This window comes from Lemur catta, chromosome 7, assembly GCF_020740605.2.
Source record: "Lemur catta isolate mLemCat1 chromosome 7, mLemCat1.pri, whole genome shotgun sequence".
NCBI classification, from domain to species: Eukaryota; Metazoa; Chordata; class Mammalia; order Primates; family Lemuridae; genus Lemur; species Lemur catta.
The window spans coordinates 28,677,110-28,805,613 of NC_059134.1; the positions used below are offsets into that span (position 1 = coordinate 28,677,110).

The 128,504-nt window shown below is 40.0% G+C and overlaps 1 protein-coding gene across 1 annotated transcript; it reads right to left on the minus strand.

Moving 5' to 3' along the window:
* Nucleotides 1-51,618: 51,618 nt before the first annotated feature.
* On the minus strand, nucleotides 51,619-88,550 carry FDX1 (ferredoxin 1). The gene is made up of 4 exons (XM_045556644.1): nucleotides 88,280-88,550; nucleotides 83,352-83,476; nucleotides 56,588-56,717; nucleotides 51,619-51,822 (listed from the first exon to the last, which is right to left on the minus strand). Exons 1-4 carry the CDS (start codon nucleotides 88,465-88,467, stop codon nucleotides 51,708-51,710), a joined length of 558 nt encoding a protein of 185 aa, XP_045412600.1. The 5' UTR covers nucleotides 88,468-88,550; the 3' UTR covers nucleotides 51,619-51,707.
* Nucleotides 88,551-128,504: the final 39,954 nt, after the last annotated feature.

The following is a 128,504-nucleotide window of genomic DNA, read 5'->3' on the forward strand; positions in this document are numbered from 1 at the left end:
AGAAACACACAGAAAACCAGGTTAATTAAAATGTGAGCAGAGGCTTGCAGGAATCTAACCCTGCACTAACCTCTTAGGAGCAATGGTTCCATATCCTCTAATTCTGTGTTCACTGTGACTTTCTAGAATATAACTACTGTGAATAAAGGGAAGCAATCGTGGGTCTATGTACACATATACACGTATACATATATATGCATGTGTGTTATATTCACACACAGAGTATGCACAGATGTGGAAAATGTTAACAGTTGCTGAATCTAGATGAATGATGTATGGATATGTTCATTGTTCTTTTATTTTTCTGTGAATTTAATTTTTTCAAAAGAAAATGTTGGAAAACACTTGTGACCTGTTAATGGGTTATGAGATCAGTTTACAGGGTCTGACCAGCATTTTTTCAATGAAAGAGAATAGACTAGAACAGATCACAGCCTCGCATGCAGTAAGATTAAGTACTGTTTTGTGAAACTTGTTTTCAGACAGCATGTGGATGTGTATTTGCTGGGTTGTGAAGTTAAATGTTTTCCTTATTATGATTTATGGTTCAAACAAATGTGAAAGTCACAGGCCTATAGGACCAAAGATATCCACCCACCAGGCACCCCTCCTTCACCTTCTCTTCTCTGCAGTCTCTGTTCCTGATCCTCCCTGGGCTCCCATCTCCAGCAGGGTCCTCCCCCAGGCTGCCCCCATGGTGGGCTGAGGTTCCTCCTCTCTGCTCTCACCCCCTCCAGTATCCTGGGCTTCCCCATCCTCCTCCCCTTCTCACAGTTCCTTCCGGGGCATCTGCAATCATGCTGTAGTCTCCCACTCCTGTTCCTGTGGCCCCGAGACCATTTGCTCAAGGCCTCTGCTAACCCATCACCCAACCATCATCGAGCCCTTGCTCTTGTCTCTGATCAGGGCACCGTGGAGGTGAACGTAGAGTCTATAGGAGCCAAGAGGAGGAGAAAATCAAGGAAGGCTTCTGGGGGAGGTGCTACCTCTGGTGTCAAAGTCTCTTTCACCGACTGGCTAGCCGAGTTCTGCATGGGAAATAAAAATGTGCAGTCACGTTGAGGCTGAAAATAGACAGGAGTCAGCGTGGTAACAGCATACAAGGACAAGAGGATTCAAGGTAGAGGGAACAGCTAGAATGATGAAGGGGTGCAGCAGCGAGAAGGGAATTTGGGACAGATGTCGGAAAAGTGAGATATCCAAGATTCAGAAATGTAAGCTGGGTGCCCTTCCTGATGTCTCCGAGAAAGACCCAAAAGGATACCGTAGCTTCCTCATTTCCTGGAAGCTACCAGTGAATGGGACACAAACGACACACTGTTCTGACCAGTAACAGGTGCTCATGACTCTGAGGAAACAGAAAGTGTCTTGCTAATGGGGGAAATATTTTCTTCCTCATTTCAGCTTTAGACAGTACTAGTCATCTCCCCTGAAAAGTGTGTGTTCTTAAGATAGGTGTTTACATTTACTATTAGGCTCAAAAAAATGTCAGCTGGGAAAAAAAAAATGGATGTGAAGGACACATCCTGGAACACCAGACCCCTCTTCACCAGCTCGGGTCTGTCCACAGAGCCTCCTGGGCCTTGGCAGATGCCAGGATGTGCTTTCGGCCTGACTGACGGGGACGGGGGCTTGGGGGGACTCCCTGTGGGAAAGAGGGGCGATTCCAGAAGGAGGTTGAAGGAAGCACAGGAGCAGGGGGCAGGGGAGGCCCCTGAGAAGGGCCTAAGTCCTCCCACGCTTTCCCCCAGGACCTAAGGGAAGTCTAGAGTATGAAAGGGGGACCCTTACTTTTATGTTTCAGTTCCTTTTGTTTTGTCCCAGCTCCTGGAGAAATAAACTTAAATACACCCCCAGAGTTAGTCCTGGGGCACTGCACGGATGGGCTGTACATGGGAAAGGGGCAGGATCCAGGCCCTAAGGGAGATACTGTCTCGGGCAGCGCAGGGGAGAGGGCACTCGCAGCTGGCAGCAGGAGATTGAGTCCCCCCTTAAGGACACCCCTGGGGACACCATCCTGCTTAACCCTATAGTTTAGAGAAAGTCTCTCTCAAAAAAAGGAAAAGTTTGGCAGAAAAATCTGGGTTTCAAGAGCATAAATGCTGAAGCAGGGCTTGGGTAGAGGTAAGGGGAATGAGGCAGGCAGGGATCAAGGGACCCTGCAAGGAGCTAGGACTGCATTCTGCAGGACAGCACTCTGCACCTCAGCTGGTCTTCTGAATTGGGAAGGGAGGCCTTTTAAAATAAACCATCCAGTCCCTTTCTAGACCTGCCAACTTGGAACCTACAGGTATTCACTGATGCCTTTCAACTCCACTGTTAAGTCATGAGCTTGTTGAGGGAAGGTGCTATGTCTTACAGGTCAGTGGGTATAAGAAAGAGCTGGTTCCAGTAGAGAGGTGCTCAGCCAGGCCCATGGCTGCAGTATTGGCATTGGGGTGCCCCAAGGGGACAGCTGTGCTCTTCTGGCCACTCTGGGCCATGTGATCCTGAAAGAAGCCCCAGCTTCTTTCTGCTGGTTTGCTCCCCACTCCTCATTTTCAACATGGACCTCTCTAAATTGCAGTGCTTCTGTATGCATGTGGCAAAAAAGAAAGGCTATTACTCTACACAACCTTTTAATCCAACCACTCATTGCCATGCAGCCATGGTTTCTGAGTCTCTTGGCAAACAGTTTTGAGAGAGAATCACTGGTTGCTGTCCAGCTGATAGACAGCTCTCCTGGGTCAAAGGAGTGATAAAGTGGGAGTGGGTGAGAACCAGGGTCTCGTGGAACAAACATGGCCCCAGCAGCTGCCCCCTCAGCAGTGGCAATCAGAGCCAAGAAGACAGCATTAAATATTTTCATGACAGTCCTACACAGATAGCATGGTATAAAAAGGAGCAAAAGATGGTGGGTTAGAAAATGCAGCCTTCTTAGAAAATTACATTATCTTCCCATATTATTGAAATCATAAATAAGACTATATATATTTTTAAATTTTTATTTCCGGGAGACAGGGTCTTACTGTATCATCGAGGCTGGAGTGCAATGGCACAATCATAGCTCGCTGCAACCTCTAACTCTTGGGCTCAAGTGATCCTCCCACCTCAGCCTCCCAAGTAGCTGGGACGACAGGTGCACGCCACCATATCTGGATAACTTTTTAAATATTTTGCAGAGACAGGGCCCCACTATGTTGCTCAGGCTGGTCTTGAACTCCTGGGCTCAAGCAATCCTCCTACATTGACCTCCCAAAGTGCTGGGATTACAGGCACGAGCCACCATGCCCAGCCAATGAAGAAGATTATAAACTATGCTCTTAAGATGGTTGGATGAGGTCAAACAGAAAGCTAATGAAAGCAAAGAAAAATAATTCGGGTTGCATAATGAAAGTGAGGCAAGCTGAGTTCCAGTTCTAATTGTTCACTGGCTGACTGACTTTGGACAGGTCCTTCTCCTTCTCTTGGCCTTCCTTTCCCAGTCTATAAAATAAGAATACTGAATGATAAGCTCTCTTCTTGCTCCAATATGTAATGTGTTTATAAATGGCCCACACTCTTTGCTAACTATAACTGATGGGCAATGAATTTCACAATCCTAGAGGTGACTAGAAACAAGCTAACCACATGATGAACAGGGTTTGCCTAGGCAGCTTGTTACTTATGCCCTCTGGGTCCACACAGCCTTATTCGCATGGATTCTGTTTGCCACAACACAGTCGCCTTATGCCATGCACCTCTGTCTGACTGCTATAGTGTGTTCCCAGAACTCAACCCAGGAAAACCCAGTATGTAGCTGTTCCCAGGCAAGGATGAAACAAACGGGGTGCTCCAGACTGAGGGCCCCTGCAAGGAGAAACTATTTGGTACTTGTGAGTTAAAAATAGCTATCAGTGGTTTTCTTGAGTGGATTCCAAAAGGTCTAAGTATATGGTGCAGAAGAAGCCAATGTTTTCCAGATTGGTTAAGGTTCTCTGACCTCTCAGTGAGAGCCTTCATTCATTTAACGTTCTCTTTTTGAAAACCTGCTCTAGTTCTGAGTACCTCACTAAATATTGTGCCTGAAATCTCTATGAAAAGAAATCTCTGCCTTCCCTGCTGGTTCTCTTTTGTCCCACATATCATTGACCACCTATCATTTAAAACTCCTTTAAGTTGAAGTCTCAAACTGGTGTTCTATGGGACAAATTTAGCAATCGTGTTTGGCCTGCACAGTTTTGGCCATCATAGTGGTATTGCTGTTGTTGTTGTTGATAAATCTTGAATTAGGTGTTGCATTTAAAACGTAGGAGACTCCCCATTTTTCTGGTAATTATTGCTGCATAACAGACCACCCAAACTTAGTGGCATAAAGCATAAGCATTTATGATGCTCATACAGATCAGGAATTTGGACAGGGTACAACATGGGTAGCCTGTCTCTGCTTCCTGAAGCCTGGGACCTCAGCAGGGAATACTCAAATGGCCAGGGTATCTTGCAGAGCTGAGAGTGATGCTCAGAGCAATGCCATCACCTGTGCTGTCGGGATTAGTCTAGATGAGGCCCAGTTTATTTCAAAAGTAGCTGTTAAAAGATAAACCAGATGGGACTTCTTCACTTTAAGAAAAGATCTAAAATTTTATTTCTTAAATGATGAGGGGGTACCATAATGGCAAACTTAGAGGCTTGTAAATGACTCTATTCACCACCACCCTCAAAAGGAGGCATTGGTGAAAACCCAACTTTTCAGAACCGCCATAGTGGCATATTGTATGTTGCGTGTTTGCCTAGGAAATAGCACCACATTGTCCCTGAGCTCCCTGCCCACACATACGGAAAAGGAAGACTTCCGGACCTTCCAAAGGTCTTTCCCACCCCTCCTGGGCCTGGTTACCCTGCTGATCTCCACCCGGCTGTTAATTATATTTTTATGTAGATTTTCTGGGTCCTTTAACCTTTTGTGATTGATGTCAATGAATATTTCAAAAAAGCAGAAATAAAGACTGGTGTTTGCTCAAAATTCTTACTCTCATCCTCAAGTATCAGGCTCCAAGCTGCCTGTTTCATTGTTGCCTGTTGCTTTAATAAATAGTTCACATTCCTCTTTTCATGTGTCATAATCTAACAAATTTGATGTTATGCTTCACATTTCGTCCAGTGAGACCTGGGAACCATAAATTTAGGGTTGCATAATTATCAGTGGACTCTTGAGACTTTTATTTGCTTAAATGCAAAATGCTTTTCATACTTGCAGTGAGTTGAAATGGCTTTCTTAATACGATACCAGATTAAACAAGTCCTTTGTAAATGTTATGCTTCCTCTTGATGTTAAATTTCTTTCTCTAAATGGACAGAAGTGGTCAGTCAGTGTTATCAAAACTGATTAAAAGTCCTCAGTCATGCAGGGACCACAAAATTCCACTTGTGCATGCCTTGTCCTGAGGGAAGCCCAGCCCACTCTCCCTGGGCTGGGTGGAGAGGAGGAGCATATTGCTCTCATACAGGCTTTGGTGTGAGACAGCCCCAGGTTCAAATCCCTGCTGGGGATCTTTGGGAAAGTCTGGGTCATGGTTCTCACAATAGTGAAACAAAGATAGTGATGCCTACATCCTACAAGGCTGTTGAGGGAATTGAATATCTCTTGGATGTCTCATATGGTTTAGTTGTTTAGTGCTTAAGCTGTGAAGCCAGAAAGACCTAGATTCAAATCCTGACACCAGGATTTACTAGTTGAGTGACCTTGGCCAAGTCACTTGAGCTCTCAGTCTTAACTTTTTCATCTCTAAAATGGGACCAGTAATAGTGCTTATTTCGTAGGGCTGCTGTAGAATACAAATGTGATAAGAATATGTGTAAAATGCCAAGTGCAATGCCAGGCCCAGGGAAGGCCTTGATATCTATGCTAGCTCCTTTTCCTTTCTTTCAGTTCATGTTCCTCTGGACCTTGCTATCCCTGTATCTCAACTTTTATCTTATTCCTGGCTTTCCAGGGCCTGGATTTTCAAGCATTCTGTCCATGTGTCAGAACAACAGTCCCAATATCCAACTTAGGAGCCAGGATTCCTGTAGCCCCAAGGGCCTGCCCCAAGTGGTAAGAGCCTATTCACAGCACATGGTGGGCTCCCGGGGCCACAGAGGGCCCTGCTATTATCTGGGAAGTGACTGCCACAGCCTCAATCTGGCAGCAGCCTTGGTCTCAGCGAAGGAAAGTCAGCCCAGAGAGGCCCCTCTCCTGCAGGCCACATGGTTACTGTGGCCAAAGAAGCAGGGACAGGAGCCCAGAGTCAGGGGACAGCAGCCCCCACCCCATTCTTTTCCACAGCTCATTCTTGACACACGTGGGCCCTGTGAGGACCCTTGCTTCTCAAGCCCTGTGTCCACAGCTCGGCACTCTCTGTCTCTCTGCTCTAGCCCAGACCTTGCAGAAGTGCCCAGAGAACCAACCACAGGAGGAGGCTTCTCTCCAGGGTCACTCAGCTAGTTAGAGGCAGTGCCAGCATTGGAAGCCAGGTCCCAACTAAGTCACCTGGCTCTTGAGCAGGTGCTGGTCTTCTGTGACCCAAAGGATCACAGAATGATGAGTGTTGGGGAAGGTTATTTATATTTATGTATATAGTATATGTACACACCAATATATACCTATTGGCATATCCTTTTTTATAGCTACCATTTATTGAACATTTCCTAAGTGCTACATCCTAATTAAATCTTCATAATATCATCATGAGCTTGTTGTTGTTATTCCTACTTTACAGTTGAAGAAACTGAAGTTCAGAGAAGTTAAGTGTCATGCCCAAAGTCACACAGCTGGAGGTGAGTAACTGAGCCAGAATTAGAATTCAGGCCTGGAAGTCCCTAAGCCGGGCTCTTCACCACCAAGAAACTGTCTCTCAAATCCAGGAATGAAGTGCTGAAAAAGGCAGGCTGCTACTGGAGAACTTTCTATTTCTATAGAAATTGTGTCATTGTAAGAATTCCAGGAAATTTCTTGCAAATCTGGGGGAAGGGAAGAGTCAGAGAAGGGGGTGAACCAAGACACCCAAGCCTTTGGGAACAGAGAGCAGTCTGGTTAGCGTCAGGAGAGAGGCACAGAGGGCAGAGATCCGCATCTCGGGGAGACCCAGCCAGAGGTCTGAGTGTGAGCCCAGGAGCCGGGAAGAGCAGAGCGCAGGCAAGCAGGGTCATCGTGGGGTCCTCACGGTAGCATTCCCCGAAGCCCACAGAGACTTGTGACCAGCTGAGGGCCACGCAGGCCCCTGACAAATGGCCCAGGGACCCTAAACGCTGGGTCTGGTGGCACCTCCTTTCCCTTCATTAGCTGGTGGACAAGATCTTTTTTTTTTTTTTTTTGAGACAGAGTCTCACTCTATTGCCCGGGCTAGAGTGAGTGCCGTGGCATCAGCCTAGCTCACAGCAACCTCAAACTCCTGGGCTTAAGCGATCCTACTGCCTCAGCCTCCCGAGTAGCTGGGACTACAGGCATGCGCCACCATGCCCGGCTAATTTTTTCTATATATATATATTTTAGTTGGCCAGCTAATTTCTTTCTATTTTTAGTAGAGATGAGGTCTCGCTCTTGCTCAGGCTGGTCTCGAACTCCTAACCTCGAGCGATCCACCCACCTCAGCCTCCCAGAGTGCTAGGATTACAGGTGTGAGCCACCGCGCCCAGCCTGGTGGACAAGATCTTATGAAGAGCAGGAGGAAGGTAAGTCATCAAAAGTTACTTTCCCGGTTATCGTTCATTGGAGTGCCAGTAATTGTACTAGGCAATTTTATAGGGATTTTTTTTTCATCTGCAATGACAGCTCTATGAGTAGGCATCCCCAGTTTATCTATGAGGAAACAAGCTTTGAGAAGCTAAGAAATGGCTTAAGTGGCAGAACGAACCTACCTTCTGTCCCCTACATCACACAGTGTGTGCAAAACATTTATCATCTGCATACCCGAGCACAACGATATCAAGCTCTCTGTTAGTTGTTGACGTGTCACCAGTCTGAGTTACATTTCAGAAAAAAAAGTTTTTCTGAAATAAAGTTTGCTATCACTTTAGAGAAAATGATTCCATGTTCTTAGTGCTGCCTGCTTCTTTCATTTATGAAGCTCTCTCTAGCTGCCTTTCTGTGCAGACCTGCACCACTGCTCCGGCGGCTACCTGGCTACCTACCTACCCACCCACCTGGGCACCGGGCTTCCTCTCCTGTCTGAATTCACAGGCTCCAGCGTCCCAGCCTCTGTCAGTCCCACAACAGTTGATAAATTGGCCCGTTTGCTGGAGTTGGACCAAGAATTCCTCCATCTATCTGTGCCAGGATGCATGTTTCCAATTATGTGAAACTCTTCAGAGAAGTTAACTCCTTTCTGAATCGGTTAAAGCAAAATGCAGCGTTGTGGAAGCACCACCAGCGCTGCAGGGGCCGCGGGATTCCCGCCGAGCCGGCCCCAGGAGCACGTGCTGCCTGCAGATTTCCTTCTCTATGTTCTATTTTCTCTCATTTGTGGGCAGGATCAGGGTGTCCGTAGCAGGGGAACGGGCCTCTGTGGTCACCGTGTCTTGGGTAAGTGGCTGCAGGCAGGAAGGGTGGGGTGTCCCACCCCCGCGCTCACTCCCACACCTTTGCTGTCCGGATCCCGTGCAATGGCAACAGATCTGGGACTCGATCTTAGGGACGAAAGGAGTCACTGAGGAATTTTAATCAGGAGAATATTGCAATCTGGAAGGAGGATTCTGGATTAAGGAGGTGCAAACCCTAATATCAGCCCTAAAAGGGGTGACGCACCGCTCCTCCTTCCCAGCCAGAGTCCTCCCTTCCCTCCCCCTCCCAGGGCCCCAGCCTGGCTGCTCCAGAATCCGCCTCTTCCCTTCTCACTTCTCTCTGCCGCCTCCCCCCACCACACATATTCACACTGAGATTTCCCCAAACACCACAGCGAGAAGCATGGAAGATTCCAGGGGCCGGAGACCATGTCTGCCACCCCTTTGCTGTCCCTCAGACAGATTTCTCGCAGCCGACGGCCTCATCTCCTTCAACCCCACTCGGGTTTCTTGTAGGCCAAGGGCCAAAACTTTGGTGCCAAATTCAAAGTAGAGTTAATCCTGGATCACGCTCCCTTCTGCTGATGATTTCCTCTGAGCAAATTGTTCATACCATTGCGTAACTGGCCGGAACTCCACCCCCCACACCCCTGCCTCAGTCCGCAGTTGCTGCTGCAGTGGGGAACACCCACCCTGTAAAGGCTCCGCCACGCGGGAGAGGACAGCGTGGTGGCTGGGAAAGGCTTCAGCAAGCTGAGTTTGAACTGAGTCTTAGAAGGTCTTTCAAGACCTCCTTTTAAGACTGGAAGGTGCTTTGAGGGGGTGTTTAGGGGTGGCTGGAGCACTAGTAAGAAAGAACTTTCCAGGCAGAGAGGGTGGTATGAGAAAGGCATTGGGAGCAATGGGGTAAAATCTCACAGCCTGACACGGGGACAGTACAGTAGCCTGAGCTTATCACAGCCAGGCTGTGGGATGAGGAGGGGTGCAGGTCACAGGGAAGGCTGCAGAGGAAGGCAGGAGCCTGCTAGCGAGGTTCCTGTGTGCAGGGGCAACAGGTCTGGGACTCGATCTTATGAACTGAAGGAGTCACTGAGGAATTTTAATCAGAAGAGTTTTGCATTTTCTAAAGATCATTATGGGAGTGCATGGAGAAAGATAAAATTGAAAGCAGAGAAACTCTTGGAAAATTCACGTATCAGTAGTACAGGAAAGAGATGGGGCTCAGAACCAAGGTAGGAGGGGGTGTGGATGAAAAGGGAAAGACCCTTCAAGAAGAAATATTTAACATGGAGAACATGCAGGACATGGTAAGTGACGGCTGCAGTTCAGAGGTGGGCACAGGTTGGCATCCACGGTTCTGGCTCAGGGACTCGGTGGCTAATGGCTCCATTAATTCACTGAGCTAAGGAAACACCAGAGGAAGAGGTGGCTTGGGAGAGCCCACAATGAGTTTGGTTATGGACATGTGAAGTGGTTTTTTTTCCCTCATTCCAATAGCCCTTTATTAGTTATAGTACAGCCTGAGTCGACATAAACACAAATACAGTGGATTTAACATAATAGAAGTCTTCTTTATCTCTCCTGTAGCAAGCTGGAGATAGGTGGGTGGTTTGGGAAGTTGCAGTTCTTTGGGAGTGTTCATTAGAGGACAGCACCCTTTTAAAACTCAATCTCAGCCAGGCATTGTGGCTTATGCCTGTAATCCTAGCACTCTGGGAGGCCGAGGTGGGAGGATTGCTTGAGCTCAGGAGTTCGAGACCAGCCTGAGACCCCATCTCTACTAAAAATAGAAACAACTAGCCGGGTGTGACGTTGTGTGCCTGTGGTCCTAGCAACTAGGGAGGCTGAGGCAGGAGGATCGCTTGAGCCCAGGAATTTGAGGTTGCTGTAAGCTAGGCTGACACCACGGCACTCTAGCCCAGGCAATAGAGTGAGACTCTGTCTCAAAAAAAAAAAAAAAAAGAAAAGAAAAAAAAACTTGATCTGAAAGTTGCATACATCAGACATGTGAAGTTTGAGATGTCTGTAGGACAGACAAGGGGAGATGTCCATTGGCAATTGCCTTTCCTAGTCTGGAGTTCAGGAGAAGGGTCTGGGCTGGGTGGTGGTCCATGTGTTGACCCCTCCCCTGGACTCCAGAATTCTAACCTGTTCTTCTTTCACTACACTTCTAACTGCTCTCACTCACTGACTGCAGTTAATTGGAATGGTTTGAGGAATCACAGGGACAGTATGGTCTCTAACGCCTGGAAAAACCAAACCCCTGTGTAACTCTCCAACCCCCACGCACTCATCCTATGCTGTTCATCTGCAATCTAACACCCACTAGGAAATAAACACCTATTAAACTCGGGTGTCTCACTAGTGAATGGTGGGGTTTTATGCAGCCACAGCCAATCTGGATGAGAGAGCTGTGGTCTTTTGATGGAGGTGGTGTTTTGGGGGGACCCTCTGGAAGTTCGTACATTACGTGACCTGAGGCAGAGAGAAAATTATGTGCAAAGCTTAAGAAACTAGAAAGAGATTAGCACATTTGGAAACTGCAAATAGATATTGTGGGGAGGTAGGGCTGGAGGGTTAGACAGACACAAAATCTTGCAAGGTCTTATATATCACTTGAAAGAGTTGGGAAAGGGGAAGTGATGTAATCAAATTTAAACTTTAAGAAGATTACTCTAACTGCAATATCGGGGGATGATTTCAGGGCAGGGGGCAATCTGGAAGCTGGAAGACCAGGTAAGAAACTCAGGGGACAATCTGGAAGCTGGGAGACCAGGTAAGAAACTATTATGATAGCTCAGGCAAGATAATGAGGCCCTGGCCTACAGTGGTAGCTGTGGGGACAGAGAAAAGTAGAGAGATCTGAGAGATTTTTAGGGACTGGGAAGTACAATATTTGAGTGGGAAGGCTCCTACTGCTCTGGGTCATTACCATCACTTGAGACCTCCATCTACCCTTACCTGACAAGATGGCATCCCCAAGGTCAGGAATAAGAGCCAGGGTGTCCTGGGCCACTAAAGCATGGTTATGTTCAAGTGAACAGGCCCCATACGTGGCTGTAGGATGAATGTAGCAGGTAGAGAGAGATTGTCAGCAAGATCCCAAAAGGAGACACGACAAAGTGAGCCTTTAAAGAACGCATCTGTTATCGCTTATACTTTTAGGCTGGAAGACTATTTTCTATGTGTTTTCAGGTGAGACAAAAGAAGTGAAAGACAAGGAGCTTTCTACCTAGTTGGAACAACAAATACAGGCATAAACAGTGAATATGAAATGGTAGAATGGGGTTTTAAGGGGATGGTAAGCCAAAAAGAATGGTCAGAATGGAGAAGAGTTCATTTAAAAAGGTATCAATTATTGATTACATACAATAAGTCAGGCACTTTCTCCGGTAAAAATTGGCACAATAACCTTACGAAGAAGGTTCCTCATCTGAAACCAAGACCCAAAGGTAAAATCTCCTGGCCATATTAGTTACCTGTTGCTGGATAACAAATTACCCCAAAATATAGTGGCTTAAACCAACAATAAACATTCATTATCTTTCACAGTTTTTGTGAGTCAGGAATTCAAAGCAGCTTAGCTGGCTCTCCTGGCCTTCAGAGTCTCTCATGAGGTTCTAGTCAAGATGTCAGTTGGGGCTACAGTCAGCTGGAGGATTGACTAAGTGGAGGGTCCACTTCAAGGCGGCTCACCCTCAGTGGTTGGGTTGGTGCCACTCCACAGGGCGGCTCGTGTCCTCACAACATGGCAGCCGGCTTCCCCTAGAGGAAGCAACCCAAGAAAACAAGGCAAAAGCCACACTCCCTTTATTAGCTAGCCATGGAAGTCACACACTGTCTTACACTGGTCACACGGGCCAGCCCTTATTCATAAGGTGAGAGTCACTGAGGCTCTCTTGGAGACAGGCAAGCAGACCTGCCTTCACTCGAGATGCAAGCTCAGATCTGTGGACTATTTCTACTTCGTTCCCGTGAACATGAAAAGTGTTCTGTGTTCAAATAAGTTTGGGAAACATTGATTAAACAAAATAACATACTTCATCTCCCCGGAGCCGTGCATTGTGATTCTCCAAGCATAATGTGACCTTAGGACCAATTTGGGAAGCAGTCCTCTCTAAACCACCGAAAGCTCTGGACAGATTTGTTTTGAGGTGAAAAGAGAAAGTAAAAATTGGCTGGGCACAGTGGCTCACACCTGTAATCCTAGCACTTTGGGAGGCCGAGGTGGGAGGATCACTTGAGCTCAGGAGTTTGAGACCAGCCTGGGCAACGTAGTGAGGCCCCATCTCTACAAAAAATTTTAAAAATTAGCCAAATGTGGTGGTGTGCACCTGTACTCAGGAGGCTGAGGCAGGAGGATTGCTTGAGCCCAGAAGTTTTAGGTTGCTGTGAGTTAGGCTGACAACACACCACTCTAGCCCAGGTGACAGAGTAAGACTCTATCTCAAAAAACAAAAAAAAAAAGAGAGAGAGAGAAGGTAAAAATCATTCTACAGAGAAGAGCAGGGGGTAAATCCAGAAGAGAATGGCAAGACACCAAGCCATAATGGTAGGGACCATTCAAATTATGCCGGCCAAACCATGAAGAGGCAGGGTTCTGCGTTGCTTGTTTTAGCCTAACCTTGGCTCCAGGTTATGTCATGAAATTCAGATAGATAGTGATGGCTTTACCCAGATACCTCAGAGTATGTTCAGTTTACTCGCTGAGAGCAAAATGATGTCTATAATGTGAACCCTACACCATACACGGTTTATGAACCATGTGTAATAAGATGCTTTTATATCTCAATGTGATTCAAAGAAAATATTTCAGATTCTAATGACCTTAGAGTTCATCACCAGGCTACATAGTCAAATCACCCAAAGACAATATTAAAACATAATCATACCTGGGCTCTACTCCACATCACCTAAATCAGAATCCAGAATCTCTAGATATGAGGTTCAGAGACCAATAATTTTTAAAATCTCCCCCAGGCGATTATAATGCGTGGCCAGAACTGAAGACTGTTCTTTCTGTTGCTCCTGTTCTAGCATATTGTCTCTCTCCCTCTTTCTCCCCACCCCACCCCTAGCCAAAGCATTCAGCTTTAGAACTACCTTAAAACCATTTTATTTTCCCCTTCTCAGGACCTAGCACAGCACAGTGTGTGGTCGTTGATCTGAATCAAAGGTACTTCCCAAGGAGCACCATTGTCCCTTGACATTTCTCTGGTTTGGTCTAAAAGAACACACTCCTATTGACAGCCTGAGACCCTGAAGGGACACGACTGGCCAGAGATTCTTCTCAGGGCCTTTAACATGTGATTGCCACCGTGGATATGTTCTTACATAGTATTTATCGTTGACTGCAGGGATCTTAACACTCAAATTGACACCACAAATTTTTCTCGGATTTTGAGGCATAAAATTTCTTTATCGGGTCATCTGAAATCCGTGAAGACTCTGGCTTGTGAAAACACCAAAGAATGGCAGAGACGACAGCGCGGTCTTGGTTAGATACCACACACGCCTTTTCTTATTTTTAAAGCAGCAATCATCTCGAAAGATAATGTGAAAAAATAGTTTCTTTTTTTAATCTGTGGGATAAAATTAAATTAAAAGTAACCCCAGGGGAGGACAAATATTGGTTTCAAAGGCAGATCTTCATCATTGAAAACATTCAAATTGTCATTATTTATGGTGCAGGGCAGATGAGAAAGCAAGTTAGAAAGGAAATGTTCTGTATAAGTTTTTATAATTATTGCTTTGTGAACCATGTGCATATATCACCTATTCAAAATTAAAAAATATAACATAATCAATTATACTCTGTATCAAATGAAAAGCAATGGCTTCATAAGATTAATGAATTGATTACTCCAGTCTATTAGTATTTATTTTGCTTTTCAAGTTTAAAGTAATTGAAAATTAATCTCTTCCACATTGTTGAATGAGTTCACTGAATCACACATTCTTTGCCTTCTTTCTAATTTATTTTTAAAGCCCTATCTCCTACCCTGGGCCTCTTTGCTGGCTTCCCAGGACTCTGAATGCAGGACTCCAGAGGTTCTGATGCCCAAGAGATGGGCCAGAGAGCCATGTGCTGAGCCAGGAAAAATAGGAAAAAATTCAGGGTCAGATGGAAGAATCTCAGGTTGGGCAAGGAAACAGCAGATTGGAAAATGATCCGGCTGGCATCTTCCCAACCAAATTGGCTCGACTGTCCAGTGGATCCAGCCAATTGGGCAGAATAATCTTGAAGAGAATCAGAGAAGCCAATGTAAGCAGAGAATAATTGCTTGGAGACATCAGGTGTGATGACAGCCCCCAACCACGGCCCGTCTCTCTCACCTGCTTCCTGAAAGCTCGTATTCCTGTGGCTGGGAACTAAGCCCTTCCTTCCAGGATAAACGGCAGAGAGGAAGCTGCTGACCATGGCTGGTATCAGGCCCTTCTAGGAGCAGGAGGGAGGGAGCCAAGAAGTCGAAGGAGGCTGTGGGGAGGGCAAGGCAGAGTTGAGACCTGCGGGAAAGGTGGGCTGCGGCTGTAGCTTCCAGGGACCATCACTGGAGCTGAACTGAGCCCAGGCAGGCCCACAGCTATCAGGAGATGGGAACAAGACCACTCAGGAGATGTAAATACAGCCAAGATGGTCAGCACATTGGTGGGCAGAGAAGCAGTGACTCTTGTCACTCAGCTCTCAGCAGGCCTCCTCCGCTCTTCCCGAGTCCCTTCTTTCCATGCTGAGGGTTCCAGAGACAGGGCTCTGCGGTGGCCACAGCCCATTGGCATGGCCTGGAGCAACTGGGAGGGCAGGCTGTGGAGCCAGCTGCCTGGATCCACGTCCTGGTGCCTCTGCTGCCAGCCTGTGACTGGTCAGTCAGGGCTCGATGGTCACAAGGGACAGAAACCAATTCTGGCTAACTCCAGCTCAGAGGAGATTTATCCGGTGAGTGTTGGGTAGTAGCTAGCGTCGCAGGCAGGGCAGCAGCCAGATGGCCCCTGACACCCAGGCGACAGGAGCTCCCCGGCCATCTTGTCACAGAGCCACTGCTGCAGTGAATCCCGCCACCCCCCCCCACCCCCATCGAGGCATCTCTCCTCGGAGTCCCAGGAAGGAGGTTTGCTTATCCTGACTCTGGTCACTTGCCGAGACTAGTGACAAGCAGGCATTATGATGAACATTCCCACCAAAGCCACCCACAGAGGAGGAGAAAAGGAAAAGGAAAAAAAAATAGTGTGCTATAAGGAAGAGGAGACTGAGGGTTACAAAATCCCAAAACGTACCTCAGTAACATTGAATAAGCTACTTCCCTTATCTGAGCCTCAGTTTCCTCACATGTAAAATGAAGGTGTTATTAGTATTTACCATAAGAGCTTGTTGTGAGGAAATAATAAAATGAGGTAGGGCAGATGCTTAGTGCTTGGCTCGACACGTCCTAACTATTGTTGTTAGTTGCTCCGATTCTTGGTTGGCCCAAACTTTTGGTCAGAGCTGCCGTTTCCCTGCAGGCTCTGGAGGGGCCGTGTTGTTACGGGTGACCTGCGCCATTGTGCCCACTTATGGCACGTGAACAGGCTCTGTGGTCAGCACTCCTGCCAGGTTCCGACCCAGCAGGGCCAGGACCCCTGCTGTCACAGTCACTCTCACCATCCCTGTCCTTTGCCTTGGGATCCCCCTGACGGAGCCCCCACAAGTTCCTAGCAAAGCCTTCTGTTTGGCCAAAAACTGGTCACCCCAACAATTGTATTTTAAGTGTACTGATCCCGCTTATTAGCAGGAACAGAAAACATGATTTACATCCATCACCCATAATCTCTCTCAACATACAAGAGACTCACCCCTGCCCCACCACCTGTGACTTCTACTGTCTCCAGGCAAAGTGAGCAAATCTCTTTAGCTGTTTCTCAAAGGTGTCATTTCTTAACTTCATAATTCACCTAGTAGCTTGGAAAATCATACATCGAAGGCATGCACATTGACTTGTGCTCTGCCCTCTATATTTTTCTGAAAGAAAATAAGAAAAGTCCCTACTCTCAAAGAAGTCAGGGTTTAGGAGGAAGAGAAGGATGTGCAAAAAAAAAAAAAAAAAAGAATAACAATAAAAGTAAATAACACTGACAAAGACAACAACAACAACATTATAGCTATCTGTTGCTGAGCATCCCCTACGTTCTGCATCCTGTCCTAGGCATTTTATAGGCATTGTCTCATGTTAATCTTCCCAGCACGGCTCTGAGATGGACGAGTGGGAGCAGAGGCAGGAGCATCAGAGGAGGCTGCGGTGTGAGCCACAGCTGGACCTGGCAGGGCTCAGCTGCCTGCTCTCTTCTTCTGCTGCATCCCCTCAGGCAGCCGTGGGCCAGCCGGTGTGGCCTTCCTTCAGCTGGACCTGGGCCCTGACCCAATCAATCTTGCAGGCCAGGCAGTCCGCGCTGGGGCCTCAGCAGAGCCCGTAATTAATCTGGCTGGAAACAGAACTTATTTTTACACCTCCTCACATTAGTCCCCATAGACCAGGCCTGCGCTCAAAGTGAGAAAACGTGAATTGATCACAGCTGTGAAACCTTAGTAATTAGTGCCATGTGCCGAAACTTTCATTTCTGTGGCTGGAACCCCTGGCTTTCTGACCACAAGTGATTATTAACACAAATACCTATGCCCCAGTCTTCCAACTTAGTGGCCAGACCTCGCCAGCCACCCCCTGCTTACCTCCTGCCCAATGATAGTTCAGCCCAAGGTCTTTGATGGGCTTTGGAGTCCTTAAAGGCAAGCGCTATGCTAAAGGCTGCTGAAGCCACAACCAGAGGCCCCGTGTCTGTCCTTGGGGTGAGGTACTGCTTCGTAGGGCCCGCAGCATGGTCCCTGAGACCACAGACGTGAAATGAGGTCACCTGGGTTCAAATCCCAGCACCTACTTGTTAAATGTGTCCTGGGGCAAGTAATTAATCTCTCTAAGTTTCCGTTGCCTCATCTGTAAAATGAAAATAATAACATTATAGAACAATACTTCTCAAACTGCCCAAACTAAAGAACTAGCTTTTGTCTATTTTTTGTTTTGTTTTTCAAACTTGGACTGATATTTTTGTAAAGCACAATGAAAATAAAATACTAGAACAATGATCACCTGCTTAGAAGTTGTAGCAATGCCAAATTGCTTTAAAAACATTTATTAATAAATGCTTAATTTGCGTACTGGCACCAATCTGCAGGTCACACTCAGAAGCACAGTGCCTGGCCCAAAGCAAGGGCAAGCGTGAGCTGCAACGAATATTACGAGTTCCCTTGTACATGCATAAAGTTGGCCACATCCTTGAGGAGCTTCCAGACTTTATATAAAGTCTAGTCAAGCAAATGCACTGGGAAAGAGAGAAACAATCTCTTAAGCAATATTACTACTTGTTTGTTTATTTTCTTTTCACTAAAAGAAACTCTAAAATTTATTGCTTTAAATTATTGGCATTTCTGCTGATTATTTTATGATTTAAAAGAAAGCCACATATCTTAATATTTAAATTGATGAAATATTTAAATTCATGAAATGCTGAGTCTCCCAGGCTGTCTTCTAGGGAATGACTGGGTACAAAAGATCAGTCCCCGTTGCTCTGGTCGAATGCTTCCTTGACTTCCAGACCACAGTCAAAGCTTCCAAAGTCGAGGGCCTGGCAACACCACTGAAAGCCCAACAGCCTCAAGACACACTCTGTCCACCACCACTACTGCTACCAAGCGGGGCACATCGGCATCCTCTGTTAGATCTAGGGACTTGCATTTCACGGTTGGAGCTGAACTTGGATAACCCTTCATGATCACAAACATATATTAGTTACTGTTTGTGAAAGTTTTCTGGGGATCCCTCAGTCATGGTTCTTTAGTGACCCAGGTCTTGTAGTTTATGGCTGCACACCTGCTCATGCACATACAGTGCCCAGAAGGCTGGGTCAGAGGCATCCCAGTGTAAGTGGCATCTTGGGGTTGAGTCTGGATCATTGGTTCAAAATTTCTTCTCCTCCTGAAAGCATCCGGGAATTGTTTCTTTCTTCTTTTGTCAATAGAGATTACTCCTTTTGAAAGGATCGTCTCTTGATGGCTTTCCTCAGTCAGGGTTGCATCAGAGCTCAGAACTCAAAGCGTGAAAGCACTTGCAGGATGGCTGAGAAAGGGCCTTTGAAAAGCTGCTCCTCCATACGAGGCAAAGAGAACACTGGCAGAAATTGTCAAAACCAACTTTTTTAGCACTCTGGAAATTAATCAAAACCTTGCAACAATCTGAGGAGTATTTATTTAAAAAAAAAAAAAAGGCAGAACCTTGGGCTTAGTGGCATTCGTACTCTCCCTATTCCCATCCTCTGTTTCCCAGTTACACAGTAGCTTTGAAACCCAAAGCCCTTGCAACTATCATAGTTGTATAAAGCAGCAGGCTTGAAGCCTCTCGAGAGAGCAGAGAGGGTTTGGGACTCCCCAAAAGCTCTATCCCCAGAGAATTGTCACTATTTTACTGGTCTAGCAGCTCCCTATAAAGCTCTATTCTCAGGGCTTGTCTTATTTGACATGGGATAGGGCTGTTTGCGGAGAGATTTTCTTATGAGAGAGCTTTGAGTAATCCCAGGAATAGACCTTTAGCAGATTACAAATCCTGGATTGAAAGAGATAGATATAGTTGGGATTATGAGCAATGAGCATTCTTGCATTAGTTATAAAAGCATGGAGGGAAGAGGTTGTGCTATAATTTCTGAAATATACTAGGGATTAATTTATAATATGGATTAATGTAAAGGCACAGGAAATTGACAGGAGGGATATATATGAGTCAGTTAACAGTAGTTAACTCTGCAAAGGAAGTGAGATTGAAAGAGGAAATAAAGGGGATTCAATTTCTACTCTTTATACTACTATATATGTTTGTTTAATATAAGACAAGCAATGGAAACCTCAAAACAAATTATCTTTCTGGGATAAGCAAGGGAAAAAGCAAGATGCATCAGCTTAAACAATAGATGAAAATTATTAGCTCATATAACTGTAAATGTCAAAGGTATTATAGACTTTAGATGCAATTTGATCAGGTTCTGACTTACTTTTTTTCAATTCTTTTGATTCTTCCCCCTTCAAGTATTGGCCTCACCTTTGGATGGCTGCCATCATTAGAGTAAAATAACTGCAGCAGTGTCCAGCCGAATAGCCATACCTCCACGCCATCCCCCAACCACTGAACCAAAGTCCTGGGCTTTATTTTGTTTGAATTATCTCACTCATGAGATAATCTCTGTGGCAAAGCAGATGGGATTATATCAATTGTCGGGTGAATCAAAGTTCACCCCTGGTCAGCCCTCTCCAAAACCCACAGTTGCTGTTGGAAAGTAAAAGTGGAGATGTTTGATGCCCAGTAAAGCCCCTGCTCCAATCTTGGACCCTACCAATAGTACTGCTTAGGGAAACTGAGGTACTGCTGAAATTTTGAAGCCCCGGTAAATTCAGATATTTATGCCCAGTCTATGCTTAGACATCCTAATGCAAGGTGCATATCCTATTGCTCAAAGCAGAGGCCCCAGAATCTCATGCCAAGCCCCGTGTTTGAAAGGTCTTGAGTTTACTACAATTTCTGGCTCTTATGGGTAGATTTAGCTAATTGGACTGAAAAAGGAAAATATGTTCAAGCTAAGAGTTTAAGGCCAAACTCCTCAAAGATTTTATTATCTCTGTGCAAAATGAAGAAGTCTCTGCAGACATCAGACTGTACGTGGGAGGCTGAACTTTCTGATTCAGAAAATTTCACCAAGACTGACAAGAGTGGGCCCAGGCCAGCAATGCTGCATAATAATGAAGATCTCATACCACAATTATCCCCTTATCTGCTCTACTTACCTTCCAGCAGTCCCAAACCTGCTTTCAGAGACCCTGCCCATGACACATCTGCTATTGATGACATTCACACTTTCCCTATCCACCTCCTCACCCGACCTCCAAGACTTAGGCAGTGCACATCGCCTTCCCCTGTGCCACTAACACCACTTCCTTCCTTTATGTATCTGCTCAAATCTTCCCAAAAATCCCTCCTAGGGCAGCGCCATCCTCCCAATTCCCACCACCCCTGAAGGCTAGGTCAGTCCCACCTTCTCTATGAAGATCTCCACACAAATACCTCATGAAGATTTCTGATAAATCTGAATTATAATATCTGGAATGGAGGCTTTTAAATGATGCCTCAAACATTGCTCCAGGCCAGGCTCTGTGGTTGGTACTGGGAATAGAGCAATATACCTGATTCTGTCTTGTTCCCCACCTTCATCAAGTTTGTGGGCTAACTGGAGGCTCCAGCAGAGAATTTTGGGTTTTGAGGATAAAGACCCGTCTTCTTTTCTGCACTCCAGTCAGTTCCCAGCACACGATCTTGGTGTTGCCTCAATTCTTAGCTTGGTCCTCACTGGCAATTCCCCATGTTCTTACCCTGTCTGACCTTTTCTGTGACAGAAAAATGAAACTTGAGTAGCACCTAGTTGCTTAGTTCCTTCAGGGCCCTGTTAGGTGACTAGTTCATTTTATAAAATAGAAATTATAATAAATTTTATTATTATTCTTAGATAAAATTCTTTAGCTCAAAGAAATCAGTAATTTAAGGTCCAAGGCAGGGCCATGGGGTTTGCTATGTGGAGCTATAGGGGATATTTTAGTGTCTTCCTAACCACACTACTATTGGAAACGGAAAATAGTAAGTCATAACCACTCATGTTTTTACTCTATAGTGTAAAAGTGTTTTCGCGTGTATTACATCACCTTGTGAGGCAGGAAGTGTTATTCTTCCCATTATAAGGTCAACTCCATGAGAACAAGGATTTTTATGTTTTGCTCAAGTTGTATTTCCACATCTAGAACAGTGCCTGACACATATTGGCACTCGATGAATATTTTGTAGGTCCAGAAATGAGCAAATGATCATACATTTTATAGAAAGAGTTAGGGTTCAGGTAGACTAAGTGATGAGCTTAATGTCAAATGGCTAATGCAGCTTGAACACAACAAAAGCCTAGAGGAAGGACACACGAACACAATTTGCCAGAGAATGCAGTCAAAGGTGTATGAAAAACTGTTAAATCTTATTAGTTATCAAAAAAATTCATATTAAAAACAGACTTATATTATGGCCCAGGTCTACTTTTGTAAATGTCCCATGTGCACTTGAAAAGAATTTGTATTTTTCAGTTGTTGAGTATAGTATTCTATAAATAATAATTGGGACAAGTTGGTTGATACTGTTGTACAAATCTTCCATATCATTATTGATTTTTTGTCTACTACTTCTATTATTTTCTAAGAAAGGAATATCAAAATCTCCAACTATAATTATGGATTTGTCTGTTCTCTCCAGTTCCGTATATTTTTATTTTACATATTTTGAAGCTTTGTTATTAGGTACATACACTTTGAGTATTTTTGTGTCTTGACTCTTTTATTATTATAGAATGTCCCTGTTTAGCTCTAATCATATTCCTTATCTTGAAATCTACTTTTTGATACCATTATAATCACACCAATTTGCACGATAGATCTTTTTAACCATTCTTTAACTTTTAATCTGTGTATTTATATGTAAAGTATATATCTTATAAACAATGTGTAGTTGTCTTGCTTTTTAAAAAAATGTCCTGATAATCTCTGTCTTTAATTATACTGTTTAATCTATTAACATTTGTAGTGGGTTGAATAATGTCCCCCCAAAATTCATTTTCTCAGAATGTAACCTTATTTGGAAATTGGTTTTTAGAGATGGTCATTAGTTGAGATGAGGCCATCCTGGATTAGGACAGACCCTAAATCCAACCACTAGTGTCCTTATATGACGAGGAAGGCACACACATAGAGAACAAGACTTTGTGAAGACAAAGACAAGGATTGTAATGATGCAGCTACAAGCCAAGGAGTACCAAGAATTGCTGCCAATTACCAGAAGCTAGAAGAGCAGCATGGAGCAGAATCTCTCTCAGAGCCTCCAGAAGGAAGCAGTTCTGCCCAACACCTTGATCTTGTACTTCTGGTCACCTGAACTGTGAAAAAATAAATCCTATTGTTTCAAGCCCCCTAGTCTGTGGTAATTTGTTATGTTAGTCCTAGAAAACTAATACGTTTATTGTAATCATTGATATGATTGAGTTTGTGTCTCCCAGGATGGTTAATTTTATGTATCAACTTGACTGTGTTAATGTATCCCCAGACAGCTGGTAAAACATTGTTTCTGGGTGTGTCTAGATGGTGTTTCCAGAAGAGATTAGCATTTGAAATGATAGACTGAGTAAGAAGATCCACTCTCACCAATGTGGGCAGGGATCATCCAATCCATTGAGAGGGCTCACCTGAATAGAACAAAAAGGAGAAAGAAGGGAGAATTCATTCTCTGTTCTTGAGCTGGGACATCCACTTTGTCCTGCCCTTGGACATCAGAGCTCCTGGTTCTCAAACCTTTGGACTCCAGGACTTACACCAGCATCGCTATCTCTTACCCGCACCACCCACCCCCCCAGTTCTCAGGCCTTGGACTGAGAGTTACACCATCAGCCCCCCTGATCTTCAGGCCTTCAGACTCAGATTGAATTACAACATAGGCTTCCTGGTCCTCCAGATTGCAGATGACTTATCATGTCTCAGCATCCATAACTGTGTGAACCAATTCCCATAACATATCTCCTCTGCTATATATGTATGTCCCATTGGTTGTTTCTCAGAAGAACTCTAATACATCTACCATCTTGCTTTTTGTTTCTTTATCTTCTGTATGTTCTTTATTTCTTTTTCCTCCTGTCTTGCCTTTTTTATTTTTACTTAACATAGCAATTTTTATTAGTATTTCATATTATTTCCTCTGTTAGTTTTTTAATCTCTATTTCTTTGTTGTATATATTTAAGTAGTTGCTCCAGGGATGACAACATGAGTCCTCATCACAGTCTACACAGGACATTATACCACTTCACGTACAATGAATAAATCTTACACAGTATTATTTCAGTAACTCTCCTCTTATCTTTTGTGCCGCCAGTTTCTACAGTTCCCTTTCCCCCAAGCCTCCCACGTTCTCTCCCCATTCTCTTCTCCCATCTTTCCCAGTGCCAGATGATCCCACAGTGAGGTCAGGTTTTAGTCCCATCTTACAGACTTGAGCATATCTGTTAATATTTGATTTTCCCATGAAGTGACTAAGAATTTACCTAAGAGTTCATCTGTTTAGAGGAAATGATGAGCTTGTGACAGCATCCCCAGAACCCACATCAATGGATCTACGAAGAAATGGACGAAATGGTCCAACCAGGGGGACAAGTGACAGAAAAGAGTGTTGTGAGTAGGCCAGGAGGGGTGAGTTCTATGAGTTGAGGCTGGACCAGCTAGGCCCAAGGGCACAGGACCTCCTGAGCCTCCCTCAGAAGGAGGTTGGAGTTTATCCTGAAAGAGAAAAACAAAACAAAAACAAAACACTAGAGGAAATGAAGCAGGGAGTGACATGACATTGCTGTCATTTTTAAAAGATCCTTCTGGCTGAGCTGTGAAGAGCCTGGCTTGTAGGACAGTGAGAATGGAAACAGGGAGGCCCGTTCAGAAGTGATTGCTCTTATCCAGGAAGAGCTGATGGGAAAGACTGATTCCGCTGAACTTCTCGGAAAGCTTGTTTTAAAAATCCATTTCTCTGAATCAGTACGTGTGTTTAATAAGGTAGCAGTCTCAGACCATGGGATGAAAGAAGAGATGGCCTGTCTGCACCACAGCTGCTGAGCCGGCTGTCAAAGGTAATAGATTGCATTTACCTGAAGAGCAAAGTGGCTGGACAGCAGCAGGGATCAGCCACTTAGGAAGGCTTATGCCCTCCTCCCCCTGACCCCTCTAATTGACTTGGGCATGGTTAAAGCGGATGAGGCCAAATATTATGGATTCTATTGGTTGCCTTGGCAATAGCTCATTCCAGCTTTTCTAAAGTGGAGGAAATCCTCTTCCAAGTTGGAAAAGCAATCCTTGAAGTGCTTGGCTAAAATGCAAACTGTTACAAAGGTACTGGGAAAGCTTTTAGTGTATGTTTGGAAGGAAAAAACCTGCCCTGTTTAAGGTTTGTTCACTTCTTTTTGAATGTTAAAAATAGGTAGCCCCAGGCATTTCCCTTTCTGGAAGTCTTTTCAGGGGCCCAGCCTCACAAGCAGATGCTGGAGGGCAGAGGGGAGTGACAGTGACTGAGGCAGTCGCCAGCCCCAAGGATTAGGAGGCTTAACCTGGTGGAAATAGCCCTGTCATTCCCCACTCCTCACAGAACAGCAATGACCAGGCCTTCCCATTGGCTTAGGCCTACCCCACTGTGTCCCTGAGTGGAGAGGGTGCTAACACCTGCCTCTTACCAGCAAGAGGGGACCGAGCCCGTGCCCTGCTGCTTATAGACTTAGGATGTGCTAAAAACAGACCACCACCAACTAGAAAATACTTGAGAACCTACTATTATACAACAGTCACTGTGGTATGTGCTAGAGATAGAGTGGTTGACGACAAAATTATGTGTCTGTTCTCATGGAATTTACATTCCAGCATGAGAAACCGGAAAAGAAAAAGCTCCCCAGAAACAATCTTGCAAAGCCCCTATTCTCAACCCCACTTCTCCCTGCAGGTGGAGCCACTGTGTCATGCTCTCCTGTGACTCAGTTTGTGGGGGGTGTGTCCTGATCTTCATGTCCTTAAACCACTTATGGAGCCATTGCCCTAAGTAAACATTTGCCCAGAACCAGAAAGCCACCGTCCACGTGACTTACATCCTCCTGCTGGACTTACTCTGCAGAGTGCCAACATTGCACAACTTCCCTCCCAGTTTGCCAGGCCCCTTGGCCCACCTGGATGCCACCTGAGCTAATCTGATGTCTCCCATCTCTATCCCACCAGTTTCTGCCTGGCTAGAATGAAGCTCAAGCCCCCGTATGCTTCATTAAGCCTGATCCTACATTAAAATAGTCTGGCCCTTGAATATAGTTTATCCATACTAGGCCATCTACCTCTTTTTTCTTTAACCTTGATTGAAAAAAAAAATTAATTTGTCTAAAATTTTCTTTCTCAACAAACATTTCTGTCTTTAAATGCAAGTTGACTCTGTGCCACCACCTCCCAGGGTAGTGGATCTCAAATCTGGGCGCACATTAAAACCAACTGGGGGCCGGGCGTGGTGGCTCACCCCTGTAATCCTAGCACTCTGGGAGGCCGAGGTGGGTGGATCGCTCGAGGTCAGGAGTTCGAGACCAGCCTGAGCAAGAGCAAGACCCCGTCTCTACTAAAAATAGAAAGAAATTATCTGGCCAACTAAAAAAAATATATATAGAAAAAAAATTAGCCAGGCATGGTGGCGCATGCCTGTAGTCCCAGCTACTCGGGAGGCTGAGGCAGTAGGATTGCTTGAGCCCAGGAGTCTGAGGTTGCTGTGAACTAGGCTGATGCCACGGCACTCACTCTAGCCCGGGCAACAAAGTGAGACTCTGGTCTCAAAAAAAACAAAAAAAAACCAACTGGGGAATAATACAAAAATACTGATGCTTTTACCCTGGGCTAATTCAGAATTGCTGGGGGTAGGACCCAAACATCAGCATCCTTTAAAAGCTCCCAGGGGCTCTAACATGCTGCCAGGCTTGAGAATCACTTCCTGAGGCTTTCGTATCCCAGCTGAAATGAGAGAAGGGTGAGGGCTGGCAGAAATGCTGAGTAGGGGACAATCTATGGATTACAAAGGTGGGTAAGGACAGGCCGAGGCCAAAATTCAGCCAGCAAAATAAACCAGAGCCTGATTTCCTTCAAGGCAACATACAGAGCTTTGCTCTGCTACTGATTTCTTTTTGGCAAAGTTTTTGTAGAAATCCAAGCCTGAGGAATCATTGGGTTCTATACTCGGAAGCCAGAGCAGGGGAGCAGAGCTAACCTCTGTGACCTTGGGCCAGTAGGTGCGTAGAGACCTCATAGACCAGGAAGCTCCAGAGGTATGTACAAGGTCTGGGAAAGAGGGAATCTCCCTCTCCTTCCCCGAAGTTTCCCAAACCCCACCAGCCAGAGCAGGGGTTACTACCTGGAGAGCAATGGGCTCACAGATGTCCCAGATGTCTTTGCCTCAAATCAGAGTTTTAGAGGTGGAATGACCTCAGTGGTCATGTAGGTCAGGCTTCCTCAAACCTGCTGCACATTAAAATTTAAAAGACCAGGAAAGAGAAAATAATAATTTCCAGTTCCCAGCCCAGACCAACTGAAACAAAACCTCTGGAGTGCAGCCCAAGCAACTATGTTTTTTAAAAAGTACCCCCAGGTGATTCTAATGTGCAATAAGAGTTAAGAACCACTTCTAGCCCAGCCCTCTCACTTTGTGGACGAGAAAACCAAAGCCCAGTGGATCACACAATAAAAACCATCAGGCCAGCATATTAGCCATTTTGGAAGAAATCCGATCAGATCCTCAACAGGCACCATACACCAGAATAAATTCCAGAAACCTAAATGCAAAAATCTCAATCTGTAAAAAAGAAAAATAGAAAAAAATCACTGAATATTTATCTGTTTAAAAAAATAGAAATGCCCAACTTTTTTAGTTAGAAAAAGAAATGTGAATTCAAGCAACAAAGCAACACTGAAATATCCTTTTCTATACAGTATAAGGATATTTTAAAGATGAATGCTGACTGCCGTGGATGACACAAACACCCATGAACTGTGTTTTCTTTGTGAATTGTTAGTTCGTGTCCTCTCATACATTGCTGGTGGGAATATACATTGTTAAGCCTTTTGAGAAGCAATTTAAAAATACCTATCAAAAATTTTGAAAATATTCTAGTCAGAGAATGTTCTTTTAGTCAGGGTTCTCCAGAGAGACAGAATCCATAGAATGTGTATATAGCGAGTTAAAAGAAAAAGAATAATGCCATTTGCAACAACATAGATGGAACTGGAGAACATTAAGTGAAATAAGGCAAGCACAGAAAGACAAATCTTGCATGTTCTCACTCATATGTGGGACTAAATATTATAAACAACTGATCTCCTGGAGACAGAGGGTGGAATGATGGTTACCAGAGACTGGGAAGGGTAGCAGGGAGTAGGGCATGGAATGGGGATGGTTGATGGGTGCAAAAATATAGTCAGGTAATTAGATAGAATGAACAATATTTATTTGATAGTACAACAAAGTGACTATGATCAACAATGAGTTGATCATACTTTAGAACAGCTAAAAGAGTGGAATTGGAATGTTCCTAGCACAGAGAGGTGATAAATGCCTGAGGTGACAGATACCCAGTTACCCTAATTTGATTAATTCACCTTATATGCATGTATCAAAACATCACATGCACCTATAAAGATATACAACTATTATGTACCCATAATAATTTTAAAATTTTTAAAAATAGAATGTGTGTGGACATATATATATGTAGAATAAGATTTATTTTAAGGAATTGGCTCATATGTTTATGGAGGCTGGCAAATCCAAAATTTGCAGAGTGTGTTGTCAGGTTAGAGATCCAGTGAAGACCTGGGGTTGCGTTTCAAGTTCCAGGGCTGTCTGCTGCAGAATTGTCTCTTGATTGGAGATCAGTCTCAGTCTTTTTTTCTTTTTCCATTGAAGCTTTCAACTGGTTTTGGATGAGGCCCATTCACATTATGGAAGGAAATGTTTACTCAAAGTCCACCAATTTCAGTGTAAATCTCATCTAAAAACACCCTCACGGAAACATCCAGGATAATGTTTGGCCAAATATCTAGACACTACGGTCCAGCCAAGTTGACACATAAAATTGACCGTCACCTTTTTAATTAGACTACCCTGCATTTGAATCCCAATTTTGCCACTTATTAACTGTGTAACTTTATGAATCTTCATCTGTAACATATAAATAATAATACAAATCTTGTAGGATTGTTATAAGAATTAAATTCCAGAATGTATGTAAAATGCCTGGCACATAATAAGCTATTAACAAATGGAAACCATTTTTATTATCTTCACTGATAAACTCCTCTTTTGGTACTCTATACTAAGTAAATAACATGAAATATGAAAAATGTTTTTGATCAAAGGTTTTTATTGCTGTACTATTCATAATATTGAAAAATGTCCAACCATAGAATTACTAAAGAAACTACCACAAGAAAAAATATTAAGCAGCCATTAAAATTGATAATTGCAAACTATTCTCAACACTATATGAAAATACTCATGCTATATAATATAATAAAAGTAGGACACGAAAATTTTATACATTGTATGTGTTCAACTATGAAAAAAAGAAAAATGAAATATTTTAAAAGAAAATACCCTAAAATATTATTTTGCAATTTTTTCTATGTTTTCCAATTTGTCAATGACCTTGCATATTTTAATAATTAGGAAAAATTAAAATAATTGTTTTTGAAAACACAGCCTCGGATTGCCCTCAGTGATGACCTCTCTTGGGCAGGGTTGCTGTGTGGTGACTGGGAACACCGTCTCCATCCAGCTGGGCCTGGGCTGCCTGGAGGCAGAAAAGACAGGCTCACCCCAGACTGGTTGTCACTTTGGGTGGTTTCTAGTTGGGTTGCCCCATGGAAATGTTCCAGGTATTTTTTCATCAGTTGGCTCCCTTTGAACGTCCACATTCCCAGCACTGCAACCTATATATAAAGGCAGCTTCATTTTCTTGATTTCTTGAAAAAAAGTGAAAGGGCACCCATGAACATTAGGGCTGTCTCCAGTTTCTGAGCCTTGGAGGTACCATCAGTAGGCAGAAGCTTGATATTCAGAGTCCCTGGCAGCACCCATGTCAATGTGGCTTGTGTGCTCCATCCACAGTGCTGAGGATCTGATTAGCGTGACTAAGAGAGATGGCCAGCTAAAATCACCAACCCCTCCAGACAACAAAGGGTTGACCAGAAACCTGCGCCCAAGAACCAAGGTAACTTTTTGCATTGCCTCATCTTGTGAGCTGCATGTGATCAGAAAAAATTACTCACCACAGAAATCATAGAACAAGAGAGGATGGGGAAAGAAGAAAAGAGGAAGGCTGTCTTCTCCCTGCAACTAAATATGTGTAAATAAAGCACAAACAAAGGTCAAAATTTTGTTAGTGTGACAAAAGCTGAATTGCTGCTTGGAATGGAAGAGCAGGAAATGATTTTTGTAGCTTATTAACAATTTAATCGTGGCCCTTGCAATTGCCATCATGAATGAGCGATACCTTTTCCCACAGGTACAGGTCCCAAACCAAAGAGAAATGTGTGAGCAAACACCATGAGTATAACTGGGCCTCTGCCTTAGGGGTCTCCACATAAGATGGCACCAGAGTGATCTTCAGCAACAGGCTTGCAGGACATGCCTGCATGAGGCTGGGGCATGAGAGTGAATGCTCCTGGCTTCAGATGCAATGGGAAAGCAAAAATTTCCTTGGCATTTCTCATCCTCCGTATAGCATCCTCTTCCTCTTTCATATAACTCTGCTCCCCTCCCCTTCAAACATATTCCTCCGCCTGTGGTTGCATCACTCTGTTTGCTGCTAAGGGCTTGGCTAGGTAAGAGGTTAACTAATAAAAGTATATGGTGTGCACAACGCCCCTGCAGAGGTATTCACTGGTAATTAATGGGTTCTTTGGAAGAAAACACTTTTTTCCATTATGAAAGATAACACTGTTAACATTTCAGTATAATTCCTTTGTCTTTACTCTGCAAAAGTTTTATTTGGGTTTTTGAATATAGTTGAGATGACACTGTTAGGTATGGTTATGAAGCCTGCTTTATTTTCATTTAGTGAACATTTCCTCCAAATTATTATAGGCTCATAAGAAGGATCACTTTTTAGGGTACATGTAATGTTTCACTCAGTTGATGGGCCGTAATTTATGTAACTCCTCCATTGTCATAATTCCTTTTAAGGAAGGAATTGTCTAAACTGGGAAAAATGATTTTAAGCCCTAGAAGTAATAATAATAGCTAACATGGATGGAACACTCACTGCATGTCAGGTATTCTAACTATTTTCTAGTAACTAATTTAACTTTTGCAACAAATTTTGTAACAAAGGTACTATTAATTTGGCCACTGTTTTGTAGATAAGGACACCTAAATATAGAGATGGTAAGGAACTTGCTGAAGCTCCCAGCTGGGGAGTGGGCAAGCGGAGCTTTTGAATCCATGCACTTTGGCTCCAGCACTTGTGGTCTGAACCACAGATGGATGGTAAGGGCCAAGGGCCCAAGTCTGAGCTGGAGTCACAAGTTCAGAGTTCAAGAACAAAAGCAGAACTGCTGAGTATGAGACAAAAAGAGGAATTTTGTTGTTGAAGTAAGAGAAGAGGGAGTGGAGAGAAGCAAGGGATGATGGGGAAAGGACCAAGAGAGAATGCCCCAGGGGTGGGGAAGCCAAAAATAGGACTTTGGAGAAGAGGAATGTCTAAACTAGATTTTTCACAACAGCTTTATCGAGGTATAATTGATATAAACTGTATTTATTTAAAGTATACAATTTGATAATTTGAAAGTATCACCACAATCAAGACAGTGAATACATCCATCCCCCCCAAAGTTTCCTCGTGCCCTTTGTTACCACCCAACCTCCTGCCCACCCAGGCAACCACTGAGCTTCTTTCTGTCGCTATAGATTCATTTGCATTTTCTAGAATTTTACATGAATTTAGAATCATGCACTATGTACTCCTTCGCTGGTGTTTTTCACTCTGTAATACTTTTGAGATTCATTCCTGTTTTAGTGTATATCAATGCTTTATTCCTTTTTATTGCTGAGAAGCTGAGAAGTATCTCATTGTATGACATATTAAAATCTGTTTATCCATGCACCTGTTGATGGACATTTGGGTTGTTTCCACTTTGGAGCTATTACAAATAAAGCTTCTGTGAACCTTCCTGTTCAAGTCTTTGTATGAACATGAGCTTTCATTCCTCTGTGGGTAGAATGGCTGAGTCATATTTCAGGTTTATGTTTAACTTTTTAAGAAACTGTTTTCCAAAGTGATTGTACTAGTAACACATGAGAATTCTAGTTCCTCAACATCCTCGCCAATGTTTGGTATTGTCAGTCTTTTTAAATATTCTAAAAATGTGTAGCTGCATCTCATTGTGATTTTTAACTTGCATTTTCCTGGTGATAAATGATGTTGAAGAGTTTTTCATGTGCTGATTTACCATCTATATATCTTTCTTGTGAAGTATCCAATAAAATCTTTTTCCTGTTTTTCTTTTTGAGTTGTTTTATTGAGTTTTGAGAGTTATTTATATATTTGGATACAAGTCCTTTATCAGATATGTGATAAGCAAATATTTTCTTCCAATCTGTGGCTTGATTTTTCATTCTATAATATTAACAATGTCTTTTAAAAAGCATGTTCTTAATTTTGATTAAGTCAAATTTATCAAATTTTTTTCTTTTATGAATTGCGTTTTTGGTGTCATAGCAAAAAATCTTTGCCTAACTCAAGATCACAAAGCTATCCTATCTTTTCTTCTAGAAGTTTTATATTTCTAGGCTTTACATTTAGATCTATGATCTATTTTGAGTTCATTTTTGTACATGAAGCAAATATGGATCAAAGATGATGTTTCTGCACATGGATAACAATTGTTTCCGCACCATTTGTTGAAAAAAACTATCCTCCTTACACTGAAGTGCCTTTGTACCTTTGCCAAATCAATTCACCATATATGTGTGAGTCTATCTCTGAACTCTCTATTCTGTTCCATTGATCCATATATCTGTCTTTACATCAATATAACATTGTCTTGATTACTATAGATTTATAAGTCTTCAACTAAGGTATTCTAAGTCCTCAAATTTTGTTCTTCCTCTTCAAATTGTTTCAGCTACTCTAAGTCCTTTGCATTTCCATATGCATGTTAGAACCAGCTTGTTGATTTTTACCAAAAAAAAAATTCTCCTAGAATTTTGATTGGGAATATGTTGAATTCATAGATCAATTTACAGAGAATTGTCACCTTAACAATATAGAGTCTTCCAATTCATGAAATTGGTATATCTCTCTACATAAAATGGATTTTAAAAATGTTATCTGGTATGTACTATCTTCAGTACCAGTTCTTCTGAAAAGTCATAAAGTCATAAATGCATGTGTGTGTTTGTGTTTGAAAACTATCGAAAGGACCAAGTTTTATGTTTTGATCATCATGGTAAAGGCCAAAGCTACCTATGTGGAGCCAGGAACAGAGGGCCCGTGGGAAAGCAAGTCCCAAAGAGTTAGTAGAAATTGGGCAGTGGACCTCCACAGGCAGTGATTCAGGAAAGATATTGTCAAGATCCCAGGGGTCAGAAGATCTTCTGGTGACATCTGGGTCATAGACTGAAAACCCTATCCAAGAAAGAGAAACCCCTTTAGCCATGCCACCTCTGCTCACCTCCTTCCAGAGTGACAGCAGTCCAGCCATAGCACTTCAGGAGATCTGCTCAGACCTACCCCACATGCTATGAGGCACCACAGCACTGGACTACAACTCATCATCTTAGCAACTAATGATACACAGGGACTCCACCACCTTATAATCATATGCAGGTGTGGAAGGTTGCTAATGATGAGGTAGGGAAGTCTTTCTATTTTACTTCCTTTCTTTCTTTTGCTTTTTTTTTTCTTTCTTTTTGTTTTCTCTCTTCCTCTTTCTTTTTCTGTTTCCCTTCTTTCCTCCTTCTCCCTCTCCCATTGTATGTGTCTCTTTCTTTTTCCTTTCCTTCCTTTTATGTCCCCCTTTGATAAATACAAAAATCATCCATCTCCCTAACCACCCTCTGTCCCTCAGGTTCTGGTGTGCCCTTGAATGGTGTGATCCTCTCACCTCACTTCTCCCTTATTCACACCCAGTTGATGCACCAGGAGAAAGTTCACCTATGTCTACTTGCTTCCCAAGCTGTAGAAAAAACTGTTGACTTCTGCTAAACTTTTCCCTGTTTGTACTTTTTTAATGTGGCCAGACTCAATCTCATAATTTCTGGATCAGCAAGGGTCAGAATTGGAATTGTCCACAGGACAAGGATTCTATTAATATTTTACTTTTCAGTACTTTCCTTGATGGGAAACTTTCTGTAGCTACTGCTTTCCTTGTGTCCACTAGGAACTGAGCAACAGGATGACAAAATACATCCTCCAGCTGGGACTGGAAACCCTACCTCAATAGAGGAACACAATGAGTACATAAACTGAGGAACACAATCAGCATATCAACTACAACCACCAAAAAGAGAACTACTACCTTGTTTCAAGGAATAATTCTGGTTACTTGCAAAAGAAAAACGTTCTTTTTCCCCTAAGCCCTGTGCCAAATAACTTCCTTTAGGACCAGGGCCCTGTTGTTCCCTGCCACTTTTCCTGCCTGGCTTTAACCTATTCAATGTTTTTTATCAGTGACTTCCTGGAAAACACAGAAAATCCTGGAATTATGATAGCCAATATGGCAGAGATCAGTGCTCAGCAAGTATTTTCACGTTTCCTGTATGTCCCAGTCTCCCTTGAAGCTAGGCTGGGGTCCTGTGACTAACGCCGGCCAGTGGGCTAGGAGCCAGGCGCTCTCTCCGTCTCACTCTCCCTGCAGCAGAGACCGTGGGGGCCGTGTGTTCCAGATGGCCCTGCTGTAGGATACAGGAGGCCAGCCAGACCCATGCTGGACTTCATGTGAAGGAAAACTAAGCCTTTTTGTATTATATTAAGTCACCAAGGCTTAGAGTTTTGTCTGTTAGAGTGGCTACTGTTAATTATGGCAATAAATATCGCCAAACTTCTTAATGCACTTGAGGAACAGTCTCTTGGCATAATGCCATCAGGATGGGTACAGCTTTCTGTCATCAAGTGCTGTTAAAGTGGAAGGAGCTGACAGAGCTGCCTTTTTGCTTCAGATTTTTCCAAACTAACAGTGAAATTGAGCTCACACTCACCACTCAGAGAACTCCAACCAAAGGTAGTAGGAACAGGCCTTTTGTGATGATACAGATGGTGTTTTGAAACAGGAATTTCAGCAACCCCTCTAAATAAGAGCTTTATCACCTACTTATTTCCTGTGCTTTGACTGAGGTGTAGAAACCTCTGCCTGCCCTTAGGCAGACCCCAGAGAAGCAGGCTTTTCTTCCAGAGTCTACTGGAGCCCCATTCGTGCCAAGAGGTGACATCAAACCTGTTCTGCAACAGAAGGCAGTGGACTACTTGCCTCTCCTCACTGACAATCCTCAGCTTGTCACCATGAAAAAGAGAGAAGCCCTCCCTAGCTGGAAGACTGGAGGTGGTTTTTATCTGATGCACTTGGTTACATAATACTGTCTCCCTCAGAAACCATATTGTAATAGGAATATTGGCAGCACTACCCCCCAAATAAATAAATACATAAAGCTCTCCCTCTGGCTCCAAGCTTGCCTTAGACTTGCCTTAGAGCAATCACAAAAGATGCATCAGGTGATTGCATCGGGGTTGGAGTCTCTCTCAAGATGAACAGATACCATCTACACAGGGAATTAGAAAGTTGCAGCTTAACCTTATTTCCTCTTATACAAGAATTGCTCTTTTTTGGAACTATGCTGAACCAATCTATTTAGAGCTAATTGCTTAAGTAGCAAAGTGAGCTCTGGGAGAAAAAAAGGAAAAGAAAAGACACTTTTAAACAGCACAGTAGTCTCAGAATGGCTGAGACATCCATGTCAAAAAGCAGGAAAAATACTCAGTTTTCTGCTCACCATAGAGCTCAGGTATTTTGGAATTCTTTCAGATTTGGGATGCAAAGGACTTTTGACAGGTCAGCCAAAATGACAGCCTGATGTGACAGGACCAAGCGACCATTTTGTCAAAGGGCTTTTCTTTTTGCCATTTTTGCCTGCGCAGCTGCTAAAGTTCATTGTTGTTACTTAAAGTAGACCAGTTCTAAAGAGGCCTTAGTAACTCAGGACAGTCCCCCGAAGAAGAGCATCCTGGTTTCTCCTAAGCCATCGTGGCAGTGTGTTGTGTAGTTTAGGTTTGGACACAGGTTTCCACTGGGAGAGCCTGGCTGGGCTGCTGCCTCACACAGCCTGAATGGTATCAGCTCGTCAGTGGGCTGAGATGGGTGATCCCGAAGTTGAAAGGCAAGAACGTAACAACAGGAAAGGTGTTCAACCCTGTGCCTTGTCCAGAACCAAGTTTGTTTACTTAGAAGTCCAGTCATGGTGAACTACCAAAATGTTGTAAGATACACTAACAGAAGGAGTGATATTCTATCTGGGGTTTGCTGGAAAATAACCAGGGTATTGGGGGTAGGCGAGGGCAGGAGTGGGTGGAGGTTATAAATGAGACAATGATCATGAGGAGTTGATACTTGTTGAAACTGTGTGATGGGTACGTGGGGGTGATATTCTTACAGGATGGCTGGGTGCATCACACAAGCTAATCGATGCAAAGTACTCAGCACAGAGAAGGTGCTCAATAAACAGTAGCTATCATCCCACTTTACACTTGAGGATGTGAGACTCAGAGAGGTTAAGTGCTTCCCCGAGGTCACAAATCTCGGAAGTGACAGAGCTCGGTCTCTAGAGCACTCCGAAGCCCTGGCACTTAGCCACTCTCCTGCTGAGCAGACACCCAGTCCCCAGCAGAACGCCTGCTTGGCACAAACCACAGCTGGTCCCTTACTAGGTGCCAGCCGCTGTGTTAACCGCTTTGTGTGGATTACAGCTTTCAATTACCATGACAGCCCGATGACGCAGGTGCTATTAGTATAACCATTTTTATCGATGAGGAGGCTGAGGTATAAGAGGCTTCGAGCATTTTGCACAAGAAAAATGTCAGTCAGGGCTGGAACAAAGAATGGTGCCCTGGCACTCTGACTTGCACCTGCCCTCCTAATCGCATGCTGTGTCAAGCTCCCCCTGGGTTAGGCGGTGTGCAGAGCCATTTCAAGGGGAGGGTGGGTTGTGGAGATGGTCCTGGACGACCCCTTGGCTTTTGAAATTCCTAACAAAAGCTGAGTTGTTTAGAAACAGTCAGCAGTTATCCCCTTCGTGGTAATTTTCTCCCCCCCCCCCCCCCCCCCCCCGCAGACAACCTCTTGTCCCCACCATTCTCCCCTCTCTCTGTACGTCTCTTTCCTCTGCCCTTTCCCAGGTTTCCATGCTGTCCCCCCATTTGGCTCCTTTTTTCCCTTTCAAGGTTACATTTGCCTAATCCCCCCTCCACTAAGAGCCCTGAGTGGACCGAAGCCTGGTTATAAAGGTGTGAAACTCAGTGATTCATCCAACGACCATTTGCGGGACCAGCGCAATGGGATTGCAGAGACGAAGGACCCAGCTCCCAAGGGCAGACAGAGGTTAATAGACAAAGATGCATCAAGCGACCACCGTGTGCCAGGGCCTCGTGCCAGGGCCTCGTGCACAGCCTGGGACCAAGCATACACGAACACAATACATACACGTTCCCCCTCCCAGAGCCTTCGTTCAGACTGGGGAATAGGAGGTAGAAGACTTGCAAAAAAATAAAGCAGGTAATGGCATAGTGGCAGGCAAACCAGTAATTGTAATAAATTTTAAGTACCGTTTCTTTGTTAGAAGCGAGAGCTGGGTGTTCACAGGAAGGGGTTCCTGAGCTGAGCCTTGAGACACAGGGAAGCCTGGTGAAGACGGCCAGTGGACGGCGGCCGGCTGGGCAGCGTGTGGAGCAAGGAGTGGCACAGGCCGGTGGTGTGTCTGGAGCTAACAGTCGAATCTGCAGCAAGCTCACAGAAAGCCTTGTCTGCAATTGAAAGGCACCTGACTACCCTGTTGGCCTGTAAACTTGCCTGATATGAATCACCAGGGCACTTGTTAAAAGCTGTTTCCCAAGTTCTACACCATATCTACTCAATCAGAATCTTCAGTAAAGAGGCCGAATCAGTACTTTTAACAAGCCCTCAGGTGGTTAGGATCAGGCAAATTTAGAAACAGCTTGGGAGTGATGTTGGGCAGTGGGAACTAATTACTCTAGACCAGTTCTTAACTAAATGTGAATGTCCTAACCCTTCTAGGTACCCGCCCCCCTTACAGAATTCCACATCCCTGAACCTCTGTAAGCACCTGCCTGGCGAGCAGGGCTGGTGTGCTGGCCTGGCCTGCAGATGCTGGCCCTCACGGCCTCGTAAGGCTGTGGGTGGTGACCTTTGCCACGGGAAGCATTTCTGCAAATCTCTACATTCCCACATGCAGAAACCCAACAGCAGACATAAGAGAAATGGAATGAAATACATTCTGTTTTTCTTTTTCACTGTTTTTTCATCAGGTGATAAGGGTTTGCATGTAGCAGGGTATACTAGCTATAGACCGATCAAACATTGCAATGATAAAAGGGATAGAGAGAAGAGAGACTGGAGTGGTGAATAGAAATTTTTATGGGTCAGAAAATCATGTTTGTAGCCATTGGGCAAACTGTACTAGAACATGTCTTGATGAGGAGACAAACAGAATCCCCTCCTTCCAGCATTCTTAAGAGTGCTGGTAAAGCTTCCTTATGTAGAGAGTGATGAGTGATTTGACAATATAGATTCTATACATGCTGTGTGTTAGTGGGCTAGGGATTAGGTTTTGTAATGCCAAGTTAGTGTTGCTAAAGCTTCCCATGATGGAAAAATGCTGTGCTGGATATCTTGGCTTCGGACAGTTCAGAAAGGATTAGTGAGAAATTCTACTGCAATTCATGGTTGATACAAAAAAAAAAAAAAGGATGGGGGAAGGGAGGAAAGAGGAGGGAACGGAGAGAGACAATGCCAAAAAATGAAAACTCATTTTAGCTCTTCTATTAAAGCCAGATGTATTTTAGGCCCTGTTTCTAGGCAACTGCATAATGGTAATATTCTTGAATCCTTTTTTAAAAGACTCACAACTGTCAGAGTCAGTAAAGGTCAGAAGGTAATTATAAAGTAATAAGGATGACATCTGAGAGGCAGAAACACTCCAGCATTGCTGGGTAGGCAGTGATATTTTGTATTTTGCATTTATTTTCAGAAACTCTAAGATCTTCCTTGGGGCACTTAAGTCACACCCCTTTGGCAAGATCACTGACCCAATCAAACTTGAACAGGACATTGGCATTTAACCTGCCCATTCTATCATCACGCCTCTCGAATCACTCACTGGGGACTGACGAAGTTCCCACCGTGTGCATAACCCTTTGCTAGTCGTTAAGGAGGGTGTGTAACAAACAGCTAAGACAATGTAGAATCAATAAAGACCTTTATAACTAGAAATTGCCTTGGAGAACAGTCCAATAGGCTCAAAACGAATTAAACTGAACCGCAAGATAGGAGGGGGGAGAAAGGAGAAAGAAGAAACGAAAATCTATTAAATGCATGGATGTGCCTATTTTGGGCTCTCTGATGTGGAACAGATCTATCTAGTGTTGACTTTGTTATTGTGTATGTGACCTTGGAACTCAGAAAAAATTAACATTTATTGAGTTCCTCACGCACTTTGCTAGGCCCTTTATTTATATTATCATTTGATTTCCACAACTGCATAAAGTTTACAGGTATCATTCCTATTTATTTATAGAGAACAAACCTGGGACTTAAAGAGGTCAAAATTCTTCTAGGCTCCCCCATTTACTGTATATTTGACCTGGGAGAAGTTCCATGTACATCCTCATCTGCAAAATGATAATACCACACACCTTGTAGGTAACTTTACAAGATCAAATTAGGTTGTTTATGTGAACACTTACCACAGTGCTGGACATGTAGTTAAGTCAGAACATTGAACTGCTTTTCTCAAAACCTTCTAGCAGTTTCCATCCCACAGAAGTAAAAGCTGAGCCCTTGCTGTGGCCTACGGGACCTGCAGCATCTGGAAACTCCCCTCCCCCACTCATTCCGCTTTGTGACCAGCCCTCCCCCGCCTGTGCCCTCCCTGGCCCTCTGCTCCCAGGGCCTGCCTACCCTGCATGCTTTCCTGCGGCATCGGCATCGGCATCCACCTGGGAGATCCCTTTTAACACTGCAGCTCTCCCCTCCCAACATCTTTAACCCTCTTCTCTGCTTTCTTGTTCTCCAGAGCCCTTATCACCATCTAAAACACCCCGTGTTGTTATTCAGTTTCTATTCCCCCACACACCAGAAAGCAAGCTGCCAGGGAGGAATTGAATAATTTTGTTTTGTCCTTGCTGAATCCCCAGCACCCAGTAGATGCTCAATAAGTATTTGTTAAATAAATAAATGGATCTTCTCTTCCTCCCTCTCTTCCTTCCTTCCTCTTCCAAGGTGGCACGCCTTATTACATCAGAAGTCTCTGCCCCTCCAAAGTATGAAAATGACATGAGAAAAAGCTGAACTGTAAGTATGAAACACATTCAAAGGGCGCCAGGACAAATAACACATCCAAACCAAGGACAAGTAATGTTGCCGGGGCCTCTTTACCCACACTATTAACTCCTTCCTGAGTCTGAAGTATTCCAGGATTTTATTTGTTTCCTTTTTCTAAGTGTTCCCGTGGCTTATCCCGCTAGCACGAAGGCGCCCATTCTCTGCTTTCCAGCAGTTCAGCAGGGAGTGCTCACTGATGGCTGTTTTGTGCAGGACAGCACACAGGGTGAGCTCGCGGCTCAGTGGCAGGGACAAACACCAACAACCCACCTCAATATGCTGCAATGTGGTAAATGCTATGGTGGACCCTGAGGGTCCCAAAAGGGGACATTTAATTCCAGTTGGGAGTTCAGAGAAGGCTTCCCAGAGACATCTGGAAAGATAGCCAAGAGTCAGTCTGGCCAAGAAAGGGCAGGAGGGTGTGCCAGTCAAAGTTCAGCCTAAGCAAATGCAGAGTTACGAAACAGCAGATGTATTCAGGGAACACAGGGGTTTTGTGTCACTAAAACATAAGATATGAAGCTGAGCGTCTCTTACACGCTATATGAAGGGGCTTGGACTTTACTTTTGGAATTGATTCAATTTGTCTGCAGATTGATCACCCTAATGGAGGATGGATTTAATCCAGGCTTATTAAAGATTTAGGAGGCCTATTAAAGCAAGACTTGGGGAGATTCTCTATAATGTTTTGGGGGGAGGGAATTCCCTAGTGACTTCAGCTTGGATGACATACCTGGCCCTCTCCACATGGTGACAGGAGAGGACACAGACCCTTCTGAAACCCGTGTGGCCTAAGGGCCACCTTAGAATCAGGCATTCGCCCTAGAGAGGCCAGGTGATCTGTTCCAGTCCATGGTCAACCTACAGGTTCACCCCAGCTCTTGGCCAGCTTCCTAACACCAGAAAATCCCTTGGGAGGCAAATCAATTTTGAGGTTCCTTGAAAGTCAAATTTACTCAGAGAGACTCGTGTTGACATTTCAGAGCCTTTTAAGCATAGTGAAAGTCCTAATAATTAGGACTCCACTGACCCACTTCTCAGGGATTCTCTAGACCGGAGGTTGCAAGTTGGCAGCCCACTCTATCTGCCCATGGCTGTTTTACTCATCCCATGTAACATTAAAAACAAACTAAAACAATGTACAATCCTTGCAAACATATAAAAATCAGATTTCCCATAAAACTTTGGGTTCCAGCTTCTCTTTAGAAAAAAATCTGAAAAAAATGGCCTGCCCTCCTATTTGGCAACAGCAGGCTCGAGTGAGATGGCAGCTGCTGCCGCCTCCTGTCCTCATCTTCCTCCCAGGTGGCGCATGATCTTCTTCGCCAGTCTCCACAGGGCTTTCACAGGTGACCCCTAGAAACTGATCCTAAACATTCTTGGATGTTTCCTCTTCCTTCAACTCATAGCCTCCAATCTCCAGTCTGGGTTTATGAGGTGACCAGATTGAAAAACTCTTTCAGGACTAAGGAGACCTACCAAGCAGCTCTCCCCTGCTAACTGCCTGGTGCCAGTATTTGGCTAGGATGGAAGATACCTGGGGAAAGGGCGTAGTAGGTGCTACCCAAAGAAAAGGACAAGAGAACAGGGTAGGGTCAGGGCAGGTAAGGAGTGGGATTAGCAGAGCACCCCAGAGAATCAGAGCAGGAAGCTTCAAGCAGCTGGGTAGAATATAAAAAATGCGAAGACATGAATTCAGCGGGAGGAACAGGGCACAGGGGAGGAGCCAGAATGAAATTAATACTGTGGCAGGAAGTACAAGTGGGATGGGGAGGGATTCCTCTGCTATTCAAGCCTCACGGACAAATGTTTAAAAGGAAAACATTAATAGCTATGCAATTCTAAGCTTTATTACTAACTAGGACTTAACTTGCTTGGGAATTTTGAATGAGGTGTTAAGTACAAAATATGTTAATCAGGGCAGGGATAAGCTTTTTCCAGTTCAAAATTAATGCCCCTACAAAAGAAATAAGAGTAATGAAACGTTTCACCCAGATGGTTTGGCTCTTTGATATCTACAAACATTTTGAAAACACTTAAAATATTTTTCAACTTTCCTGTGCAGTTGCATTAGGTGATGACTGTTGGCTTACTTATTTCCTGTTTAGTTTTTCCTTTACTCTCTCTCCAAACAACTTTTGGCTTGGAAGGCTGTACAGTCGATCCACGAAACTGGACTTGTGGCATTAAAAAGTTGGGTAATAACGGAGACAGAGGGGTGCCAACAGGTCGTTTCATAACTTAATGTCTTGTGATCAGTTGTTATCCTGCCGCCCGGCATGAATTCTGAGCTTGACGATGATTGTTTTGAGGTGTGTGCTTTAACCACATCAAGATGAGGCTGTGTCCCCCGAAGGATGAGGTTTCACTGGGGTTGTGGAGGGGCTCTAAGAAAGACTCTGCATGATTACTGCACAAAAGTAACTAGCCACTTAGCCAAGAATTGGACAAAGGAAAGGAAAAGCCAGCTTCCTGGGGCCACCCTCTCGTTATCCTCTGTAATAAAAGAAACCTCTGTATCCTAAAAGTGTAGCCACCTGTAGCACCTCAGGACATACAAGTAGAAGCTGGAAGGGGTGGGTGCCAGGTCAAATATGTCCACATCACTGTGTACATGAACGCTTTATTTTCAGTTTTGTAAATTCTGGCAGTGTTCTCAAAAGAAATAATCAATTTGTTCTCCTCGAAGAGTTAAACTACCTTAAAAAAGCAATAAAGATTTAAAAACACTTGAGAGTTTAATGCCTCATCATCCTGATAAGAGCTAGAACCCAAGACTTCAAGGTCAAAAGCTGTTGATGGTATAACCATTTTGCTTTCCTTTTTTTTTTTGGTTCAGAGGACTCAATCACACTTATCACAGGCTCTAACCCAGGCCAGGTGCCATGGCTCATGCCTGTAATCCTAGCATTTTGGGAGGCCAAGGCAGGAGGATCACTTGAGGCCAGGAGTTTAAAGCCAGCCTAGGCACCATAGTGAGACTGTCTCTATAAAGAATTTTAAAAATTAGCCAGATGTGGTGGTGCACACCTGTAGTCCCAGCAGAAGGCTGAGGAAGGAGGACCACTTGAGCAGTGAGTTATGACTGTGCCACTGGCACTCCAGCCTGTGCAACATAGCAAGACGCTGCCTCCAAAAAAACAAAAAGCTCTAACCCAAAATTTTCTCCTTCTCCTCAAGCTCCTGCTATCTTACCCCAGAAGCCTTTGAGGGCATGGTGATGAGCAAAGGAAGTAGATCCCTTCATAGGAGAGTCATTTAAGAAATTCAACCAATACTTACTGACCACCTACTATTGATAGATGTCCGGTACTCAAGGCATTTGGACTATAACAATGAATAAAAGAAACTGGACTTTTAAAAAAAGACTATAGTACTATAGTAGCTGTCATTTTTGATTTTGTAATTCAAATCTGATCTTAGGTAGACCACATCACTTTAAGTTACTGCATACCTGAGAATCATTTTTGGCAATTTCACTTGGTTATATGGGACACAGCTCTTTTCACTGAGCAGCTAGAGCATGTTACCTCCTCTGTAACAGAATTATGTCAAATGGAACCCTTCTGGGATTAATTAAAACTTTCACCAAAGTGTATTTGCTCGTGCTCAAAGAATGGTTTATCTATCAGGCAAGATCTACCCAATGATCATACTTCAAAAAATTAGATTGGGCTGCCCTGTCAACTGTAAAAAAAATTTGAACTTTATTTTAAAAATGTTTAAACTCTTAAGTATGTTTCAATTTCGTGGCTGAGAGTCTGGTAGAGTGCTAGTATCACTTTCAATAAAGGTTTCCACATGGCAATTTGTTTTGGAATATTATAAGGAACTGCAAGGTTTGAAAGAACTGATGTTGCTCTAAAAAGTAAACCATTTATATTTCCATTTTCAGCCATGAGTACTTTCCTTCTTTTTCTTTTATTGGAAGTGTCATTCCTTACTTTTTCTTTCAATAAAAAGGCAATGAATTATTTCCAGCCCACCTCCAAAAAATATACAGCTGTATCCTGTCATTTGCTTCCTTTTCTAGTTATTATGGCATGGAAATTTCAAACTCATAACTACTTCTTGAAGATTTAATATATGTGGTTATCAGTAGAATATTTCTCTAACATATTATAATAAAGTACTTCTATTTTCAGTACACTCTTCAAATGAGTAGTTAAGCTTAAGATAATCCCTTTATACATTTGCTTTTTTAAAATAACTATTCTGAATGCAGAAGTCAAAGAATCAAGTCTCTGCAATTCACATGTAACAGGCTTCTACCTACGCTTTAATACCTAAGATCTAGATTTTATCAAGAAGCAATATCCAACAATCACATAGTGCTTTACAGTTAATATAAGTGTTTCATAAATATAACTTTTAACTTAAACATCTTTTAACTTAAACAATTACAAAAATACTATGTCCAGTGGATATTGTTATATGGGCAAGAGAATAATTTGGCTGAGATACTGGGTATAATTATCTCTACTTAACAGAGAAGTAACCTGAGGCCCAGTAGGTTTAAATGCCTACTTCAAGATGAAACATTCACAAGGTGGCACTGCCAGGACTCAGGGAGTCATTGAATTCTCCATGACATAAAAACTCTCATACAAGGGTACAGTGAGCATGTGTCTAAGATTTATTTAACTCATTAATGAGGGGACCTGCAGAATGACAAAGCTGGTTAAAAGGGGGACATGAGAAACTGATACACTCACACACACAGAATCAGTGGGAAAAAGAATGCTATATATTATAACAAGACTGTGGAGACAGATATAAAACTGGATAATGCCCTACAAGGCAAGAAAACCATTAACTCTTGGAGTTACCTTTCCTACCAAATGGAAATCTTTTGCAACTTATCAATCTTTTCTAGGTTAACATCTAACTTCAGAGGGCTGGGAACTACTCAATAGTATGCAAGTAGTTACCTTCCCCTAGAGCAGGGGTTAGCAAACTTTTTCTGTACAGGGCCAAATAGCAAATACAACTAATTAATTTTGCTGTTGTAGTATGAAAACACCTCTTGACAGTAAGTAATGAGTGATCATGCCTGTGTTCCCATAAACTTTATTTACGAAAAAAGAGTGCACTAGGTTTGACCCACAGGACAGTTTGCCAACCCCTGTCCTAGTCTCTTCAAAGTTATACACAGAGGACTGTACAACTTTGAAGAGACATGCAATGATCTTTCTACTTTATTTCCAAGTTTTAGATAATTTTTAAAACAATACCCAGGTCTTCAAATGATAAATCCGATACTTTCTCCTGCGACATAAGAGAACTTACTTTGCTGCCTCTTTAAGGCTCAATCTTTGGAGTTCAGATTAAGAAATAAGGCCCTATCAAAGAAAGGAAGTTAAAACAAAAAATACTAATAAAAGCATTTCTCAATATTTCTCCGTCTTGGCTTGCTTGCTTGGGGAAAATACTCTTTGTGAACCACACATGCCTTTTCTGCTGCCTTTGAGGACTCATCAGAACTCAGGGGAAGCCTAATACTATGGGAAGTCACTGGGGGCTTTCAGAAACACATGATGCCAGACCCTTCCATGTGACGGAGGAGCACTCAGGCTGAGACATGACTATGATGGTACCACATGATTCAAGGGGACGGAGTCCAGGTGCCACCTATAGGAACTTCAGGACTCACACTTCAGATCCACTGGTTTACAAGATCAAAACCAGCCGAGAGACCAGCATTGAGCTCATTCAAAAGCTGCTTCATCTGAGGTACGTTAAAAAAAAAAAAAAAAAAAAGTTGATACATTTTTTCAATACAGTAGAAATTCTCTGACCTCTCAAGAAAACATTCCTGTGTTCTGACTCCTGCTGAATTAGAGTTAGAACACAGGCTCAGTATAATGGCCTACGTTGAGTTCAGGTAGTCCCATCCATAACAGGTTACTGCCACACAGCCAAAGGCTACAAGCATTTTCCTTGTAATACCAGGTTTTCATTAATTCAAACTTGTTATATACCTACTATAGATTAAATACTACGACAGACATTGCAATTACAAAATTGAACACAACTCAGCCCTTACTCTTTTTTTTTCAGCTCATCATGGGGGTACATAAGTTCAGGTTATATACATTGTCCATGTCCTGCCCATCCCCCCGAGTCAGAGCCTCAAGTGTGTCCATTCACCAGACAGTGTGCCTGGCACTCACCATGTAGTCATATCTCCATCCCCTCCCCCCACCCCCCACCTCCCTGAGTCAGCACCCTCAAGCATGACCATTCCCCAGACGGTGCACAACACACTCATCATGTAGGCAAACACCTATCCCCTCCCCACCCCCCGCCCCCGCCTCAGTCTGATATCTAATTGGTATCCTTCCCCGATGTGCATTTAGGTGATGATCAGGGAATCCAATTTCCTGGTGAATACATCTGATGCTTGTTTTTCCATTCTTTGGATACATCACTTAATATAATGGGTGCCAACTCTCTCCAGGAGAACCAAATAGATGTCGTATCACCGTTATTTCTTATACCTAATACTCCATGGTATACATATACCACAGTTTACTAATCCATTCGTGGATTGATGGGCATTTGGGTTGTTTCCACATCTTTGCAATTGTGAATTGTGCTGCTATAAACATTCGGGTACAGGTCTTTGTTGTAGAATGACTTTTGTTCTTCTGGGTAGATGCCCAATAATGGGATTGCTGGATCGAATGGTAGGTCTACTTGAATCTGTTTAAGGTATCTCCATAATGCTTTCCACAGGGGTTGCACTAGTTTGCAGTCCCACCAGCAGTGTATGAGTGTTCCTGTCTCTCCGCATCCACGCCAGCATGTGTTGTTTTGGGACTTTTTGATAAAGGCCATTCTCACTGGAGTTAAGTGATATCTCATTGTGGTTTTGATTTGCATTTCCCTGATGATTAGGGACGTTGAGCATTTTTTCATATGTTTGTTAGCCATTCTTATATCTTCTTTTGAAAAATTTCTATTCATGTCCTTTGCCCATTTTTTGATAGGGTTGTTTGATTTTTTCTTGCTGATTTTCCTGAGTTCTAAATAGATTCTTGTTATCAGACCTTTATCTCATGTGTAGTATGTGAAAATTTTTTTCCATTCTGTAGGCTGTCTATTTTCGTGACTGTTTCTTTGGCTGTGCAGAAGCTATTTAATTTAATCAGGTCCCATTAGTTTATTTTTGTTGTTGCTGTGATTGCCTTAGGGGTTTTCTTCATAAATTCTTTGCCTAGACCAATGTCTGTAAGAGTCTTTCTTACATTTTCTTCTAGAATTCTAATAGTTTCTCCCCTAAGGTTTAGGTCTGTTAGCCATCTCGATTTGATTTTTGTGAGAGGTGAAAGCTGTGGGTCCTGTTTTAGTCTTCTACATGTGGCTTTCCAGTTTTCCCAGCACCATTTATTAAATAAGGAATCTTTTCCCCAGAGTATGTTTTTATCTGCTTTGTCAAAGATTAGATGGCTATATGAGGATGGTTTTATGTTTGGATTTTCTGTTCTGTTCCATTGGTCTGTGTCCCTGCACTTGTGCCAATACCAAGCAGTTTTAATATCACAGCTTTGTAGTATAGTTTGAAGTCTGGTAAATTAATACCTCCCATTTTGGTTTTGTTGCTTAAAATTTCAGCCCTTATTCTTAAGAATAAATGGTATATTCTATTAGGGGAGAAATGCTGATGTAATCAGTGTCAATTGCTATGTGCAGGAGGCGCTCTCAAGGGCATTCTGAGGCAGAGCAGTGGGGCAGATGGGAGAGTGGGAAGGACTATAGAGGTAGATCGAGCTGAGTGGTGATGATTTCAGAAATGGTAGTATACAAAGGGGAACCAGAAAGGCAAAAAGGCTTTGCTTAATTTTACAATATTAAATAAAGTTTACAAATTAAATGACAATATCTTAGATAATAAGCAAATAGTCAAAAGGAAAGAGGCATGCGATATCTACTGGGCGGTTGATTACTAACAGTAATTGCAGAAGTGATGCCTGTCACTGTTAAGATCTTTCCCATGAACTCCTCTTGGAAGTTGCTTCTGGTAGATTTATCTTTTACCTCCCCATTTCCGTTTATGGCCATCTTTATTTGTGTCTGCTAGCAATCATGCCTTCCTCCTGCCAGCTGGTTTTCTAATTTTTCGGTTTCTAGAAACTTGTAAATGGAAGAAAACCTGAGAAAAATAACTTGATATCATGTGATGTGTTGACACATTAAAGGAATCCTGTTGCTGCTTAAGCAAGATGATATTTCTATTCATCAATATTTCTCTAATAGAACACAAAGTCTATATGTAATGTTTGAATATCTTACTATGGCTTACACTTAAAATTTCAAAGCCAGGTGTAATGCACACCTGTAGTCCCAGCTATTTGGAAGGCCGAGACAGGACTGTTTGAGCCCAGAAGTCCAGCCTGGGCAACATAGCAAGACCCTGTCTCCTGTCTCTTAAAAAAATATAAAATATAATAAGATTTCATTACTATTTTTAGTAATGTACATATATCCTTTCTATTTTTTAAACTTACAGAGTAAGTGATCCTATCAATAAGAAAGCCATCTTAGAAACTCTGATCCAAAATGTGGTTTACCATAAAATTTCAGGTAGTTTAAGGAAGGAAAAGCAATTAAAAGAGTTGTAAAAAGGAAGAAAAAGAAAAGATGGGAAACATGTAGAGTCTAAGTCTCCTTCAGAAAACAACCTTTCAAGTGAAATGTTAATTGTTCTAATAACTGCCGAATGATCATTACAGAGACCACATGGATTATGATACTTAAATAGCTATTAAGAAGAAAGCTGTCCTTTGAGATAGAAAAATTACACAGTATTTTCACAGTGAAAGGCAAAAGGTTTTAGAAATCTTTATAATGTTCACTCAAGAAATTAATTCAGTGGTTCTGAATTACTTCTGTAATTATTGGTTGGTTTTATCTGTGAAGACCAAATACAATATTAAGTATTAGCACACAACCAACAATTACATAGAATACTATACCAAAGGAAGATGCCTTTCTTGATGGCAAAATAACAAAGAAAGGTAAATTAAAATCACACAGCACTGAAAGGAGGTCCATCATTTTTCCCTTTTGTTTACATCAATAGTCAAGAAGAAAAATGTTGAGAGTTACAAAATAAAACAAATAAGCCATCGTAATAAAGACAATACAAGAATCTTTGAAACGTAAGAGGAAAAACTAGCTCCTCTGAAGAAGTTTAGAAGCCTGCTAGTTGAAAGGCCAATATTCAGAGGCAATAAAGGCCAGTAAGTTAACCTGGAAAGAACGGTTACTGTGAAGTCTACAAATTCTTTGATATCCTTCCCCTCAAACAATGGGCCAAACTTAGAGCCTCACTTCTAATGAAAACAATGGGTGGGAGGGATACTGTGTGACTGTTACGTCTAAGTCACAGAAAGGATATGGCTTCTGCCTGGCAAGCGTGCTCTCTCTCAAAGCACTTGCTCTTAGAGTTTAGCTACCACGTTGTAAGGAGGTCCAGGCATGGAGGAGCCATGTGTGGGTGTTCCAGCCAATATCCCCTCCCAGACCCCTCAGCTGACACCAGCATCAGCTGCCAGTCATATGAGGATGAGCCTGCAGATGATTCCAGCACCTGGCCTTTGAGTCTTTTAGCTTAGGACCCAGGCATTGTGGAGAACAAGCCATCCCTAATTTGCATTCTCTGAATTCCCCAACTCATAGAAAGTATCTGTAATAATGAAAGGTTATTGTTGTTTTAAGCCACCAAGTTTTGGAGTAATTTGTTTTGCAGCAATAGGTAAACCAAATCATTTACCTAGAACATACATACATCTAACATGGAAGGATTTTTTTCAAACTGGAAAAATAACCTTTATACAAACCAATTGTAGATATGTCCTCCATTTAATACATTTAGAAGGTTTTATTTAAGTAATACAATTAAATTTTATTAATTTGAACTTTCCTAATTTGGAATCTGAGAATTCAGACTCTAAATTTTAGAGTGTTTTGGTTGAATATCATCATTAAAGTAGCTCTGGAGAGCTTAGGTAATCCACACAAGAAGACAAGAATACTGAAGCTAATTAAGAGAATAAATTGTTTTTAAAGTACTTTAAAAGTATAGTACTGCTATGGTTTGAATGTCTCCTTCAAAATTCATGTTGAAATTTAATTGCCAATGTAATGATATCAAAGAGTGGTGCCTTTAAGAGGTGATTAGGCCATGAATGGATTAATGCCATTATCTTGGATGTAGGGTTAGTCATCTCAGGAGTGGGCTCCGGATAAAAGGATAAGTTTGGCCCCCATTTGCTCTCTCACCCTTTCACCATGGTACAATACAGCTTTCTTAGGCCCTCACCAGATGCCAAGCAGATGCTGACACCATGCTCTTGGACTTCCCAGTCTCCAGAACCATGACTCAAATAAATGTCTTTACTTTATAAATCACCCACTCTGTGATATCCTGTTACAGCAACAAAAAACAAACTAAAACGAGCACTCTCCACATAGAAAGCATTCAATAGTTATTATGCCTTAAGTGAAAATTAGATGCTTCGAGTTCTTCCTAATCACTTTTCACATATTAATTAAAGTCCTATTTTGCAAACTGGCCGGTTTAGTTCAAGGAAATTATCTCACATACAACTGTTTTAGCTTTTCCTCATAAAGGTGAGTTCCCTGAGGGCATTCCTTGTCTTGTTCATCTCTGTATCCCCAGCAGGCATAACACAATGCTGTGTGTCAAGCACTGTACCTGATGAATATTTATACAAATGATCAAACTGCAGTGATGTACATGAAGCTAATACAATTCTCTTATAATTCATTTTTTTTACTAATTTGTTCTACTCTTCCTCACAATTAGTCCAAGTTAATCCTTTATTATATTTCCAAAGACCGTACTCTGTACCCCTTCATTAACTTTCATGAATTTATTTATAGTAAAGGTAAGGATACAAATGTCTTCCACACGTAACTGGCAATCTGGTGTTCAGACCATCCCATCCTTTCTGAGACTGCCGCACACAACTGTGCAGGCTGCGCACTGTGCAGCTCTGTCCTTGTGTGAGAGAAGGGCGCCCCCTGGGGCGGTGCGATGTGGCCGCCTGCTCACTCCTTTCTCCAGCTCAGGACAGAGAAACCTAATTCATAAAATTTCCATTCTATCAGAGACAGAGATTTATAAATCAGCATTGTTTCTAAACGATTACAAAGACAGACTGTTCTGCTTGGAATTAAAAAAAATAAAGACATCTAATTTTAGTTTATTCCTCCCATTTAGTCAAAGCAGAGATCAAACTTCTTTGACAGCACTATTATAATGTCTATGGTCAGACTTGCACTTATCACTGAATCAAAATTTTGAAATATTTATTTATAAGGTTAATAACTATCTTTAAACTTAGGCAGTTCACTGAGCAATTAGATATTTTTGTCCATACACATCCACACTTAATTATTGCTATAAATAAGATAGTCATAATTTCTGCAGTTTTAGTCTGAACATATAACTTGTAGTAACAAGATGCAGACTCTAGTACAGATTTTATAATTAGTTATACGGCCCTAAACAAGCCGTTTTAGGTCTCTGCCTTCACTCCCATCAAACAGGGATAATGATGCCTTTTTTTAAACCTACCTTCTAGGTAAACAGACATAAGATTATGTGAAAACATTTTGCTAAAGTTGCTAAACAAATGTAAGGTAAAAGTTGTTAGGTTTTGCCATATTAACTATTTCCTAATATTTTGTTGACATTTTTACAATTTAACCAAGATAAGGATTGCATATTTTCAGAACTACAAAATTCAGTAGTCATACAAGGTGAATTAAAGTAGAGAAGCTAGTCATGGTCTGTTCATCCATGTTCACATTTAATTATATCAATAATAATTATAAAAATAGGTAAAGTTTCGCAAAAATATTCCTATTTATTCTAGCTTAGGAGGTCTTGCCCATGTCAATAGACTGTCTGGCATCAGCCACTGCTTCAGGTACTCGAACAGTCATGTTGTCCATAGATTTCGTCAAACAGATTTGGCAGCCCAAGCGTGATCTGTAAAATACGTGGAAGGTATGGTTTAGTATTAAGTATGTATTATTCACAAGGCAATGCAGTTGTTTAAGATATTTTAATACTTTCTTACCCAGAGCAGTCAGGGAATTTATTAACCTTTCAAATTTCCATTAGGTCAAAATATATATAACCAACCCAATCAACTAGAAGGTAAATATGAAAAACAATGGACCTGGTGTGCCAAAGCTTCATCATGGCTTTTCGTTTCTATTCCCCACTAATCGTTTCACCAGAACAACTACTTTTTGGTGAAAAAGCTGACAAGCAATGAAATAAGCAGAAGAGAACTGAGGTTATTAGCAAAGCCAAGAAAATGATTAATCATTTCCTAGATAATTAAAACCATACAGAGACCATAAAAGAAAGCCACACTTTTAAAAGCCCTTAAAACAAAAAATTTGGAATAAAGGCATAGACTTAAATCATCAATTATAAGAGCATTTTTTCCCCACATTTTTACTATCTATGAAATCAGGAAGCATCTTAAAATCAATGGCATCTAACGATCACTGCTACACTGAGAGGTAATGGTCATGTCATAGCTGAAAATTTGGTTACAATATTCATATGGGGGATTCTTCTACTTAGTTATGGGAAGTACATTAATACCACATGTATTGATTTTAACTACCTTTCAAAATAAGTCCAAAAAGATTACAAAACAAAAATTAAGAAGAATATAAAAACACAGTACAGTGTAAATTCGGTATTAGTAAATACTTGTCTGTCATTGGAAAGATGACTATAATTTATTTCCTTTTTTTAACAGAATGAATACCAATTTTATTTATATTTTCCTTTCTTTTTAACAGTGCTATATAATTCTAATCTATGTCTAGAGAAGTCTAAATAACTCTTCCAATAGGCACAATATACGTTAAATGACAACACTGTGCCATATTTTAATTAGCAGTGCTTTTTTCTTTCTTATTGGTACATGAAAATAAATGTTACTATTCTAATCAAACTGTCTTCAATTTGATGAAATGTGATATTCAGGTCTTGGTTTCATTAATGTATTCATCAAGCATTAACTGAGCACCTAAAGGCAGAGTACTAATGTCATTGAGTACACAGAGAAGAGCAACTCAATTCAGTACTTTCTTACTGAACACCTCTTAGGTGCTGGGCACCGGAGATGCAATAAGGAGACAGCACAGGGGTTAGAGCCAAACAGCCCAGTGGTCTAGAATCTGCCCTTCATACAGCGTGTCCACAGGCAACTTGCTTTTGCTTAACCTCGCGAACATTAGTTTCCTAACATAATCCTCCAGACGGATAATAAGAGAGTCTCACAGGACTGCTGTGAGGATTAGCTGCTAATGTCAGCATTAATGAGTGAACTTTCAATCAAACAGAAGAGATGAGACACATTTGCAGATGATTAACATGGAGATTGTGATGTGACAAATGCCAGAGAGAGAGAAAGCCAAACGGCTCTGAGAGGTCTGAGGAGAAAGCACTTACTTCTGGCCAGGGGAGATGGTGCTGGTATCCAGAATGGGCTTTGGAAGATGAGTAGGATTAACTTTTTAGTAAAAGGTAAAGGAGAAAAGCATTTGATGCATAAGGCAAATAGAATGCAGGGAAGTTCAAGGCACATTTGAGGCAAAATGGGTGTTTTAGCTTGGCTACTACATGGCGTAGACCAGGACAAGGAGAATGAGGGGCCAGAAAGGTGGCCAGGGCCTCGAAAAGCTTTAAATACTAATTAAGGAGTTTATGTTTTAATTGGTGAGCAATGAGGAACCACTGGGAAGTTCTGGAGTAAGGAGTATGCTTAACTACAGAAATAATGATTGCAGACAGAAAAAGTCTCCCCTACCAATAGTTATTTGTAGAATTAGAAATAACCTTGACAATACTCAACTATGCATTAAGCTCTTTCTGCAAGAGAGAAAATGTGGCCAGCCAATCTGGACAAATTCTTTAGGACTGCAGTGAGCCCTAGAGAGACTACTGGTTACTCACGGTGTTCATATAAAGCCAGTAAGACAATGCTAGCCTTCAGGGAACTGTTACTTTAGTAAGGGAAACAGACATGGGAACAGTTATCAATGAAACAGGGCAGGACACCATGGTGTGGTGACAGATGAACAAGAAGTCTGTTATGGGAACAGAGAGAGAGGCGGCACAGAGAGCTTCTGCTAAATCTGGAAGACAAGCCGTGGCACCCCATGGCGGCCTTCTCACTCTCCTACTTACTCAACCTCTGTCAAGGTCTCTGGCTCCAACATCCACCCAGTATAGACAGTGTCTCTAGAGCAGACAGACAGCAAGGCTCCTTCACTTCATACTGTTAGTCCCACAAAGTTCTGACACTTGTGCCAACACTTTCTCCAGTCACTCTTGCCACATATCCCTCAGCAAAAATACACTGGGTGTTCCGTTTACTTTACTTCTACAGTGTGGTTTTTAATTCAGAAAAGCAGCTGGAAATAGTAACAGACCAAGGGCTCTGAGGCCCAACATAGCTGGATTCAAATCAGGGCTCCGTCACCCACCGGCTGAACAGCCGTGAGCAAATACGTGATAACGAAACCTTGCTTTCCCACCTACAAAATGGTGATAATACTGCCTAACCCTGAAGGTTAGATAGAGATCATATTCGTTAAGTGCCCAGGCATTAGGGTAAGTTCCCAACATATAAATTGATACGACTGTAGTTATAATGCTAACAACCACCATTTAATGAATGCTTTCTTCACTGGGCACTGTTCAAGAGCATCACATATATTTATTCATTAACTAGACACAGCAACCCCATGAGGGAGGTACTATTATCTTCATCTTAGAGATAAGGAATCTGAGGCCTCTGTGTAGATTATCCATGGAAACTGGTGGCAGGGAACAATGAGGAACAATGACAATCATCCAGTGTATTATAGATTCACAGATAATTCCTGAATCTCCCTTTCCATCAACTATTAATTCCACAAACAGTTGGTGACTCCCTATCGTGAACCAGGCACTGGAGACACAATGATAAGACATGGCCCTGTTCTAAAGGGAAAAGGAGACAAGTAACCAGTTTGAAAAAAAAAAACAGATGGGGCTATCCATGTAGCATTAATCCATCAGCAATCAAGGTTAAGTATATCCAATAATAAATATTAAAACAATGGTGTTTCCTTCTAAAAATTAAAAGCATTTACATAGCACTTAACTTTAAAGTAAAGTAAGTGTATAAACTAAAAGGCTGAATTTCCCTATTTCTTTGTTTTAGAACTTTATGGTACCCTAAAAATAGGAGTTTACATGTGGTTACTAGCTTTAAACAAAATTCCTTCCATTCCAAATATGTCAAAGTGTTTTATAAATCCTACCTGTGAAATGCATTACACTCTTTCCCAACAAAGTATCTCCACTAAAATTCTGTGTACTTAAGAATACCAGCTATAAAACACTGTAACAGCTATTTTTTGCTCTCGATTACCTAGTTCTAAAACTTGGAAATTTTATTATCAATGCTCTTGGCTAGTTTACAGTTATTATAGGCCTCTTGTATCTTATTACATTCTGTATGTCTTCTAACTGTAGCTCTCCTTCTATTTTCTTTTTCTTTTCACTTAGAATATTATCTATTACATGTATCTACAAATTTTATCTGAATAAAAGGGCAGGCTGTCATTTAACCCTCTTGTTAAGAGACACAACTCTCAGAACCAAGCTAATGCAGCTACTGAATGTATTCGCTGTGTAATTCTTCAGGACAAAAAAAAGAGGTGTTGATAGAGAACGTGGCACTGAAAATGTGAGAGAGGACAGGTATATGGCAGCCACAACCCACTTTGCTTTGGTGTCTAAAGAGATACTATTTTCCCAGTTTCTCTTCCCAGAGTATCAGTCTCATCTCCACCAAGAGGGAAATGAACTACAAAAGGAACAAAACAGTAAGTACAAATGACCTAAAAATTTTTGTGAGGATTAACAAAAATTTTTGTTTATGTTAAGTGTCTAACAAAATTAGTTACATACTAAAGATGAAAATAAAACTATTATTATTACTACTATTTTAAATTTTTAAAAAATTACTTACTATTAGGGTCACCAAATAACAGCTAAAGCCAATCTTAAGTAATAAGGCCTCATTATCTTACTCCTTGAAATAGTAAATCAACTAGCTACCTTCCTTGACTCCAACCAAAAGATAATTAAAAAAAAAAAGGTACCACTTGAAGTTACTTGTTACTGAAAATCATACCACTTTTAAGAGTAACTTTACTCATTAATTAATAAAAAGAATAAGCTCTGGTTAATTTAATGTACACTTAGAAAAAGAACTATTTACTTTAACATAATTACTATTATGCACTAAGTTGCTTTAAAAATTCTGCTCTTTCAAATAGGTAAAACTTTCCCCTATAATTTTCTTCAATTATCAAATGTGTCCCTCAAGAATACTATAAAAAGCATTAAATTTAATCCCATCCATTAAACTGTAATAAATATTAATTCCTGGAATAAAAATAGACCAAAGAAGATTTATTAGTAGCTAGAACTTACACTTTCAATACTTTCATTTTTTTTTAACTTTTGTAAAACAGAACATTTCATAAGGGCTAGACTATAAAACAGTGAAAATAAGAGAAATGCCACATATTTGATGATCAAAATCTGTGACTGTAATCTAGGCCGGGAGAACACTATCATATTCATGGGTCTGGTCTTGAATAGACACAAAGTAATAAAACATTTACCTTCCCAGATTATTAGTACAACTGGAGCAGTCCTAAAATCTTACCTGTCTGTTAGTCCATATGCCAGATCAAGCATGTCATTCTCCTCATCAGTGATTGGGTCTAAATTCTCGAATATGTGGTCTTCAAAGATGAGGTGACAGGTAGAGCAAGCCAAGGTTCCCTCGCACGCACCTAAACAAAAGCCACAAACACTGAACACACTCCGCTCTACATCAGACACAATTCAAACTGGTTCATTAAAGTTAAATATTTCCAAATTTTAGAATCAGCATTAGAATACAGAAATGAAAGGACTTTATTTCTGAATAATAATGAGAATTAGAGGCAACCCTCCCCCCACACACACACACAGTTGAAATCATTCACATACTCTTTCACAAAGGTATGTGAATGATTCTGGGTTTGGCGCTGTGAACGGAAACTATGAAGATATACTGTCCTAATATCAAAGAGCTTACAAGTTATTATGACAAGCTGTGTACATACATATAAAATGTGCATTTTTAAACTTACACAGTAATAATTTATATAATACCAATGCAAGTTATTTACCTTTTCCTGGAGAGCTCAGCACAAGTTTATGAAGACTGTGGTGTGTGTATAAGAGGAACTAGAAAGCAACCGTAACTACACCTAAATAATGTTAAATATTCTTTCCTGTCAATCGCTCCTTATAATTTGGACAAATAAGTCTTTTTAAGAGTCACTCTCAGAAACTCCAGTTGCAAAATCGGTTAGCATACTACTTGTAAGAGTCACCTTGGTTTCAAATGAGATAAGAGTATTTCTCGTTTCATTCTTAAGTCATTAATTTAACAGTTGTTTACTGAGTGCCTATTATGTGCCAGGCACTGTGAAAAGGGAACTAAAAAGTCATCTCATCCAACCAAACCAGGACAGAATTTGTTCTGCAACGTCTCTTTTCCAGGGTTACCCAGCCTTTGCTTGAAAATTTCCTGCCAAACAAACCTACACCGCATAAGTCAGCCAATTTCACATTTGGCTGGCTTTCCACCTAGCTAAAGTCTGCCACTCTAACTTCCACCTACTGGTCCAACTTTATCCTGTGGAGTCAAATTTTTTTTTCTTTTTTTGAAACAGGGTCTTGCTCTGTCACCCAGCTGGAGTACAGTGGTGTCATCATAGCTGACTGCAACCGTAAACTCCTAAGCTCAAGTGATCCTTCTGCCTCAGCCTCCCAAGTAGCGGGGACCACCACACCCAGCTAATTTTTCTTTTTTTTTTTTTTTTTTTTTTGAGACAGAGTCTCACTTTGTTGCCTGGGCTAGAGTGAGTGCCGTGGCATCAGCCTAGCTCATAGCAACCTCAAACTCCTGGGCTTAAGCAATCCTTCTGCCTCAGCCTCCCTAGTAGCTGGGACTACAGGCATGAGCCACCATGCCCGGCTAATTTTTTTTTGTATATATATTTTTTAGTTGGCCAGATAATTTCTTTCTATTTTTAGTAGAGACGGGGTCTCACTCTTGCTCAGGCTGGTCTCGAACTCCTGACCTCGAGCGATCCACCCGCCTCAGCCTCCCAGAGCTAGGATTACAGGCGTGAGCCACCGCGCCCGGCCCAGCTAATTTTTCTATTTCATTTTTTTTTAGAGATGGAGTCTCACTATGTTGCCCAGGCTGATCTTGAACTCCTGGCCTCAAGCGATCCTCTGCTTTGGCCTCCCACCGTGCTAGGATTACAGGCATGAGCTACTGCACCCAGCCTCAAATCCTTCTTTCTAAACAATAACTTTTCATATTTTTGAGATTGTTCTTCCTTCTTCTGGATGCTCAATTTTTTCTTACATGACAGTTTCAAATCCCTTCCCTCAAGCTGGTTGAGCTTTTCTTAAAATGTGGCATCCACATGTTCTTACTCAACAGCGGGCACTACATCCGCATGAATGTAGGGAGTGGAATAACAGGCAATGGAGTTGCAGAAGGGTGAGGGGTGGGAGGGGTGTGGATGGGGAGAAATTACTTAAAGGGCACAATGTATGCTATTCAGGTGATAGATACCATAGAAGGTCTGACTTGACTATTACACAATCTAGGTATGTGACAAAACTGTACAAATAAAAATTTTATTAAGATACTATTAATAAAACACATATATAGTATCCAGAACACATTAGTATTCCGGGGGGTGGGGGGGCCCTGACAAAAGAGTCTTGAAGAATCACATTCTGGTTAAATTTGACTTTAAAAAGTTACTTTGGATTGTTTTTTAATAAATTTTCAAAGCCAAAACTGCACAACGTTAAGGACTGTAGAGTCTTTGGAGTAACTTCAGTTTGATTTAGATTCCCTATTGGTTAATAAATGCTATAAAACTATGTAACAGAACCACTATTAATAACTAGTAACCTTTTTAAGGTTACTTGAACCTTTTACAGTTCAAAGCAGTAAGAGGACTACAGGGAGGCCATACAGTGGAGTACAGGAGTAAGAGCACGGGCTCTGCAGCCAGACTCCCTAGCTTCAGCCTCAACTCCCCTTTTTACTAACCATGTCACCTGGGCTGCTTTACCCTCTATGCCTCAGTTTCCTCAACAGTAACTACACCTAACCCACATGGTAGTTGTAAGAATTACATATGACTGTGTACTAAATATATGTTAAAATATTAATATATGTCCTGGCAGCCACAACTGGTAGATAGTAAACACTATGTAAGTGTTGGTAATCACGATTATTATTATTATTATTTGGAATTTATAAGAAAGCTTGGATTAATTCAACTTTCTTTTTAAACATAAGAGGAATTAAACCCAAGAAGCTAACAAAATGTACTAAGGTCATACTACTAGTTAGAGATGAGTTAGGACTTCAGCTAAGTTTCCCAACACTGAAGACAACTAGTTCCTGCCATACAATAATCTAAGTCACGTTACTTAAATATTAAACAGAGACAAAAGGTTCATATGGTAATAAATCCCTCTAGAAAAACGTTCCTTTTTGTACCACCCGGCCTGCTGAAATGAAGAGTCCCCTTCAGTGTCCCAGCTCTTAATAGGCTTTACCCACTCTCTCTTCCCTGCGAAACTTCAATGCTTTTAACCTTCTCTTAAAGGTCTTACTCTCTAATAATTTTCATTGCTCTTCTCAGGAACCGTGGCAATTGTCTCCATATCTTGCTTAAGTTGCCAAGCTCAGAGATGAAGAGAATATTGAAGTAAGAATTTGATAAATGTTGAATATATACAGAAGATTAACTTTTGGTTCCCACATGCTAAGTTCCTATGATATATATTCTACTCCTGTATTTATTCTTTAAATGAATGCATCATGTTCTTGATCCCTTCTACATTTTTATGGTCCCTTTCAAACTTTTTCTACCACAAAAAGTTATCAATAAATTATCCTTTTCTTATTCTTTGCACTGAGAGGAAACTCAAATGTAATAGAAACTTTAAGATTCAGAATGAAATCAACTCAGCCTGTGTGAGAGGGCTAACACAGAGCCACAGAATCCTAATGGTCAGACTGTACTACAACAATTATTGCTACAGAAACAAATCTGCAGCAAGAATTTATAAGACCCCATGGATAGCACTTATTAGAAGAAATACTCAATCCTACAAAACTCCATAAGAAGACAAGATAAGGAGTTTTTTGAATTTTGAGATTTAACTTATTAAAAAAAATTAGAGATGAGGTATTTAAGAAAAAAACTGAAAAAATAAGGTAAAGATTTGGATATAAAGAGAGCCTAAAATTATGAGAACAAGAGGTTATTTCATTACATTTAAATCTAAAATTTTCATTTGGGGAGCTATTACACATGCTACTTTTAAAAAATTTTGGTTTCCAAATGTTCATTGTTAGTACATAGAAATACAATTGATTTTTGTGTGTTGACCTTGTCTCCTAGGACCTTGCTAAACTCACTTACTAGTTCTAAGAAGTTTTCTGTAGATGCCTTCTGATTTTCTATGTAAATGATCATGTCATCTAGAAGCAGTTTTATTTCTTCCTTTTCAATCTATGTGCCTTTTAATTTCTTTATTTGGCCTTAATACACTGGTTAACACTTTCCAGTGTGATGTTAAATAGGAGTGGTGAGAGTGGACATCCTGGCCTTGTTCCCAATTTTAGGGGAAAGGCATTCCATCTTTCACCATTAAGTACGATGTTAGCTATAGGTTTTTTGTAGATGCCCTTTATCTACACCTTATTTTGCACAACCAGAGCTGATCTGGCACTGACTACTTGTTTTCAATTAAAACATGGGAGCTGCCACCAATTCTTTATCTCCCGAAGGAGATGGTGAGTTCACATCCTTAACATCACCGTACCTCCCAACTCCACTAGAGCCATACTGCCCAAACTGCCAAAGGCTGTGAATAGTAACAAAGGAGATGACATTGTTTTTAGGCCTCATCTTCTAATTCTTTCACATCACAGAATTCCCAGGTTCCTATCCACCATGAAATCTTTTGCACTGAGAATCAGTTGTGCGTATATTCCCACTCCCAGACTTGGGTGCAACATGGAGAAAGGAATCCCTGTATTATTTGTTTGTGTGTGTGTGTGTGTGTGTGTGTGTGTGGAAAGTATGGGTCCAGGGAGTTAAGAAGGTGTTCTTGAATAGGATTAGGAAGTTAGAAGTTGCAGGAGTTAGAAGTTACAAGGCATTTTCTCATAAAAACCAAGCTATAAATGGTAATTAAGTCAGTTATGAAGAAATAGGTTCTGTGTGTTAGTTTGGAAATTCAGCCACCATGTATAACATTATTTTTATGGAAAAACTATATGCCAAATGCCAAGGAACTGACCTGAAACAAAACCTATTCATAAAATGGGGAGCATTTTTTTTTATTCTTTTGCTTTTCACATACACCGGAACGACCCTAGAAAATAAGCAGTGGAAGACAACCTTCAAAAGGAAAAAGGATACAAAAGTAACAAACAACTATAAGCCTATTGAAAACTAGAAGCTGATCAGAATATGGGTACAATAATATAATGATATATGTGGAGGGATGAAGTGTAAAATTTATATAAATTATGATTATATACAGAACCAGAGTAATATTGGTGGCTGTCCGCTTCTAGTGTCTTTATAAGTGTTTGGTTATATAAAAGTAAATGAATGGGGAAAATGTGTATATGTGTTTGAGTGTGTAAATCTATATTTATGCATGTACATATGTATATATAAACAGATATACACGTATGCAAACACAAAGGGACCACATTTTACAAGGGATGCTTTCTCAAAGATTTTGAAAATTGTGCAAGGCTCATATTTCAAGAATTATTTTCTCAATAAAACAAAACGTAAAATAGGGAAATGGGTTCTTAAAGTTCATAAATTTTAAATCCTTGTACATTTTTGTTTAAAAATATACCAAAGTAGAACAAACATTTAGAGTAAAACTTTTTACATTACTATGTCCACCTCTCAAATAATCAAAAATGGTTCACCCCTTAGAGAATAAAATAGTAGTTATAAGAGAATAGGAGAGGGGAGGAAATGAAGCTGTGCTGTTCAAAAAGTTTCAGTTAGAAAGAATTAGATTTTAAGATCTATAGCACAGCATAGTGACTATAGTTAATAATAGTGTTGTATATTTGAAAACTGCTAAATTTCATATGTCTTACCACAAAAAGTGAAGTAAAAGGTATGTTAATTAGCTGGATTTAATCATTCCATATGGTGTACATATATCAAAATATCACATACCCCATATATATAGACAATTATGATCTGTCACTTAAAAATAATGATAAAATACTTCATGCCTTAGCAAAAATGATAACCTGATTTAGGGACACACTATACCCACACTGATATTAGCCCCTAATGCCAGCATTTTATCTACCATCCTTGCTTGGTTATACAACAATTTTTATGAACTTAAAGGTATATACACTTTAGTCCTTTTATTTTGTTGGCATTCTGGCTAACAGTGCAGAGTTCCTTCTAACTAACAGTAATACATATGATAGATTTATGGCTTTCGTCACAGCATTTTGTCACATCTAAATTTTGTTCCTAAATAACTGGCTTTCACATGTATTTTTTATCATTAGCACTTAATGCTTGGGTGAAACTGATATAAGCCTTTAAAAATGATTTTAAAGTATAATCACAGTTTAAAATATCAGCACCATAGTCAACAAAATCATACAATCATTCAGATGTCTATAAATAGCATGGTTCACGTAATCCTCACAAAGGATAGCAGGTATTTGCTTATTATCTAAATTGGTACCACTTTAGCTGCACTAACAAATGTAAAATTACAATTCACACAGCCTGCCAGCTTGGAATTAGAGGATTCTTAACAATAGTTTTGGTTTTCACAATACTTCTGCTTTTGCTACAGTAAGAATCATAATATTGTTAATCTAAACAATTTCAAATCTACATAATATTTAAATAAAGAATAGTAAGGCACAGATACTATAATGATTTCAAGGTCAGTGATTAATAAAATGTCTAGACTGAGTTTTGGGGTTTGTTTTTTTTAACAAGAATGATAGTAAACATTTGAGAAAATCCTCAGAAATTCTTTTTTTTATTATTTCAGCATATTACAGGGGTACACATGTTTTTTTAGGTAACATATATTGCCTTTGCCCTGCCCGAGTCAGAACTTCAAGCGTGTCCATCCCCCAGATGGTGAGCACTGCACCCACTAGGTGTGAATATACCCATCCCTCCTCCCCGCTCCCACCTCCCCAACACCTGATGAAAATTACTACTATATGTGCACATAAGTGTTGATCAGTGAAACCAATTTGATGGTGAGTACATGTGGTGCTTTTTTTTCCATTCTTGGGATACTTCACTTAGTAAAATGGGCTCCAGCTCTATATAGAATAGTATAAGAGGTGCTAGATCCCCATTGTTTTTTGTGGCTGAGTAGAACTCCATGGTATACATATACAACATTTTATTAATCCACTCATGGATTGATGGGCACTTGAGTTGTTTCCACATCTTTGCAAATGTGAATCGTGCTGCTATAAACATTTGAGTGCAGATGTCTTTTTTATACAATGTCTTTTTTTCCTTTAGGTAGATGCCGAGTCATGGAATTGCTGGATCAAATGGTAGTTCTACTTATATCTCTCTGAGGTATCTCCATATTACTTTCCACAGAGGTTGTACAAGTTTGCAGTCCCACCAGCAATGTATGAATGTTCCTGTCTCTCCACATCCATGCCAACATTTATTGTTTTGGGACTTTTTTTACAAAGGCCATTCTCACCAGAGTCAAGTGATATTTCATTGTGGTTTTGATTTGCATTTCCCTGATTATTAGAGATGTTGAGCATTTTTTCATATGTTTGTTGGCCATTCTTCTGTCTTCTTTTGAAAAATTTCTGTTCATGTCCTTTGCCCACGTTTTGATAGGGTTGTTTTATTTTTTTTTCTTGCTGATTGTCCTGAGTTCTATATATTCTAGTTATCAGCCCTTTATCGGATGTGCAACATGTGAATATTTTCTCCCATTCTGTAGGTTGCCTGTTTGCTCTCTTGAAAATTTCCTTGGCTGTGCAGAAGTTTTTAATTTGATCAGGTCCCATTTATTTATTTTTGTTGCTCCTGTGATTGCCTTGGGGTCTTCTTCATAAATTCTTTGCCTAGGCCAATATCTATAAGAGATTTTTCAACATTTTCTTCTAGAATTCTTATAGTTTCATGCCTTAGGTTTAAGTCTGTTATCCACCTAGAGTCGATTTTTGTGAGAGGTGAAAGGTGCAGATGCTGTTTCAGTCTTCTACATGTAGCTATCCAATTTTCTCAGCACCATTTATTGAATAGGGATTCTTTTTCCCAGTGTATGTTTTTCTCTCCTTTGTCAAAGATTAGATGGCTATATGAGGATGATTTTATACCTGGGTTCTCAGTTCTGTTCTATTGGTCTATGTCTCTGTTCGTGTGCCAGTACCATGCTGTTTTAGTTACTACAGCCTTGTATTATGGCTGGAACTCTGGTAAATTGATGCCTCCCAATTTGTTCTTTTTGCTTAAGATTGCTTTTGTTATACAGGGTTTTCTCTGGTTCCATACAAAGCGTAGAATTATTTTTTCTAGATCTGAAAAAAATGATGCTGTTATTTTAATAGAGAGTGCACCAAATCTGTAGATCGCTTTGGGTTACTATAGACACTTTAACAATGCTGATTCTGCCAACCCATGAGCATGGTATATTTTTCCACCAGTTTATGTCCTCTGCTATTTCCTTCCTCAGTGTTTTGTAGTTCTCCCTGTAGAGGTCTTTTACCTCCTTAGTTAAATATATTCCTAAGTATTTTATTTTTTTGTTGCTATTATGAAGGGTACCGATACTTTGATTTGGTTCTCTGTTTGACTGTTATTGGCATATAGGAATGCTACTGATTTCTGTACATTAACTTCGTAATCTGAGACTTTGCTAAATTTGTTTATCAATTCCAATAGTCTCATGGCAGAATCTTTGGGGTTTTCTAGATATAAGAACATATTGTTAGCAAAGAACGATAGTTTGACCTCTTCCGCCCCCATTTGGGTGTCCTTCATTTCCTTTTCTTGTCTGGTTGTTCTGGCTAGGACTTCCAGCACTATGCTGAATAAAAGCGGTGATAGAGGGCAATCTTGTCTGGTTCTAGTTCTAAGCAGGTATGCTTTCAATTTTTCCTGGTTCAGTATGATGTTGGCTTTAGGTTTGTCATATATGGCTTTTTATCATTTTTAGGTAACTCCCATCTATGCCTATTTTGTTACACATTCTTACCATAAAAAGGTGCCTAATTTTGTGGAACGCTTTTCTACGTCTATTGAGAGGATCATATGGTCTTTGTTTTTGCTTCTATTTATGTGGTGAGTTACATTTACAGATTTGCATATATTGAACCATCCCTGCATCTCTGGGATGAAGCCCACTTGGTCATGATGGATTATTTTTTTGATAAGCACCTGAATTCGGTTTGCTAGGATTTTGTTGAGAATCTTTGCATCTATATGCATAAGGGATATTGGTCTATAATTTTCTTTTTTTGTTGCATCCTTTCCTGGTTTGGGTGTCAGGGTGATGTTGACTTCATATGACCTGTTGGGGAGGATTCCTTCCTTCTCAATACTGGGGAATAATTCTGCAGGATACGCACCAGTTCTTGTTTGAAGGTCTGGTAAAATTTAGGTGTGAAATCATCCAGTCCAGGACTTTTCTTCTTAGGAGTGCTTTTTATTGCTGCTTCAATTTCAGTACTTGATATTGGTCTGTTCAGGAATTCTGTTTTCCTCTGGATTGAGCCTAGGGAGGCTGTGTGTCTAAGAATTTGTCCATTTCCTCTATATTTTGAAGTTTATGTGCATAGAGGTTTTTATAGTATTCATAGATGATATTTTGTATTTCCATGGTATCAGTAGTAATTTCTCCTTTTTTATTCCTGAGTCAGCTTATTAGAGTCCTTTCTTTTCCGCTTCTCATTAATCTAGCAAAAGGTGTGTCAATTTTATTTTTTCAGAGAGCCAACTTTTTGTTTTATCAGTCTTCCATATAGTTTTTTAATTATTGATTTCATTTAGTTCTGCTCTGATCTTTGTTCGTTCTTTTCTTCTGCTGGGTTTGGGGCTTGTTTGCTCATCCTTTTCCAGTTCTTTGAGACGATTCATTAGATTGCTGATTTGTGATCTTTCTGTCTTTTGGATATAGGCCTTTATGGATATAGATTTTCCTCTCAGAACTACTTTAGCTGTGTCCCACAGATTTTGGTAACTTATGTCTCCTTTGTCATTTAGTTCAAACAATCTTTTGATTTCTATCTTCATTTCCTCCTTAACGCAATAATCATTCAGCAGAAGGTTGTTTAGTTTTCATGACTTTTGTGTAAAAATGAGAGTTTCTGTTAGTGTTGATTTCTAATTTTATTCCACTGTGGTCTGAGAAGGTGCATGGTATATTTCTACTTTTTTTAATTTTTTGAGACATGCTTTGTGACCTAGGATATGGTCAATCTTAGAGAATGTCCCATGAGCTGATGAGAAAAACGTATATTCAGTTGTTTGGGGGTAGAATATTCTCTAAATGTCAGTCAGGCCCATTTGTTCTAGAGTTCTGTTTAAGTCCATTATTTCTTTGCTTATTTTCTGTTTGGAGGATCTGCCCCATTCTGTCAGAGGGATGTTGAAGTCCCTGGCTATTATGGTGTTGCTGTTTATCATTTTGTTTAGATCAAGTAGGACTTGCTTTATGAATCTGGGTGTACCTGAGTTATGTCCATAAATATTTAGAATTGTTATTTTTTTTGTTGAATTGTACCCTTCACCATTATATAGTGACCATCTTTGTCTTTCATTACTTTTGTTGATTTGAAGGCTAAGCTATCTGAAACCAGAAGTGCTACGCCAGCTTTCTTTTGGCTTCTATTTGCATGAAATATTATTTTCCACTGCTTCACCTTGAGTTTGAATGCATCCCTGTTGGTTAGATGTGTTTCCTGAAGACAGCAGATACTTCGCTTGTCTGTATTTATCCATTCATCGCCCTATGGGCAGTTCAAGCCATTCACATTTATTGAAAGAATCCATAAGTGGGGCAGATTTCTGTTTATCCTGTTGAGTTGAACTTTGTTGCTTTGTTTTCCATCTTGAGCCACTGTGGTATCTGTCCTTTGATCTTTAGCTTTTGGATGATTTTATAATGGTGAGTGTTTGTTGTGCTGATCTGTGTGTAACACTGTTTTGAGTATTTCCTGGAGGGCAGATCTTGTCTTGATGAATTCCCTCAGTCTTTGCTTGTCTGAAAGGTCTTTCTTTCTCCTTCATATAAGAAACTTAGTTTTGCAGGGTACAAGATTCTAGACTGGGCATTATCCTGTTTGAGAAGAGTGAGAATGGGGCCCCAGTCTCTTCTGGCTTGTAACATCTCATTTAAGAAGTCTGCAGTAAGTCCGATGGGTTTTCCTTTGTAGATTACCTGCTTCTTTCACCTTACAGCTTGTAGAAGGACCCTCTTTAATGGTTATTTTGGCCAGTCTGATGACTGTGTGTCCTGGTGTCTTCCTGTTTGCAATGAATCTCCCAGGAGCACTTTGAGCTTCTTGTACCTGTTTATCTAGATTTTTAGCAAGGCCAGGAAATTTTCCTCCATTATATCCTCAAATAGTTTATCCAACTCTTGTATATTTTCTTCTTCACCCTCAAGGATGCCTATAATTCTCATGTTAGGCCTTTTCACATAATCCCACATTTCTTGTAGGCTTTACTCTTTTCTCTTATTCCTCTGCTCTATCTCTACAACTGACTTATTTAATTGAAAGGTGTTATCTTCAATTCCTGAGATTCTTCTGTTTGATCTACCCTATTCCTGAGGTTTTCCACTGTGTTTTGTACTTCCTTGAATAAATTCTTCATTTCCAGGAGTTCTGTTTGATTTTTCTTTAATATTTCAATTTCTTTAGTAAATTTTTCTTCCATAGTTGTGGATTTTTTTTTGTGGTTCCTATGTGTTGGTTATCCACTTTCTCTTGCATACCACTGAGTTTTTTTAGAGTCTGTGTTTGAAATTCTTCTGTCATTTTAGTGTTCTCAATTTGGTTGATAACCATTGCTAGATAGCTGGTGTTCCCCTCTGGTGGTGTGCTTTCCATTTGATGCTTCATACTTGCAGTCTTCTTTCACTGATTCCTTCCCACCTGGAACAACTGTTGCTTCTTACCTTTAGATTTTCGTTTAGATAATGACACACCTAGTCTCTGAGCCTGTAGGTGGTGTTTGTGGGTGAGAATCGGGCCACACCCTGTATGAATCAGTAAATGCAGTAAAAGATAGATATGCAAATTGACCTCCCTGTCAGTAGGTGGCATTTGCTGGGAGAAGCAAGCTGCAGTGCTGTTTTTAGGTCCTGTAACCAGCTCTCCTTCCTCTGGAGAGGCACCCTAGTGCCTCAGGTGGTGGGTGAGGCCCTGGGACTTCCAGGTGTCTCCTTATTCTCTACCTCAGCAGGGGGAGGTGGGGGAATTACACTGGGCGGGGCTGGGTTCGATGAGCCCCGCCCTCAAGCTCCACAAATGCTGTTACCCAGGGTCAAACATCTGTTGTCTGTTTCTGGGCAAAGCTGCCAGGGAGGGGCTAAAATAGTCCCACTCAGCCAAAAAGTCTGCATGTGGAGGTGGGCCTCAGACCTGCAGTCTAGAGCAGGCCTTGCTCCTTTCCACCCTCCCCTATTTCGAAGTTTCTCCTGGGCCTCTGCCAGTCGGCAGAACCTCAAACCAGCCGATCTCTCCTGAGTGTGATGTGAGTCAAGAGATCCGCTGCCCAGGATTACAGTCTGAGCTGGGAGCACAGCCCTCCTGTGGAAGGAGGGTTGCCCCTCGAGCATGCTGCAGGTAGGACCCACTCTGTTCTGCCCCTGAAGGCACACACACTTCAGGAGACTAGTTCACAGAATCCCTTCTGTGTCCCCAGGCAATGCAATCAAGACCTGAGTGTATGGGATCTGGCCTGCAGGCCTGTCCCCAGGGCCCTGGAGATCAATCCCTTACCCTGCCAGAGAGAACAGTGCTGGTCTCAAGTCACCCATGGGGTGCCTAAGCTGGATCAATGTCTCTGTGCCTCAGGATTTGCCCCGATCTGCTGGAGTCACCAGGCAAGCAGCACCTGGGAGGGCTGGCGGGTAGGGAGCTCACAGTCTGAGTACTCCTCGGTCTACTGCAGGGCCCCAAAAGGAAAGGTCTCGTTCCCTGTGGATGACTCTGGGTAGTGCCTAAAGTGTCTCAGCAACCACAGGTAGGAGACGGGAAGGTGACAATGAAGCAATATGGCACCTGCCGATGTGCTCAGCTCTGTGGGAGGGTGGGAGGTGCTCCAAGAGTGCTGGAAGCCTGGTGCCCTGTCTGCAAGAGGCTCACTGCTCACTGGTAGCAGATATCTCCAGATTGGTGTTGGCAGGTCTCTGCGGCAGCTCATGAGCCCACCAGCAGTCCAAAATTCAAGGGAGGGGAAATTTAACCACTCCATCTACCCTTGTGGCTGGTCTCCAAGCCTCTCGGGGTTTAGACCCTGCCCATGCTTTTCTCCTTCCAGTTCTGCTCTGCAACTTCTTCCCGTGGAGTCTGTAGTTTCAGGCACCCTTCCTTCCAACCCTCGTCCAATCTATGTTTGCCTGCTTGTTTGTTTTTTTCACTTTCATCTAAAATCTATCTTTTTACCAGAGACACTCTGGCTGGTGGTTTTTCTCATCTGCTGTCTTCATTCCATCTCAGAAATTCTTGCCATAAAATTAATTCCCAGAGAAAAGTTAAGTATCTGCAGACTATTGCTCCTTTCCTTTCATGCTTGCTTTCTTTTTCTTTTTTTTTTTTTCTTTGAGACAGGGTTTCGCTCTGTTGCTCAGGCTAGAGTACATTGGCATCATCATAGCTCACTGCAACTTCAAACTCCTGAAACACCTGGGCTCAAGTGATCCTCCGACCTCAACCTCCCAAGTAGCTGGGACTACAGGTGCACACTACCACACTCAGCTAATTTTTTTTTCTATAGAGGTGGGGTCTCATTATTGTGCAGGCCAATCTTGAACTCCTGGCCTCAAACAATCCTCTAGCCTCAGCCTCCCAATGCTATGATTACAGGCATGAGTCACTGTGCCCAGCCCCTTTCATGCAATTTGAGTGCCTTCCCAACAGGAAAAGATAGTTTCGTGTGTGCATCTTATATTAAGATCATTTTGTGTATCTATTAAAATGCTGATAAGATAGATTGCCCACCCCCACACCTAACCCTCTTTCCCAAACAAAAATCTAAGAGGATAGCTGCATGGGAATATTATATATTAAAAATGTAAAATTATGTGTAAACATAAAACCTAATTTTCTAAAGTAAAGATTGACCTAGCACAGTCAGAAATATACCAATAGGGAATCAAAGCATGATAGGAATAAATACAGATTTATATAAACATTATCAGGTAATATAGGTAATATAAAAGAAAAAAACAAAATCTGAGGTAATAAACTAGGTAAGTTTTATCATAGATGTGTAACTGCCCCCTAGTGAAAGAATATTACAATTGGCTCTAAAAATTTTTAAAGATACCTGCATCATCCAAATGATCTATATTAAAATAAAAGTTGGCCATAAGTATGTTTATAAGTTTGCATTGCTTCCAAAATTTATAATTGTCCCTTTTTACTCACTTATTCACCCATTACTTCACTTCATACACAATTAGGAATAAAACAGGAATCATTGTATCCCTCCTGGGAGTCTACTGGGAAAGAAATATACAAGTAAAGAAATATATAGTTACTAGGTTGTGACAAAAGCTGTAAGAGAAATGAAAGGATGCTGTGATGGGGGATTCTGGGTTTGGGGTAACAAGAGAAGCTTCAAGAGAAAGAAACCTGGACTGGGGGTTTAGGCAAAGCCGTGCTTAAGGCATCATACAAACTGAGACCTGATGGATGAAAAGGAGCAAATGGAAGTTTTGGGGATGGGGGAGAGGGATGCATCTCAGGCAGAGGGTGAAGCGCCCACAAAGTCTGAAAGACAGAAATTTTGAGTGAATGCAAGCTCTTGAGAAAAGGCCAGTGCAGCCAAAGTGAGAGAAAAACGACTAGGAAGAGGAGAGGAAGAACAGCAGGTAGGGTCAGACATGCAGAGCCTTCTAGGTTGGGGTAAAGAATATGGACTTTATCCCAAGTGCAACAGGGAGTCATTCGTGGTTCTTAATCAGGGGACTGACACGTCTGATTTCTGTTACAAGTCACTCTGGCTGCTGGGCTCAAGACCAGAAGCAGGTCAGCACAGTTCCAGACACAGAGTGACTGGCCAGCCCCAAGTGCTAAGTGTAAGCATGGAGCCAAAAGGACACACTGGAGACACATCTTGGAGCACAGCTGACAGGAGTGGCTGAAGGACTGGATCCCAGGGATGGGGGAGATGGAGGAATGAAAGATACTCTCCAGTTTCAGGCTTGAGCAGCTGGGCAGTGCTCATAACAGAGCTAGAAAAGACTAGAGGAAGAACAGGTTTTGGTGCGGGGGAGGGGATCCAAAGCTGTTTTAAATATGTGAGATTTCCAAGAAGATATGTCAAGTAGGAAGTTAGACCTGTAAGTCCAGGACTCAGAGGAGACAGGTCTGAGCTAAGGGTGTAAATTTAAGAGTTTATCAGCATCTAGGAAGGATTTAGGGGTCACAAAATGGATGAGATCACACAAGAATAAAGTGACTATGTACTTGGTCAGCCACATTTGGAGTATGGTGTTCTTACCCTCTGTGAGTATGACTCAAGACAAGAGCAATATTTAGAGCAGTTCCTGCATTCAGCTTTGGAATTAATGAATAGGTGCCCCCGCCCATAATGTTGGTATAAGAAATTCCTGATTATAAAGATAACATTCAGATTTCTTGATTTCCATTACAGAAAGAGGCTTAGGCTTAACTCTGCCTTTGGTGAAGCTACTTTAGCTTATCTCAAGCTTATCTTTGCATGTCAAGATTTCTGGACATATCAGGATCCTTCATCTTTAAAGCTTTTCTTCTAAGTCTTAATATGTGAATTTCTATGATACCAGCAGAACTCTTACCAAACTCCTAAGATGGTGTTGGCATTAAATTTTCTACATTTCTGGGGTGTTAGGAAAAAAAGATTATTTTAGTGCTTATCTCTATGTGATGAGATCATGAAGTTTTATTTTTTAATGTATTTTAAAAATTTGCTATAATGAACACTGAAGCTCTATTAATACCTATTTTAATAATAATGTTAATATTTATTTAGCACTTGCTTAGATTAACTCATTTGATCTTTATAGCAACCTTATTAAATAGATATCAATATTATCCTTATCCCCATTTTACAGATGACGAGACGAGGTATGAAGAGGCTAGGTACCTACCCACGGTCACAAAGCTGGTAAGCTGACAGAGCTGGGAAACGAGCTCAGGTAGAAGATTCCCTTGTTAACCATTCCAACCAAAAGCCTTCAAAAAAATTTTTTTAACTGTGACTCACACTATGAATTTCATTTTATATCATGACCCAGTATTTTGTAAATTGGCTAAACAAATAGTTCATAAAATAACTCCTTTGCAAAAGATGGTATGTTTTTATATTCTTTCCTTTTGATTTCTTTAAAATGCTAGTTGGGTAGCTACTAAATTGATTTCATGACCCAGCAATGGTTGCCACCTCTTTTGAAAAACACCATATAGTACTGCAATATACAGTCACAAATTATGAGAGTAAAAATATTTTTAGAAATTTTAAGAGATACTTTCCAGTATTAAGATCACAATACTTATGTTTTAATTTAGAAGAACTTAATGTAAATCAACTCATGAAAATTATCATGCAAATAAAGTACTTTACATTATTTTGAGAAAATGTTGCTTCACGTAAAATAGAAGTTGAAAGCCATTTAAGTAAATGTTTAAAGTTAATTTTTGTCTTCATGATTTTTCGTCAAATAGAACATTTAAAGAGCTTTTGCTAACCAATAAAAATAATACCCCATCAGAAGAACAAGAAAATAATTTGAGTATGCAATTTATAAAATAAACTTTACTAGGTAATTCCATCACTGGGAATTTATTGTGCGAAAATTATACATAGAAAAGCATTTCTGAGGATATTCTCCTTAATATTACTTAATATTACAGTTGAAAACTGGAAGCCATCTCAATGTCCAGAAAAGAGTAAGCATTAAATAAATTATAACATATCCATATACAAGTATGCAGCCATTTAAAATGATGTTTACAAAAGAATATTTAATCACAGATAATACCCCATATGTTCAATGGGGAGAAGAACATCTAAAACCATTAAACTTGTTTTTATACAAAAGATACTAGTTTTGAAATCTTCACATAATTCAAAACTTAAGTCGAGACTAATTTTCCCATAGAAATAAACGCAAAGAGGGACAGGGCGGGGTGGAGATGCATTTTCAGCCACTGCAGACCAAGGCACATGACCCTCAGTGCTTTGCCTGCAACTATGACACCAGTATTGCTTTCCATTATCCTTGCCCAAGTAATTTGTGTGAATTTAAAAATATACCTACTTTAATGCCTTTTTAAAAATCATATTTTCTAAGTACTTTTGCCTAGATAACTACTGGGCAAATGTACTTAGATAATCTACTACTTAGATTTTTCTACTCCTAAATTAAACAGCATGGAATGTCAGGGTGACTGTTGAACCTTCTTCATGGTATTAAAGTATGTTTAACTTCCATTCCAAAGTTATTGATTTTGGTGTGTATTTCAGCACCACACCATCACTAAATGAAAGTTACAAGATTTTAAGATTTAAATTTTTCAACAGCATAACAGTCACAAGTTCCAATGCACACAAACAACAGCATGGTTCACCACCTTCTGTCAAAGGTCAGGAAATATTTCTACCAGCTAAAGTGGCTCCACCATATAGCATTAGCATGAATGCAGTTTACAATTCACCAAGACTGTCAGCTTTAAAATTAAGCAAATCTCTTGACATTTTAAAAATATGGACAGATTCATACAATTTCAAATGTGTATATAATATATAAATAACATTTTTATATTGCCTTTATTTTATATAGTTTACATGTGCATAAAATGTAACCATAATTTATGTTTAAATAAAAGCATAGAAATGCTATTAGTAGTTATAGGGAGAAGAATGGATGATTTTTGTTTTATGTGTTTTAATTTTCCAAAATTCCCTATGACTGTACATTCATTTTTTAAATCAGATAAAAATGCTATTTTCTGTATTTATACAGATTTTAGTCTCAATTTTTAATTGTGAAATATACATAAAATCTACATTTTAACTGCTTTTAAGTATACAATTCAGGGGTGTTAAGTACATTCAAAATGTTGTGTGACCATCACTATATTTCCAGAAATTTATCTTAAACAAAAACTCCGTACTTACTAATAATTCCTCATTCCTCCTTCTCATCAGTCCTTGGTAATGTCTATTCTACTTTCTATCTTTATAAATTTGCCTATTCTAGGTACCTCATGTAAGTGGAATTACATTTTATTTGTCCTTTTGTATCTGGCTTATTTCACTTAGCATAATTTTCTCACGGTTCATCCATATTATAACATGTCAGAATTTCATTCCTTTTTTTATTATTTCAAAATACTACCAGGGTACAAATATTTTTGGTTACATGTATCAATTTTGTTATGGTTATGTCAGGGTTATAAGTGTGTCCGTCACCCAGATAGTGTTCAATGCACCCGTTAGGTAGGTTATCGCCCACTCCCTCCTCCTCGCTCCCTCCCACTTGATTTCCACTGTTTCATTTCCCTCTGTGCACATATGTGCATACGTGTACTTATCGGTTAGTTCCAATTTAATACCAAGTACATGTGATGTTTGTTTTTCCATTCTTTAGATACTTCAGTTAGGATAATGGTTTCCAGTTCCATCCAAATTGATGCAAAAGGCCTTAATTCATCCTTCCTCATGGTTGAGTAGTATTCCACAGTATACACGTACCATATTTCGATAATCCACTCATAAATTGATGGGCATGTGGGTTGATACCATATCTTTGCAACTGTGAATTGTGCTGCCATAAACCTTCAAGTGCAGGTGTCTTTTTGATAAAATGACTTCTTTTCCTTCAGGTAAATACCCAGTAGTGGGATTGCTGGATCAAATGGTAGGTCTACTTTTAGTTCTTTGAGGAATCTCCAATTTTCCATAGAGATTATACTAATTTGCAGTCCCACCAAGAGTACATAGGCATTCCCTTCTCTCTGCATCCATGCCAGCAGCTATTGTTTTTGGACTTTTTTATAAAAGCCATTCTAATGTGAGTAAGGTAGTATCTCACTGTGATTTTAATTTGCATTTCCCTGATGATTAGTGATGAGCATTTTTTCATGTTTACCAGCCATTTGTCTATCTTCTTTTGAAAAGCTTCTGTTCATGACTTTTGCCCACTTTTTAATGGAGCTGTTTGTTTTTTTCTTACTGATTTGCTTGAGTTCTTTGTAGATTCTTGCTATTAGCCCTTTATCAGATGTATAGTTTGCAAACGTTTTCTCCCATTCTGTAGGATGTCTATTTGCTCTGTTGTTTTCTTAACTGTACAAAAGCTTTTTAATTTAATCAAGTCCCATTTATTAATTTGTTATTGCTGTAATTGCCATTGGAGTCTTCTTCATAAATTCGTTGCCTATATACCAATATCTAGAAGAGTTTTTCCAATATTTGCTTCTAGTATTTGTATGGTTTCATGCCTTACATTTAAGTCTTTTTTCCATCTTGAATTAATTTTTGTGAGTGGTGAAAGATATGGATCCTGTTTCATTCCTCTGCATGTGGATATCCAATTTTCCCAGCACCATTTATTGAATAGGGTTTCTTTTCCTTAGTGTATATTGCTGTCTGCTTTGTCAAAGATCAGTTGACTGTATGTGGATGGTTTTATATCTAGGTCCCCTGTTCTGTTCCATTGGTCTATGTCTCTATTTTTGTGCCACTACTATAGTGGTTTTGGTTACTATAACCTTGTAGTATAAAGTCTGGTAATGTGATGTCTCCGTATTTGTTCTTTTTGCTTAGGACTGCTTGGACTATTCAAGTTCTTTTCTGGTTCCAAATGAAGCATAGAATTTTTTCTAGTTTTGTAAAATATAACACTGATATTTTGAAGGGATTATATTGAATCAGTAAATCACTTTGGGTTATATGGATATTTTAACAATGTTGATTATACCAATCCATAAGCATGATGTGTTTTTCCATTTGTTTGTGTCATCTGCAATTCCTTTCCTCAGTGTTTCATAGTTTTCTTTGCAGAGATCTTTCACCCCCCCTTAATTAAGTACATTCCTAGGTATTTTTTTCTTTGTATCTATTGTGAATAGTATGAGTCTCTGACTTTCAGCTTGACTGTTACTGATACACACAATAGAAATGCTCCTGGTTTGTGTACGTTGATTTTGTAACCTGAGACTCTGCTGAATTTACTTATCAATTCCAGAAGTCTCTTGGCAGAATCTTCAGGGTTTTCCACATATAAGATCATATCATCAGCAGAAAGCAATAGTTTCACCTCCTCTTTCCCAATTTGGACACCTTTTATTTCCTTCTCTTGCCTAATTGTTCCGGCTAGGACTTCAGCACTACATTTAATAGAAGTAGTGACAGTGGGCACACATGTCTTGTTCTAGAACTTAGGGGGAATGCTTTCAACTTTTCCTCATTCAGTATGATGTTGGCTGTGGATTTGTTGTATGTGGCTTTTATGATCTTGAGATATGTTCCTCCTATGTCTAATTTGTTGAGGGTTTTTATCATGAAAAGGTCCTGGATTTTGTTAAATGTTTTTTCTGCATCTATTGAGACAATCATATCTTTGTTTTTGCTTCTGGTTATGTGGTAAATCACATTTATTGATTTACATATGTTGAACCTTGCATCCGTGGGATGAAGCCCACTTGGTCATGGTGGGTTTTTTTTTTTTTAAATGTGCTGCTGAATTCGGTTTGCAGTATTTTATTCAGGATTTTTGCATCTATATTCATAAGGGATATTGGCTTATAATTTTATTTTTTTGCTGTGTCCTTTCCTGGCTTTGGTATCAAGGTGATACAGGCTTTGTAGAATGATTCCCTCCTTCTAAATGTTATGGAATAATTTCTACAATATGGGTACCAGCTCTTCTTCAGAGGTCTTAAAATATTCGGCTGTGAATCCATCTGGTCTGGGGCTTTTTTTGGTTGGAAGATTTTTTTATTACTGCTTCAATCTCATTGCTTATTGTTGTTCGGCAGTTCCATTTTTTCCTGATGGAGTCTTGGTAGGTTGTGTGTTTCCAGGAACCTGTCCATGTCCTCTACATTTTCGAATTTACGTGCAAAGAGATTTTCACAATATTCACAGATATTTTATATTTCTGTGGTATGATTGTGAATATCCCCTTTTTCATTTCTGATTGAGCTTATTTGGGTCCTTTCTCTTCTATTCCTGGTTAATCTAGCAAGAGGTCTATCAATTTTATCTTTTCAAAGAACCCACTTTTTGTTTCATTGATACTTTTGAATTATTTTTTGTTTTCTATTTTGTTTAGTTCTGCTCTAACCTTATTTCTTTTCTTCTGCTGGCTCTGGGTTTGGTTTGCTCTTCCTTTTCTAGTTCCTTAAGACATGTCATTAGATTATCAATTTGTGACTATCTTTTTGATGTAGGCATTTAAGGCTATGAATTTTCCCCTTAGGACTGCTTTTGCTGAATCCTATAGATTCTGGTAGCTGTGTCCCCTTTGCCATTCAGTTTGAGGAATCTTTTGATTTCCACCTTACTTTCATTATTGACCCAGTAATTGTTCAGTAACAGGTTGTTTAATTTCCATGCCTTTATGTAGAAGTGAGTGACCCACCAGTCCCTGTGACTCCTGCAGCCTGGGCCGGAGTTGGGAAATGTTTGTGTGGGAACAAGCAAGATGAAAACTGATGGGCTGAAGTCCTCTGGGGAGGACAAAGGGACACAGTGGGTGGAGAAGCAAAATGGCACCTGTTCTCCTGGTTCAGATCTGCGGTGATGGGAAGTGACCTTAAGGGCACTGGCAGCCTGGTGCTTTGTCTTTAAGAAGCTCCCAGTTCACTGGTGGCAGCTGCTTTTGGGCTTGTGAGGGTAAAAAGGATCTCCAGCAGTTCAGCAGCCTGCCGACTGCCAGAGATGTGAGGGAGGGAGAAACAAACCACTCCACCTACCCTTTTCACTGGACTCTAAGCCTCTCAGGAGGTGACCTCTGCCAGTATCTCGCTCCTTCTTGTTTTGCTCTGCATCTTCTTCCCAAGGAATCTCTTAGAGGTTCTGGCACTTTTCCCTCAGAATTACACCCAATGTTTTTTTGTTTGTTTTTTTCTTTTTCATCTAAAACATTTCCTTCTTTCTGAGACTCTCCTGCAGTTGGTATCCCTGGACTACCATCTTCTCCTTCCTCCTTTCATTCCTTTTTATGGCTGAATAACATTCCATTGTATGCATATATCACATTTTGTTTATCCATTCATGTATTTATGGATTTTTTATTATAACTCTAATCAATGAAGTATCGATGGATCCTTGAGTTGATTCTACCTTTTGGCTGTTGCAAATAATGCTGATATGAACACTAGCATAACAGTCTCTGTTAGAATCCCTGCATTCAATTCTTTTGGATATATACCCAGGAATGGAATCGCTAGATCATATGGTAATTCTGTTTAACTTTTTTAGGAACCACTAAATTGTTTCCCACACTGGCTGTACCACATTACATTCCCATCAGCAATGTACAAGGGTTCCAATTTCTCCTCATCCTTGCCAACACTTTTTGGTCCCATTTTTTTTTTTGTAATAGCCACCCTGACGGGCATAAAGTGGTATTTCATTGTGTATATGGATTATTTTTATATAATAAAATAGACTAATACAATTACTTATACTACTATGTGTCAGACACTGTTCTGAACAAACATATCAATTCATTTAGTCATTACAAAAGTCCTTTGAAGTAAGTACTATTACGTTCATTTGATAGATAATGAAAATGAGGAACAGGGAAGGTCAGTAACTGAAAGTCACAGGGTATTAAACTAGTAAGTCACTATAGAAAAAAAATTAAAATATAAAGAACAATGGAAGATGAAAAATCCACAATCAGATCAAGAAGAAAAAAACCAACATTAAATGTTTAGATACCTCTCCTTTTAATATTTTCTTTCAGTGCACTTTGAAAATCAAAAGCAACTAAATACATTGTGTGGTTTTCACTTACAAGCATCTACCTATGTAATCACAAATTCATTGTCAACATTATTCATAACAGATGCATAGTGTTCTTTAATTTAGAAATGCCATCATGGACTGAAACAATCCCTGTTGTTAGGGATTAGATTATTTCCTCTATTTTTCTAAACATGTTTTAAAAATAGATAACCCATTTACATTGTTCTAAAATCAAAAAGTATAAACTTTTATAATGTAAATCTCCTTCCTTTCTCTCCCCTACCAACAGGTAACCAAGGACATCTGTTTTTAAAACTAGAGATATTTTTTTAAACAACTATATAATATCCCATTCTATTACTATAGATCAGTTCTCTACTGATGGACATCTGGTTGTTTCAAATCTTTTGCTGTTACAAATATCTCTGCAGTGAACAGCCCAGTATATAGGTCTTTCCTAAAAGTCAGACTGAATCTTCAAAGAAATTTATAGAAATAGACTTGCTAGATTAACCAGCAAGAGCTAATTAGCCTTCCAAGAGCACAAAGATCAGCTTTCTCAAGGGCAGGAACATTCACTATTTCTTTTATGTATCCTTACACAGAATGGTTATGGCTTCCACAGATACAGATGTATAGATGTGAGAAATGTCAAAGAACATCTCCACATAGTTTCCTTCAATTCTTTAAACTTTCATAATAGCTGATTTTACATCCTTGTCTAGTAAGTCCAAAATCTGGGCCTCTACAGGGAGTTTCCAATGACTACTTTTTTCCTGAATAAGGGACATACTTTCCTGGTTTTTTGTTTGTCTCAAATTTTTTGTTGTAAAGTGGACATTTTAAATAACAATATGGTAACTCTGGAGATCAGGAGCACTACCCTATCCTCTGGGTTTGCTGTTGTTGTGGGCTTTCTGGTGGTGGTTGATGCTGCTTGTTTGTTTCTCTAATGACTTGTCCTGGATGAATTCCCTAAAGTCTGTATGTCTTATAGTGTACAGTCACGGAAGTCTCCAGGCAGCTAAATGACTGGGCAGAGGCTCCCTTCAATGTTTTGAACCAATAGGTTTTCCATCCTTTGGCAAAGGGCTTGGTGTGCGACTGGGCACACCTTCAACATTCATAAAGTTCATGTCTGTCTCAGCCTTCACTTGCTGCGTGGAAAGGACCTGACAGACAGCCAGAGATGAGAGATTGGGGCCCTCTCAGATCCTTCCTGGGCATGCACACAGTCTTCCACACATGCATAGCATTCTCAATCTCCAGAACATTTCACAGCCCACTATGGACATCTCATTCCCCAGATCTTCCTTTTAAATTTTTGGCTAGGCTTTTGTTTGCCCCAACTGGTATAACAGACTCAGGAAGCTAAAATGTTAAACAATTACAGATAATTTTAGACAAATGCCCTGGAAATGGAGTTTTTCCCACAGAGCAAACTCTGAGAAAGGTCAAATAACAACTCCCTGGAACGGAGCTTTTTCAGGAAGCTGCAAGACAGGTCTAATAGTGACAATGTTCTGGGGATGAGACTTTTGAGGAACTCAAACCCAGTCAGCCCTTCCAGTGGCTGCAAGGCTGATGGTTTTCACAGCTACTGTGTTTACAAAGCTGCTGGTTTTCAAGGCTACTGTGGATCTGGTGAAGGAGGAAGGAGAGTAGGCCAAGTTAAAATGCCACAAATCCTACTGTTCTTACCAAGGTAGGCCCTGTGCCAAGCACTTCACTTCCGATATACCATTTAATCTTCAACTACCTTATGAGGTTAGAACAATTATTACCCTATTTTACATAATAGGAAACAGGCATAAAGAAGTTAAACTAGCTTGTGCCAGGTCCCATGGTTAGTAAGTGACAGTGTTGGTTTATGAACCATAATCTGATTCCAGAGTCTACTCTCAATTACTGTGCTATGTACAGTAGTTCCCCCCCATGCAGGGTTTCACTTTCCACAGCCTCAATTACCCTCAGTCTGAGTCAATTACAGTCCAAAAATATTAAGTAAAAAATTCCAGAAACAAACAATTCAGAAGTTTTAAATTGCACGCTGTTCTGAGTAGCATTACGAAAGTTCATGCTATCCTGCTCTATCCTGCCCCAGACATGAGTCATCCCTTCGTCCATCATCTCCGCGCTGTCTACGCTACCCACCAGCTAGTCACTTAGTAGATATTACATGCTGTGCTATCACAGTGCTTCTGTTCAAATAACCCTTCTTTTACTTAATAATGGCCCCAAAGGACAGGAGTAGTGATGCTAGCCATTTCAGATATGCCAAAGAGAAGCCAGAAAGTGCTTCCTTAAGTGAAAAGGTGAAAGTTTATCATAGGAAAAAACATAGTATATATAGAGTTCAGTACTATTCATGATTTCAGGCACCCAGTAGGGTTCTTGGAGCAGAAGCCCTGTGGATAAGAGAGGACTACTGTACTACCTTTCACTTGTGAAAGAGTAATTCAGTGAAACTAAGTTTAGTCAAAAGTGTAACTAGATATGAACTCATATGAAGGAGATCAATTATAATAAGTTTTATAGTATATTTCCACATGGCTCCTGTTCTCTTCTGCTCAGTCCAACAAATAATCAATGGGCCTGGCACAGTGGCTCACTCCTGGAATCCCAGTGCTTTGGGAGGCTGAGGTGGGAGATCACTTGAGCCCAAGAATTCAGGGCTACAGTGAGCTATGATTGTGCCACTGCTCTCTAGCCTGAGTGACAGATTGAGACCCTGTCTCAAAAAAAAAAATTATTAATGACTTCTTTTCTAAATTAGCTGTTCTTAATCATGGTATGGATCATATGGAGCTTTTAAGAATATGTCTGCAAAATTTCCCTCTTTCCTTATGCTACCTATATAGCATGAAACACAGATGTCTGTACTTTTAAAAGTTCTGTAGAACAGTTCTGAAACTCAATCCCAGCCAAGAACCACTGCATTAAACTACATAATTCCTGAAAATTAGGATTATATCAACTATTTCAACACCTAATTTCTATAACAGGTGTTTACATAGAAAAGACACTTCTTAAAGAAAACAGCATACAGAAAATGGAAGAAGATTAGGAGTTAGACTTAGGTTTGAATCTGAGCCCTCTTACTCTCTGCATGTATGACCAGGGAAAATTAATTTCTCTGAGCCTTAGTTTCTTCACCTATAAAATGGAGAGCTAAAAAAAATCTACCTCAGATAACACATACTAGAATGTAGTACACACTCAAATGCTAGTAGTTATGATTACAATTACTTTGAAACTTTAGCAACAGTTCCAAGTCAGGACAAGTTAACAAAGAGAGGTAGAGTCAATATATCATGGGAAAACAGAGGAAGGAGAAATTAATTCTGATCTAGAAATAGTTCTTAAAAGTGTAACGTGAACTGTACCTTGAAAGAAGCAGTCAGGTATGTTTCTCAGACCTTATTCTGGTCAGTTCTCAAATTTGAACATGCATCAAAGTCACACGGATAGCTTGTTAACACACACATTGCTGGGCCCTATCCCAGACTTTCTGACTCAGTAAGTCTGGAGTGGCGGTGTGAGAATCTGCATTTTCCAGGTGATAATGATGCCAATAAGGGTCAAGGAACCCTGAGAACTACCATTCCAGACAGAGACAGTGCTTGAGCAAAACTGACAGGTGCCAGAGGAACTGCAAAATGGCAGTGTTGGAATAGGGGTTTTGTATGTGTGGTTAAGGAATATGGTCAGAAGTCTGGAAATGAAAATTTTCCAAATAAAACACCATAGTTTAAGGTACCCTTCCGAGGAGGTGAGGTGACATTCAAGATTAAGTTGAAACTATTTAACTACCCCTCTGTGATATGACATTTATTATCTCTAAGGTGGTACCTTTTAACTCCACTCCCTACCCCTGGCTTTGCATCACATAGGTAAACTGCAAGGTAATGAGGCCACAGTACATTTCTGGCCACATAGCTACTTCAATGTATAAAGAATAGAAAAAGTGTACTCTGTTATTCTTTATAAACATAACACTAAAACATCCAGAATTTTAATACTTTACCTAGCAAGCTATAGGTTAAAATTCAAAAAAAAAAAAAAAAAAAAAAAAAAGGTTGAAGCTTATTCAATAGTTTCACTTATGAGTTTTAAGAAATGTCCCATACTCACCAAAACCATCAATATCTAGATGATTTTCAACCACAACATCTAGCAGAGAATCACCAACTTTTCCTTTGGCTGTTAGTGTTTCACCATCACGGTTTACAAAGTGGACTGTTATTTTATCTTCTGAGCTGGAAAAGAAAGTACTTGTTTAGTATTTTTAGTAATTTCAAATATCACTTTAAATAAATGCTTTAAGAACCTGTAAGGTCACAGAAATGGTGCACACATGTGTGTGTGTATGAATATGCTCTTTTACAGTATTGTCTCTTCTTTCCAAAGTTTATTTGGGAAGAAGACACCACAAATCAAAGACATATCTACCCATCCACCTCCCAGGTGACAGGCTCTGCTCCTTAAAGGAAATGGCAACGACTACCTGGTCAAGGCCACCTGGTAGTCTGTAGCATGTCTCCCCAGTGGTCACTTATGTGAACATGTGGTAATCACTATCACTTTTAAAGTCTATTTTACTCTCACACAGCTCTGAAAAACACGAATGTGTCCCTAAAAGTCTAGACCAGGGTTGTGGTGACATGAGCTTTTAAAAAAGCAAATCATTCTGCTATCAACAAGGCAATTGCTGTGCAGGTGCCTGACAGAATACTGTTGCTGAGACGCAGTAGTTTGACAGTTTTCCGAGTATTTGAACATCTCTTTTCAGTCCACATTGTGTATTCAAAATTCAAAGGGACTAGGAAAAGTTTTTGTTTCTCCGTATCTGTGGAAAGATAAATAAAATACCTCCTTACATGTGGTTTTGGGGGTTTTTTTTGTCTATTTGTTTTGAGACAGGGTCTCACTCTGTTGCCTGGGCTACAGTGCAGTGGCGTCATCATAGGTCACTGCAACCTCCAAATCCTGAGTTCAAGCGATCCTCCTTTCTCAGCTCCCCAAGCAGCTCGGACTATAGGCATGTGACAACACACCCAGCTAATTTTTTTACTTTTTGTAGATCTGCTAGCAACTATATCTGTATCTTCTACCATTGTTCACTTTAATTTTTACCTTGTATTTAATAATTTAAAAAGATGCACTTCAACTTAAACTAGTTGTAATTTTCACTACTATCAACAGATGGCAATAGTCCATCAAAGAAAAACTTCATTTAATGTAAGTAAAACCCAGAATTAAATAATTTCAGAGCTACAAATATCTTGAAAACTATCAAGTTCAATTTTCTCATTTTACAAATGAGGAAATTGAAGCCCCCCTACTGGATAAAGCCCTGATATTATAACACTGAATAAAAAGAGGATGCTATTAATTAAAAGTTATCAAAAGTAGTGTATAAGAATGTCCCTGAAAAGGGCCTGTGCCCTCCAACTTCTTTTCGTACCAAAAAATCCTTTAAAACAAGTATTCCCAAACATTATTCATGATTTTCAACTTGACTATGGCCATTTTTTTCAAGGTAGAATGGCTGAGAATGAAGATACCTTGGAGGCAGAGAGACAAAAGAGCACAAACTAAGCAAGAATATAGAAGACGTTGATCTAAGAAGTATCCAGGAGGTAGAATGAAAGCTTTTAATGAACATCTATATAAGGTGAATTAAGAAAGAAGAAAGAAATAACATTGAGATTTCCAGCTCTGGCAATTGGCAATCAGGTGGTACAGTTTAACCTAGGTTTAAGAGAGGAGAAGGAGCTTTGGGGAAGATGGAAATGAGTTCAAGTTTAGACCTGCTTAACTTAGTAAAGGAAAAAGGCAGATGAGAATGTTCAGAAGCCAGATGGAAATTTGGGTCCAAGCCTAGCAGGGAACTCTACAGATTTGACATCAACAAATGCCTGGTAGCTACAGCTACAGAAGTACAACAGAAGGAATTCCATCATTTATACACACTACTTAAATTCAGAGGTTTTAGGATTGCTGTTCTGGAGCACTCTAGAGCTAAGCTTAGAGCAAAGGAATTAGAAATCTCTTCTATATCAGCCTCCTTTTCCTTTCTCCTCCTGTCCTGTCAAATCAGGGTAACATTTATCTTACAATTTTGACAATATATGCAAAATACCTAACACATAGTAGAACTCAACAAACACTGGTAACTATTATTTAAAGCCCAGGCACTTTTGCTGCTTAAGAAGCCTGACCTGCTGCTATGTATTAAAGCTGTATAGCCCTATGAAAAACTGCAGAGTATTAACAGATTTACAAATGGATAGGAGAGGAAGCAGAAATGAGAAACAAAAGGTAATTCTGCAGTTTAAAGAGTATGGAACCTAAAAGTCAGAAGATGAAGATGCTAGCCCTGGTTCTAACATACTCATTAGATAAACATAGGAAGCCACTTACTTATGGATAAAAGAGCTTAATAGTGAGTTTATCACACTGTGGATTTAAGAATTTAAAGAATTACGAGAGGGAATTAAAAGAGAAAGTTTCTGGTAATACTTTGTTCCTTAAAGCAGTATACACATGTACTTTACCCAAGTTACTTTACCCATTCACTATTAACAATTGGTGCTGGTGGATTCTGTAGATTTGTTTTCCCAATTCTAAGGACTAGCAAAAGCTTTTAGCTGTTCTCAAGGATAGGATTTCAAGCACTGGAAAATAAGTATGATCCTTCTAACCTTCTGTGACTACCAGTTAATCAGCCATCACCACAAACTATTTTCTTCACTTGTTAGCCTTTTACTCACGTGTTTACCTTTACCATCCTTTACCATTTACTCTGCTCAAGCACAGCAGACATTTTAACAAAGCTGTCAGGGGTTGCTGTGATACATACAGTTCTTAGCAGGCTTCCGGTAGGGAAAGAGGTTACAGCCCACCCAAGCTGCAGCCTTAGGCCCCAGAAAAGGGCCCAGTCCAGGGCTCACTACTTCCATACCCATCTTACCTCTTCCAGATGACTCACTCAACTATGGACTTTATTATCAACTATTACAGTGCTCAAAAAAACAAATAACTACTTGAGTTCTAGTCCTAGTTTTACCAGCTACTTAATATGAAAATTTTATTCCCATTTATCTACCCTCCCTACCTCATAGGATTGTCTTAAGAGTCAAGTAAAATAATATATGTGAAAGCCCTTTGCAACCTAAATCACTGCAAAATATAAAGTACTATGTCAGGGTTTTTAAGAGTAAAAGGAGTTTTTTGACTCCCAATTGCTGACAGCTTATCTAATTGTTAATCTTCAAAGTCAGAACCACAGCTTCTATAACAGAATTGCTCTGTCCAACAGACCTTTGCACAATAACAAAAGATGTTCTACACATATTTGCAATGTCCAACACAGAAGCCAGTGGCCACGTGCAGCTACTGAATACTTGAAATGTGGCCGGTGTAACTGGGAGACTGAATCCTTAATTTTATTTAACTTTAATTATCTTAAACTTCAAAAGCCGTATGTGGTTAGTGGCTACCATATTGGACGGCACAAGTCTTGGATAATGAGAGCTGGAAAATCTAGCTGTAGCTCCAAAGTCTGTGTCAGCAAGTACAAGGCCATCGTTAGAAACTGTGCCAATTAAGGGAAGACAGGATTATAAAAGAATGGGAGAGACAACATGACATAACCAAATCCAAATAATAAATTTGGGGGAGATAATTCCCATTTGCAAAAAACATTCATGTTCTCTTAAACACCAGTTACACAAATATGTTCAATCTGTCCCAATTTATACAGCTTTTCCAAAATGCACCCATAGTACAAAGAAAAGGACCCACACAGACAGATCAAAGGCAGGGAAGTGCAGGGGAAATAGGAACAAAGAAATCTGACTTGCCTGCTCCATGATTTCCCTCACAGTTCATGCAAGAAAATCTTACTGAGCATCCAACTGCATAACAGGACTAAGGGGGAAGAGATGAATAAATCCTAGACTCTGTTCCCAGGGACCATATCAGGAAGAAATTCAAAAAGGCAACGTACAAATCCAACACACGTTCCCTACAGTTCTTGCTTCCTGCTACACTTCCAAAGAGCTGTTGAGAGATCTGCATTATATAAATCTCCACCATGTTGCCATATTCTAAAATTATGAGTACATTTTCTCTCTAGTATATCTAAGAGGAATGTGTCTTTAAAAAACAAATACACCCAAGAATATAAAACTTCTACACATTTAAGGGAAAACTTTTTACATCTCTTTCAACATTTAATACAAAACCCTGTTTTGACACCGTCTAGGAGGGCGCTGTTGCTGCTGCTGCTGCTGCTGACAGGTGGCACCTATTGACCCAGCACTATTTGCCAGGCACAAGACCACCTGTATCTTCTGTGTTATCTCACTTATTCTTCAAATAACCCTACGAGGCATATACTTTTGTTACCCTCCATTTACAATGGGGAAATGGAGGTTTCTAGGGATTGAGGAAGTGGGACAAGTTAGATAGCATACTAAGTCCAGTTTAAAGCCCTGCCTTACCCACTCCAATGCAGGGGCCCGCCCTTAACCCTTTAACAACTAGAAGACAGCATACAGCGCAGCATGCGGGATAGAGTGAGTGCATTCCACGTGGACACTAACTGACAAAGAACTGGGGGCGCAGTGTCCTGCCACTACAGGAGAAAGGCCCCGAGAACGAGAAGGGCCGCAGGAATGTCAGGCCGGGACGACAACTGGAGCGTGTCGGGAAGGGCACTGCAGGCGGGGGGCAGAGCTGGGTCTAGACTCCAGCCAAAACACACGGAGAACCTGCCCCAGCAAAGTGCCGACTTTCCGGAGGGCACAGGGGGCGCTGGGAAAGCGAACTCGGGGGTCCCAGGCCACCGTTTCCCGCCAGGCGTGGCTGGTTCAGGAAGGAAACTTTGCGGCGCGCAGGGAGGCAGCGACGCCGCCGAGCGGCCAGACGGAGTCGCGAAGGGTGCGCAGGCCGAGCGGGCCTCCGCGGCGGGCCCGGCACACGGGCGCCCCGGGGAGGCCGACCGGAGGCGAGGCCGGCCCGGGAGCCCCGCCCGCCCGTGCCCCGCGCCTTACCTGCTCCGCGCCGGCGCCGACACGCTCAGCGGCCGGCTCGGCCCCGCGCTCCCGCCCGAGCCCCGGGGCCCCAGCAGGCCTCCCGCTCCGGCGCGGGGGCCCGCGAGGAGCAGCCACCGGCGGGCCGGGCCGCCCAGGGCCGCGCAGGCGGCGGCGCGCAGGAGCCGGGCGCCCCCCGCGGCGGCCATAGCCCGCGCTCGGCTAACTACGGCTGCGACGCGGGCCGCCGGGCAGGCAGCGGCCGCGAGAGGCTCGGCGGGGCGGGCGGAGCGCGGCGCCGGCGCTGACGGCGAGGGGTGCGCGGGGCCGCGGTGGGTCTCGGCGAGGCCTGCTCAGACCGCCGCAGAGGTATCCGCCTGCCTTCCGGGTGACCTATAAACCCGTAGGCGATCCGACCGCGGCCCCGCCCCGCCCGCTCCCACGCCTCCGGGACGGGCTTTTGTTTAAGGGGGCGTGGCTAAGTGACTGTTGTTTTAGTTACCGACCACGTTTTGCGCTAAGCTTGATGCCTTGTTAGCGTCTAGAGTTGCCACACGGGAACAAAAAAATTTAAAAGATAGCTGGACGTTTGGCGGAGAGATATAGTAAAACCACCTCTTTGTTACGCCCTTCCCCCATTAAAAAAAAATGTAGGAAATTGAGTAATCTTGGAATCAAATGAGAGCACAAGGGTATTCTGAGCATTGTCAATTTTAGAAAATCTCAAAATGCCAGTACACATTATACACAGAAATAATTATGACTATAAGATTATAAATGATCACAAAATGAACAGACTTCGGGCTGCTATAGAAGGCAGATAATTCTAGGTCTTGACTGGCAAATAAATGCTCGCTTAGGAAACTTTTTGATGATCTGAAATTTCTAGAAGACTTTACGAAAACCGGAAAGGTGAATTTTAAAATACACCTTATCCATGGTTAATATGTTGTGGAAAAAACATGGGGTTTGAGGTCAGAAACAGCAATGTTCAAATTCCAAGGACTACCACTTAGGAGATCTGAGACCTTGAAAACATTATTCTCTGAGAGGATCAGAGTTTCCGTAACTCTAAATACAGATAAGATGTTCCGTCCTTGAGGGCCATTCTGAGAGTTACACTAACGCACATGAACAGTGCGTCACAAAGTAAATCACAGCACGTTCTGGACCTTCCTCCGTAAGGGTACTCTTGAAGAGGCTAAAGGCCAAAGTCAAGTGGATATGGCAAATATGCTTAGCACAATAGAAGATACTGTAAAGAATATTCAGAACAAGAAAGTAGAGATCTGAGTAAAGTCTCTCTAGATGACGTATGGTGCGTATTAAACCTGATGGCAGATGGAAGGCTGTCGGCTCCTAATTGCGTCAATCTTTGGCTAAAGAGAAAGACATTCAAGTTGGAAAGGACGCAACAAACCCTGAAAAGTAATTCCGAAGAGGAGGTTGTAAAAGAACAGTTAACTTTAAAAAAACAAAAAAATAAGATCAAATCTCCAAGGTTAGATGAATTAGTTGTAGGAAGAGAATTGGAAAAAGAAACTGCAGATGTTCCCTCTCTTCCCTCCTATGGCAAATGAAGCTTCAACTCAGTTATGGCACTTACAGCTGTCTTGTTAGTTCTTTGTATACATAGAGTACTTATTTATATAGTTCATCTTGTAGCCCCCCACAGTATCAAATACAGGGTCTTGAACATATCAAGGGTTCAATAAGTATTTGTGAATAAATTAGTGTTGTCATGTAACTTCCATTAGTAATCATCGGAATTCTTTAAGCATGTTCATGAAGATTAGAGATGGAAAAAGAGTTCTCCAGATTTTCAAAGGTGGGTGGAAGTTAATTCCAAAGATTAGAAATATCCATATTCAGCAGAATTCCTGAGGAGATTTGTAAACATATGGTCATGAATACAGATAAAGTAACCTGGAATTACTGAGAACATGCTTTTGGTTACCTATTTGTTTATGCATTTTCTTGTCTATAAAACTTCATCCCTCATCTTTTATTCCTGTCAAAATCCATCCTTTTTTTTTTTTTGAAGCCCTCAAATTCTATCTTTCCCATGAAGCGGTGCCTATTCATCCCAACAGATCGTCTTGTCTTCCGCTGAACACCTGAAACCTTTGTTTATTCCCATAAAACTTACTGTATCCATTGTTTCGAATGCAATAATGTTCATGAAATTGCTTTGTAAAGTATAAAGCACTATAAAAATTCAAGGTTTGTTGAACACCTACTCTTCGTGGTACTTTCTACTCCGTCACACATAATTTGTGTAGCTCCTTGAGACTAAAGCTTCCAAAGGATAGGGATGCTGTCTTACTCATTGTCATATCCCCAGCACCCAGCATAGTGCCCTGCACAGAGCAGCCATTTAATATCTCTGTTAGAAACTTATACAATTTTTATTTCATATAATTATCACAGCAACTCGAGTAGATATGCCTTTAATCAATAAATATTTATTGACATCATTTAAGAGTGTAACTATGCTAGTGCTGGAGACACAGCAGTAAACAAAACAATTCCTGCTCTCTTATTTTACAGATGAAGAAACTGAGGCACACTGTGTTTGTGACTTTCTTAGAATCATACTGCTACTTAGTAGTAGATCCAAAATTCAAATCTAGATCTTTTTGGTCCTAAGTCCAGGCCATAAGCACAGGAAATTATTATTAATGTATATATTTTTAAACTCAAATTATATTCAACAGTAGATGCTTAAGATTCTACACAATCCATATAACTTAAGAATAAGGTCAGAAAATACTATTATCTGAATTTTTTTCAAGTATGTACTTAGACCTAAGTAGATTTCATCCCAATAAATTATCACAAGGCAGTTTATAAATATAGTTGACAATATTGGTGAGTCTCCTAAATTTTAATTAACACATTGACTGCCACACTCGAAAAAAAAATTTTTTCCCTGGGGCCACCATGTTTTATTAAAACAAAATGATCCTTAGTTTGTTACTTTTTATTGTTTTCTGTGCATGAGTTATATGCAATGCAGTTCACGTTTTTAGAATAAAATTGTCAATATTAATTGTAACAATGAGAACATCAACAAGTAACATTTTTATGAACCAACTGCAGGGTTTTGCTTCATGAGGCCTGGAGTCAAAACTAGCCTGAGTTTAATACAACTCACATGGCAGTCAATGTGTTAAAGATATAACGGATATTTAAAATAAATTGCTGTCTTGGTCTTTTTGATCTCCCTGCCTGAAATCTTGTCTTGCTCTAAGGCATACTCCATACTGCCAATAAGCTGATTCTCTCAAAGTCTGATATGATCATATTGTTTTCTTGATGTAAATCTTTGCATGACATTCCATCACCTATAGAATAAAATAAACTGGTCAGTTGGCTACACAAAGCTCCCCAAGCTCTTTGCATTACCCGTCAGTCCTACCTCATGCCTTTATCCCCTACAAAGGATGTACTTCTCTGCCTACACCTCGCTGACTTATAGCCAGCTTCCAGAATGCAGTTTACAGTCCTCACAGGAATCATTCTCTGACATATGCACCTTCTGTATACCTTACACACTATAAATCCCTCTGTCATAGCTAACAATTAAATGGTTATATGCAAATAGAAACTTGGATCAAGCGGCTTCCTTGGTTTCAAATCCTATTTCTTGGTTAAGATTACTTTTTAGGTGATGACATGTTCCTCAAATATAATAGTTGATTGTCTCTTTTTGTGATGTTAGCCACTCCTGATAAACAAGTCATGTGGGGGTTACAAAATTGCTGGTGTTCTAGTTTGATCATTCCTTCTTCATTGCTTATCTGGAATACCTCTATAAAGACAAACTTGCCCTCTTTCTATTCAGATACCCTGAGGCAGAGTTTGTATATGAATGGTGGGGTAAATGCTCAATTATTTCCCTTTATTTGTTTATTATACTATAAGTATATTGATGCTTTATATTTATTCAAAAATTATTTTGGAAAGTTATAATTTTCTAGATAATGATATAGTTCACCTAAATTTTGAAAATCTATTGACACAAAGTTTTTCCTAGTATTTAGTTACTTTTTAAAAAAATCTCTATGATAGCTATAGTTATGTTGCCTTTTACGTTTCTTGTATTGTTTTCTGAGTCTTCTCTCTTTTTCCCTAGAATAATCTTGCCAAAAGTTTATTTTATTAAGTTACATTATTAGTCTTTTTAAATAACAACTTTGGACATTGATGTTTTATACTCTATCTTTGTCTTCTAATTATATTAATTTTTTCATTTGTCTTTATAATTTCCTTCATTCTACTTTATTTGGGTTTACTTTTTTGTGCTTTTCCAACTTCTTGAGCTAGGTATTTGACTCATCAATTTTTAATTTTATTTTTTAAAACAAGTATTTAAATTTCTCTAAGTATTTAAATTCCCTCTAAGAAGTATGTTTGGCTGTGTCCAGTGAATTTAAAATAAATTTTCTTTACTGTTCAGTTTAAATATTTTCAAATTTCCACTGTTCTTTGACAGTGAGTTATTTGGAAATGTTTTAAATTTCTTTCTTTCTTTTTTTTTTTTTTTTTGAGTCAGTCTCATTCTGTTGCCCGGGCTAGAGTGCTGTGGCATCAGCCTAGCTCACAACAACCTCAAACTCCTGGGCTCAAGCAATCCTCCTGCCTCAGCCTCCCAAGGAGCTGGGACTACAGGCATGTGCCACCATGCCCGGCTAACTTTTTCTATATATTTTTAGTTGTCCGGTTAATTTCTTTCTATTTTTTAGTAGAGACGGGGTCTCACTCTTGCTCAGGCTGGTCTTGAACTCCTGACCTCAAGTGATTCTCCCACCTCGGCCTCCCAGAGTGCTAGGATTACAGGCATGAGCCACCACGCCCAGCCTTAAATTTCTAAATGTACAAAAAATATACCAAAAAACACTGCAGAAGAAAAGGTCAGTAAACTTGAAAACACAGCAATAGAAACTTTTCAAAATGATGTACAAAGAGGAAAAAAACTGAAAAAATAATGTAGCATCATTGACTGTGGGACAATATCCAATGGTCTAACATATTTCTCTTTGGAGTCCCAGAAAGAAAGGACAAGAATAAGGCTGAAATAAAAATACAGTCATGGGTCACTTGATGATGGGCATATGTTCTGAGAAATGTGTTCATTAGGCCATTTTGTTGTGCAATCATAGAGTGTACTATTAATACAAACCAGATGGTATAACCTAGTACACACCTAGGCTATATGGTATGACCTATTGCTCCTAGGCTACAAACCTATACAGCATGTTACTGTACTAAATACTATAGGCAGTTCTAATGCAATGGTAAGTATTTGTATATTTAAACATAGAAAAGGTACAGTAAAAATATGGTAAAAAAGATTTTAAAAAATTGTATGTCTGTGCAGTGGTCCCCAACTTTTTTGGCACCAGGGACTAGTTTCAGGGAAGACAATTTTTCATGGACCAGGGTGGGGCAGAGGGGTGTTGTGGGGTGGGGTGCACCGCCAGCTTCCTAACAGGCCATGGACGGGTACCCAGCTGCAGCCCGGGGATTGGGGACCACAGGTCTAGGGCACTTACCATGAGTGGAGCTTATAGGACTGGAAGTTACTCTGGGTGAGTCAGTTAGTGAGTGATGAGTGGTGAGTGAATGTGAAGGGCCAGGACATTACTGTACACTGCTGTAGACCTCATAAACACCGTACACTTAGGCTACACTACATTTATAAAATATATTTTTCTGCAATAATAATAAATTAACCTTAGCTTACTGTAACACACATACACACACACACATACATATATAATACACACACACACACATATATATATATTTTTTTTTTTTTTTAAGAGACAGAGTATTGCTCTGCTGCCCAGGCTGGAGTACAATGGCATGAACATAGCTCACTGCAGCCCTGAACTCTTGGGCTCAGGTGATCCAACTGCCTCAGCCTCCTGAGTATCTGGGGCTACAGGTATTCGGCACCATGCCCAGCTAACTTTTTTTTTTATTTTTGTAGAGGTGGGGTCTTTATGTTGCCCAGGCTGGCCTCAAGCTCCTGGGCTCAAGCGATCCTCCCACCTTGGCCTCCCAAAGTGCTGGGATTACAGGTGCAAGCCACCACGCCCTGCCTATAACATATTTACTTTATAAACTTTTTCATTTTTAAAACTTCTGATGCTTTTGTAATAACACTTCACTTAAAACACAAGCACGTTATACAGCTATACAAAGTATTTTCTTTATGTGCTTATTTTATAAGCTTTTTTCTATCTTAAAAAAAATTACTTTTTACTTTTTAGACTTTCTTGTTAAAAATGAAGACACAAACACACACATTAGCCTAGACCTACACAGTGTCAGGATCATCCATACCACTGTCTTCCACCTCCATGTCTTGCCCCACTGGAAGGTCTTCAGATACAATAACGTAAGTGGGGCTGTCATCTCCTATGATAACAATGCCTTCTTGTGGCATAGCTCCTGAAGGACCTACCTGAAGCTGTTTTATAGTTAACTTTTTTTTTATAAGTAGAAGGACACTCTAAAATAATGATGAAGAGTCAGTGCTGTAGGTTTGTTTACACCAGCATCACCACAAACACGGGAGTAATGCATTGCACTATGACATTGCAACTGCTACATCACTGGGCAATAGAAATTTTTCAGCTTCGTTAGAATCTCATAGGACCACCATCATATATATGATCAATTGTTGACCAAAATATCATTATGCAGTCCATGGCTATATTTTTAAACCAACAAAAATTGACAGAGCTTATTGCCATCAGACTCTCACTGCAAGAACTTATAAAGAAGATGTTCATGGCAGGCAGCTTCAGACATGGCTCCCAATGATCTCCACCTGCTGGTGTTTGTGCCTGGGTGTGTAATCCCCTCCCCTTGATTGTGGCCAAATCACTTAGTGATTTGCTTCTAACAAATAGAAGACAGCAGAAGTGATGGGCTATCGCTTCTGTGATGAGGTTATAAAAGACTGTGCTTTCTTTCTCCCTGTCTCTCTCTTTTGCCCTTTTGGCTTACATACTCTGATGAAGCAAGCTCACCTGGAAAAAAACTAAGAGTTGCATCTGGCCAACAGCCAGCAAGGAACTGAGGCCTCCGTTCAATGGTCTGTGAAGAACTGAATCCAGTCAACAAACATCTGAGTAAGCTAGGAAGCAGATCCTTCCTCAACGGAGCCTCGAGATGACCACATCCCCAGGTAACACCTTGATTGTGGCCTATAAGAAAGACCCTGAAGCAATGGATCCAGAGAAGCCATGCCAGGTTCTAACCTCCAGAAACTGTGAGATAACAAATGTTTCACTCCACTAATTTTGGAGTAATTTGTTAGGCAGCAATAGATAGCTAACAGAATATTCTTCAAGATCAGTGAAATTGAACCCAAGAGGAAGGAATAAGAGGGTAGGCATGGTGGCTCACACCTGTAATCCCAGCACTCTGGGAGGCCAAGACAGGAGGATCGCTTGAAGTCAGGAGTTCAAGACCAGCCTGAGCAAGACTGAGATCCCGTCTCCACAAAAAAATAGAAAAATTAGCCACGTGTGGTGGTGCACACCTGTAGTCCTAGCTACTCAGAAGGCTGAGGCAGGAGGATTGCTTGAGACCAGGAGTTTGAGGTTGCAATGAGCTATAATGATGCCACTGCACTCTAGCCTGGGCAACAGAGCCAGACTGTCTCAAAACAAAGGAAGGTCTAAGAGACAAGAAGAAACAATAAGCAAAAAAATAGCAACCATATGGGTAAATCTAAGCAACAATTGATTATTAAATAATGACAACAACTGTGATCTCATCAGAGGATTTTTAAAAAGCAAGAGAAAGCTGTATTTATATTACTGGATGAATATACTGTGTCATATAGAACAGGACAAAAGTAATAAGAACCAGAGTGTTATTTGCAAGATCCTTTCTCCCGCTTTTCCTTTTAATAATGGAATATCCTGAATTGTAACCAAGCACATGGTTTACTAGCCAGAGACCATATTTCCCAGCTTCTCTTGTAGCTATGTGTGTTGCTATAATCAAGTTTTTGCTAACGGGATGCAAGTGGAAGTGATGTGTGCAACCAGGTAACTTTGTATAACGAAGCTGTTTGTTTTCCTATTTTTCTTTCCCACTGGCTGGAAAATGGCAACAACTGAAGTGACCACATGAGATCCAAAACTAGGAGCTAAACATTAAAGATGCCAGAGCCAGCCTACCAGCTGGGGCCGTTGTACGACTTCATGTAGCAGAGTCACCTACTGCCATGGAAGACAGTGCCCCACTCCCAGCCTACTTCTGAAGTGTTCCATGGGAGAGAATAAACTTTTGTCCTAGTTAAGGTACCTATTTTAAAGTATCCTTGTTAAAGCAGTTTAACTTCTATCCTGACAAATGCATCATTTAAATTCCAAAAGAAAGAAGAAAATGAGGGGAAAAAAAGCATTAGAAACGGACATATTTTTAAACTATAAAATAAGATCTTGAAAATAAGTCCAAATAGATTAAAAGTAAATGGGTTAAATACACTAACGAAAAAGCATACTTTCATTTAGGATGAAAAAATACTGATTCTGCCACATTTAGAAGAGACACATCAAAACTTTGGAGACACAGAAAGGTTGAAGATAAAAGGATAGGAAAAGAAATACTAGGTAAATATGATCAAAAGAAAGCTAGTTTTCTATATTGCTGCCTAATTAAATGGACTTTCTGGGAGAAAATACATTATAAAGGATAAATATGGTCACTATGTAATGCTAAACATTTAAACTAACCTGGAATACCTAGGAACTCTAAACTTGCAATTATCTAATCTATATGTGTGTGTTTGTATGTGTATGTGTATGTCTGTGTGTATATATATATATGTATATACATGTCATAGTAACATGGAAAATGGGCAAATATACAATCATATTAGATTTTTAACATACTTCTCTCAGTAATTGATAGATCAAACATTTAGTAAACATACAGAAAACTTGACACGTAGTAATCTGTACTTACCAATTAAATAATCCAATTTCTCAATAAGCATAGAGGGAACACATAAAAATTGAAAATATACTGGGTAATAAAGAAAGCCTAAGTCTCAAAAAACTGATATCATAGAGTCTACAATATAGTTGAAATAAGTTAAAATAAGGGTTATTTACCTATCACTGTTCTAAAACATAAGTACTTCAGAAAATGAATAGCAACTTTCCAAATAGATTTATCTGTAAGTTAACTATCCTAGGGTATGTATAGAATTCTGATATTTCAGTGTTGGCATACTCTGTTTTCAGTACCATATTGCACTGCAGCTCAGTGCATTAGTAGCTCTTTATTTATACTATGGCTATTAATTGAGAAAGGTGAAATGCATAATGTCAATTCATTTTCATTGGGTTTTTTTAAGTCAGAGAAAATGGTCTCAAATTTCTTTAACTCTACAACTGTAGGAAGGTAATGTAGGCTATATTTTTAATTTTAGAAATTTTAGACAAACAATTTCTTGCCAAAAGAGTTTATCCAGTTTTAGCAGGAATGAGAAAGTCACCCCAATACATTTGTCCATCTTTGTGTGAAAGTCCCAGGTCCTTGAGTTACAGCAGTGGTTTGATTTTCCTGCCAATAGCTCAGAAGTTTTCTTCAGCCTCAGGACTGGACTAAGCCATTTCAAATGCTTATAGAACAGCAAACTGGCATATTGTGTATCTAATTCATCCATGGTTCAAGTCAGTAGAATACATAATATGTGGTGCTGTTTATTCCTCTCTGACATGTTTCATTTTGATTTTTTGGGACAAAACATGCAACAAATGGACTTAAGTTTTATATCCTTGCAAAAGATTGTGACCTTGATGCATTCATTCTCTATTGTTGCTATAACAAATTTTATTATTTTACAGTTGTATGGGTCAGAATTCTGAAACGTGTCTCACTGTGCTAAAATTAAGGTGTCAGCCGGGCTGCACTCCTTTCTGGAGCCTCTAGGAGAGAATTTACCCTGCTTTTTCTGGCTTCTAAAGGCTGCTTGCATTCCTTGGCTGGCTTCCTCTGTCTTCAAAGCCAACAATGACTGGTCAAGTCCTCACTTGCATCTCTCTGACCCTTCTTCCATCATATCTCTCTGATCACAGCAGGAAAGCTTCTCTGCTTTTAAAGATTCATGTGATTAATTTGGGCCCATCCTGATAAGCCAAGACAATTTCCCATCCTAAGGTCCCTACTCCCAATCATATCTGCAGAATCCCTTTTGCTATGTAAAGAGCATATTTACAAGTGCCAAGAATTACAGCATGGACATCTATGGGGGCCGTTATTTTGCCTCCAGCACTTTGGTTTAAATATCAGACAACTTCAGCATTAACATTTACCATGAGAGAGTTCTTTCCATCTTCTTACTTTCTGAGCTGCATTTGACCACTGTGCATTAATTATTAAGGTTTCGAGACTTTCCTCAACATATAGAAATAATGTATATTATGTTTACCATGGGTGCCATGGGCACCATGTCCAAAGATTCTATGGTCACAAGAAATTTCTGACTAACAAAATAATAAATATTTTAATAGTGAACATGTATTGTTTACTCTATGCCAAGCACTCTTCTAGGTGCCTTACATGTTTTGACTTTACTCTTCACCAGAACCGCTATGAGATGGGTATCAGCATCATTACCATTTTACTGATGAATAAACTGAATCACAGTGTATATTTAAATTAAATGAGGTTTGGGGTCTTACCAAAAGAAATATCAGATGGTCTTTGGTATAGTAGTTTTTATAACATATAATCACAGTACATATTTTATATAGCATTCTACAAAAAAAAGGATTTATTCATCTTTAGGATTAAGAGGAAAATTGAACAGAATCTATACATTTCTATTTCTATGAATTTGAAAGAAATGCTTCTGCTGGGGAGTGGTGTGTATGTGTGTTGGGGGGATTGGGTAGGGGAAAAGAGTGAATTTAATTGACTCAATGTAGAAGAAAATTTCCTACAGTTCTGTATCTCATCTTGTTTCTGCCATTGTGATGTAGGATATCTGCTCAAGACATAAGATATGTGTTATTTTGCCTTTGGAGTTTATTAACATGCAGTTATTAATTTAGAGTTATTAATATGCAGACCAGATGAGAGCCCAACAATAAAGAAAATTCAGTTGACAATGCTGTGGGATAGCTCAAGGCCAGTCCTCAGGAATGCAGTATTTCATCTCTTTGGTTTGAGACTGAGTAGTGCGCAATTGCCAAGTTTCCTTGAACTTGGCTGACAAAAAGCTTTGGATTACAGAAAAATATTTTGTTTTGTTTCAATGCCAATTGTTATTTACAAGAGTTTCTATATATTGGCTAACTGCAAATCTTCAGAATTGGAGGATGCTTTAAAGAATCCATTTCTATGAAAGCTTGTCTTAAATTTTCATGGGCATGTAACTTCCCAACTCTTTTTTAAAAGCTTCCTTATGCAAACTAAAATCACTCTGCATACCATTTTCCCTATCAGATTATTTAAAAATCCAACATTTGACAATACATTGTGTTGGTGAAGCTGTTGGGAAGCAGGAACTCTGAGACATTGCTAGTTGGTGTGCAAAGAGTCTGACTTTTAGTGAGGGCAATGTGATAATATTTTTTTAAAAACACAAATTCATGTACCTTTTAACCTAGGAATCCCACTTTTGGGAATTTATCCTACAGATCCATCTGTATATAATATGAAATGATGTCTGTTATTAATTTACAGCATTTTCTGCAATAGCAACATATTAGAAACATACTGCAGGTATACTCATTAGGAAATTAGTTCAATAAACTATGGTCCTACTCTATAATTGAACAATATGAAGCTGAACAAAACAGGGAAGGTAGCTCTTTGTGTACTGATTTATGGTAATTTCCAAAATATATTATTAAGTGAAAAAACCAAAATGTCTAACGGTGAATATAATGTATTATGTTTTATGTAAGAAAGGGGATAAAAGAAGAATATTTATATTTATATTGTTTGAACTTGCATAGATAAACACTGGAAGGATAAATAAAAATGAATGGGGGCAGGGAACAAGACTTCTCAATGTCTGACTTGTGATAGCGTTTTGTCTTCTGGGCAATGTATATGCTTTACCTACAAAACAAACCAAAAGAAAAAATAAATGAAACTTTCAAAAGAAAAAAGATTACTCTTTCTATTTTTCATAGATTTTTCTAATCATGTTGTACTTTTTGCTAATCTTGTTCACATAATGGATATGTGAACTCAAGTCATTCAGCAAGGCAGGAGCAAAGGAGGAAAATGCAGTGTCTTGTTAAGAGAAAACATAAAGTCAGTATATGAGAGAGCTAGATCTATAAGATTATAAAATGACAAGATGACATAATTTCCCATCATTTAGAGCCTTCCCAGATAGAAGGCTCTAAATGATACCTTATCATTTTTGTAAATTAAGAAAACTGAGGAACATACAGTGGGGAAGGACAATCTCTTTAATAAATGGTGCTGGGAAAACTGGACATCCATATGCAGAAGAATATCTCTCCATATACAAAAATCAAATCAAAATGGATTAAAGACTTAAATCTAATACCTGAAACCATGAAACTACTAAAAGAAAACATTGGGAAATGCTTCAGGACATTGGTCGGACAAGGACTTATTGAGTAATACCCTCAAAACACAGGCAACCACAGCAAAATTGGACAAATGGGATCACATCAAGCTAAAAAAGCCTCTGCACAGCAAAGGAAACAATCAACAAATTGAAGAGATAACCCACATAAGGGGAGAAAATATTTGCAAACTACCCATCTGATAAGGGATTAATAACCAGAATATAAAAGGAGCTCCAACTACTCAATAGGAAAAAGTCAAATAATCCAATTTAAAAATGTGCAAAGGATCTGAATAAACATTTTGGAAAAGAAGACATACAAATGGTCAACAGACTGAAAAAAATGCTCAACACCATTAGTCATCAGAGAAATGCAAATCAAAACTACAATAAAATACCATCTCATCCCAGTTAAAATGGCTTTTATCAAAAAGGCAGGCAATAATGAATGTTCTCAAGGATGTGGAGAAAGGGGAACCCTCATACACTGTTGGTGGGAATGTAAATTAGTGCAACCACTATGGAGAATAGTATGGAGGTTCCTCAAAAAACTAAAAATAGAACTACCATATGACCCAGCAATCCCACTGCTGGGTATATTTCCAAAGGATGGGAATTCAGTATATCAAAAAGATATCAAAAACACTCCCATGTTTATTGCAGCATTATTCACAATAGACAAGATTTGTAATCAACCCAAGTGTCCATCAGTGGATGAATGGATAAAGAAAATGTTATACATATACACTGTGGAATATTATATAGCCACAAAAGGAATGAAATCCTGCCATTTGCAACAACCTGCATGGAACTGGAGAACATTACATTAAATTAAGTAAGCCAAGCACAGAAAGACAAATCTCACATGTTCTTACTCATATGTGGGAGCTAAATATTAAAAACAATTGATCTCATGGAGACAGAGAGTAGAATGATGGTTACCAGAGGCTGGAGGGGTATTGGGGAGGAAGGGATAAAGTGGGGACAGTTAATGGGTATAAAAATGTAGTTAGTTAGATAGAATGAACAACATTTGATAGCACAACAAAATTACTATAATCAACAAGTTGTGGTATACTTTAAGATAACTAAAAGAGTGGAATTGAAATGTTCCTAACACAAAGAAATGATAAATGCCTGAGGTGATGTATACCCCCAAAACCCTGATTTGATTAATTCACATTGTATGCCTGTATCAAAACATTACGTGTACTCTATAGACATACAACTATTATGTATCCATAATAAACAAAAAAGTTTTAGCTGCCTGTGGTGGTACACACCTGTAATCCCAGCTACACAGGAGGCTAAGGCAGGAGGATCACTTGAGCCCAAGAATTTGAGGTTGCAGCGAGCTACGATGACACCAGTACACTCTTGCCTGGGCAACACAGCAAGACTCTGCCTCCAAAAAAAATTAAAAACAAAAAAATTTTTTTAAAAAGGCCAGGTGTGCAGTGGCTCATGTCTATAATTCTAGCACTCTAGGAGGCCGAGGTGGGTGGATCGTTTGACCTCAGGAGTTCGAGACCAGCCTGAGCAAGAGCGAGACCCTGTCTCTACTAAAAAATATATATATGTGTATATATATATATATATATATATATATATATATATATATATATATAGAAAGAAATCAGCTGGATGACTAAAACTATATAGAAAAAAATTAGCCGGGCAGGGTGGTGCCTGCCTGTAGTCCTAGCTATTTGGGAGGCTGAGGCAGTAGAATTGCTTGAACCCAGGAGTTTCAGGTTGTTGTGAGCTAGGCTGATGCCACGATACTCCCAGGCGGCAGAGTGAGACTCTGTCTCAAAAAAAAGAAAGAAAGAAAGAAAAAAATTTTAAAAAAAAGAAAACTGAGGCCCAAAATGTTAAGTGACTTATTATAGTCACTCAGCTAATTATAGATAACAGGACTAGAATCCCAGGACTCATGAGTAACAATCTCAATGTTTATTTATGTCTTACTATATCTCTACTTATTAATGATACCCCCTCATAAAAATAATTAACATGTATAAAATGCCTTAAGCATTTTAACAGACACTATCTATTTTGGTTATCACAGTGTTATAATAAGGTAGTTAGTTGTCTTAGTCCATTTTTGTTGCTATAACAGATACCTGAGGCTGGGTAATTTATATAAAGAAAAGAGGTTTATTTAGCTCATGGTTCTACAGTCTGGGAAGGTCCAGGGGCATGGTGCCAGCATCTCCTCAGCTTCTGGTAATGAATATTGTGCTGCTTCATAACATGGCAGGAGGTCAATGGGGAAGTGGACGTGTATGAAGAGGCAACACACAACACCAAGCTGCTTGCAAGGGCGGAGCCTCCACCACCAAAATACCTCCCATTAGGTCCCACATCTTAAAAGTTCCACCTCCCAATATCCTTATATTGGCAATTAAATTTCAACATGAGTTTTGGCAGAGACAAACCATATCCAAACCATAGCAGTAGTAGAGTGGAATGTAATAGTTAAGACCCTGGTTTTGGAGTCAAATTTTGAATCCCTTCTTCGTCACTTACTTGCTGTGTGACCTTAAAAAGTTACTTAACTTCTCAAGTCTTAGTTTCCTCATCTGTAAACTGGGTATATAACGGTACCTATCTCAGTGGGATAAAGTGAAGACCAAATGAGGTAATGCACATAAAGGACTCAGCCTGGGACCTAGAGTATGTGCTCCCTGAATGTTACTATTATTGCCTTTATTTTACAGATGAAAAATAGGTTTGGAGAACAGTTAAGTACCTTGCCCAAGGACATATAATTTATAAGTAATCAATCAAGAACTCAGTCTAGGTTTTCTTACTTTACAATCTCATACTCTTTCCCTGCCTACCTATATAACCTAAATACATTTAATGCACTTCATTTTCCTGTAACTCATTCTAGTAATTGTTCTACTTTGGCTTGCAACTCAGTCAGTATGAGGTTTTTTACAGAAAACATAATAAATAACCTGATGTATTTGGATGGAGGAAAAGAAAAGAAAATTTCTCTCGGATGCAATCAGATTTTCTTTGTTGCTGTCATCACATAATCTAACAGATTATGATAAATAAATATTAATTATCATATGCATTCTGACACTGTGTTCCTTGACATCTAATTGTTGGTTAGAAAAAGTTTTCCTCATAAAAGAAACCAATTTCAGCAGATAAGATTAAGTATATATATAATTATATTTTTACACATATAATTGTACATAAATAATTTATGACATATTTGATATTTGATTTATATATATTATACATATATAGCTTCACACTCTTCTCATTTTTTGTTCTCCCAGCTCTTTTAGTTGTATGTTGGGTCAGATAATCTTGCTTTTTTAATGACTCCATTTTGCCAGCACCATTCATGTCCCTTGTGCTTCTTCTCAAGTGACTATTAAGAAAGAGTGATTGGGTTTCATCTTCTCTCTACACACTGAGCTCCTTTGTCTTGTTCTTACATTGCTGATCCCTGATATATGTGTTCAGGTATCTATAAATCCTTTATGCAGCATTGAAGACAAAATGAGGGTGGTGATGATCCATACTACAGTGTAAAACTTGCTTGCCTGGTGAAGTGGAATTAAAAAAAAAATTATGCAAGACTTGACTTTTCTGTGTTCGGCAGTAGAGGCAGCATGCCACTCTGGCACAGATGCACTGGAATAAGAGGGAATCCTGTCACTTTGTGAGGAATGCCATGCCTGGCTTCTCTAATTGAAATGCAAAGATAGTTGCCTGGGAAGTGATGACACCTCCAGACCACAAGATCAAATAAATATTAGCATTAATGTAAAAATGTGTACTGTGAAGGCATAACCAGGAGTCTGGAACTAGGATATACAGAATAATTTTAGAGTATACTGACCAAAAATAGCCAAGGGTATGATGTATATTGCCCTATAGGATTAACTAGAAAGGAAACTAACCAGACGTCTAACTAAGTAATCAGTTCTGGCAGATTCTAAATCTCCAAGCAGGTTACAGCTGCCAGAGGACCAGAGAATATTATCTATTAAAGCAAAGAAGCAAGGTCCTAAATCCAAGTGTCTCATGAAGATATATCTAGAAAGCATATAAAAGTGATAATATGTGGATGGTGTTATGGCTATATTACATTTAAGGCCCAGAAAGTAAACCACAAGTAGAAAGGAATAACAGGCTCAACTGATCTCAATCAGAAGACAGTTCCTTTCAATGCTAATGATTTGTTTCCTTTCATGTAGTTTGGCAGGATCTACTATGTACTCACAGCCAGAGAGTGGCAAAGTCCCACAGGGACTAGATAATCTGGAGCACAAAAACACAGCAGCAGAAGCTACAGGGGAATAGCTAGAGAGTGGACAGAAAAGGCCTTATTTCTCAAGAGCCTAAAGTTAGAATGGCAAATTGCCCAGAAAGGGATTAAGGGAAACCCTCCCATCGTTGTTCAAGAAATCAACACTTAAAGCATCATCCATTGTTCATTGTCTTCTGAACCATTTCCATCAATGTGCAAATGTGGTAATATTTCCCATCTTAAGGATACATCTTCCTGAGTTTCATTTCTGGCTATTATAGAGTAAATGGTATCAGACTAGTCCTCTCACTTGCCAACATCCTGCAACTGGACAAAATATATGAGGCAACTGTTTTCAGGTACTAAACTACAGGCAGTGTAAAATTATGATGCCTAAGAATATGAAACTCACAATGAGCTACATAATTACTTCAAGAAAAAAATAGAAAACATGTTGATATTGTCAGGGCTCAAAACACGATACCCCAAAATATGGTACCTTGGCAATTGAGAAAGCTGCAGATGCAAAATGGTCCCTTTGAACTTCTCCTCCATTCCTATGGGAAGCATGGTCATAATGAAATTCTTTGAGCTACCTCCCCTGAGAGCAGGTAATAGTATCCTCATTCCAAGTGTGTGTGTGTGTTGGGCAGGGCGGGTCGCGGTGAGGGGAAGGAAATGCTACAGGGAAGCCAGGAAGGATCTGAACAAACAGACCTTGCTAAGTTCCTCCCAGTTTACCATTAGAGTATACCTTTTTTGTCTAATCGTGTTTCACAACTATCCACTTCTTTCATTAGACTTAACATGAAAACACAGTTTTCCTTGGGTTTTTGGGTCATCATTTCTAAAGGTTCCCATGTCACATAAAATTTTGTTAACTATATTTGTTATGCTTTTCTCTTGTTGATCTGTCTTTTGGTATAGGAGTGTTAGCCATGATCTTTGCAAGGGGTGAGGAAAAGTTATTACTTTTTCTCCCTTCCAGTATATTGATTGATTTTTTTTTTAGTGTGAATGAACCTTGCATTTCTATGATAATACCTACTTGGTCATGATATTATCCTTGTTTATATTTCTAGATTTTATTTGCTAATATTTGAGAGGGGATTTTTGTAGCTATGTTAAACAGTGGTATTAGTTTATAATTTTTTCACAAAAACATTAAAAAATTAATAGTAATTTTCTTTTCTTTTAATTTCTTTGCCAGGTTTTGGTATCAGGCTTATGCTGACTTCATAAAACGTTCTAGGAAGAGTTCACTCTTCCATTTTCTCAAAGAGTTGGGGTAATATTGGTATTATTTATCTTTAAAAGTTTGATAGAATTAACTCTCAAAATCATATGGGTCTGGAGTTTTCTTTATGGGAAAGTTTTGGTAGCAAATTCAATGGTGTGTGTGTATTTTTCAGGGAACTTGTCAAATTTACCTAAGTTGTCAAGCTTATTGACACACAATTATTAGTAATATTCACTTATTCTCTTTTAAGTATTTATAGAATTCTATGGTGGTATCCTCTCTTTTATTCTTCATGTTGATAATATGAACCATTAAAAATAGAAGTAGAATGCATAGATCTTGGTTTCTAATACCATTTGCCAATTAAAAAAAAAAGATATCCTTGGAGGAATGGTTAATTCTAGGACTGGGGCAGAAAATATACAAGATGAACCTGGAGCATCTTGTAGTGCCAGAAAGTAAGGAAGTACTCAGAAACACAAACACACACAATAAATAGGGTGTGTCAAAAGGGCACAGGAGCCAATCGAGAGAGCTCCCAATGGCCAAAGAGAACAATTTGAGTGCAAACTAAAGTAATAAAGGATTATAATCCAGAGTATAAAATAAATATCCATATTGGCATAAATGAGTGATTGAACAAATAAACAAATCGTGGGAAACAGACAAATCTCCCCTGCAGAAAAATTCCAAATCATTCTATGTAGATACTCTACTCTCAAGAAATAGAACTTACCCGGCTCTCCACCCCCACCCCTATCGCCACTCCACCCCGCCCCACAAGTGAGATTTGTGCACAGTGCCCTACCTTCAAAAGAGTACAGAATGGACAGAGAGGAGAAAACAGTACTTTATACTGGAGAGACCTGACAAACACGATCTCAGCCAGGTGATCAAGGTCAACATCAACAGTCATAAGTCATACTGACAATAGGTACCCTTGATATGATGTGATGAATATGGCATGTTACCTCTGTGGTCTTCCTCCCAAACCCCAAACCCCAGACTGATCATTATAAAAACTCAAAGAAGCCCCAGTTGAGAAACATTCTACAAAATATCCAACCAGTACTGCTCACAACCATCAGGGTCATCAAAACCAAGGAAATTCTGGGAAACTGTTACAGCCAAGAGGAACATGAAGAAACATGATGGTTAAATGTAATGTGGTATCCAGGATGAGCTTGTGGGACAGAAAAAAGCCACTGGGTCCTAAGGAAATCTAAGTAGGGAAATATGGATAAAATATGAACTTTTGTTAATTAAAAAAAGAAAAAGAAAAACTAAGGAAGAAAGAAGGGACGGGGTGAGAGAGGGAGAAAGAACCAAGTGGAGAAACAAACCCACACCTGTATGGTCAACTGACTTTCAACAAAGCATGCAAAGTAATTTAACAAAGAAATGATAGTCTTTTCAACAAATTGGGCTAGAATAACTGGATAACCTTTTGGGGGGGATAAAAAATATTAACCCTGACCCTTTCTTCAAACCATTTATAAAATTGACTCAAATGGATCATACTCTTAAACAGAAAAGCTGAACTATAAGTCTTTTAGAATAAAACACAGGAAAAATGTACTTATGACTGTGGAGTAGGCAAAGGTTTCCTAGATAGGACACAAAAACACAAATCATAAAAGAAAAATTGATAAATTGGACTTTATCCAAACTAAAACTGCTGCTCTTTGAAAGACATTGGTAAGAAAATAAAATGACAAGTCACAGACTTAGGATATAATATTCACAGCATATATATCTAACAAGGGAATTGTATCCAGAATATAAAGAACTCTTACAATTCAATAACAAAAAGGGAGACAACCCAGTTTTTAAATGGGCAAAAACTTTTTAACAAGCACCTTACAAAAGAATATACAGGGTTTGCCAGTAAGCTCTTGAAAAGATGCTCAACATTATTACGCATCAATAATTGAAATTGAATTGAATTGAAATCAAAACCACAAAAATATACTACTACACATTCATTTGAATGGCTAAAATTAAAAAGAATGACAATATCAAGTGTTGGAGAAGATGTGAGGGAACTGGAACATTGCTGGTAGGAATGTGAAATGGTACACTCACTTGGGAAGGCATTCTAGCAGTTTCTTTATGAAGTTAAATATATGCTTAATATATACACTTATTAATATTATACCAAGAATTCCATATCCAAGAGAAATGAAATGCCATCCTTACAAAGACTTGTACACAATTGTTCTTAGTGACTTTTTAAATAATAATCCGAATTGGAAACAATTCAACTGTCCCATCAGCATGCAAATGCATAACCAAATTATGTATATCTATATGATAGAATACAAGTCAGCAATAGAAAGGAATGAGCTGCTAATAAACACAACAGGAATGAACCTCAGAAACATTATGCTAACCAAAAGAAGCCAGACAGAAAAGATGGCATATTGTATGATTTGATCATATCAAGTTTAGAACTGGCAAAAAAGCTAAATCTGATCAGCAGTTGACTGGGGGTATGGGTGCAAGAGTACTGACAGCAAGAAATAGGGGGGAGCTTTCTGGAGTGATGGAAATATTCTATATAGTGATTGTAGTGGTGGTTACTAGGGTGTACACATTTGTCAAGACTCATAGAAGAGTATACTTTAAATATGAATACTTTATTGTATGTAAATTGTGCCTCAATGAAGTTGATTTTAAAAATATCAATGCCCCATTGCCCTCTGGCTACTGCTCCATTTCTCTGTCCCTCTTTACAGAAAAACTGCTCAGAAGAGTTATGTACATTCTGTCTTCCATTTCTCTCCTCCTATTCTGTCTTTCTACTCTGGCTTCTTTCACTTAGCATCATGTTTTTGAGATTCATTCCAATTGTGTTTATTAGCAACGTATTCCTTTTTATTACTGACTTATATTCTACTATATGGACATGCATAATTTGGTTATGTATTCACCTGTTGATGGGACAGTTGTTTCCAGTTTGGACTACTATTTTAAAAAGAGTTATACTCTGGCTTCTATTTCTTTCCTCCCATCTTCTCTTTAAACCATTAAATTCAAACATTCACTTTATCACATCATGGAAATTACCTAAATCGACATCATCAGTGATTTCCACATAGCTAAATGTCATGGTCAATTTTCAGTCCTTGTCTTACTTAATCCATCAGCAGCATTTGTCATGTCATCACATCACAAGTACTTCTTTTTGTCCTCTTAGAGGACACTATTCTTGGTTTTGCTCCTACCTTGGGGACTATTCTTTCTCAGTTTCCTTTGGTGGTTTATACTCATGTCCCCAACTCTAAATGTGGGAGTGCCCCAGGGATCAATCCTCAAACTTTTATTTTCCCAGTTTCTGTTAGGGGATCTCATGCAGGCTCCTGGCTTGAAAATATATCTATATGTTGCTGAAGCACAAATGTACATCTCTAGCTCAGGCCTCTACCTTGAGTTCCAAATCAGATTTTCTAACTACCTACACAACATCTCTACTTGGATGTCTAACAGGCATATCAAATTAACATGTGCAAAATGGAATCACTGATTTCTGCATCATCACCCATGAAAAAAAACTTTCCCCTCTCATGGTCTTCCCCGTCTCAACTAATCACAACTCCATCCTCTAGTTTTCTTAGGCCAAAAACCTTGCAGTCATGATCCAGGCCTCCCTTTATCTCCCATCCCATATCCAATCAATCAGCAAATTTGGTCAGTTTTATCCTTAGAATTTATTAAAGTCAGACCCCTCTTACCCTTCATCTGCTATCACCCTGGTCCGAGCCACCATAATTTCTCATCTGGGTTGTTGCAATAGCCTCTTATTTTATTTCTCTGCTTCTGCATTTACAGTTCCTGTAGGTTATTCTCAAAACAACAGCCAGAACAATCTTATAGTAAATGCAAGTCAGATCATGTCACTTCTCTGCTCAAAGTATTCAAATGGCTTCCTATCTCATGCAGTGCAGGGGTAAAATCCTTACTGTGACAGGCAAGGCCCCATGTGACTCACAGCCTCCTGCCCCTCTGATTTTATCTCCGGCCTCTCACCTGTTCCTTTACAGCCCAGCCACCCACTCCTTTTACCTCAGGGCCTTTTCACTTGGTGCTTCTTTTGCCTACAATTCTTCCCCCAGATAGCCACATACCTCACTCTCTCACTTTCTTAAGGCATCTTTCCAAATGTCACTTTATTAGGGAAGTTCTTACAAATCATAAAATAGCAACTGCTCACCTCCCCCCCTTCCTATCTCCCTTTCCTTGCTTTACTGTTCTCTATGGCATTTATCAACCATCTCACATACTACATATTTAACTTATTTATTTATGGTCCCCATGTCAACCCTTCCCCCACCTCCCAGAATATATCCTTCAGAGGAGTAGTAACTTTAATATACTCCTGATGCCTACATCAGTGTTTTGCCTGTAGTGGACATTCAATAAATATTAGCTGGAAAAAACAAAACAAAACAATGAACTGAAGAAACTCATCCTCAGACTTGAGAGTAGAAACAGCCAGAAATGCAATTCCAACTGCTGGAAATTTGTAGATAACCTGGTAGACCAGATTTCTCTGACATGAGGAGGGTGAAGGGACTGGAAAGCTGTGTAAGCAATGTGTTCGCTTAGAACCTAAGTCCCCAGTCAGTCCCTGCGATCCTAGTAGAGGTAAATATTATCAATGGAAGGTCCTTCAGAAATGCAACTTTTGCACATTGAAAACAGCAATTGAGAACCAGTGACATGAATGGAAGGTTCCAGCTTCCAAACGTGTTTGTGTCCAAGAAGAGAGCAGAGAGCTTGAAAGAGGCAAAATTAAGTAAAATTCACGTGTTGAAAGCCTAAATCCCAAAGTGATAATGGCATTAGCAAGTGGGGCCTTTGGTAAAGCATTAGGTCATGAGGGTGGAGCCCTATGAATGGAATTAGTGCCCTCATAAAAGAGACCCAAGGGGGTTCCTTTGCCCCTTCCACCATGTCAGGACAGAGTGTGAAGACACAGTCGATGAGAAAGCAGGCCCTCACCAGACACTGAATCTGCCAGTACCTTGATCTTGGACTTCCCAGCTTGTGGTATTTTGTTAAGCAGCACAAACAGACTAGGACAATAATTTTAAGGTGTTATATTATGTTTAATAGTTAAATGAAGCATAGCCTAAAGCTTAATCCTTACGTATTTGAAGTTCAGCTTAAAGGTTTCTCCATACCTAGCAAACTGTAACCTAACTGAATGAGTAAACAGGCTGTAACCTCTTATAACAAGTAGCAGAGTCTCAGCCAGTCACAGCAACCAAGTCTCAGCCGATCACAGCAGCCAAGTTTCAGCCAATCACAGGGGGCCAACTGTTCAAACCTTGTTCAAATAAGGCTAACGCCCAGCTGTAACCAATCCAGCTGTTTTTGCACCTTACTTTCATTTTATGAATGTCATTTTCCTTCTTCTGTCCATAAATATTATCCAACCATGTGACAGCCCCAGAGACCCTCTGAACCTATTCTGATCTGGGGACTGCCTAATTCACAAATTGTTCTTTGCTCAATTAAACTCGGTTAAATTTAATTTGTCTAAAGTTTTTATTTTAATAAAGGGAAGATGTATCAGATTTCCACCTGATTTGAAAATTGCAAACAAAGCCCTAAGGGAGAAATGTTGGCAGCACTGGTCATTTAGTCCACTAGATGGGGCCCGAGTAGAAAGGAAACAGACTGGTGCATTGCAAAATCGCTCATAGGGAGATTGGACCTGGGAATCCACTGTGGATTCCAGACCCTGAAAGGAGGCCGCCCCACCGGAGTTCTACCCAGTCGGCTGGAGTGAAGGGAGAGAAAGGAGCCTGAAAGGAACTAATAAAGTTCAGCAAGGCAAAGCAATTAGCAATAGAAAGAACGACAAATTTGATTTTAATCTGAATGCCAGGAGTTTGTTTTTGCAAATATACAAAATTTTGAACTTTAGGAACTAAGGTGGGTTGGATGATACTCCCTGGATTAGAAATAAAAGACTAATAATTATTAAATTATATAATTATTAATAATATAATTATTTATTATGTTACATAATATTAATTATATGTTAATGATATAATACATAACTATAATTAAAATTAAAGCCATAAGGCTGTGGTTTTATGGTGAACAAGTGTTTATTTGAAGGAGAGAAAGAGAAAAAATATTAAAAAGGTTTGTAATTCTCTAAATACTTGTGAATAATTGATTATACATGCAGTAATTAATAATATAAGAAGTAATTATAATCCAATTCAATGAATTTTATTAGCATCATGAATTGGATTATAGTTCATGGATATGGTTATGCTCTACTACTTTTTAAATGTTCACCCATAAATCATCATCAGAACAAATCTCAGAAACAGAAATTGACGATTTGCCCAAAGATAATGGGGCAATTAGTAAAAAATGACCCTGTCTTATGTACTCCCATCCCTTTGTTGTAAGCTCCTGTTAGCTACCAAGAGTCACCTGCCTTCTTTAACTCTTTGAACAGATTTTGGTGGGCTTCACTGAATAAGAACACACCTTTGTAGAGAGACAAGAGCTGTGCTTTGAAGAGTGGAATGGTCATGGTATGGGGTGGAGAAAGTGTGGCAGGAAGGGGAGCTGGGGCTAAGCAAGCTTGGGTTCACAGGGCTGCCCCCTTCTTAACTACCTGGTGGAGGGGGAGTGATACTTCAACCCCACTCTTCATCAACCTGGAGTGAGGAAAGTGGGGGAGGGAGGTACCAGGGGAATCTCATAACATTACCGGGCAAAATAAGGACTTCAGTGAATTTAAGGTGAGACCAGTTGCCTTAGTCTGTTCATACAGCTGTAACAAAACACCTTAGACTGGGTAATTTATAAACACTAGAAATTTATTGCTCACAGTTCTAGAGGCTGAGAAATCCAAGATCAAGGTGCCAGCATAAATGGCAACTCTTGCTGTGTCCTCACATGGTGAAAGGAGGCACAAACATGCTCCCTTTAATCTTTTTTATAAGGGTACTGATCCCATTTATGAAGGTGGAGCCCTTGTGACTTAATCATTTCCCCAAAAGCCCCACCTCTTAATACTATCACATTGGGGATTACGTTTCAACCTATGATTTGGGCGAACACACCAACATTCAGACTATACACTAATCAGTGAGGATGCAGGCTATTCTTTCACTATACTCCATGAATGCAGACGGAGTCGGGTGGAGAGCTGGATCTAACCAGGGTCAGAGTTTGGCCAAGTGAGGATCAAGTACCACAAGACAGACAAGGGCATTTAGGGTCTATTGAAGGAGGTGATTACAATGATCAACCATTGAATTGAAGTTGGATAAGGAAGTCGGTGAGCATGGCAAGTCACAGTCGCAGTCTGAGCCTATGCTCAGTGCCGGGGCTACAGAAGGACATAGGCCATAAGAAGACAAGGAGGAACCTTGCACTGCTGGCCTCTGACAGCAAGTAGAGAACCCAATCTCTCTCTAAGCCAGTGACCCAGTTTCTTCTGCCTTAAACAGCTCTTGGCACAGCTGGCTCTTTCTCATTCTTCAGGCTGCGGTGAAACCTCCCTTGGCTTCCCCGGCTAACACAGTTCCTCCCTGCTATTCCTGGTCCCACACCCTGTTTATTTCCTTCATGGCTTCTCACCATCTCTAATTATGTTATTGATTTGTTTACATATTTATTGTCTGTTTTTTTCCACCAGAATTCAAGCTCCATAAGGACAGGAATCTTATCTGTCCTGTTCAGCACAAGCATCCACGGCACCTGGCAGAAGGCCCAGCATACGGTAAATATTCAATAAATACTCACTGGATAGCATACTTGACGTTCAGATTGTCTGAAATGCCAAGCCCTATACTAAGATTTCTATATGCATTTTCTCATTTACCTCTCAGAAGTTAAATATTTACTAGAGAAAAGCTAAAGTGTAAGGAGGTTATATAATTTTTCCAAGGTCATATAGCAAAGCCAAGATTTGAAACCAGGTGTTTCTGATTCTGAAATCCCTCCTCCCACCTTAGCAACTTGTATAAACAAATAAACATCGTGTAAACCAAGCAACAGTGCATTATGCTAAGGTTTTCACAAGAAAACAAGGAAAAAAGGAGGAGATGCAAGAAAAGTGGCTGTGGACTTAACTTTTGTTACTCCTTTGGTATTTGTTCACATGTCAGCTATTCCATATAGTTCAAAATTAAATGTGCTTTCTGATATTGGGTTCAAATTTTAAAGCAGGAAAAGATGCAAGATTTTTGTTTTAGAGTCTCTACTTTTCCTCCTCATACTTCCCTCTTCTTTTCTTCTTACTTTATCTACAGCTTCCTTTCAACTCACCATCTCCTTTCTTCTCCCTTTGGCACAGCCTGAACAAAAATAGAAAATTAGAACCAAGTTATTATACCATGACGAGAAGGAAAAACTGGTATTGGACAAGTATAAGAGAGTCAAACTTAAAGAGGGATACTAGTAGGTATGAAAAGTAACAAAAGAGAATACACAAAAATCTAGATCACCGATAAAGAAAAATCTAGGATATTAGAGATATGTGTGTATATGTGAGTGGGAGATAGGGAATTCAGGGGTGGAGGAGAACACAAGCAAATGACAATGACCCACACATATGAAAGAAATGGAGCGTTGTGAAATCAAGAGGCAGCTTATTACATTAGTACTCTGGATGAAATAGTGATTCCAATTCTGTCATTCTTTTAATAACATGAATGTCACAATTACAACAAAAACTAACAAGAGAATAGAAATAAGAGACCCAGCTTGAAATCCAAAGCTTTCAGAAATAATATTCTTCTATTTGCATCTCTTAGCACTGCTACAGAAAGTGACTCATACATAGAAGGTCCAGAAAGGAACTAAATTACAGTGCTTTAAAACAGAACAATTATCCCGGCGTACTCTAAATTGTCCTTAAATGAATGAAAAGAAGGCTGAGATACAAAATCTTTATTCACAGCCTGCACAGAAACTCCTACAAAGGCAACTGGTTATTTGCATCAGGATGTGCCAGAATTGGGGTGAAAACGTGAACATTTTTCACTCTTCAAGTTCAGTGTGAGGAGCAGCCAGGCCTGCGGTCCCGGGGAGATCTGATCAGGGACCCAGCTTGCTTTGTCTTCTTACCACCCACTCCATAAATTGCAGTGACAGGCTTGTAGGCAAGGCTGGGAAGGGCCAGAAAGAGTACAAGGATATCATTCCCTAACCCACACAGTGTGCCCACTGTTGCTTGTCTGTAGGTGTAAAGCTAAGTGCCTGGAACATTCCAGCCTGGTGCCCGGGGCTGGGGTGTTCTCCCAAGATGAAGGCTGATACTGGAGAAGGGGTTTTCTGTTCTCCAGGCACAGTTGGGCACATCTGTCACCTCACACCCTCCAGAAGCTACAATGGGCAAAGGCAATTTCTCCAAAATTATATCTATTTTCTTTTAAAAATGTTTTTGTATATGTTACAAGAAAATAAATGTGGTTTTGTTTCCCTTTTAAGAGCTAGTCACCTTTATTTCATCCCTATGCGGACAAGACAAAATATTTAATAATTGGTGCTTGGGATTACAGGGAAGCTTCATTCTGAGACAGATTCCAGCAGGATTGAAGATTTAAACAAATAAAAGGAAATCTAAGGGTACTAGAAGAAAGCATGGAAAAGACGCCCATTAAATATGTTGGACTAACCATATGCTTTTATCTTCCCTCCCCATAGTAGGCTAAATAGTGGCTCCCAAATATATGTCTACATCCTAAGCCCCAGAATCTATGAATGTTACTTTATGTGGCAAAGACTTTGCAGCTGTGATTAGGTTAAAGATCTTGAGATGGGATGATTATCCTGGATTGTGTGAGTGGGTCCTAAAGGCAATCACAAGTGTCCTCATAGGGGAGAGGCCAAGGGAGATTTGACACAGACAGAAGAGAAGGAGGCAATGTGACCATGGAGGCAGAAAGTGGAATGATGTAGCCACAAGCCAAGGAAAGTGGAGTGATGTAGCCACAAGCCAAGGAATGCCAGCAGCCACCAGAAGCTGGAAGAAGCAAGGAAAGGATTCTCCCTAGAGCCTCCAGACACAGAGAATATGGCTCTGCCAACACCTTGATTTATGCTTAGTAAAACTGATTTCAGGAGATTTCTGGATTCCAGAACTGTGAGAGAATAAATTTCTGGGTTTTGGGCTTTTTGGCATTTTTGTTTTGTTTTGTTTTGTTTTTTGAGATAGGGTCTCTCTCGGTCACCCAGGCTAGAATGCAGTGTTGTCATCATAGCTCCCTGCAGCTTCAAACTCCTGGTCTCAGGCAAGCCTCCTGCCTCAGCCTCCCTAGTAGGCACATACCAACACATTCAGCTAATTTTTCTATTTTTTGTACAGATGGGGTCTTGCTCTTGCTCAGGCTGGTCTCAAACTCCTGGCCCCAAGCGATCCTCCTGCTTCAGCCTCCCAAAGTGCAGATTATAGGCATGAGCCATCATGCCCAGCCAAATTTCTGTTTTTTAAGCCACTAATTTAGTGGTGTTAATAATTTGTCACAGCACCCTTAGGAAACTAACACACTCCCTAATCTACCCGAAATCCACCAAAATGAGAGTTATAGGAAGGAGATGATGTAATGCATAAAGATGACGAGAATAACAGAAAAAGATTTTGAGAAGGTTTTGAAGATGGAAAGTGAAAGAATGAGAGCAACTTACTCATCAGAGTAAATTACAACCTGAGAGCCTGGAGAAGGGGATGTACACAGGACGTGAATCAGTTCTCCCAGAGAGGCCAGACGCAGGGGCACCAAGCACCAAGCAGGGGCAGGAGTGAGGGGCAGGGCTGACACTGGGGATACAGTGGAACTATTCACATGGACCTGGGATCCACAGCCCTCAATTCCTTCTCTGGTGCTGGTTTGCCATGAGCTAGGTGATCTCTGCTTGTCCACCCTCGCCCCTGATCCCGCCACCACTTGAGGTGACACACATCGGTTCTGCTCACATTCCTTCCATTGGAAAGAACTAGTCACAAGGTTCTTCCTAGATGCAAGGGGGATAAGAGATAAAAGCCTCAACAATTTCCTTCCTAAGGTCATACTCTATATGTATTTTTGACACGTGAAAAGATTTAGGTACAAAGAAGGGCACTCCATTAATGAACAAGAAATGGCGAAACTGGATATAACTTAAATGTGCATTAGTTGGAGACTGATAAAACAGATCATTGTTAAATTAAATACAATGCAAGTATTTAAAAAAAAAAGCCCAATGTATGTTAACATGAACTGTCTCCAGATAGTGAAAACAACACAAAACAAAACACACAAACAAAAACAAAGTAGAGACTAGTGGGTCCAATATACTACTGCTTGTGAGAAAAAATAAATACATGCATCAAAATATACACACATGCACAAACATTGAGTCTTATGTATGCATAGACTATCTCTGGAAAAACACAAAAGAAACTGCTCAAATTTGACTCTGCGGAGGGGAATTACAGTCAGGAAGGCAAGGATAGTTAGGGGACCTACTTTTCACTATACAGCATTTTGTCATTTAAAATTTTATGATAGTGAATGTGTTACCTATTTATTCAAATGAATAATTTTTCAAATGGAGGAAAGAACCAACCAAAGGAAGAAAAATTTAAAAAAAAAAAAACATGGAATGAGTCCCCTTAATTTCTTATCTTAATACTTCAAACATCACCTTAAAATGTCATTTCAGTTTAGCATTTTCCCTTTAGGTGGCAGCAACTGTATTTTTATTTTTTGTAATAATCACCCGACTAGTCTTTAGAATAAGTTCAACAATAGTGTTTGGTTATCTTATTTTTACTTTACATGAGAAAAAATTTCTTAAACTATTAAAGTATACATTTACAAAAATGCATAGACCCAGAAATGTTCCTGACTACTGTTATTTAAAAAAAAACAGATTATAAATTTGAGGGGATATAAAACAGATTGGGAGAATTTTCACCAAAATGTTGACAATCATTATCTCTGGGTGGTGTTCTGCTCTTTGTGCTTTTTCAAATTTTCTACAATAAACATTTTTTTTTTTGAGACAGAGTCTCACTCTGTCACCCCAGACAAGAGTGCAGTAGTGTGATCATAGCTCACTACAGCCTCGAACTCCTGGGCTCAAGGGATCCTCCTGCCTCAGCCTCCCCAGTAGCTGGGACTACAGGCACACACCACAACATCCAGCTAATTTTTCTAATTTTTGTAGAGATGGGGTCTCACTCTTGCTCAGGCTGGGCTGGAACTCCTGGCCTCAAGCAATCCTCCCACCTTGGGCTCCCGGAGTGCCAGGATTACAGGTGTGAGCCACCACACCCGGCTTGAACATGGTATGTTTTAAACACCTTCTTTATCCTCCAATCCTGATCCATCAGAGGCTTTTTAGGTCCTGGATAATTGAATATGTGAGGCTTAAGTATTATCTGGTACCCAGGTATTTCCAATATCACCAAGCCTTATCATTTCTTACCTGTAGAATGAAAATAATGACAGGAACTTTAGGCATATCATAATAGGACTATGGAGGGAGAGATTGGGGGTAAAAGGTCTTTTTAATACTCCTCAAGTCCAGAAATGGATTTATCATGAAGTTAATAAAACTCTCACTGCAGGACCTCCCTCCCACCCCAACTCTGCTCAATTGTATTAATCCCTCTGAGCACTAAGGGAGGGTACCTACAAGCTCCCCACTGAACTAAAGTCCCCCGGCCCAGGGGACCAAGACTTACCTACTTTATACCCTTGTTGCCTGGCACATGTCTGGCACACTTCAGGTGTTCAAAAACCATCTGTAGAATGTCGAACAGAAATGAGTTTTCATGGAGAGGTTAAAGCCTCCCTAAAAATTACGCATGGAGTAGTTGAGGGTAAGTTCTTATGGAGCTATTTCTGGTGGCCAGCAGAAAGGGTACTCCTATCTCAAACTAACAGGCCGCAGGAATGTCTCCTTGGTCTCAGAAGAGCCTTTGAGACTGACTGAGCAGATCCTACCAGGTCATCATAGTGGTACAGTGCAGGTTGGTTGGCTTGTGCCAGGATAAGGAGAAGGAATCTATCTCCCCCCTTTGAAAAGATACATCACCATGTTTATGCATGAAATGGAGAAGGAAATGAATATGGTGTGTGATTTATAAATCCCTCAAACAGAAATGCAAACTGGTGTGGGACACCAAATGAGAAGAACGTGAATTCAAAACCCAGGTGCCACATGATGCAGCAATTCCACTTCTGGGTATATACCCAAAAGAAATTAAAGCAGGGACTTGAAAAGATATTTGTACACCTATGTTCATGGCAGCCTTATTTGTAATAGCCAAGCAGTGGAAGCAGTCCAAGTATACATGAACAGATGAATAAACAAAATGTGATCTATGCATATAATGGAATATTTTTCAATCTTAAAAAGGAATGAAATTCTGACACATGCTACAAGAACTTTGTAGACATTATGCTAAGTGAAATAAGCCAGTTACAGCAGGACAAATATCATATGGTTCTACTTAAATGAGGTATCTAGAGTAGTCAAATTTATTTAGTTAGTTAGTTAGTTTTAGAGAAAGGGCCTCGCTCTATTGCTCAGGCTGGAGTACAGTGGCATGATCATAGCTCACTGCAACCCCCAACTCCTGGGCTGAAGTGATCCTCCTTTTTCAGCCTCCAGAGTAGCTGGGACTACAGGCATGCACCACCAACACCCAGCTAATTTTTCTATTTTTTGTAGAGACAGGGTCTCGTTATGGTGCTCAGGCTGGTCTTGAACTCCTGGCCTCAAACGATCCTCCTGCCTTGGCCTCCCAAAGTGCTGGGATTACAGGCATAAGCCACCACACCCAGCCTAGAGTAGTCAAATTTATAAAGACAGAAAGTAGAATGGTGGTTGCCAAGGGCTAGGGAGAGGGAGAAATAGGGAGTTATTGTCTAAAGGGTATAGAGTTTCAGTTTTGCAAGTTAAAAGGAATTCTGGATACAGGACAGTGATGACGGTTGCACAGCACTGTGAATGTTCTTAATGTCACTGTATATTTAAAATAGTTTACATAGTGAATTTTGTGTTATTTATATTTTATTATAATAAAAAAAGATGCCAAGACTATCCAGATAGAACCAGGAAGGAAGGAATACTGTGTTTTACCAATGTCTTAGTGAAAAGGGATGTTTATTCCAGAACTGTTCTGTAATGTAGATGTGAATTATTTGCAGATTTTAATAATTGCTAATATCTATTTTAAAATTATTTATTTATTTTAGAGGTGGGGGTCTTACTCTATCACTCAGGCTAGAGTGCAGTGGTGTGATCTCAGCTCACTGCAGCCTGAAACTCCTGGCCTCAAGCGATCTTCCTACCTGAGCCTCCCAAGTAGCTGAGACTACAGGCATGAGCCACAGCATCCAGCTAATAATGGCTCATGTCTAATGAGGCCCTTATCATGTGTCAGGGATTGTGCTTAGGGATTTATGTATATCATGCTAATTTTCAAAACCATGCTATGAGGCAGGTACGATTATTAATGGTCATTTTAAGGTCAGAAACCTGAGGCTTATAAAGTTTAAGCCATTTGCCCAAGGCCACAAGGTTAGTGAGTGGTGGAGCCCAGATTTGACTTCAGGTTTACTAACTGTTGTGAGCACACTGATCATTTCAGAGTTTGGGTTCTGTTTTTTTACAATCAAAATTTTTGTGGTTGTTTTTGTCTAAAGTTAAACACTTGTTTAAGGAATTTGTAAGGATGGGATTCTGAATTAGGAGAATCCAAATGACATTCATGTGCCCAGAGGATGTAAGAGTTGAACAGCCCTTCTTACAGAACTGTGGCTAACGCAAAGCCTTGGCAAAGGGCTCCTCACATTTACTATGGAATCGTGGTACTTAACTCTAAATTCCGAAGTAAAGGGACTGACCAAATCTTCCTTTTCAGGTACAAATAATTCTGTAAAATAATTCTAAAATGATACTTTAATTTTTTTTAGACTTTATAATTTCTGATACATTGTTTAGCATTAGTTTTTTCTTTTTTTTACACTGGGCAAAACATTGGAACCAACTGAGAAATCTAGAGATGGTATTCTGATAATTTGTAGGAATCTATCTTTACCCAAAGGATTAACTGGATGCATTACTGTATTTGTTTTTTCAATGTGAGTGTATATATGCATGTGTGCATGTGTGTGTATGAACATACACACACATGCACACACAGGATGGCAGTACAGCACATGCATTTACCTCTCCTACCTCCTACATTCCCATCAAAGTGACAGAAAAGGTTCTTTAAAGAAAATGAGTTAATAACAGCAATAAGAAACATGAAAGTATCATCAGCACACCAGAGTTTTGAGAAATTTCTGAAAGATACAAAGCAGATGGATGGACGGATGAGAAACTACAGAAATGAGCATGTGTCTTCCCAAGGGAGCCCAGAAAAGCTCCTCATTCCAACAACAAAACAGTGATGGGTTGTGGGGTAATCATCAGCGGCCTCATTAAAGAGCTGGATTCAGTGCCTTGGGACAGCTGGGACCCTTTCCTGTGACCTGTGTAAACAGAGCTTGGCAGCTGAGACTTTTGCCCTCAGGCTAAAAGCCAGGACATTGCCCTTTAGAAAGAAAGGGCAGAGAGAAGGTTGTGTGGAGGGGGGGTCTTATGGCCTAAAATATGATATTGAAAAAACTTTGAATCTCTACAATAAACTCAGATGGGAACTGATCAAACTCACTCAAAATACATCTCTACCCGCTCTGCTTGGGAACCTCGGGGTTCCCCAGCCTGCTTGCCTGCTCTTTGCCCACAGGAAGCCCTCCCGGGAAGTCTTCCTGCCCACAAGTCCTGCCTCCACACACAGAACTCCTGTCAGTCATTCTGTTCACGGGAGGATCTTCCTGGAGAAACAAACCTCAACAATTGAAGAGGAAACCCACATGAGCTACTTGTACTAACTTAACGTGTTTGTTTAGTTCTTAATTCATTCACATGAATTGACAGCAGGGAACACCACACTTGTGAGAAAAAAAAAAATACAAAAGTGAAAGCTTTTAGAAAATAAAACAATGGACCCAAAGGAAAAAGATAATCCAAGCAGAGGAAGAGTTAAAAAAAAAAAAACAAAAACCCAATTAACACACACAGAAATCAATCACATTCCTAACACCTAAATTAGACAATTAAGAAAATTTATATTTAAAACAATAATTATAAAAACGCTAATTGAAATAATCAGCGGAATATATAATCTACTACAGTTTTAAAACAACTACAGTTTGCTATGAAAAGTAGCCATTAGGCCAGGTAAGGTGGCTTATGTCTGTAATCCTCAGCACTTTAGGAGGCCAAGGTGGGAGGATCATTTGAGGCCAGGAGTTTGAGACCAACCTGAGCAACATAGCAAGACCTCATCTCTACAAAAAATTTTAAAAATTAGCCAGGTGTGGTGGTGCACACCTGTAGTTCCAGCTACTTGGGACGCTGAGGCAGGAGAAACAATTAAGCCCAGGAATTTGAGGTTGTAATGAGTTATCATGACACCCTGCACTCTAACCTGGGCAACAGAGAAAGACTCGTTCTCAAAAAAAAAGAAAGAAAGAAAAGGAGAGAAAAGAATCAATCAGAGAAGACAAAAGAGTTCTTGGAAACTAAAAACAAAAATTTCAAAGGAATAGTTAAAAATGGACAGAAGTGAGTATCAGTTTGGTTACCTGAGACAGCAGGATCGTTTGAGCCCAGGAGTTAGTGGCTGCAGTGAACTATGATGGCACCACTGCACTACAGCCTGGGCACTAGAGCAAAACCTTGTCTCTGAAAACAAAGGAAGTAAAATGAGAGAAAATTAAGACTCATAGAAGTTAACTTGGGAAATCTAATACCTATAAAAATGTGGTTTTAAACAGTACTGGGGACTCTGGAGAGAAAAAAATAGTCCAGAAAATAATCAAATAAAATTTCCCTATGCTAAAGGGTTTTTAGATTGAAAAATCCCACCAATTACTAAGCAGGAGGAGGAAAAAATACACACACACACACACACACACACACACACACACACACATAAAGACATCTTGGTGAAATTTTAAAACTCTAGGAACAAGAATTATGTGCGTATGAGAAAAAAAGAGCAATAATCAGATTTTCATCCAATTCCTTTTCAGCAATACTAATCACTAGAAGATAATTCATTAATGAAACTATTGACTGTATATCATACACTAAACATTATCTTTGGTCCTTGGGCTGTATCAGTGAATCAGACAAAAACTTTGCCCTCATGGATTTAGAAAGTAGCCACTGAATTCCATTGCCAGAATGTCTTCAAAGTTCTGAGGGGAAAAAATGGATCTTGGAATTCTAAGCCTGGCCAAACCATCAATCAAATGTGAAGGCTAAATAAAGACATATTTAAACTGTCAAGAATTCACAAAGATGACTTCTTATACAGGAAAAAAAAAAAACATTCAAAGAAGAATTCCAACAAATTAAAAGTAATCCAAGAAAGAAAACAAGAAACAATGCCATCTGAGTGTGACCCAATGAAGTGAAGAATGCCAGAAAATGAGTGAAAGTAGGAAGGCAGGAGTATATGGAGGGAGGAAGGGAAGGAAGGATCCATTTGACCTTGAAGCTTAGAAGAATCTCATTTGAGCTAAAAAATTTCCATGAGATAAGATTACCTTTTCTCCTGAATGGGGATTTTTCCACTTTGCTCAGTTGATAATTACAGTTGGCAGTTCTAGAAGAGCTGTGTGCCTAGCTTGTACTGAGTGCTTTATATGAATTATTTTTAACCCTGAGAAGACTTAATCATAATTATGGAGCAAAATGTAAATATAGTTAACCATTAATAAAAAGATCTATATAAACATACACACATGCACATCCAATTGAGAGGTGGACTCTCTTACACAAATGGGAATTAAAAGATTCCACCTAGATAAATATAGAAATAGAAGTTTGGGTACTTTCTTTAAAGAATAATTTTACATATAATTTTTAGAAAAATTAAAAATATAATAACACAAATTAGGAGATAGAAGGGAACAGAGGTTGGGAGGAAGTATAACACAAGAAATTCCTCATCTTTCATAGATGGAAGTCAGTGGCTACTTTCTAAAGTTGATAAATTGAAAAATAGAGCTGTAAGCATACCATTTTAAATTATTATGGTAACTGCTACAGCATCTAACAACAGTAACCTCAACAGTGCTTGTCTCTAGAGACCAGGCCTAGGCTGGAATGGATTAGAGGTCGTATTCATTTTATACCCTTCTGTACTGAGAAAAGTGTTTCTTATGTGCATATATAACTTCTATAAAATAACAAAATAATAATAAATAACTTCAATAATAATAAATAAATGTTGACATATAAATTATATATTATATATAAAATTATATTATATATAAATTACATTTATATATTATTTTTAAATAAATATTTTAAATGAGTGAAAACATGATAAATTGTCTTTTCCACAAACATAACAATAACATTTAATATAGGTCTATGTAACTGAAAGATGAGTTGCTTAGTTATAGCTGCTAAATATCCTCAATACTTAGTTAAAGGCTCATGGATTTCAGGAAAGGTGTCTTAGATCAAAGAGAATTTAGCATATTAATTACTCTGCCTTTTTAAGTTGAAAAGAAAAAGCAAAACCTTCCTTCCAGCTTTTCAGATTTTTGAATTTGGAGAAAGTTGCAACTATTGTCTGTCCTAACCCTTTTTGACTCTACAGATGACTCAAAATTGCTCAGCGGAAGACTTTGGACTTTTCGGAAAAGGAATTTATCACTGAGGATTATTCATCTGTCAAACTAGAATAAAATGCGATTTTGTATTAAGTGACCTTCTTTAACAGTTACTGTTTATTGAGCCTGGGGATGTTGTGGCCTGGAGGACAGAGAATGGGTCAGAAAGCCTTTCTGTCCCAGCTCTGTCTGTCCCCAGCTAGCCGAGTGACCTGAGGCTACCCACTTAATCTTTAGTTCCTTCACTTGTAGAGTGTGGATAAAATAACTCTCTCCACCACTTCATACTGTCCCAATAAGGATCAGAAAGGATAAATCAAATGAAAGTCCTTTGAAATATTACAAAGTACTATGAGATTACAATGTGGTGTTATTCGATCATAGAATTTCAAAGTTGGGAAGAACTTAGAAATTATCTAGTCAAACTTTTCATTCACAGTTTCTTTCTCTCAGTCTATTACTTGCTTAGAGCCATTCCATATATGATTATGACAGAAATTGATTTAAAATTATATTTTCTGAACTACGTCCTCTTCTAAAATTACAAGAAATCAGAGGCTATTTAATACTGCAAGGAACTTCGCCAGTCATCTCATCTAATCCCCTTGTTTTAAACATGAAGCAATAGCACCCTGAAGAGGGTGACTGGCCTAAGATAAATACAGGACAATGAACTCAGACCTTGGATTAAAACCTGGATCCCCAGATTCCCAGGCACACAGTGCTTTCCTACGTCACTGCTGACACCAGAAAATAATTGTCATTTGTGGATAAGCATACTATCCTCACAAGATTATACTAATTACTCTAACCATTTTATAATGTTCACAAGATTTTTCTTGCCTCAAAAAGCAATTATACAACCAAACACACTAAATAATAAAAAGGAAAAACGTTTTTAAATTAAAAGAAAAAAATAATAATGCTTGAAAAAATAATATAAATACACACGTTCAAATCTATTCTCTAAATAAAACTAAGATTCTAAGTATCATAACAATTAGGCACTTAATAGTCAAAATAATTGCCAACTTTTTAGTAAAACTTGGTATCTTCAGTTCTTAATACAGAGCCTTGCAAGAGAGGCAGGAGAATGAAAATGCTTAAAATTAAGAGCACAGGGTTTTAAATTAAACAAACACGCATGCAAATTCCAGCTCCGCCATTTACTAGATATTCAAATTTTGAAAATGTAGTCAACCTCCTTAAGCCTCAGTGTCCTTATCTGTATCATGGGAATAGTAATAATAATTATTTCATAGGGTTATTAAGATCAAAAAGTAATTCCCATATTCTATAAATGGAACCACTCATTGCTATCATTTGGTATTTTTACAGATGGAGAAGCTAGAGCCCATAACCACTATTTGCTCAAGATGGCTCAGCTAATAAGTGGCAGAGACAAAATTGAAATCCATGTCTTCTGACTGCTCTTTCCACTTCACTGCATGACCTCCCTACCCAGCACTTCATTGACTCATTTTCACATTAAGAGTCCTCCCCACCCCCACTGCTCAGTTTTACTAAAAGCTCCAGCTCTGTCCACTACCAGGAGAGATTTTCTTCCTAAGTAGGACAGCTCTTTCAACCAATTTCAGATGATATGACCTCTAAAAGGCTGTGTCTCTTTTGGCTCGCCACAGGTAGTCACTTGACTCTTTTAAGTTCACAGATCCATGTGCTGGGTCTGTGCTGAGGGGCTGGCAGTCTATCTGCATCACACAACCCTCTATTGTACTCTTATCCCTCCTTGCTGACCAGACTCCATGGCCCCTGAGGAGGCACATGACTTCACTCCCCTCCACCCCACCCCCGCTGCAGGCTGGTCCAGCCAGGCCTGGGGAGGCCTTTATCCTTTTTCACCTTGGTGTCTCTGTGCTGAGCCTTGGGGACTCAAATCCCCTCCAGCATCCTTGATTTTTCTCTAAGGGGCCTCCTACCAATTTGACTCCCCCTATCCTAGAGATTAGGGGACCCTGTCTTTTTTATTTTTGAGTCTCTTGGAGCCAAGCATGAGTTGACACATCATTAGCACTCCATAAATGTTTGCTGGAAAAAAAGGTGAATAGAAAGAAGGAAAGAATCAGGAAGGAAGGAAAGAAGGATAGAAGGGAGGGAAGAAGAAGGAAGAGAGGGATTGAAGTAGGGAGAGAGGGTTTTACATGTCATTTTAGAGTCCCTGAAACAGACCTACCAATGAGGTCAGCTCACTAGCTCCAGAAGTATTTATACATTTATGTATTTATCTACTTACATGTATCTAAAAGTATTGCTGATAGACAAATCTCTTCCATTTTAATCTCAGAAATCACATTTAAATTGTGTGTGTGTGTGTGTGTGTGTGTGTGTGTGTGTGTGTGTGTAAAAGAGAGAGAGAGATTGAGTTGGGCTGGGCTTACACCAAAACAGTCAAATTGCAAACATGAGTGAAATCCAACATCAGGATGTGGAGATTGTGATTTATTATGTTATGTGTCAACTTGACTAAACTGATGGATGCCCAGATAGCTGGTAAAACATTATTTCTGGGTGTGTCTGTGAGGATGCTTCTGGAAGAGATTAGCATTTAATTCAGTAGACTGAGTTAAGATGCACTCTCAGCAATGTGAGCAGGCATCATCCAATCTGTTGGAGGCCCAAATAGAACAAAAATTCAGAGGAAGGGGAAATTTGCTCTCTCTGCGTGAGCTGGGACATCCATCTTCTGCTGCCCTGGGCCACTGTAGCTCCTGGTTCTCAGGCTTGAGACTCAGACTGGAATTATACCACTGGCTTTCCTTGCTCTCTAGATTGCAGAATGCATATTGTAGGACTCAGCCTTCATAACTGTGTGAGCCTGTTCCCATAACACATCTCCTCTTATCTCTCTCTCTATATATATCCCATTGGTTCTGTTTGTCTGGTGAAGCCTGACTAATATAGAGATTAAAAGCCCCAAGTTCTTTTAAACAGCTATGCCTCCAAGCTGCAATTACTCCCAGGGCTGTTAAAATGGAGGTAATTCTAAAGGATGTCACTCTTACAAAGTTGTCATGGACAAAGTTATAATGTATTTTAAACAGTCAATTTTTAAGAGAAACTATGAAAGTGATTTTTCTACTATCTAAATTTTCACACTCTTTAAAGATTAGATTCTTTCATTTGAATTTTTTCTATTTGTATTTTCTTCTTTGCCTCAACTAATACCTCTAGTGTTCACGTTCATGACTTTTGGCTATACATCCATTTGTTCATACTAATTCTGTTTCTGAAAGGATTTAAAATCTGTTTCTGGCCTCTCCATTCCCACTGTGACTCCTATTCCTTTAATAATTCTCACTTAGGTGCAACAGCTTCCTAACACTTACGCCTACCTCTTTAGCCAATCATGCCCCATTATGTCTGCTGCATCCCAGGACATTTAAATAAATTCAGAC

Bases quoted from the DNA above. Each gene is read 5' to 3' on its own strand.
- FDX1 (XM_045556644.1), bottom strand. From the start codon at position 88,467: ATGGCCGCCGCGGGGGGCGCCCGGCTCCTGCGCGCCGCCGCCTGCGCG. The intron at 83,477-88,279 runs GTAAGGCGCGGG...TTTCTTTTCCAG, and splicing joins TCGGCGCCGGCGCGGAGCAG to CTCAGAAGATAAAATAACAG. The intron at 51,823-56,587 runs GTAAGATTTTAG...CGTATTTTACAG, and splicing joins GCATATGGACTAACAGACAG to ATCACGCTTGGGCTGCCAAA.